This window comes from Mauremys reevesii, linkage group 2, assembly GCF_016161935.1.
Source record: "Mauremys reevesii isolate NIE-2019 linkage group 2, ASM1616193v1, whole genome shotgun sequence".
Classification (NCBI taxonomy): domain Eukaryota; kingdom Metazoa; phylum Chordata; order Testudines; family Geoemydidae; genus Mauremys; species Mauremys reevesii.
This window is the reverse complement of record NC_052624.1, coordinates 242,407,329-242,551,507: the sequence shown is the minus strand read 5'-3', so window position 1 is coordinate 242,551,507 and position 144,179 is coordinate 242,407,329. Positions and strand designations below refer to the sequence as shown.

Sequence of the window (144,179 nt, the reverse complement as noted above, 5' to 3'; positions counted from 1 at the left end):
TCCCTGGTTGAATCCCCTAGACAGAGAATGCTTTGTTTGTTGCTAGTATCATGCACTCAGTATTGCCAGTGTCAAAGTCCAAAGCAAACAGAAATGTCTCCTAGCAGCCACAGGAGATATCACCATGCACAAGACAGTGAGGTGTTTGGCAAACTTCCAGAGCCACTTGGCATATGAAACCTTAATTGCTCTGCACAGCCGCAGACAGTCCCCCATGTAGAGGGAGATGACAATGTTTTCAAAATAGTTCTAGCCATCATTAGTTTGCTTTTACAAAAAACAGGTGCAGTAGATGGGGTTCTCTAGAAAGACTGCAGAGCAGTAATAATATTCCTACAGCAGCTACGTAGTCCTCCTCATTTTGGGTGTGTTTCTGTGCAGTTCAGACCCCCACTTACTTCACCAGAGTTGAGGGCATTGGGCACCTTTCAGGATCAGACCTTACGTTCTATGCTCAATAAAATAAGTGACAAAGACAATCAGGCCACTGAAGAAAGATTCAGCCACTGTCTGTCATTCCAAAAATAACCCTCTAACACCATTTTACAGCTTCAACAATGGATGCTTTTATGTACCACTATCAATAGGGGAGTGGAACAAAACAACCGCTCTCTGTGTACAGACACTTTGTAATTTGCCAGTAGTTTGAGCCTTTTAAAATTGCTTAATTAGCTGAGGTTGTGGTTAATAAGACTCAAATAACTGAATAATCTCATGGTCTCATGATAACAGGGCTGTTCAGCTGACTGGGCCACAAGGCAAGCATTTACTTAACTAGTAAGGAAAAGGGTTTCAGGCATCATGAGAAAGAAAGTAAAGATTTATCCAGCGTTATTTGATTACAGAGCAAGGTCTCGAAGCTTGGTCTTACCCATTCCAGGAGAGGGCCCTAGCCTCCAGGATATTTGCGGCAGGAGGAGAGCGGAAGATCTGTCTGTCCATCCCACCCTGGACCTGAGAAAGATTGGTTGAAACCAATATCTTTCCACGAAAAGTGATGGTTTCAACAGATCAGCATTTTTAAGGAAAAAAATATTTCATCACAAAATTCCCACCAGCTCTACTCATAAGACACACGTGGTTTTCCAAAAGCCATTCCTGTGATAAGCCAGCCTAGACAAGCCAAACAAAAGCACATGAATTGTACTTTTCAAAACTGGTCTTGATTTGTCAAATTGGTCAGCCAGGAAGGCAATTTGTTGTTTCATGCAAGTCAGCGGAGCACCAATTCCATCAGCAAAGCTGTGGATGGCAGAAAGTGTTTAGCAAATGGGTTGATCTCCTCATTCCATTCCTTCCTTTGGTGGAAAGGGTTGGAATTTGCCTTTCCTCACAATTGCTGTACTATGAACTGAGAACCACCACTAAAATGGCACAGACACAATGGAGAAATACAACATGCAAACAGCCTAGGTGGTGATATATGACTTGACAAGCAAAATAACCAAAACTGGTATATGATTACACTCACTCAGATGACAGATTTACAGATAATATAGAATACCAACTGCTGGAAAATTCCTGTCCCAGGGATTTATACTGTCTTTTCTATATATCTGAGTTCAAACAACTTGCATTTGCTTGCCTAAGGCCAAGTCTACACTACCACTTATGTGGGCAAAACCTATGTCGCTCACCGGTGTGAAAAACCCACATCCCTGAGCGACATAAATTTCACTGGCATAAGTGGTAGTGTGCACACGGCTATGTTGGCAGGAGAGCTTCTCCTACCGACATAGCTACCGCTGCTCATTGGAGGTGGTTTAATTATGTCAATAGGAGTACTCTGTCCATTTGGCATAGAGCAGCTACACGAGAGATCTTACAGTGTGCAGCTGCATCAGTACAGCTGTGCTGCTGTAAGGTCTCTAGTGTAGACATAGCCTGAAATAAAATCAAATGGATATTACAAAGATTGTAACTGAAACGACTGCTAGAGAAGGAGAATGGTGGAAAGGGATCTCGTGGTTACAGTGGATCACAAACTAAATGAGTCAACAGCATAACATTATTGCGCAAAAAACAAACAAAACACACACTGAACATCATTCTGGGATGTATTAGCAGGAGTGTGGTAAACAAGACACGTGAAGTGGTTCTTCCACTCTACTCCATGCTGATAAGGAGTCAGCTGGAGCATTGTGTTCAGTTCTGGGTGCCACATTTCAGGAAAGCTGTGGATAAATTGGAGAAAGTCCAGAGCAGAGCAACAAAAATAATTAAAGGTTGTTACAAGAGGAGGGTGAAAAATTGTTCTCCTTCACCTCTGGGAATAGGAGCAATGGGCTTAAATTGCAGCAAGGGATAGTTTAGGTTGGACATTAGGAAAAACTTCCTAACTGTCAGAGTGGTTAAGCTTTGGAACAAATTGCCTAGGGAGATTGTGGAATCTCCATCATTGGAGGTTTTAAGAACAGGTTAGAGAAATACCTGTGAGGAATGGTCTAATTATTACTTAGTCCTGCCGTGAGCGCAGGGGACTGGAACAGATGACCTATTGAGGTCCCTTCCAGTCCAACACTTCTATGATTAGGGCCCTACCAAATTCATGGTTGATTTTGGTCAATTTCACTGTCACAGGATTTTTAAAATGGTAAGCTTCATGATTTCAGATACAACACAGTGAAATTTCAGACTTAAGTAACTGTAGGGGGGTCCCAACCCAAAAGGGGTCGCGGGGGGTCACAGTATTGCCACCCTTACATCTGCACTGTTGCTGGCAGCGGTGCTGCCTTCAGAGCTGGGCAGCTGGAGAGAAGTGTCTGCTGGCCAGGCACTCAGCTCTAAGGGCAGCACCACCACTGGCAGCACCACAGAAGTGAGGGTGTCGTGGTATGGGAAGGTCCTCACTTTTGGAGGGGGACAGGGCTGGCCTTATGGGTGGGCAATGTGCACAATGACCCAGAGCGCCGTGGTTGGGGTTTTTCCCCCTGTCGTCACCCCCTGCCCAGCCGTTGCAGACCTCTTTAACCCCTGAGCACTGGGGTGCTGGGCCCAGAGCTGGAGAGAGGCAGGGCTGATGGCGACCTGGCTGAGGGCTCCTACTGTACACTGGGCTCCAGCTGCTGGTCCTGGCTGGGCTGGTGAGGATCGGGACTTCCTCTTCTGAATCAGGGCCCGCCCCTGGGGCCAGGTCAGACCCACCTCTAGGAACCTCCCCCAGCTGCAAGAGACTCTGCAGCTGTTGGCCAGGATCCCAGCTCTGAGGTCAGCACCACTGCCAGCAGCAGTAGAGAAATAAGGGTGTTGTGGCATGGTATTGCCACCTTTACTTCTGCGCTGCTGCTGGCAGTGGCGCTGGCTTCAGAGCTGGGTGGTTGGCCAGCATCTGCTGCTCTCCAGCTACCAGCTCTGAAGGCAGCACAGAAGTAAAGGTGGCAATACCATAATCCCTCTCCCACCTTGCCACCTCCCTCCACAGCCCTCTTTTGGGTTGGGACCCCCAGTTTGAGAAACATTGGTCTCCCCCATGAAATCTATATAGGATAGGGTAAAAGTACACAAAAGCCCAGATTTCATGGTCCATGATGCATTTTTCATGGCTGTGAATTTGGTGGGGCCCTATCTATGATCCTATGAAACATCTACACTTTGCTGGTCTAAGCAGCTAGCTTATCCCAGTGCTTACCAATTTTAATAGCTAAAATGTTTTCACTAAACTCCTGTCACCTTTGAAGAATTTCATTTGCAGTGTTATTTGTGTATAGTTTACTGCTTCTCACCTACTTGAAAAAATGTGTATATACACACAGCATTTTCTTTTATTGTAGGAAAGAAATTACAGTACATTTAAAGTAAGAAATACAGCATGAATGAATTGCTACATTACTGCACAGTCTACTTTGCCAATGAATGGAAGTGTGATGACAAGGTTACCATGAGAATATTGATAGCAGAGTCTGTTATTGGTTTAGTATGAACTTGTGTAGTGTTGCGTCTCGGTGCCTCTCAGGCGGGCACGGACAGAACCCAACAATCAATGTGATTGGTAGCAAAGTCCTTTATTTCTCTCCAGCATGCTCTTATATACAATTATGGCAGGCAATCAAGCAATTGCTAATTGGTTAATAAGATACACACAGGCACAGCTATAACTTCATAGGGTAATTGTCATCCTATACAACCTTCTGATTTATTATCCTGTTTACGGCCTACTGGCAGATGAGAACCAGCCCAAGGCCAGCATCTCACTACACAGTTCACAGCCTAATTAGCCCGTCCTTGAAGCCTAAACACTTCAGCTTCTCACACTACCATCTGCCAAATTAGCAAGAGATTCCCACATCTCCCCCCTTTACTCAAAATCAAAGCAAGGAAGGGCAATAGCAAAACATTCCCAACTCATACAATCAATACTACAATCTACACAAGCCAAAACAAAAAGGCAAATAAAAACACCAGCTGCCTAACTAAACCGTAACAATATCTTCCGAACCATGCAAATCTTAACACATAACACCAACAGCACCAAACAAAACAAAACATAAAACACCAAAAATAAAACAAATACATGGTGTAAATTCTGCAGGGTTCCCCCCTTCTCTATTGCACACCAGACTGTGACAAATTTCTATTACCAATTCATCCCTCATATGTCAGGTGATCAAACTGACACTGTGTGTGTGTGTGTGTGGGGGGGGAAATAGAGAAAAACACACCATATAAACACATTTTAAATCTCCATTAAAAATAACACAACAACAATTCTGGCCAGAAAACAAACACCACAAGACAAAACATAAAACACAAAACATAAATTTTACTCTATTTGTAAATGCATGGTACATTAAATGCTATGCAGCTAGCATCAATTTTCTTTAATATCTAAAAAACAAAAACAAATCTACCCCTACTGGGCAATCAGTCATTACATAAAATATACAAATACCCTTATTGATTTCAGGCAAAACAGGGGAATTACTTCATCAGTTAAATCATTTACATTAATACAGTTGCTTCCTGGCTTGCTTCTGGATTCAAAGCTATTGACAGCTTAAATTTTTTTACTTTTAACTTCTGCTTTTAAACACTAAAGAAAAACATCACCACTTATATGCCCTTAAGCCTAATACAATTTCAATTACATAGCACTATATACATTCTTTAATTAATGCAACAAAATTATTCATAACCAAACAATTGCAAACTAATTTCTTCGCCTAAATTTATTTACAAACATTTCAAAAACACCAAAAACTTTTCTCTTTAGCATTATTACAAAATTCAACTGCTGTTCCCTCTAGCAACCACAGAATTAACCTTTTACTCTCCTTAAAAATTACTAGCTTGTCTTCCAACAGCCATTTACTAATCCAAATCACCATTCCAAATATTCTCCTGAATATTGAAATCCCCATGCTCAGACTTAATTACCTATTCTATCCACTACACCCTCAAAGGTTTCCAACCAGTTTTCCAAGCTTGTTGTCTGTTGCCTGCCCGCCTGGGCCCGATCCTTTTTTCCTCTTGCTAAACCGTTCCTTTCATGGACACTAACTTATCCCACTATCAATTTAGCTAGGAGGGTGTACTTCTTAACTAGCCCCTACCCTTCTGGTATTCTGTGAACAGTCATCTGTACTTTCCCACCGTGGGGGCTACATTCTCAAGCATATAACTTTAAATACAACAACTATTTTCAGCCTATCTATTTTAATATAGGCTACATCAAATATCAAGCAGTCTTACAACTGCCAATATCAGCACATAACACAAAATTTACAAAAGTCTAATAAGGCTAACAAAAGCACTTAACATAAAGGTACTAGGGTCACATAAATTCAAAGCCATTCTTCCAAATTACCTAAATTTATGCCTAGTAACCTACAACTCCCCCCTTTGAGAATACTCAACAAACCTTTTGGCTGAGTTTTCTCAAACTTTAAAAACAAAAAACAATAAACTCTAAAAAACTGGGGTTAGTAATGGGGGGGCGGGTAATAGCATTTACAATCCAATTAGGGAGGGCAATACATGCTAAAAAAATTTTTTCTCCAGAATACAGGGCGCAGCCTGTAAAATAAACCCCAAAATCTAATTAATACCACATTTCTCAGCAGGAGTCCCAAATTTCTTCCTGCCAGTGTACAATTCTTTGTTTCTTCACCAGGGTCAGTTCTCAATGTCCTTTTAGTCAGGAATTTCTGGACTTTGGCAATATCAATGATGTGAGTGTTTTTTCTTCTTTTCCAGCACTGTCATGGTTCAGCTTCTACGGGGGAAATTATCAGGACATTATTCTGTAGTGGTTTTGCTTCTTTCAAAAAAAAATCCAATAACACAATGGGGGCTGCAGCGGACAAGGGAGAGGTTAGCCAGCACGTCACCTTGTCCTTTTTTCCTGCTGTTTAAAAGCACAATGGAGCTAAAAAAAGGAAATAGGCCAATCATCAGTAGGCAAATTCTTCTGATGTGAAGGGGTCTTTTTGCAGTGAGAATCATGGGTCCAAGCAGTCAGTCTCCTGGTTCCAAGACTCCTGGTTCCAGGGCTGCTAGGATCTTTGGGCAGCTCCTCCATACCTGTGAGAAGAGACAGCTAACACATTCCGTTAGTGCCTGGCAGGGTTTTGCAGCTCTCATTAGCTTTTTTGGGCCCAGTCAAGCCCCCCTTTGTCTAGGCTGTCCGCCAAGTCTTAGCTGTGAGCAATGTGTCCTTGACCGGGGCCAGAAAAGAATGAGCTGTCTTCGGTTAACTCATTCTGTTCTTTTTCCTTCCCTGCTTGGCTTCTTTTAATCTGTGCATCCTGTGTCAGAACACCCAGCTGTTGCTGCTCATACCGGAGAAGCATAACGGTTTTCTCGGCATTGTCCCAGGCTTAGACCAGCCAGCGTAGGATGCCTTCTCCAGGTTCCTGCCAAAACAACTTACTTGCTTGTAGGTCCAAACGACCTCCGGGGCCACGGCACGAGCCTCTGCCTGCGCCGTGCACTCCAACGTCTTCCCGTCCAGGGCTCGCTTCCAGCGGAGCACCTCCTCGTCCTGTGCCCGAAGGGTGGTTAGGAGGAGCCTCTCCAGCTCCCCCTCTTTCCTTAATAAGTGAGGTAGTGCAGCAGGGGAGATTCTTTCCCCCTGTCGGTTCATAATGTGCAATAAAGGCTTCTGTGTTATCTTTTCTTCAGCTGATACAGCGGTACTCATAACTTAGCCGCTCTCCTCTGGGCTCAGGTGCGCCTCTCTTTTCGGACGCCCAGCGGCTTATAGCCGCTCACCTCTGAGCTCAGGTGCGCCTCTCCTTTTGGACGCCCGGGGGCTTCTCCAGCACTCCCCACCGCAGCTCCTCCACCTGGAACAGGCCACCGACACTAGGCCACCGACACTATCATCATTCGATTCGAATCACGTCGGGGTCACCATTTGTTGCGTCTCGGTGCCTCTCAGGCGGGCATGGACAGAACCCAACAATCAATGTGATTGGTAGCAAAGTCCTTTATTTCTCTCCAGCATGCTCTTATATACAATTATGGCAGGCAATCAAGCAATTGCTAATTGGTTAATAAGATACACACAGGCACAGCTATAACTTCATAGGGTAATTGTCATCCTATACAACCTTCTGATTTATTATCCTGTTTACGGCCTGGCAGATGAGAACCAGCCCAAGGCCAGCATCTCACTACACAGTTCACAGCCTAATTAGCCCGTCCTTGAAGCCTAAACACTTCAGCTTCTCACACTACCATCTGCCAAATTAGCAAGAGATTCCCACAGTGTAGTATAGACAAAGGGCCTTGTCCTGCAGTTCTTACTTAGGTAAAAGTCCCAGACAAGCTCATGAGAGCTTTGCTGGAGGAGAAATTGCAGGAGGTGTAAGTATAGTGGTACCTTTGCAAGTATCACTAGTGTTCCATTTTAGAATGAGAAATGACCATGAGCAGTTTCTCATGGCAAGTGACTTTTTCAAATGACAGACAATAGACAGATGGGGTATTTACACTGAAACTTCTAGTTACTATAAATTGATACTGTACCTTCATTACAGGGACTCATTACTGAACACATGACTCTGGAATTTTAATATGCCATTTTATAAAACTTTGGTTGCTGAGAAAACACAGTTCAGATTACAAATGAACTCAGCTAGCACTTTATTCTAGAGAAGGAAAACTGTTTCCCAAATAATTTGTTAATATGATTAAAAAAAAAAAGAATTGAAAACAGTAGCATAAAATCCAACAAGAATTCTTAATAAAAACATCTTAGGAGTTCACCAGAGGTCCCATCTGCTGCTGACAGAAGAATGCTTCCATCAATCTAGCTACTGTCGCTTGTGTAGGCTGTGTCTACACTGCACAGTTATGCCAGCATATCACCAGCACAGCTAGATAGCTGTTACCATTTCCGTAGTGTAGACATACCCTAAGTGCTAGACTTTAGAAGAGACGGGTCCTGGGGAGCATCCAAGGCCTGGAGCAGGCTCAGGCAAAATATCTATAGGGCCAGCCTAGCCTGAGATAAGACTATGGCTGGGACCTCAGGTACAGGGCCGGCGCAACCCATTAGGCGACCTAGGTGGTTGCCTAGGATGCTAACATTTGGGGGGCAGTGACCGCAGCGGCCGGATCTTCGGCTGCCCTGGTCGTCGTCGGTATTTCGTGGGCGGGATCTTCTGCCTCTGTCGGGGGCGGGAACTTCTGCTGCCTAGGGCACCAAAAAAGCTGGCGGTGCTCCTGTTCAGGTAGTCTTATTTTGAAGTTACTTTTTGTTAATATACCTGATCCCAGGAAGGGTAATTTTTGGGGGGCTCTGAGGGTATAACTTTGGAGAGGAATATGGGGGGGACGCTCCACCTGCTTATGGAAAAGTTAGAGTGGGAAGAGTGAAGGAAAGGGGATTAACAGAGGCTTTATAACAGACATCAATACCAGGCCTGGCAAACGGGAGCTACCTACATTTGGCCTACACTAAAACATTGTGCCTACTCCACAAAAATCACTCCAAACTTGCTAAATGTTACAGACTCTTCACGCTTGCCTTGAGGATTCCACCTGAAACCATTAGCTTCACTTACCCTGACTAAACCTAGAGACCACTGTCATGTACACCCTACTACTGTAAATCTGCCTGACAAGATGACCCCTGGGCACAGCTACTGACAAAACCTACAGAATTCTAGTTAATCCTTCCCCCATTCAATACAACTACACCTAACACACTGAGTGCAGCTGCAGTGCATGCAGTGAATGCTGGAATTCAAGTCTATGACACACAAACATAACCCACAAAATGGCACAGTAGAATCATAGAATCATAGAATCTCAGGGTTGGAAGGGACCTCAGGAGGTCATCTAGTCCAACCCCCTGCTCAAAGCAGGACCAAACCCAACTAAATCATCCCAGCCAGGGCTTTGTCAAGCCTGACCTTAAAAACCTCTAAGGAAGGAGATTCCACTACCTCCCTAGGTAACCCATTCCAGTTCTTCATCACCCTACTAGTGAAAAAGTTTTTCCTAATATCCAACCTAAACCTCCCCCTCTGCAACTTGAGACCATTACTCCTTGTTCTGTCATCTTCTACCACTGAGAACAGTCTAGAGCCATCCTCTTTGGAACCCCCTTTCAGGTAGTTGAAAGCAGCTATCAAATCCCCCCTCATTCTTCTCTTCTGCAGACTAAACAATCCCAGTTCCCTCAGCCTCTCCTCATAAGTCATGTGCTCCAGCCCCCTAATCATTTTTGTTGCCCTCCGCTGGACTCTCTCCAATTTATCCACATCCTTCTTGTAGTGTGGGGCCCAAAACTGGACACAGTACTCCAAATGAGGCCTCACCAGTGCTGAGTAGAGGGGAATGATCACATCCCTTGATCTGCTAGAAATGCCCCTACTTATACAACCCAAAATGCCATTAGCCTTCTTGGCAACAAGGGCACACTGTTGACTCATATTCAGCTTTTCATCCACCGTAACCCCTAGGTCCTTTTCTGCAGAACTGCTACCCAGCCATTCGGTCCCTAGTCTGTAGCAGTGCATGGGATTCTTCTGTCCTAAGTGCAGGACTCTGCACTTGTCCTTGTTGAACCTCATCATATTTCTTTTGGCCCAATCCTCTAATTTGTCTAGGTCCCTCTGTATCCTATCCCTACCCACCAGCGTATCAACCACTCCTCCCAGTTTAGTGTCATCTGCAAACTTGCTAAGGGTGCAGTCCACACCATCCTCCAGATTGTTAATGAAGATATTGAACAAAACCGGCCCCAGCACCGACCCTTGGGGCACTCCACTTGATACCGGCTGCCAACTAGACATGGAACCATTGATCACTACCCGTTGAGCCCGACCATCTAGCCAGTTTTCTATCCACCTTACCGTCCATTCATCCAGCCCAGACTTCTTTAACTTGCTGGCAAGAATACTGTGGGAGACTGTATCAAAAGTCTCTTAGAATTTCCTCATGCTACTTATTATGGTATGCAACCTTAACTCTGCCTATTGCTGGTTCCAGGGAGCAGAGTTAAGGTTGTTTTGTGAGAGTGGCCAGGGATTTCCTGGTTGTCTGAGGTCCAAGTGTAGCTGAACTTGACATTTTGAAAGGGCACGGAGCACCACCAGGCAACCTTAACACCGCGTTAATGAAGTTTTGGGGTATTTAATAGAGAAGGTAACAAGCTCAAAGACAAGAGTGATCATAATGGGAACTGAGAAAGAAATGAACTGCAAGGGAATTAGGCAAAATAACTTTACAACACAGACAACAAACTAATATGTATAACAGCTCAACAAAAGTAGTAATAGAAATTGATGTTGTGCGCGCACACATGCTATACATTGCCTTCTTTTTTGTTATCGATTATACTATTGTTTTATACTGTACAATGGAAACCTGTTTTTACCCAAAAAATCAGTTACTCCAAATAAGCTGCTTTCTTAAAGGGCTGAGTGAAATGATTCCTATACATAGTTTGTAGCTCTATCTATAGAAGTTTTTATTCAATTCTTCATCTTTCAGAAGCAGATGTACTGAGTACTGTATGGTATTCAGTTTACATTGTATTCTTTTCACAAGACCTTCAGTTCTGCCTGCTCTGAGTGAACATTCAGATTTAGCACAAACCTCCATTTTTGTGGCTAAAAACAACAAAAAGGTGGGGAGGGGGAAGAGAAAAGAAAAGAACAGCTAAGTCAAGACCATTTTAAAAATCAGGTCTTAATATAGCACCTTTCATGTAGTTGACATTTCTCTTCTAAGGGTCAAAACCTGCCCATACACAGAGGCATGAGGTTTCCATTCAATTCAATGCCTATCCAAGGTCAGAATTTATTTTAATGCTGTTGGCTCCAGCTGTTCCTTATCCCGCTGTCCCTTATCCTTTCATATTTCTTGGACCATAGTATAAGCTGCCAGAGTTCTGACATTTTTATCTATATTTGATTCCCTCCCCTCTGAATACTAAGCTATATGAGGCACTTCTCTCACCTCTTTAAGAAAGCAGCCTATTTAGAGTAAATGATTTTTGAATTAAAGAGGTCTCCTTTACACAGTCTAAAATGGTACTGTAATCAGTGAAAGGTGGTGGCAATATTTGTGTTACTTTGTATAGACTGTTTGCAGTGTGCTTTTTTTTTTAAATAAACTGGGCACTTAATAAAGCAAACTGACCTGGAAAATTGGAAACAGAATTATCAGGTGAAAAAACAATAAAAGGGTGAAATGAGATATGTAGCAGCATTGAAAGCAGGATAATGTAAAGGAGACCTCATCTAACACCCGATTACACATAATAGCTGGAGCGTGTGGTTAAAAATTACTGTGAACAAGATTAGGTAAGCAGTTTGATTTGTAAATAAAAGTCTTGGGCCTTTGGGGTGTAAATAACAGGATATTAAAGCAAATATATTTTCCAATAGGGCAGATTAAACAATGAAGCAATTTATTTTCCTTGAGTTTTCCCAAATTTCCTTTATTGTTTGATCATTAGCAAAACTATTTTTGCTTGAACAAGGGACTTCTTCATCTTTTGTTTGATTATATGATCTTGCAACAAAGTCCTAATGGTATTGCAAAAATCATCTGCCTTTCCTGCTGATCAAACAACATAACCCCCTTCTCCTCTTTTCCTCCCCCTCTGCTGATTTCCCTTCATCGTCTATACAGAAATAGAAATATAGGACTGGAAGAGACCTTGATAGGTTATCTAGTCCAGTCCCTTGCACTGTGGCAGGACTAAGTATTGTTTAGATCAGTGGTCTCCAAAGTGGGGTGCGCAATAGGATCCTTGGGGGCGTGTGGCAGGAGGAGCGCTTTCTTTCTTTCTTTCTTTCTTTCTTTCTTTCTTTTCTTTTTTTTTTTTTTGCTTTGGTGCAGCAGGGGGTGTGTGCTCAAAAATATTTACTGATAGGGGTGTGCGATCAAAAACGTTTGGAGACCACTGGTTTAGACCATCCCTGACAGGTGTTTGTCTAACCTGTTAAAAACCTCCAATGATGGCGATTCCACAACCTCCTTAGGTAATTTGGTCCAGTGCTTAACTCTTCCTACAGTTAGGAAGTTTTTCCTAATGTCTAACTGTCACAGGGTGTTTTGCTTATGGCTGGAGTGCCTCTTTCTGGCTGCAGCTAGGGATCAGCTCTGCTAAGCCTACGATCCTTTATGCGGTTGCACTCCATCACTCTCACAGTCTTGGGACTTAATTGCTCCCACTTCGTGGCTTGGCCTTCCTGCCAGGTCACTACAGTCCTCCCCTTTGGGGGTATCAAAGTCTCTCAGGACCCACTGACTCAGGCAGTCTTGCCTCTCACTGCCCCTTAACAGTGCCACATTGGGGAACCCAGGCCAACCCTCTACCCTGGGTTCTAGCCCAGGGACCCCACAACAAACAATCAAGGGCTGCACAGTCCTGCACCTTACTGCTGTATCCCTGGGCTACTCCCTACCTTACCTTCTCTCACTCTGAAGCCTGGTCTACACTACGCATTTAAACCGAATTCAGCAGCGTTAAACCGATTTAACCCTGCACCCGTCCACACAACGAGGCCCTTTATATTGATATAAAAGGCTCTTTAAACCGATTTCTGTACTCCTCCCCGACGAGAGGAGTAGCGCTGAAATCGGTATTGCCATGTCGGATTAGGGTTAGTGTGGCCGCAAATCGACGGTATTGGCCTCTGGGCGCTATCCCACAGTGCACCATTGTGACCGCTCTGGAAAGCAATCTGAACTCAGATGCACTGGCCAGGTAGACAGGAAAAGCCCTGCGAACTTTTGAATTTCATTTCCTGTTTGGCCAGCGTGGAGAGCTCACCAGCACAGGTGACCACGCAGAGCTCATCAGCACAGGTAACAATGCAGTCTCCTGAGAATCGAAAGAGAGCTCCAGCATGGACTGCACGGGAGGTACTGGATCTGATCGCTGTATGGGGAGAGGATTCCATGCTAACAGAACTCCGTTCCAAAAGACAAAATGAAAAAACATTTGAAAAAATTTCCAAGGCCATGATGCAGAGAGGCCACACCAGGGACTCAGTACAGTGCCGTGTGAAAGTTAAGGAGCTCAGACAAGCCTACCAGAAAACCAAAGAAGCAAATGGAAGGTCCGGGGCAGGGCCATTAACATGCCACTTCTACGCTGAGCTGCATGCAATTCTAGGGGGGGTCCGCCACCACTACCCCACCCCTGTCCGTGGATTCCGAGGTGGGGGTGGTAATCTCTGCCATGGCTGAGGATTCTGCGGACGGGGAAGATGAGGAGGAGGAAGAGGAGGACGAGCTTGCAGAGAGCACACAGCACTCCGTTCTCCCCAACAGCCAGGAGCTTTTTCTCACCCTGACGGAATTACCCTCCCAGCCCTCCCAAGCAACTATCCCAGACAATGAAGCCATGGAAGGGACCTCTGGTGAGTGTACCTTTGTAAATACAAAACATGGTTTAAAAGCAAGCGTTTTTTAATGATTAATTTGCCCTGAGGACTTGGGATGCATTCGCGACCAGTACAGTTATTGGAAAAGTCTGTTAACATGTCTGGGGATGGAGCAGAAATCCTCCAGGGACATCTCCATGAAGCTCTCCTGGAGGTACTCCAAAAGCCTTTGCAGAAGATTTCTGGGCAGGGCAGCCTTATTCCGTCCTCCATGGTAGGACACTTGACCACGCCATGCATGTAGCAAGTAATCTGGTATCATTGCATGACAAAGCCTAGCTGCGTATGGTCCCGGTGTTTGCTGGCATTCAAGCAACATCTGTTCTTTATCTCACTGTGTTATCCTCAGAGAGAGTGATATCGTTCATGGTAACCTGGTTGAAATTCAGGAATTTAATTAAGGGGACAGAAATGGCCATTCCTACTGGGCTGTTTGCCTGTTGCTTAAAAGAAATCCTTCCTTGCAGGTAGCCAAGCAGGGGGAAGTGTGGGGTGATTGGCGCTGAGCTTTTTCGCGTTTGGCTAGCAGGGATCTTCCCTGCTACCAGCCATGCGGTGGGAGGGGGGAAGAGGGGTGTTTAGCAGTGATCTTCCATGATACCAGCCACGTGGTAGGGGGAGGGGTAAAGTGATCATCCCAGAGAATTGGATGCGGGGGTGGTTTCTGCTGCTGCATGTTAACAGGAAAGAAGCAGCACTCAACGGGCTTTGCTTGCTATTTGGTAAAGGAGGGCACTGTGTATATGAAGGCTGCAGAAGCCAAAAGACAATGGCTTACCATGGCCGCATGCAAGCTGAATTCTGCTGCCTGGACCTGCGTCTGTGAGATCTCTAACACCAAAGCCACAGGCACTCAATATTAAGATGCAAAATGCAACCTTGTAGTGAAATCACATGTGCTATGTAAGGTGAATAGTGTTGTTCACCGTGAAAGAGTATGACCATTGTTCTCTAAAATGTATCTTTTAAAATACTTCTCTCCTTTTTTTCCCTCCCATGGAGCTGCAAATTTTTCAGGCCTCCCTACTCCATCCCGAAGGCTATCTCAGATAAGGCGGCGGAAAAAAAAGACGCGAGACAAAATGTTCTCAGAAATCATGGAAGTGACCTGCAATGAAAGAGCTCATCTGAATGAGTGGAAGGACGTGGTATCAAATTACAGGAAAGATGCCAGTGAACGTGAGAACAGGAGGGACGCTCGAGATGAGAGGTGGCGGCAGGAAGATCAGAGGTGTAGGCAGGAAGATCAGCAGTGGTGGGATGCAACTCTGGGGCTGCTGCGTGATCAAACTGACATGCTCCAGCATCTGGTGGAGCTTCAGGAATAGCAGAAGGATCACAGAGTGCCGCTGCAGCCCCTGTATAACCACCCTCACCCCTCACCATGTTCCACATCCTCCTCACCCAGACGTATAAGAACACGTGGGGGGAGGCTCCATGCACCTGCCCACTCCACCTCCGTGGACAGCCCAACCAAAAGGCTGTCATTACTTTGACATTTTTTTAGTGGCCTTTTCCTTCCCTCCTATCCTCCTCCCAAACCACACCCGGGCTACCTTCTCAGTCCTCTCCCTCTTTTTATAATGAATTAATAAAGAATACATGATTTTTAAACGATAGTGACTTTATTTCCTTAAGCAAGCTGTAATTGAAGGGGGAGGGTAAGTTTTTTACAGGGAATGAGTCAGTCAAGGAGGGCGGGGGGGTTCATCAAGGGGAAACAAACACAGCAGTCATACTGTACACTGGCCTGTGATGAAACTCGTTTTCAAAGCTTCTCTGATGCGCACCACTTCCTGGTGTGCTCTTCTAATTGTCCTGGTGTCTGGCTGCGCGTAATCAGTGGCCAGGTGATTTGCCTCAGCCTCCCACCCCGCCCTTACTCTCACAGAGATTGTGGAGCACACAGCAAGCAGCAATAACAATGAGGACATTGGTTTGGCTGAGGTCTGAGCGAGTCAGTAATGTGCGCCAGCGCGCCTTTAAACAGCGAAATGCACATTCTACCACCATTCTGACCCAGGACAGACCCCCTGAGGGACCCCGTTCGATATGCTCTTCCAGCTTTCCTTAGGGAAAAATTGCATTGCTTTAAATCTAAAGGATCTCAAAAGGGTGTAAGAATGGATACTCATATTGGTATATATTAATCACTGATATCATGCAGAGAGACAGCAGAACAACTGCATGAGCAAGAGAGCAAATCAAAGAGACGAAATTAAAATACCAGTGGGCTGAATGTTTCACAAAAAGAATAGGCCTTTGCATATAACAGAATGGAGCCCGATGGGTAGAATGGAAAGCAAGAGATACCAACAGTTAGCTTTGTGTGATCTATATTGTCACATTTTGACTGTGTCAGGGATGCTGATTACACTGTGGTCCAACAGTCTTTGTATAGTGGACTGAATAAGACCGAAGAGAAGGATTTGTCATTCCAGTGTTGTGTTTTTTACCTTCCTCCCTTTATCTTTCTGTTTGGTTCTAATCCTAAACCCATGGTTGGTGTTTACCAGATTCTCCCCTGCATTTAAATCTTTAATGCTGTCCCTTTTGTTAGTTACAGTCAGGCTCTTTGGCTGCTGCACATGATGGATTAGAATTCAATCCCAACCCATTTATACCAATAGCCGACATTGTCACCTCTACTTGAAATAATCCGTCCTGTGGCCAAATAATTAGTTAACTATAGTTAGTATTTTGGCCTTCCTAGACTATGTGCCTTTTACATCTGTGCAGTGATTTATAATCCTGTTGTGTTTCTCGTCTCAGAAAATCTGTAATATTGTCCTTCTTCCTCAACCCATAATAATTTCCCACCAATCCAGTTTCTGCTAAATGTCTTCTTTAAAGATATTCAGTAGTCTATCACAAATAATGTCACACTCTCATACGAACCAGCTCTCTACCACGGAATAATTTGACTCAGTAGGGTTTCTTTGCATATAGAAAACAATGTAATATGCATTTATAGTGGTTGAAAGACAAGAAGTATAGACGTTATAATGGAATACGCCTTTATGGTTTAAGTGCACCTAGTTGCTTTAAGTTGCTTTCTTGTTTCATGCAATGTGAAATCTGCTTTCTGTACTCTGCTCACCATCAAAGTTGTTACTCAGACTCTGGAGTAGATTGTTTAGTTCACTTCACTGGTCTGGAGTCAATTAAAAGTAGAAAGATGTTTTACTCTTTTGTTATATTTGTGTGGATCATCTATTTTCTAACTAAATTTCACTTTTACCCAGATGTACTTTCCTGCATATGCAAATGTTTCCAGCTCCCATATTTTCCTTGCTTTGTATATTACCTTTGTATATAAGGTCAAGGAACTTTAATAATCTTTGGATATGACATGTTTCCCCACTAAATGTATGTATGTAGCTGATTTATACAGCATTCCATGTCCAGTTCGCTTCTCCCAATGTACTCTAATAATTTGATTAGGCAAATGCAAACTAGGAATGCCTGAACACTAATCCTAACTCTGATCAGTGGTGCTGGAACTAAGGGTGCTGCCTGGCTTGAAGTAATAATAACAAACACCAAAGAAGTGAGCTGTAGCTCACGAAAGCTCATGCTAAAATAAATTTGTTAGTCTTTAAGGTGCCACAAGTACTCCTGTTCTTTTTGCGGATACAGACTAACATGGCTGCTACTCTGAAACCAAATACATGGTTTCCATAGTTTCCATTATCAGCATTGCCACTATAAAAAATGTTCCAGCACCCCTGACCCTGATACTCACTCATAGTGCAGCCTGGGGAAGTCATTAACCTCTCTCTTTCTCTGTTTCTCCATCTGTAAGATGAAGGTAACACTATTTACTTATTAATATCAAACAAACGGTTTGAAGCTTAGCTAGTTAATGTCTGAAGGTGTAAAGTATTCTAGGCAGCATTGCCAGCTGGTGCAATTTTTATCATAAGTCTCACAACATAGCGGGTTTTGTTTTTTAAAAATTTCCAGCTTCTAGAGTCATACTACTGCATGATAATCACAGCTTCTTCTTTTATATATAATTTTCTAGCCAACCTGGTTGCAGAGAATGACTTGAAAACATGACTGCAAATGGCTCAAAACCCAGAAGGCAAACAAAAAGAACCTCAATTTTATAATTTTTTTAAAAATATCACCTGATTTCTAGGCCAGTCTCAAGGATTTTGAAGGACATGACTCATGCTGCGGGGGAAGGATAGCTCAGTGGTTTGAGCATTGGCCTGCTAAATCCAGGGCTATGAGTTCAATCCTTGCAGGGGCTATTTAGGGATCTGGGATAAAAATCTGTTTGGGGATTGGTCCTGCTTTGAGCAGGGGGTTAGACTAGATGACCTCCTGAGGTCCCTTCCAACCCTGATATTCTATGAATGCTTGGGAAGTAGCAATGCTTTATAAAGGGCCTTTGATTGGCTAGACCAGGGATCAGCAACCTTTCAGAAGTGGTGTGCCAAATCTTAATTTATTCACTCTAATTTAAGGTTTTGCATGCCAGTAATACATTTTAATTTTTTTAGAAGGTCTCTTTCTGTGTCTATAATATATAACTAAACTATTGTTGTATGTAAAGTAAATAAGGCTTTTAAAATGTTTAAGAAGCTTCATTTAAAATTAAATTAAAATGCAGAGCCCCCACAGACCGATGGCCAGGACCCAGGCAGTGTGAGTGCCACTGAAAATCAGCTCGCATGCCGCCTTTGGCACCCGTGCTATAGGTTGCCTACCCCTGGGCTAGACAAACATGTAACGGAGCCTGGCAAAAAGGGGTTAATGGGTTGTCCTGGAGCCAGGGGACGAAGCTGGCCTTTCCCTGTAACATCGGACAGCATTATCAAGCCTGGAATGAGGCCTCTTCTGCAGGATGAAATAAAAAGTGAGAGCTGGACTGCCCTGACAGACAGGTGGAGCATGTGTCTGGAAAGGTGGAAAAGTCACCAGCTCACAGGAAAATTAGGTCACATAAGGTAGTGGTGCCTCATTTTGACAATCTCCAAATTGTATGTCACTCACTACTATCAGCAGGGCTCGACCACTGCAGAGCCCATTCATGTTGTGGAGCTGTCTTACCTTGCACTGATGCATTACATTCTCCAATATATGCTTCAAGGATTATAACTGATTAGAAACATGGGGGGAAAAAACCTACTATTGCTACTGTAGTCTACATACATATGTGCTGCCAGCATTTGATGAAAGATTGTCATCCAGAGAAGGAAAGTGAGGTTTGTGGCACTCTAAAGGTCTTGTAGCATGCAATCTGATCTGGTAATACCATCCTCTTTTAGGACGAATGTTTGTTCTCAAATTACATTCTGTTTGAGCTGCTATAACGTCAAATGGCATTTTTCACAAATTGACTCCTGGCCAGTGCAGACGTGTCTCATTCTTTTCCAGTGGGAAAGTAGACAAATAGTTCATATGAAATGACAGTTTTATACAGACATTTATGCATATTTAATAACCTGTCATATGAAGTGAGAAGAATTCATAATGAATAAAATCAAAGGATTGGAAAATAAGTATTACCTGAGAGCATCCAGCAGGGAGACTGTGGCTCTGACAGCAGCACGGGACACCTTGGTACAGCCAAGGCTATGTCCTCTTCTGTTTGGGCTAGTGGACTTAGCTGGCTTTGGATGGAGACCCTGTTACAGAGAGTAGTTGAGGCATTCTGCCCAAGTCTCTCCGTCATAGAACCATCCTCCTGAGAATGCTCCTCCACATGTATCCTCTTCCAGATGCAGGGCTTTACAACTCCACAAGAGCCCTAACTAATTAAACAGTCAAGCCCACATTCTGCCTGGCTGCTTCACAAGGGCTAGGAGCCTCCCCACCTCGTACATGTCCACACAGCAACCAGGCGCAAATGCAATCTCTGTGCTCCCAGAATTGGCCAGACACATGGAGAGGAGTATGATGCACTCCTGGAAGGGCTGCCCGCACATTCTTGCTACGGGCTGGTGAAATCTTGAATGAATTTTGCCTTCCTGACACAGTTTCCCCAAAAATTGTAAGAGGAAATTAGCAGCAATGGATAATTAGGACCCTGTCAGTGTTTAAAAAAGCAACATGTGGCTGGCCATATAGAAATTTAAAAATGGTGGTAAGCTCAACCGTGTATTGCTTTTCTGGTCAGCAACATGAGACTGAGCTTATCTGGATGAAGGTTAAAGAGGCAGGCAGACAGCAACAACGCCTTATTGGCCTAATGATTACATAGGCCAAAAGATGAGGAGGGCTGAGTTTTTGTTTCAAAGACAAAAGCATCAGCTAGTCTTAGCCTCCTGATTTAAACTTGCTTTAAAATTAATAGGAAGGAGTGTCTGTATGTGTGGGGGGGAGAGGGCAAGAGGAGGGAAGGAGGGGTTGAAAAGCTTTTGTTTGTTGGTAGAAACAAGTACGATACTATTAATTTCAATGGAATTTCTGTAGTACAGTATATTGTATACTGTCTCTCTAAAATGAGTCATATGCTATCACCAGAAGGCTTTTGATTGTGAAGTGTTTCACATAGGGCAACCAGACAGCAAGTGTGAAAAATCAGGACGGGGTGGGGGGGTAATAGGCAGCGGCGGCTCCAGGCACCAGCGCTCCAAGCGCGTGCCTGGGGCGGCAAGTCGCAGAAGGCTCCCTGCTGGTCCCTGCAAGGGTGGCAGTCAGGCAGCCTTCGGCAGCGTGCCTGCGGGAGGTCTGCCGGTCCCACAGATTTGGTGGCAATTCGGTGGCAGGTATGCCGAAGCCGTGGGACCGGCAGACCTCCCGCAGGTATGCCGCTGAATCCGCGGGACCGGGGACCTCCTGCAGGCATGCCGCTGAAGGCAGCCTGCCTGCCATACTTGGGGCAGCAAAAAAGCTAGAGCCACGCCTGGTAATAGGAGCCTATATAAGACAAAGACCCAAAAATCGGGACTGTCCCTATAAAATCAGGACATCTGGTCACCCTAGTTTCACATGATGCAGGCACTCAGGGTCTGCGTGCTCAGGATCTGAAGCAGCCATCTTTTTAGGTGTTAGGTATCTGATAAAGAGAATTGTGGTTTAAACAGTATATCCCAGGTGTCACTCTGGTTCCTGGGGTGCTGAGGCTGCACACACTCACAAGACAAGGACGACAATCTTAGCTGTCCGATGGTGTTAGAAAACAGCAGTTTCAACAATTTATTCAGCAGAGAATGTGGCCCATTATATTAGGCTTTTGCTATATTACTTTACAATCTTTTAAATAAAAATATATCTTTTTAAAAATGTTAAAAAAGTTTTAACATTTCCATGAGCTCAAACAAGCCACTTAAGAAGGGACTTTATATCTATAACCTATACAGCACCTAGCAGATGGTTGGTGCTTAACAAGAAATAATAGTTTAAATAATTGCACTTGGGAACATAACTGAGAAAACAAAACTGACTAGGAGCTGACTCTATACAAAATACACTGGGGAAAAATGGCAACTGCACAAACAGAAGTTGAGCGCACAGTGCTGGGATCCCTGTCTCTAAGGAGTGGTTCTACTGCACCAAAAGGAAAGGATTTAGGGAGCTAGCACCAAGGCTGCAAAAAGCCCATGTGTTAGAGCCAGTTGAAAAATGTGAAATGAAAAGTTCATTCTGTTCTTTGACCAGCTCTCCCTTGAATGTCACAGCACCCCCAAAGAAGGTCCTTGTTCCAGGTCCCACTAGTCAGGCTTGGTGGAGTGAACAACTTTTAAAAATTGTAAGATTCATATTCGGCTGTTCTTACTCATTCCTCAACCCCCTGTTAATAGCAAGCAGTGCTTAGATACCAAAATGCTAGGCACCTTAAAAATACAGTACTGTAAACAGATTAGCTAAATAGCAGGAAGTGTTGAATAAGGCCTTTAAAGTGATCAGAGGCAAAAATATTTTGGCAGGGATCTCTGGGAAAAGCCAGCCAGAGGTTTTCAGTTTCTGGAATTTGTAGTCCCATAAAGCTCAGAAGTGCAACATCCTTCTTTTGATTTATTAAGACTGTGCTGGCTGTACAGAATAGTACTATTGACTATGCCAGACTTCTCCATCACATGTTTGTTAATGTGGTTGGCTCCAGAGTGCTGCTTTAGCTTTGCCCATTAAAGCCTTTCCAGTATGAAACTAAAGACTTCTGAACTGTCAGCCAGCTACCTCATTTGCTCACATAAATACTGGTCAAGCAGTTTTTTGAAAATACTCCTACATTTTTCTGTAGAACCTTATACCCAAGGAGCTCAAAGCACTTTATAAACATTAGTGAATTAAGCCTCCAAACCTCTGTGAAACGTTCTTATAACTGGCAAGCTAGAGCACAGTGAGATGAAATTATTTACCAAGGTCACACAGGAAAACTGTAAAGTAGCTAGGAATAGAAGACAGCTCTCCTGATGCTTAGTCCTGTGCTTGAACCACAAGACCATATAAAGGAATGCAGGCAGCAGTTGGACCTGAAAATAGAAGATTTCCAGTTAAGATTATTAATAAGGATTTTAATTAGTTGAGTAACCCAATGGCAGTACAATATATGAACCAAACTCCATGACACCGCAACCTAATTCTTTGCAAAGGAAGCTGTACTATGTATATGATGGTAGTAGAACTGTCTGAAGTCGATTTGGGTTTTTGAGTTTTGTTTTTTGGGGTTTTGTTTGTTTCTTACAATTCTTGCTCCATTATTTTTAAGTATTTTTGGCACGCAGTAATTTACAGTGGACACAAATCCTTTCTGAATGCCCTCACCTGGAATAACACAGTCTCCAAGTTGTACCCAAGAATGGAATGTCAACATATTGTTCACTCCTGGGAATTTGTTATCCCTATGCCTGTGTGTGTTTGGTTTTGAACTTTTTCCAGCCAGCTCTCTGCCAACAGTTGCCTTTCATCTTTTCCCAGTAGTTAACCTATCGTCTATTTCAATGGGAACTTTCAGCACTTTTGCCAATGTTTGTGGGAGAAATTTCACCAGAGCTACTGAGGGTTACCGATTCCGTACTTAGGCTGCTATTTTGATAACAACAGCTAAAATAACCTTTTCAGCAGACCTCATGCTCCAGTAACTTATTTTTATTATTTTAGTACTATGTCCATTGTGAGATGTTTGGCATTGGCTATAGCATTACTTAGCTAAGTTTATCTAGCCATAACATACTGTGTATCACAGCAGGGTCTCTATGTTTTTTAAAATGGCATAATCACAAAAGGAAACAGTTATTCTGCTGCAGCTTGGCTGTGGGTCATTGGTTAGTTCCGGTGTAAGCAGTCATAGCTATGGTAATGATCAGAAATGTTTTCTAATAGAAAATTAATTAATATGCAAATGAATAAAAGAACGAATACATTTTAAAATAGTATGTTTTAGCTCATACACATTAGCAGAAGTAGTATTACAGTTGTGACTAGAGACCCTAACCAAAGGAGAAAGCACCGGGGCCACATAAAGTATCAGTGAATATAGTGAAATTATTGGGAAGGGAAGGCATCAAGTATCTTACAAATTTGTTCCATGATATTCAAAAGCAAGAGAAAATGCTGGATGAATGGCATAAAAAAAATTGTGGTGCCTGTTTTTGAACATAAAGGAGCTATTACAATGTGTACTAATTATTGCCCAATTAAGCTGATGTCACATTCTAAGACCGTAGGGGAGAAGAAAAGTATCTGCATGGAATGATTGACATTCTGAAGTGTCAGTATGGATTCATGCCAGAAAGGAGTACAATTAATGTCATATTTGTGCCCCAAATCCTCATGGAAAAGTAGTTCAGAGAAAATAGATGGCAACTGGGGATGGGCTCTATGGATCTGGAGAAGGCATACAACTGTGCACCAAGAGAACAAGTTTGATGGAGTTTTCAATGGAGTTGTGTGCCAGAAATATCCAGGAAATGTATGATGAAATGACTGCTGTAGTCAAAACTAAATGGGGCCACAACAGTGAATTTCCAGTAAACATTGACCTGGATCAGGGGTCAGTGTTGTGCCCCTTTTTGTTTGCAGGTGTCGTGGATGTGATAAGTGAGAGCATATAAAGAGCACCTCCATGGTGCTGATGACTTAATGATATATGTGGAAGATTTGGAGACCCTGCAAGCCAATTCTGAAAAGTGGCAAGATAGTTTTGAGGAAGTTGGACTTAGAGTGAAGGGTGGTAAGACTGAGGCTGTGATAACTAAGGGAGGAGGACTCACCATAAAAAATATCACAGGCAGAGAACTTAGAAGAGTGAAAGAATTTAAATATGTAGGATCAGTTGTTGCTGACATGGGGGCCTGCAATCATGCTAAAGCTGAATGCAAGTGTTGGGAGCTGATCCCAGTTATCTATGACAAAAATATGCCAATAAAGTTAAAAGTTAGAGTGTATAAAACTGTAATTTGACTCATCTTAACATACAGAAGAGAGTCTTGGCCAGACACAAGAAAGGAAATTGTGTTATGCTCTCCAGAATAGACATGAAGATGCTGAGATGGTCAAATGGTTAGACAATCTCTAACCAATGGTTAGATAGGACACAAAAGAAGATTGTAAGGGACCTAATGCAAGTTGCTTCAATTGAAGACAAGTTGAGGTAGGCTAAGTTATGTTGGTATGGACATATCCAGTGGAGACATAAGAGTTATATTGTTAGGATGCCTCTTGCAGTGAGAGTGGATGGAAGATGACCAAAGGGAAGACCAAAGGCTTGGTAGATGGACCAGATATCAGTGGACCTCGGAGAGACCAATCTGTACGACAACCTATATGATCACGAGTTTTGGAAAAAGGCTATAGAAGTCACCTACCCTGAATAAGGAAGTGGAAAGAAAGAAGAAATTAAATAAAGGAAGAACTAACCATCAAAACTTGAACTTAGGCTTTTTTTGAGGTTACAAAAAGTTGGCTAACTTTATTTTATCATGTTTTCAGCCTTTTACACTAGCATGATTTGCATACTGAGGCCAGAAGCAGATGTGTTGACATTTTTTGGCTGCTCTTATGGTGTCTGAAGCCCAGTTTTGAAATCTTGGGACTATATGAGAATTTCAGTTTTCATTTAAAAAAAAAAGTGTCTATACCTTTTCTTTTGCAAAGGAAAGCTTGAAAATGTGACCCAAGTGTGACCTAAAGACAGAGAAACCAAAAGACAAATAAAATGAACTCAAACATTCATTGTTTTCTAAAAATCTTCTTATATTTTTCTGAGGCCAAACCCATGATAATTAATGCTTTGGTTTGGCAGAATGTCTTTGATGCAGCTGAATATAAATTAGAGCAGCCTGAGGATTTCTCTAAATTACAGCAGGAGTTGGACAGGCCCTCTAATAAAATGATACCTTAAATTACCTTAAAATTCCTGCTGTTGTTGGAGACTGAAATCAGCTTTCCGTCCAGTGGGAACATCATAGGCAATGGTAGCACAGACTTAATTGCATCTCCCCTCCAACCTGCCTGAGCCTTCCTATGAAGGACTCACTTCTAGGAGGTAGTTCAATCTCTAACAGTCTTTTGATCCCTAGCTTCTCTCAAGTGCCACTTAGTGCCTGCAATATCTGCCCTCCAGGAACTGTGCTGGTGCCACCCACCCACTCGTATGATCTGGACAACTTTGGACAGTTTACTACACTTCACACAATGCCTCATAAACATTAAGACCAACAGCACAAGCCAGCCTTCACTGTGGCAAATGTGGCTGTATCTGCCTGCAGATCTCTCCATTAAGGAATGCTAAAGGATGGAAAGGAATGTACGGTAGAGTGTATTGATGATTTAGTTAGTACCTATTCCTTCAGTGCAAAATGAAAGAGTGCTTGGCTCCCTCTTGTGGTAGATTGATTACACTGTGATTCAGGACATTATCATATGAACACCTTTCAGTTTACGTATTGCACCATTTACAGTACTTATCCTTCTTTATAAGGTTTCTATATAGTATATATGTAATAAATGTGTCAATAAATAAATAATCTGAACATAAGTTTGAAGAGCATAGTATTTTAACAATTCATTCATCATTCATTCATGCCCGTCACCCCAACCGGGGTATGGGCCGCCAACAACAGATCTCCATAGTCTTCTATCCTGGGCCATTCGCTCTAGCTGGTTCCAGGTATATATTTTTTTGCTATCAACCTGAAGAAGGTCGCGGTATTTCTTATTTCTTTCTTTTCTCTTTGCCTTTGGGGTTCCTCCACTGCAGTGCCTGTGTGGTGATTGTGGTTGGCTGGCTGCTTAGTGTATGTCTATCCCCCCCCACCTTCCTTCCTTCTTCTCTCCTCTGCTGGGAGTTGATGGGGTCCTCTCCAAGGAGATGGTGTTACTGATGGTGTCTGGGCAGGGGATCTGGAGAATCTGGAGGCAGCTAATGAAGTCTGATCTTCCTGGTGGTTGGGTTTTGGGTTGTGTTCTGTTTTCAGCTCCCAGCTTTAGACTGATTTCACGTGGGAGTTGTTTGGTTGGAGTTGAACAGTCGAATCTTTATTCCTGAGCTCCAGATGTTCTTTGAGCTGTGCTGAGGCTGCTGCCTTGCTGCACCAATCTTACCAATCCTTACTTTGATGTCTGCTGCCTGTGCCATGCGATGATGCTAGGTAGGTGAAGGAGGGCACTTCTTCCAGGTGGCTTCCATTGGTGTCGTTGCTGATGGAATTGATCCCTGGATCTTGGTCTTATCCTTGTGTGGATGAGGAGGCCAACCTGTGATGACGGCTGCCACACTCTTCTTCTCTCTTGCATTGCTGTGCTGTTTACTGTGCGAAGGAGTGCAAGGTGATAAAGTCAGTCCCATCATCAAGCTCAAACAATGACCATTGGTTTTCCATTCCTTTAACGCTTATGTCTGGATAATCCAATCGATGATGAGATTTTAACAATTAATTATTTAGTTTTTCCAGTGGTTGAAAAAATAACTGTAGCTCTCTCTCTCTCTCTCATGTGTTTTGGGGGAAGGAGGCATTTGTTTTTAATCCATGAGTAGAAATGGGCTGAAGCAGACATTCAGATACAAATACCATTGGGATTTGGGGACGTTTGCCTCTAGAACTGATCCTTAAGTGCTGGTGCCCCTTTTCTAGTAAGTAATGTTCATACCTTACAAATATTGAGATGCTGTGTACTTATTCTGCACAAAATCTACATACACTGCAATGTACTCTTGATTAACTGGCTTAAAGACAGAAAGGACCAAACTTTCAAAAGGGCGCATGCCAAATTACACATGCATTACAAGCAGCCAAGAATTCATGCACCTTCTTGAATCATTCTAGAGAACTTAATAGGGATAAGGCTAATACGTTTTTATAGAAGTTACTCTAAAAAACATTTGGAACTAAACAAAAATTGTTAACTTTTCTGTAATATTATTCAGTCACGCTGTGGAATGTAATAAAAATTATATCCTTACTATAGACTTGTATAGGCAGATTTAGAATGGGCTATTATTATTATTAGTTGTATCACAGTAGAATCTAGAGGCCAGGACACCATTGTGTTAGGGGCTGTACAAATCTAGCTAATGTACTTAAATGGCTTCCATTACAGAAGTATCTGAGCTCTTCACAAAATCTTTAATGCATTTATCTTCACAACTCCCCATGACGTATGGAAGTGCCTCTATCTCCATTTTACAGATTAGGGAAATGGAGGCACAGAAAGATTTGATGACTTGCCCAAGGTTACACAGCCCATCTGTGGTGGAGCAGGGTACTGAATCTAGCACTCGCAAGTCCCAGCTAGGTTAGCACCTAGCCACTGAACCATCCTTCTACTCTAGAACAAGCAAAACAAAAAAATGACCCATGCCCTGAAGAAGTAAAGTTTAAGACTAGACACCAGGTGGATACAGACAGACTTGTGGTGGGAGTAAAGGGGGCAGGAGAGACACAGGGTACGTCTTCACTACCCGCCATATCGGCAGGTAGCAATCGATTTCTCGGGGATCGATATATCGCGTCTCATCTAGACGCGATATATCGATCCCCGAACGCGCTCCTGTCGACTCCGGAACTCCACCAACCCGAACGGCGGTAGTAGAGTCGACATGGGGAGCCGCGGACATTGATCCTGCGTTGTGAGGACGGTAGGTAATTCGATATAAGATACTTCGACCTGAAGTTGCGTATCTTAGATCGATTTTGCCCCGTAGTGTAGACCAGCCCAGAGAATGGACAAGAAAACAATGACATTTTCCCTGTAGCAGTTTGTCTTTAAGAGTACTATTAGTGACCCACATCAGAAAGTACAACTGGCTGGATCCAATCAGTGTGCATACAGAGGACTCTCCAGGTAAGATGCAACAAAGGTTTTTGTTGGAACCTCCTTGGTAGTGTCTCTCCATTAGCTGCTCATGGGTCCCAGTACCAAAACCAGGGGCATTATTTTCTCTTTTTCTGTTAAATCAAATGTGACCTAATGTGTGTATTTCTGGTCAAGGCATTTCCTACTGGCCCAAATATAATGTTTTACTTTCCCTGTGCTAACCTGACAATCAGTGCAACATACTGCTGTTCAGACATCTCAGCTTAGGTGTTGTGCTCTCAGGTCAGCCAAGGCTGTGCACAAAGCAGAGATGGTATGATCAAACCCTATTAGTGAAAAAGTGGCATACTTTGTATTGTTCTTGTGATGTAGGGGTATCCCTTGAAATAATTTGAGTCCTCTTGAGCACTCCCTGTGCTAGATATTTGAGAAGCTGCTAGAACCTAGTCAAATCAGCAGTATGTACAGCTAGACCAGGGGTAGGCAACCTATGGCACGGGTGCTGAAGGCATCACACGAGCTGGTTTTCAGTGGCACTCGCATTGCCCAGGTCCTGGCCACCGGTCTGGGGGGGGCTCTACATTTTAATTTAATTTTAAATGAAGCTTCTTAAACATTTTAAAAGCCTTACTTACTTTACATACAACAATAGTTTAGTTATATATTATAGACATAGAAAGAGACCTTCTAAAAACATTAAAATGTATTACCGGCATGCGAAACCTTAAATTAGAGTGAATAAATGAAGACTCGGCACACCACTTCTGAAAGGTTGCCGACCCCTGAGCTAGACTTTTCATGTTTGTATACAGTCAGTAAACAGTGTTATTTTGGATCCAGCTGTGCCCCTGTGGTTTCCTGATAGTGTTACTATTATGTAAAGAGCAAAAGATAACAAGACAAAAGACCACAATTCAGTAATTCCCTCTTATCAACAGTTAAGCTATGGGCTGATGGGCTTCACAGGGTGATGTATTCAGTCCATCTTCACTGGAGCAGGCATATTACAAGGTGTGGGCTCAAGGAGAGTAGAAAGAAGAAAAGGGAGCCTTGAAGACCACCTTGAAAAAAATCTCCACTAAATAAACTCAGTCTGCTTCTTTGAATGGTGTCTCATTTCAGAAAACAGCAGAATTTGTCATTGCTAGCAAGTTATAATCCAGGGCACAGTCAAGTCACAGCCTAATACAGATTAGAAGTTCACTGACTCTTTAAAAAAAGAACATGTACTGTGAGAGTGCAGTAAGTAAGCTTAACAAATTTATTTGAGCATAAGCTTTTGTGGGCTACAGCCCACTTCATCGGATGCATGCAGTGGAAAACACAGTACGCTCAAATAAATGTGTTAGTCTCTAAGGTGCCACAAGTACTCCTGTTCTTTTTGCAGATACAGACTAACACGGCTGCTACTCTGAAACCTGTAAGTAAGCTTGTAGTTCTTGTTCTACCATTGTGCCCTAGAAAGTAAGAAGGCAGGAATAGAGAGCGTGAGCAGAGGCTAAAAAGAGGACAAATACTTAACCAGGACAAATACATAAAGAAAAGCGTGACCAGATTCTCAGCTGCCGTACATCTCAGTAGCTTTATTGACTATAATGAAGCTATAGACATTTACACCAGCTGATGATCTGAAGACTGCATCTTGTAGAGTTGGTACATGTGGAGCAGCAGCTACATTACTAAAAGTAATCTGAAGAGCCAACAAAGTGTTACTTTTCAGGGTACATAGTTCAATAAACTCTGTAGCATTGTTAGCAACTTGCATACCAGACTTTAAGATGCTCTGGAAATATGGAAGAGGAACCCAGCTGCTGGGTGGCGGCTCTCTCAAAGCATTCTAAGTTCCTTGCAATGACCTGTTGAACAGAATACTTCACAATCTTTGACAATTAAATGTCTTGAGTCCAACAAAATGAAAAGAACTAGCTGACGTGTCTAATAAAAGTAATGGGAACAACTTCTTCCTCAAATGAAACAGCTTAAAAAAAAAAGAAGAAATTGGAAAAAAGCTGAGTCAGGCACATACAAGCAGGGAGTTTTGAGAAAATTGCACAAGGAGGGTGTTACCGTTACACCAAGTCATGTCTGAACTTTGGTCAAGATCTTTCTAATGCTTTTGGGAGTAATTTCTATTCTCTTGAGAAGTGATCCCATTGCCTCTAGTGCAGGGCCGGCTCCAGGCACCAGCTGACCAAGCACGTGCTTGGGGTGGCACCTTGTAAGGGGCGGCCAATCTTGGGGTGGCAGGGCTGTGCCTATTTTTTTTTGTTTTGTTTGTTTGTTTGTTTTGTTTTGGAGGGGTGGTGCTCGGGGGTATTATTTTTTTTTGGTTCAGCGGGGCTGCGCTTGGGTCTTTTTTTGTTGTTGTTGTTTTTGGTTCAGCGGGGTGGCATTTGGGGGGGTTGTTTTTGGTTTGTCCGGGCGGCGCTGGAGAGGGGTTGTTACTGTGGGGCTTTTTTTTTTTTTTGCTTGGGGCGGCAAAAAAGTTAGAGCTGGCCCTGCTCCAGTGGAACTTGGGTATAGGCTATGCACATGGGTCCTTGAGATCCCAAGTTTCAAGTGATTAAAAATGCATACATTTACAAGGGAGAGGCACTGTGCATGGCCATTACCTCCCTTCCCCTTGTTTTTTAAGATGGTCTTGTAGTGTTATCATTTGGGTGGCAGTTAATAAGAGTTAGCTAAAGGGAACATGTAGAGTATTGCTTTTAGGCCTGAAGACAGTGTGATCCATACTTACTCTGCTTTCTTCCAGGAGTTCCCTAGCAGCTCTGTTTGAAAAGGGCCTAGCATAATGGTGCCTCAACCTTGACTGTAGCCTCTAGACATTACAGTGTACAAAGACACTATTATTAGGTCGTTAAGGATCCCTTTGGGGTGTTTTTTGGGGAGTCGGAGGGGGAAAAGCTAGCTAGGTAACCTAAGTGAACTTGCTCTTCTAGTTCTGCAGTGCAACTCCACTTGGGGCTTGCAGGATATTACAGACATTTCATCCCTGATTTTGCTACAATTGCTGCCTCTTTAACAGTTCTGGTGAAAGATGCCTCACCAACGAGGATCCACTGAACTGAAGCCCATGCCAAAACCTGCTAGGTATTAAAGCCTTCTAGGTGACTGATTCAGGAACCTGTTTTGTTTCACCCTGACTTTCTGAGGCCTTGTATTTTGCATCTGATCCTGGCCTTGGAACCGCACTGTCACAAGAAGTGCAGGGAAAGGAATATCCTGTCCTTTATCTTATCAGGCAGTTGTTCCCCCAGGAATCAGCCTATTTGGTGATCAAGAAGGAGGCCCAAGCAGTAAAGTGGGCTGTAGATGCCCTATGCTCCTACTTATGGGGTCACCTGGTCTGGCTGGTGACTGACCAAACACCCCTACCATGGCTACAGTCCATGGAAAAACACAACACTGAACCTACACTGAGCTGTCAGAGATCATAAAAATGACTGGGGGTGGGGTCTGTTAACACAAGTCCACTTGGTGACTCTGGAGCTCAAGGGGAGGATGTGTGATGTGGTTTTCAGACCCAACACTAAACCAGAGCAAGGCATGGAACAGTACTGGGCCAGGGGGGCCCCATAACAGCTGCAGGGCATGCTCCACAGGGAGGGACAGTTTAAAAGGGCAATGGTAGCCCAGTCAGAAGGGGGAAGGAGTTACAGGCTGCACCAAAGAGCCAGGCATCAGCCTCAAACTGTGGGCAGAGCAACTGCGGTAAAGCCACCCCAGGAGCAGTGATTCATATTTTCCACATACACCTAGCCCCACTTTGGAGCTGAGAACCCACAAGAGTCCCTAGAGAAGGGGACATTGTGCCCTGGAAGACATAACAGATTCAAATAAGACTGTGACCGTGTTCCAAATGGAGGAGCCAAAGCCTGGTAGGAAATGACCCATGAGAGAGTGTAACTTGGGGTGGAACATTGTGCTGTCCACACACTGCAACTCCCCTTTAGGGCCCTGGTTGGAACCTGATGGAGGAGGGGGGCCTGGATCCCCCTCTCCTGCTCCACTCTGTCATGACAGAATCCTGAAGCAGTAAAGAGGGGACACAAAGGGGAGATTGAGGCCTGACATATACAACCTGACAGGATGTGCAGATTGAAAAGAACAGTGAAGCCAGGTTCACCTGCTGGCCCTGTTCATACAAGACTCAATCCAACAGTTTCTGCTGTCATCCTGGGCAGAAAATTAAATAGCCCTTTCCCCACCAGGGTCTGCCCACTTCTCTTCTCTGTTGCTGCATGGGCTGAAGAGATGCTTCCTCCCTCCCTCTTCAGAAGCTCCAGTCAGGGATTCTAAACAAGAACCACTACCAACACTGGGCCTCCAGCCCATAGTACTGTACTGCCCCAAGCCTTTTCCTTCCATCCTGCCTCTTGACAGACCTTTTCATCGCACCCCGGGCTCAATGCTTTCCAGGTTCACTTGACAGAGAGCCATCACAACAGATCTAAGCTTTCTGAAGAGCTTCCCTTAAGAAGTAGCTGCTACCTCCAGAGCATCTTACAGAATGATGAAAGACTGCATTATATGCTATTTCATCTCCCATCATGCATTGCAGCCTTGCCTAAAATTTCCAGAAGGATTTGCAATCCCCAAATCCTTGGCCTTAAAGGACCTTGAAAAAGGAATGGGTAAGGCCCAGCCATGCCCTGAAGGGGGCAGACTTGCATTACATGAAGAAGTTGTGAAAACTGAAGACTTTCACTGTAGTCAGTGATATCTCTTGAAATGCTAGAGGACAATGAGAGCTGAAGTTAAGTTGTGCATCCCTAGAATTGCCATTTACTACACCTTTGAGCAATACTATACATGTCAGTCTCTCTTACTGTTCAGCCACTGATGTGGCATGTGAGACTGGGTGTCAAGTATCCTATTTCACATTTTTGTGTGAAAAAGCAAATGGTGCTTGTTGTCTTCCACCCCAGGACTTTTTCTGAAAAACTGAATGTGTTTGGGAGCCTAAGTGCTACAGGGAAATGTGATTTTATGTAGCATGAGGAAGTATTCAGAAAGTGGAATGCTCATTACTGAATTGAGAAAGGGCTTTAATCTGAAGCAGGTACAATCTTCTAACCCATAAATTCTCATTTTGTCAAGTTGTAAAAAACAGAGACGTGTCAGGGTAGTCTAAAAATGCAAATTTGGCTTGCAATGCTCTGACCCTATTCTGTTCTAGATAGGTTCTTGTACTGTGCTCATCACCACACTATCCAAGCACCTAGTAGTACATAAGCAAAATGACTAATATATTTCATGTGTTGTTTGTTCTCTTCTGGGGGAGACATGTGTGCAGTGGAATGTTTTGTTTTTATATTTAAAAAAAAATAAATACACATGTTGCAATGTATTCATGTTAGAGAAGGAAGGGTCAAAAAAGAGCACCTTACACTGGGAGTGGAAGGTGGTGCAATTTATCTGTTGTGCATATAGATTAAACATACACATAACTCCCTTGCACTTTCCAAAGATCAAATATTATTTATTTAGACCGTTATGCTTAGCTCTAGGTTCTTTACAATAAGTAAAATATACAAATTTCAAGGAATAATATCCACAAAGTACATATTAACAAAATAGAGTCAACTGTCCATAGATCTCAGTAATATTGCCTGTCCTCACAACTTCATATCTGATCGCTTACATCCCTCAACCCAGCTCCTGCCAAATATCCTCAAAGAAAAAGATAAGCTTCTTTGCAGAATGTCCAGAAATTTAACAAATTCAGGCTCTTACCAGACAATGGGAGGGAAGCAAGTTTTGTAGTTAAGGATCCTTTGCAGGAATCATCCTGCCAAGATGATTTTGCCATCTCCATTGATGAGGTGGTATCTCAGGTATCCAAGTCTCAAACCATGTAGTGCTTCCTTGTGTTTGTATTCCCATAGGGAAACAGTTTATAGGAATCTGCCAGGTAACCACCTCAGACTCCAAATCACTGGCGTAATGTGTTCCGCAAGACATACAGCTTAACGTCAAACATGACATAGCACTCTGTATTGACAGGGCCTGTCATAATTACAATTGTACCTATTGGTTGTGGCTAAGCCTAGGGTCCAGCTTGAAATGTCTGGGGACTTGGGCTCTCTGTAGGTTACAGATGACCTGTTATAGATGAAGTTAGAGGCACGAACATCATCCTGATGTGTGATAGCAGAGCAGGCCTTTGAGGACACATATTCTAGACTTTGTTTGTGTCACCGTCTACATATCTGGAGATGTTGGGGCACTCTGGGCTGGCTGGACCAAATGATCGAAAAAGGTGTTTACTTCTATTATTATATTTAAGTGAATTTAGTAATGTGCAGACTTTAACGCTGCATCTGCTAGGCAGATCAGTATCCACTTCTAACATGTTCTTATTTACCTAAATGTAGTGTATTTTTATTGTCACACCTCTCTGCCCACAGAGAATCAGAGGAGAAAGGAGACTCAGTCACAGATGAAGGCAGGCAGCATTATCGCTGTTGCTCTCCCCTGGAGTTTCAACTGGGCAAGTGCAGCATTAGCCTCTGCCCTAGGCTCATAGGAGCCCTGTCAGCAAAGGCTGCCAAAGAGTTGCACTAATCAGAATCTACCTGTGGCCTCGGCATAGTGGGGGAGGGTAGAAGTTGAGTGGAATAAGCCACCAGTCACTCCCTTTACCCCCTGTGACAGGGTGTTCACAGCACACCAGTCTTGAAAGGATTAATGAAGCGGAGAAGGGGGCCAATTAACTTGATAGGCCACACCTGAAGGGAATTATGCCGGATAAGCAACCTCTGATTAGGAATAGAGCCCAGCTGAGAAGGAACAGGCAGTGCTATGATAAAGCCCAGAAGTTGGCAGCAGAGGGGGCCTGGGATGGCTGGCGGATTTTCTGGTCCCCAGTGAAATCACTCTGGAAACTGAAGAAGCGCCTGTTAGAGAGGAAGAATGGATACAAAGTAGAGGGAAAAAGAGCAGAAGCAGATGATGATGATGATGATTTCAGCAAAAAAGCAAAGCCAAGGAAGGAAATAAACCAGAATGTTATAATTGTAAGATCCCTAGCCAAAGAAATAAGAGTAGGTGATGTTAACCCTATGAAAATAGCTCACTGGATTAACCCCCCCCCCCACCATAGGGGTTATTGTAAGAGTTAGGAGACTGTACGATGGTGGTCTTTTAATTCACTGTAAAAACAAGCTGATAAACTGCTAAAAACTGAAATGCTAGGGAAAGTTAAAATAAGTTGCCAGCTACCCAAGTATTTGACTGAAATAAAGGGGGTAATATGTGCAGTGCCATTGGAGATGCCCAATGGTGAGATAACCAATAGCACAGAAGAAGATCAAGTGTTAGTAAGTAAGCCACTAATTAGTAAATGAGGAGGAGAAAACAAGCCATTAACAGCTGTACTGATTACATTTAAGGGACAGACTCTACCTGAGAAAGTAATGATAGGGTCCCACATATTCAGAACCAAGTCATATAACTCCCTCTCCCCTCAGGTGTAGTGAGTGTGGTGGTAATCACAGTCTGGCATATAGAGGGTGCACTGTGGCTAGGCAAGCTAAAGAGATACAAAAAGACAAAAATTGTTAATAACATATCTTGTGTGTAAACGTAACGAGACTCTCAAAACATCAGGTGGAGAAGGAAGAGACAATCAGCACAGGAAAAGGGGAACTTCGGACAGTCTCATTCTATAATAATATGATAAACATTGTGGAAGGAATAGCCAATGATATACTAGTAATGAAAAAAAGAAAGGCTTGTTTCATGTATGATAATGATACATTTTACACCACAAACTGGGAAAAAAATCAGAAACAATGAAAATTATAACAAGGGCAGTGGGGAACTACCTTTATATCAGCAACTTGGCAATGGACCATATTCATGCAATTTTGAATGAAATTAATGCTGAAATATGACTAGTGTGGGGATCTCAATATTTTGTTGGAATGCATACAGTCTGATAGCACATAGTCAAGAACTAAAAGAAAACAGTTTGAAAATGTCATATGTATCCAGGACACTTGGTTGGTTGAAAAGCTTACTTTTAAAATTCCAGGGTGTATTGCCTCTTGGCAAAACTGAAAACTAGGAAGAGGAAGAGACATTTATAATTTCATAAGGAAAAAATTTGAACTACACAGCAGTAGAGAATGAAGAAATGAATGAAGAAGTAAGCCTAGAATATAATGCTGGTGAGATCCCAATGCAGAAGAGTAATACTTCTTTAAGGATTTATGATAGCTATAACCCATGTGGGAAACTTGAAAGTCCAGAGTGACAAGAAATAGTGAAGAATGCTAAACTACCATATATCATATGTGATGACCTAATTAGTCATAATAAATTATGGGGAAGTAAGACAGCTGATAAAAATGGTGCATGTTTAGAAAAGTTCACTGATGAAAACAATCTAGTGGTTTTAAACAATGGCACCCCAACTAAATTAAATGCAGCAGATGGTAGTTTTTCCTGCTTAGAGCTGGGAATTATAATATATATAGCAGCTATTGCAAAGAAATGCAACTGGGAAATATATAAGGAAGAAGGAATGGGCATTAATCATTTCCCTATACACCTCTACCCTGATATAACGCTGTCCTCAGGAGCCAAAAAAATCTTACCACGTTATAGGTGAAACCGTGTTATATCGAACTTGCTTTGATTCACAGGAATGCGCAACCCTGCCCCCCTGCTCGTCCCCCCCCAGTGCTGCTTTACCGCATTATATCCAAATTCATGTTATATCGGGTCGTGTTATATTGGGGTAGAGGTGTACTTATTACTAAGGCTCTACCTCATTCGTGATATTGCGAAATTGTGGATCCCACAGTATTAGGCTTCCTCTGCAATTTTGATTTAAATTGGCGTACTTTGCACAGTCCACAATTTTGCATACATTTTGAGTATGCAGTTAGTACTGCACTAATATTCAATGCCTGTAAGATGTAAAAGGCTAAAGCGACTGGACTCGATTTCTACAGCAGTTGTTTTAAGACTTTTAGTCTTCTGAATTTTATATTGTACCACTCACTTTTTTTGTTTTAGTGAATAGTTGCAGCAAAAATGTCTGGCTATATATTAAAAAAATTAGCAAGCATAACATAATATTTGAATGTTTATATTGTTCCAGCAAATTTTTCTTAAACAAATAGGTCTACTTTGGCTTTTCCAAATTACCGCTATTAATAAAGTCCATTATTACTTTTCCCTTGTCTTGTCTGCAACTCAGCACAATTATTTGAAGATCATCCTGCAATTCAAGTAGGGCCTTACTTATTACTTTTCAAGAGCAAGATAATGTTGAAGGTAATGGAAAATTACCTCCTGGAATTTTAAGAAAGCTAACTGGGAGCTGTTTACATGTAAATGTACTGAATTTGTGAGTGATGACATAGATAATTTTAATGGTAATATAATAAAGGGATTAATAGCTACTGCCATATCTAGGATATTGAAGTATCCCAAAACTAAAAACTCATTTCCAGGTGGAATGAGGAGTGCAAAATGGCATTTAAAGGAAGGAACAAAGCCTATTAAAAAAACCTAACAAAAATACAATGAATAGTGAAGATCTAATGAAGTATAAAAGAAGTAAGGCAATAGTACAAATAATTATATATATTATATATATATATATATATATATATAAAAAGAAAGAGTGCTGAAGGAAGTACTGTGGGTAGATAAACAAAGATACTAAGACATCAGAAGTATACAGGCAAATTACAATGAGTGGAATTCAGACTGAGAGTAGCCACATCCCAGGTGTTATGGGGAGTGACAACATAGTTAGAAGTTTTGATAATGAGAAAACAGAAATTCTAACAGAAACTTTCTAAGGGGTGAGTAATGATGAAAACCAAAGTGAAGTTTTCCTCCAGATTAAAAGACAATTCACTGAAGAGAGTCATGATCTATTATGTAAGATAATATTCACATATCTCTCTGAAATCACTTTGAGTGCTATCTTGGAACCAATTATCTCAGAAAAAGGAGTGATACTGGGAGGGTGGAAACATGCAGTAGTAATTCCAATATGAAAACTAGGCAAACTATCCACAAAAGAAAGAGTGCTGAAGGAAGTACTGTGGGTAGATAAACAAAGATACCAAGACATCAGAAGTAGGAGCAGCCCAGGGAAACAGTCGCAGGGTTTGGGACTGTGATGACACAGCAAGTGTGAAAAATTGGGACAAGGGGTTGGGGGGTAATAGGCACCTATATAAGAAAAAGCCCCAAATATAGGGACTATCCCTATAAAACCAGGACATGTGATCACCATACTAGTGACTGATAGGGGAACCTGGGCCCTCCCACTATTCTGGTTTCCAGCCCTACAAATCAGCAGCCAAGGTCTTGGCTTTTCTTATATAGGTGCCTACTATCCCCCATCCCCATCCTGATTTTTCACACTTGCTATCTGGTCACCCTAGCCACTGGGGAAGTGGCCCAGCCCAGGCCAGGCACTGGAGCAGAAGACTACATAGAACTGTCATCCAGTGGGTCTTTCATCCCTGGAAGGGTGAAAGGACTATAGTGACGTGGCTGGACGGCCAAGTCAGGAAGAGAGAGCATCCTGAATTGCAGGGAGAGAGAGATGGCAGGTATGTAAATGATGACAGAAGAGGATGCCAGACGGGGTGAGAGCTGATCCCCCCAGGGCAGCCACAAAGAGGTGGCACCTGCTGTGAGTAACCCTGCCCCATTACAATCCTATTGCCCCCCCTCCCCACAGCTCTCTCCAAGTAGGCGATAATGAAGGATAATGTCGTACCCCCCCAAGCTAAAAGCAAGAGATCATTTTAGGATCAGATGTCTTAGATTAATTGGAGCTACTGAGAGGAGCACTGATGACGCTACAGACAGAATATTATATATATTCCAATAGCATTATGGAAAGTAAGTGTAACACATCCTACAGGATGACAAAGTATCGTGTATATCAAGAAAGGCTAGAGGAATTGCCTCTGGGGCCTAAGTCCCAGATAGTTCTTTCTGGATGTTTATTTTCTCTTCTACGTTTTCAGGAGATAGATGCTTAGTTCCTTCCTAAATGAAAGTCAGTCAGGATATCTACTATGGTTTATGAGGCCACAATTTTTGATGTTTGTAGGTGAACACAGGCCCACTATAGAAAGGTGATGTGCTTACCCCTGAATGACATATACGGAAGTAGAACTTGCAGCCTTTTTATCCTATTCCATGGCAAGCTGATCTGCACGAGATCTCGCATACCTGTGACAACAACTATGTGAACTAATTTGTCATCTGAAATGCCTCTACTGCAAAAAGATGACAATTGTTGTATGTCCTCACATAAGGTTTAGCACAGAGCTTTTATTTTTCTTGTAACTGAATTAAATGTGTCTGCTGGGATCTACTTAGGGGAACATGGATTAGATTTTTTTTTTGTTCTAGTGATGCATTTGTACCTTGAAAATGTTTGCCTGCCTACTTAAACCTTTTTGCTGAGAAACACATTTTCTAATTGCAATACAATTCTTAAATTTATATTGTGACTTTCTTCTCCCGCTGTATCTTTAGAAATGTGAATCTAATAAGTGTCTGATCTGCATTGTATTCTTTCATTTCTCAAGATTCTGCTTTGCACTGGCTAGATTTATTCCAAAAGGCTTGCAAAAACTAACACTTATGTAACATGAAGACAGGGCTGCCCAAGGGTTCAGGGGGCCTGGAGTCTTCTGTGGTGGGGGTCCCCCTCTGCCGAATTGCCGCTGAAGAACCGGCACTTTGGTGGCGGGTCCTGGGGTGGAAGAACCCCCCTGCCGCGGGTCTTCAGGGCACTTCGGCGGCAGGTCCCGGAGCAGAAGGACCCCCTGCTGCCGAATTGCCACTGAAGATGCTCCGGGGGCCTGGGCCCCGCGAGAGTTTTCCGGGGCCCCCAGAGCAAGTGAAGAACCCTGCTCCAGGGGCCCCAAAAAACTCTCGTGGGGGCCCCTGCGGAGCCCGGGGCAAATTGCCCCACTTGCTCCCCACTCTGAGCGGCCCTGCATGAAGAGCTTATTCATACAGTGCTTTATATTTTCAAAGCACTTCCCAATCACCAGCTCATCAATCAGCATTAATAAACAAAATTAGAAAAAAATCCTGTAGAACAGGGATTGGTAAATACCCTTGGCAGTGAAGGGGCTAATAAAATAAGCACAAAAATAATTAACATCAAACTGATGTACAGTGTAATTGTTGGTACTTTCGTGCAACCAACCCTACACAAAGAATTTCAGACACTAAAAATGCTTCAAGTATGCAAATGTCCAGACAACCCTATTCGGCTTTAGCTTCTGTCTGATCCACTTCAGTGTCCAAGTCTGTCAGACAACAGTAGAACAACATCTGAACATATTTTGTTGTTGTAGCTGCAAAATAAAAAAAACACATAGATGAGACAAAGTTACAATAGAACTTTGGTCTTTTATAAACTTTGGATCTCAAAGCACTTTGCAAACTTTATTTAAGCTTTGCAACATCTCTGTGAGGGGGATTAAATCCATGTTTCCAATGAGTAAATCATTCACAGAGACATCAAAGCCCAGCTTTGAAATTCTTAATTTTTAATCAGCCCTTCACTGATGGAAATGTGTAGGAGCTGGGATCAAACTGAACAAGTTGCTCAGGATTGAGCCTTTCAAGACTAGCCTGTGAGTCAGTAGCAGAGAGATGCATAATCCTCTGCAGCTACTAGTTTCTGAACCTGAGTCCACTAAATTAATGATTTAATAATTTAGAAAACTTTCTGCTGATGTTTACATCAGCTCACATCAGTTTATTTATACAGGTTATGGCATCTGTCCTATCCTACACACAAACACATCCACTTTTTCAATTGTTCTTGGAAGAGAGCACCCAGAAATAAGCATGTGTACAGCCCTACAGGACCACCAATTTTTTCCCCAATGTAAATGTTAGCCCCTTACCAATCTCAAATATCCAACATTATAGCAGAATTCACATTTAAACTGAGTACCAAAATAGGTGGTCTCCTCTAACTCAGATACAACACTAATTGGTCAGTCAGCCAAACAATACAGTGATGTGGTACTTTCAGTCCTCCAGGCCAAAAATGAGTGAGTTTAGTCTTTAGAGAAACAAGTTGGGTGAGGTAATATCTTGTTGGACCAACTTCTGTTGGTGGGAGACACAAGCTTTTGAGATTACACAGAGCTCTTCTTCAGTCTTCAACACTAGGAGGACTTTTGACAGAGCCAATGTAAATTATTCCTCCATAATGACTTATAGTTAAGTCATTATAATTAATGTACTGTAGGGTGACCAGACTGCAAGTGTGAAAAATCGGGATGGGGGTGCGGTAATAGGAGCCCATATTAAAAAAAAGCCCCAAATATCGGGACTGTCCCTATAAAATCGGGACATCTGGTCACCCTGATGTACTGTAATATTTTTACTGAATCTACATGCAGGAAAATTCTGTAAAGTTGCGTAGTTCAGGTTATTTTTTCCTCTAAAACATATAACAAAACACAGCAAATCTTCCTAGACATGTACTGTATTATACATTAAAAATTTCTGAGGGAACAAATTTTACAAAAAATCCAGAAAAAATAGCTAATTTTTTTTAATGTTTTCTGAGAAGGTTCTCACAATTTATATTTACAGGTGCCTGCGTGTAGAGGTGTACATAATCACATACTAATGTAAAACTACATTGCTTACCAGAGAGCCACTGAAGACATTTAGGTTTCTTTTCAGATGGTAAATAAACTCCCAAATAATATGCAGGAATTCCAGAGAGGGCTATGCCAATTCCAATGAGGGTATTGATTGTATCGCTGTAGAGAGGAACCATGACCAGGAAAATGGAACATAAACAGTATACTACAGGAAAGAAGAGGCTGAGCTGCAGATACAAAAAGATCAACATGAATTAAAAGAAACAATGAAACATACTGTTGAAAAATGTGAGGCCTTACAAAGTGAAGCACTAATGAGGCCTGCCTGTAAGGCTTGCTCTGCCTGGACGAGGGAGAGGAGCTAAAATAGGGAAAGCTGCTACAGAAAGGAGTGGTGAAGAAAAGGTGGGTTGCTTCACCTCAGAGACTGCTGACAACAGAGACACATCAGCCAAGAGGGAAACACTGTCGTTAACGCCGTATTGACCAGCTGTGAAGCAAGATGCCTCAAGATGAGAGGCTGGAGTTAGATCCTAATAAAAGACCATAGACCTATTAATAGGCCAAGTCCAAAGAGCTGAATCTAGAAAGATGGCCTGAGAGACAGGCCACCTTTCCCTTCACTGGAAAGAACCTTTCTTTTGTCTCTTTTCTGGTATAACTTGAGGACCCTTCATATGCTACAAAGTGGGGCGAAGGGCATTATAAATGACTTGAAGAGTCTGGAGGAGAACTGGGGGATTTCTCTCTGCCCCCCAGGTGTAAATACATGTGTGTGTCTGTATCTGTCCATCCTGTTTCCAGGACTGCACAAACTCAGCTCCAACTGACACTTATGGGAGATCCACAAATGCAATAAGAGCAAAGCACTGAAGCTGACCACTACCATGTAGGGAATTTTTTCGCTAAGCTTCTAGTGCAGAATTTTTATCATTTGTATGTCAGAAATTGAATGAACCCAGCTTGACTTTCAAGAGTCTAGCTAAGTGTGCAGAAATGGCAGTTAGAAACACACCATTTTACTTGTAAAATCAGCAAATCTGATATGGAAATAATTAGAAAACAAGTAGGGAAGCCCATAATAAACTTTTTTACAGATTCATTTCTTAAAGTAGAACCACACTTTGATACCTAGCCACTGTTCTCAAGAATGGCCTTTCAAAATGTCATGACATTTTAAGAGCTAGCTGTAACTTATAACAGAGAAAGATTTTTTGTATAAATATTATTTTTATGTAAGTAAAATATAAATTAAGGAAAACAATCCACTGTGTGTGCACAAAACTCCATGTAAAAATGTGAGGTCAGCTAAGCAGGCAAAGAGTAATAGAAATTCATAAATTGGCACCCACAGACAGCTTATATAAACTCTCTAGGTGCAATCTTGGGTGTACTGAAGTCTATGGCAAAATTCCCATTGATTTTAATAAGGCCAGGATTTCACCCTCTCTCCTCTCTTCTGCCTATTATCTGGAGAGTTTGTAAATGAAGTGTGAAGACAGTAAGTTTTATCAAGGCTATTTGTTGTCAAGCAGGGCTGCATATGGTAAAGCGCGGAATCCAATAGTTCATTTTTACAACTTCAAGATTTGTGGGCTGCAGCAGACCCCTGAACAGCTTGTGTTTCATCAGTCTGATGTCCAACAGAAAGTGGAACTGGCTGGTCAAAAAACAGGAAAAATATTGAGCAAAATTTCCCTTGTTGGTTGTTGTGATGTGGGTTTTTTGTGGTCTTTTTACATTCAAAATGTGAATGAAAGATCTTGTCAAACTTGAAATTAAAAAAAAAATTGATTAGCTTTGGAGAATTAGAAAGTTTACTGGCTTTAGAGAATGTACTTCAATGCTGATTGTACACAGGAGTTCTATTTTTGTGGTAGATGCTGGATAGGAATCAAAACATTTAGCTCTTTAACAACACACAAACAAAAACCGATGCTGGTAAGGATGGTGCAGGAGACTGTGACAAGACAGAGTCAAAAATAAAAAGGTCTTTGGAAAAGCTCATGAAGGGGTATTAATTTATATTTTAAATTCACTTGGCTGACTGAATGTTACTGGGTAACACTCCTTTATTCTTGAAGTGTGTATAGGGTATCATTTCTTGGAGGACCCAAGTAGCATTAATACACGTCACTCTCCCACTACCATGTGTGTCTTGGATGGCAAAATATATATGGATGAAGGGAAGAGGAAGTAAAGTACTAGTCCTACAAACAAAGGAGAGATGGAACTATTGTCTGGCAGCTCAGAATTTCCCAAACTATAAGAGGTGTAACTTCTTATAGGCACCCTGTAACTATGGCAATGTAAAGATCCACTATGAGAAAAAATGACTAAACAAAAATAAGAGCCTATCCAGCTACACACTATGGACTAAGGAGCCTAGACAATTTCATTTTAAGAACGAAGAGGGTTTTAAGTTGAACAGAAGCAAAAATGAGTCACAACATCAATAAATGTCAATTTTCATACTATATATAGCAAAAATGCCATAATAGATATCCTTCTGAGAGCTGGGATACATTTGGCTCCTTAACTTGTGACAGTGTGTGTTAAAAGGACTTTTGTGGCTAAAAGAGTAGCATATAAGGGAAGTTCTGACACATCCTTAGTACCAATACTCAGGGCTGGCTCCAGGCACCAGCGAAGGAAGCAGGTGCCTGGGGCAGCCAATAGCAAGGGGCGGCACTCTATACGTTACTGGGGCAGCACATCTTGGCCTGCAGCGGCAATTCGGCGGCAGGTCCTTCGGGTCCCTCTCTTCTTCTTCGGCGGCACTTTGGCAGCAACTCAATCGTTCCACTTGTAGTCAATCGGCTTTTTTATTTTTTTTTCTGCCACTTGGGACGGCAAAAAAGCTGGAGCTGGCCCTGCCAATACTGTAATGTATATACAAACAGATGCATTGACTGTATATTACATTTTATTTCCTTCTGTAATGTACTTACTTTAATAGGCCGTGGCCTATCAGGCTGAGTACGTCTCAGGTATATTAATCCTGCAACAGACAGCCCAACATACAGCCAGTAGTTGAAGCTGTAGTAATTAATGAGGAGAAAGACATCTTCCACAAGGAGGTAGAGCAAAGTCATTAAACCCTACAGACATAAAAGGGGGGGGAAGCCTTTTTAAGTAACAGAATAGTTTTCTTATGAAACAAAAACATACTATATATTAAGTACTATATATCAAAGGCCTGATTTTAGTGGTGCCGAGCTCCTAAGTTCCAACCGAAATCACTGTGAGCTGTGTTCTCAGAATCGCTTGTCTATGGTGCTCATTAGCATAGTATCTGATTGCTTCACAAACATTAGTTTATCATCACAACACCCATGGGAGGTGAGGGCGTCATATCCCCATCAAGGCCAGCTCCAGGCACCAGCCGACCAAGCACGTGCTTGGGGCGGCACCTTGGGGCAGGTCGGCGCTCGGTTTTTGTTTTTTTTTGGTTCGTCGAGGCAGCGCTAGAGGGGTTTTTTTTGTTTCAGTGGCGGAGCACTCGGGGGGGCTGGGCTTCAGGCGGTGCGGCGGTTGGGTGGTGCGGGGCTTGGTGTGGCGCTGGGGGGGCGGGGGCTGGCGCCGCACTCGGAGAGGGGGCAGGGGCTTGGGGAAGCGCGGCACTCGGAGGGAGGTGGGGGCGCAGCACGGTGCTCAGGGAGGGTGGGGCGTTGGCGCGGTGCTCTGAGGGGGCGGGGCTTCGGGTGGCGCTCAGGGGGTTGGGCTTTGGGCAGCGTGGCGCTCGGGGGGCGGGGCTTCAGACAGCGTGGCGCTCGCAGGGGGGGGTATGGCGGGCGGTGCTCTTCTTTTTTGCTTGGGGCGGCAAAAAAGTTAGAGCCGGCCCTGATCCCAATTTTACATATGGGAAACTGAGGCATAGAGGAAATAAGGTCCAAAAATTTCCACCTATGTGGTGTCTAACTTGAGACACCTAGAACCTGTGTTGTCAGAGTTCTGAACGTTATATAGTGCTCTCTACAAAGCACAGCTCTCATTGACTTCAGTTGCAGCGGTGAGTGCTCAACACTCCTGCAAATCAGATCCAGGGTCTCAAGTCAGGAACACAGAGCAAGAAGAACAGATAATTAGTGACCACCTGTGGGAAGTGTGGTTTAGGGACTTGCCTAGCATCACAGTGAAAACTCTGGCACAGGCAGGGATAGAATCCAGTTCTCCTGGGTGACATTCAGCTGCCTTAACCATGAGGCCCTCTGTTCTCTTCCTGAAATCCCCTGGCTCATTCACAACTCCCCTTCCAACTTCTAAATTAGGCAAGGGCCCAACAAACAACCACCTCATTCAGAATACAGCCCTGATCTATCCCCAGAGCAGATCCACTGTGGGCACTGAATGAGGTAGGAGTCCAGTAGTTAAAAATAGTATGTTGATCATGCAATTAAAGACTGTATCGTAATGCATACAAAGGGGCACAGGCAGTTTTTCTGGCTTGCCCTAGCTTTTGAATGCTTGACTATGCAACCTTAATAATGTTCTTTTGATGTACTTTGTGTCTAATTTCCTCAATTTTTAAAGAAGAAAACTGAAAAAAATTCCATCATGTGGCATTATACTGACACCCACATGGTTCATCAGCCACATTGGAACCTTTGGACCCATTTCACAGACCTCTGCCACTTGAACTAGCAAAGTAACTGGTAGCAATAGTAGTTTGCCATCTGCTCTGTAGACCAGCACTAGAGGGGGATGAGACATCCACTTTGCCAGTGGATTTTACAGATATGCTGACAGCAGAGGAATGGCAAGACTCAGGAATCTTGGGTTCCATTCTAGGTGATGGAAGGGAGTGTTCTCTAGTGGTCACAGAGCCTTCTGCCTGCCCTCTCCTGCACCGCCAAGCTTGACTCCTGTTTCCCCAGCCCCTCCAATCTGTACCTATTCCACTCCTTGTCTTTGGCTCCTTCTCTTTGCCTACCAAGTCCCAGTCTCCACGCCTCAGACTTCTCGTCCCAGTCTCTCCTTGGCTCCCAATCATTCCCAGTCTCCCCATCCCACTGGCTCACAGTCCAAGTATCCTGGCCTAGCTAATCCTATTTTCTCTTCCCTCTCCCCTCCTCCACTCTCCAGTCCCAGTCTCATCAGACTCCTTATCCAATCTATTCCTTTCCCCCACCTGCCCTGCTCACAGGCCCACTCCTTGTCCTCTCTGAATTTGAGTCTGGAAGCTTACACCTCCATTCTGCCTGGGTGCCAGCAGGGTGGGGAGGTGGGGTGTCTTTGAGGCAATGTCTACACTGGGATAAAAGATGCTTGGCCTCGGGCTGCAAGAGTGGAGTGTCCTGGAGCTCAGGCTCCAGCCTGACCCTGAACATCTATGCAGCAATTTTGTTTTTTAGCCCCACAGTCTGAGTCCCACAAGCCCAGGTCAGCTGACCAGACAGCCACAGCCATGCCATGGGTCTTTTATCCCTGTGTACATGTACCCTACAAACATAAGAAAGACACTCCCTGCTCTCTGTTCTAGTGCCCAGCCCAGCCACAGCCCAAAACAGCCGGGAGCAGCCACTACAGGGAAAGTTCTGCTTCATCCCTGTTGCTCTGGGCTGGTGGAAGCATGGTCAATTGCTCTATGGGGATGGTCAGTCTGACTAACAGTAGGAGCTGTCTCTCTAAGCATGTATTAATGGAGACTCTGAAAAGGCTTATATCTTGGCCAAATTTGGGCAGATTTTCATATGGTCAGCAAAAGGCACATCCCTGACACAAAGGCCACTCCTCTACCAAATTTCAGTTAATTGCTCCAAAGCACGCGAGCACTAGAGCTGTTCAAAATAAAAATTTTAAAAAGGCACCAGGATTTTTTAAATTGGGCAAAACATTATCATTCCTTAGCCTCAGTCTCAGAAATTGCTGGACTGTTTTGATGGAAATTTTCCAAAATATTGATGCCTGAGGCAGACATCTGGCATGTAAAATTTCAACCCAAATGGTTAAATTTTGGCAAAGTTATAAGCAACACTAACCCGAGCCTCATAATGGGGACCATTAGGCAACCGCAGTAACAGTCGGTGCTACTGGCCCTGGATATATTTTAAGAGCATATTAAAATAGGGTACTCAGGCCTATACAACTTCCTACACTATCTCTCTGTCATGCTCCTTGCTCCCCTTAATGAATGCTTCTCCGAGGAATAGTCTGGGCTTTAAGTGTACCCTAAAGGTCACCAAATCCAGGTTCTGGTGAACCAAGAGAGGATGCAGTTCTGCAGACAATATATATATTTGACTAAAACGTTAAGTAATTTACCTTTCGTTTGTTTTCAAATCTATTAATATTTAAAGAGAAGTTCTCTCCCTTGAATCCTATTTTTCTTCTCCTCATCCTGCAATGATGTCATAATGATGAATTTGTAACATCACAATCATTTCCATGTTAACTGGCTGATGTCACAAATCCAAGAGTATGACAACTTCAGTACAGGACCAAGAAGAAAACACAACATGGAGTTATGAAACAAAAAAACTAACTCTTATTAAGACATAAATATCAGAGAAAGTCACTGGCATAGTAACATGTTTCTTCTATCCAGTAAAATCTGTGTTAGTCACAGGGCTGGCTCCAGGCACCAGCATTCCAAGCAGGTGCTTGGGGCGGCAATCTGCAAGGGGTGCCGAATTGCCGCCATGGATGGCGGGGGCCGTCCGTGTGTCATTACGGCAGCACGTGCGTTTCCGCAGGGGCACCAATTTGGCAGCAGCTTCTATGTTCAGCTGCCCGCGGTGGCAATTCGGTGGCTTCTGTCTTCCAGCTGAAGACAGAAGCTGCCCCCGAATTGCCGCCGTCACGGAAACACGCATGCCGCCCTAACGGCACACAGACTACCCCTGCTGTCTGCGGCGGCAATTCGGCGCGCTGCTTGGGGCAGCAAAAACAGTGGAGCCAGCCCTGGTTAGTGTCCACATTTTACAAGGAAACATCTGACTAAGGGACTACCTTAAAGTATCCCCCAAAATTTTCAAATGCAAACTTACCTTTACCAGGTGAGCAACTCACTAACATTACCAGGAACTGCCTATGTTTAGTCCTAGTCACAGCCAAATCCTCTTCTACAGCAGCTACTGCATTGTCCCTAAAGCTCTGTGTGGGGCTAAGGAAGACACCTCACATGCTCATGAGATTAGAGTTTGTCAAAAAGGGATATTTCCTCCCATCTCCTTTTTAATTTTGAAAAATTTCAACCAGCTCGATATTCCCCGTTTGTTTAGAATTTGGAAATTTGATCTGCGGCAAACAGTATCTGTGAACGACAAGTCGCACAAGTTGAACCATCCCATACTAGCCTATTTATATTCAGCATTTAAGAGTCCCAGGAGCTTTGTCATGGAATTGTTCAAGTAAACTGTAAGGCGACCTTTATGAAAAAATGTAGTCAGTCCTCTGGGTGATTACTTACCACAGGGTTCAATGTCATCACTCATTCTTTCTTTCTTTCTTTTCTCTATGGATTGCTAGATTTGTCAATTTTTCAAACTACTCATTTTATCTAATGTACTTTACTGATGTAGGGCTTGATCTTGTCCCACTGAAGTCAATGGGAGTTATGACATGAGCTTCTAGGGATGCAGGCCCTTAAATTTAATAGTAACAATAACAACAAAATATGTATATAATTATTTTGTATTCAAAGCACTTTACAAATATTAATCAGTCTTCACATCTCTCTGGTAAGGTAGGCAAATATGTATGGTTTTCCTCCTTTCCAGAGGAGGAAACAGAGGCAGAGATGTTCAAGTGACTTGCCCAAAGCTAGAAGAAGAGTCAATATCAGACCCATAATTAGAACTGAGGTGCTCCTAGCTCACAATCCACTGGACAACACTGGACAAGTCCCCTGGACAACACAATACAAGATTTTAACTGTTAAATATCTGCCTTCAAACAAACACTGTACAGTACATTGTATTCCTGTGCACTGAGAACAATTAAGCAAAGATTTCTCCCTCTAGAATTGTAATAGAATGTTCCTCTTTTTGAGCTTTTTACAAACAATCGGACTTCAATGAGAGTTATGGTATTTGGCCCCAAAGACTGCAGAACTGAGTCCAGATGTGAATGAGCCCTGAAATCTCTGAATCTTAACCACTGATTTATTAAAGAGCACAACTGAAGGAGTGCATTCTTCCCTCAATAAACACAGAAAACTTCTATTCTGATAAATGGGAATTCTGTTCAGATGTTAAGAGAACAAACCCTTCCCACTGATACACGTGTAATTCCCACTAGTGGGAATATTCAGACTCAAATGACTCATTCCTAGATTCCTACATTAAGGCAAAAAGGCACTTTGATCATCTGCATAAGACAGGCTATAGAATTTCACCAAGTGAAATGAATAGTTTAATAATGCTTTATGATGGATTTTCCCCCTTCACTTTAATCTATTTGATTTCTGGATTAATACTTGCAATCATTTGTTCTAATTTTGTATCTTACAGCTCCCTGTCCCTGTGTCCCACAATCTCATTTACAATGAAACGTCACTCTCACTCCATAATATCTCATTTTAATTTGTAAATAAGATTTAAAAAATACCTATAAGTGCCCATCACAAATAAGATTCCTTTGTGCAATTAGAGAACAAAGTAAATATGGATGTAAAAGTCTAACTTTAGGAACCCAATTTTAAATACTCAGATCCAAGTATTTTAAGTGCTGTGACAAATGTGTGTATATATTGTTTTAACATTCTTATATACTTTAGCACATGACTACATAAAGCATTCTTCATTGGGAAGCTGGTAGTATTTCATTGTGAGTCAATCTTCCTCTTACCCAAAGCCAACTAAACTAATTCTCTTTTTAGTGTGTGGTATTCACCTGAGAATTTCAGAATGCGGCTTTGTGAATATGGAAACCCACACAAAGACTTAGGCTCAGGGCCGGCTCCAGACCCCAGCATGCCAAGTGTGCGCTTGGGGCAGCATTTTGCCGGCAGGGCGGCCGGCGGCTCCGGCGGACCTTCCGCAGTCATGCCTGCGGGAGGTCCACCGGAGCCGCGGGACCAGCGGACCTCCCACAGGCATGACTGCAGAGGGTGCGCTGGTCCCGCGGCTCGGGTTGACCTCCCACAGGCATGACTGCGGATGCTCCACCGGAGCCGCGGGATCAGCGCGCCCTCCGCAGGCACGTCTGCAACAGGTCCCCCGTAGCCGCGGGACCGGCGACCGGCAGCGCGCCCCCTGTGGCCTGCCGCCCTGCTTGGGGCGGCCAAATTCCTAGAGCCGCCCGTGCTTAGGCTATGTATGCACTACAGCTTACGTCGGTATCAGTTTAGTCAGGGGTGTGATAAACCACCTCCCTGAGTGGTGTAAGTAACACCGACCTAAGCACTGGTGTGGACAGCGCTATGTCGGCGGAAGAGTTTCTCTCGTCAACATAGCTACCACCGCTTGCGGGGACTGGAGTAATTAAGTCGATGGGAGAGATCTCTCATGTCGGCATAGAGTGTCTGCACTAGCAGCTGCATTGGTACAGCTGTGCTGCTGTAAACTCCATGGTTATGCATTTTAAACCTTCTCTTTTTTCTAACCTAGATCAGAACACAGAGACTAATTAATGTTAAATCCTGGCTAAACTGAGAATTTTTGTTGCAATATCCCAACTATTTTGAAAACTGATTCAGATAAACCCCTACTGGTGATTTTATAACTAGTTTGGGCTGATTAACCCTACCCTCTGGGCCTGCTTCTCATTCACACTAAGATCACTTTCCTGGGTGGCCTTAGTGTAAATGAGAATCAGGCCGTGTGGCTCCAACCGTTTTAAATAACAATTTAGTTCAACTAGCCCTTTTGGGGAAACTTCCCCAGTGCAGACAGGCCTGGAGAAATTGAGTGTAAAGGGGATTCATAATACTTTACCATTTGCAGATTCCTAAAATAGGGAGGAAAGACGTGGAGAAGTACTGTTACTTACATTAAAGAAAAGAGCAGGGATTGGTGTGAAACACTTTATATGAATCAAACTCAAACTGTCAGGAAGGTGTCCTTCTCTGGCTCCAACATAAAAAAGCCTAACACAAAAGGAAAGAAAAAAGTCTAATTAGAGAAGCAGAGTCCTTCTGCTTTTCCACAAAGGCAGAACCAATTATATTTGTTGTTGTAGTAAACATTTATGGAGAAAAATGCTTTTTTGTTGTAAGTACCATTCTTTTGTCCACCTTTGCCTTTCACTGGATAATAGACAGCGCTAGTGTACATGCCAGGGCACAAAAAGTCTCCATCAGTAAGGAATGATTTGACTTAATGTGACAAATGTAGATCAGACTGCTAGGTACTCAGAAGACTGCACTCGCCCCATTTTAAGTAGTCCTTCGTTTGAGAGTTCCTATAATAAAATCTGTGCTACTGAAAATAGTACTTCACTGCAAGCATATGATTATTGTAGAAACATTGCACATTGCATTAAATATTCTTGAAAGAACTTCCTGTAGCCTGAAATATACTGAATGCTATTTGCTCCTATAATGTCAAAAGTCCTACCGGGACTATCAAAAGCCACCACAATGCTTAGAGAGGGGCAATTTGACAGCAAAAAAGTATATAGTCCAGTCCAATCCTCTGTGCTGAGCATGCTTTCTTTTTAGAGGGGAGCCATATCTGCACCTTTCCATAGGTGAACAAGCTCCATGCAGTCCTTTAGGGGGAGGGATAGCTCAGTGGTTTGAGCATTGGCCTGCTAAACCCAGGGTTGTAAGCTCAATCCTTGAGGAGGCTACTTCGGGATCTGGGGCAAAAATTGGTCCTGCTAGTGAAGGCAGGGGGCTGGACTCAATGACCTTTCAAGGTCCCTTCCAGTTCTCGGAGATTGGTATATCTCCAATTATTTTATTTTATTTTATTTTTAGATTGTAAGCTCTTTGGGACAGGGATAGTCATTTACTATATGTTGGCACAGCCCTAGCACAAAGGGGCTTTGACCTGGTTTGCCTCTAGTCACTAGCACAATGTTTAACTAACTAACTAATTAAATAAATAATGCACTGTGAATAGCAGTGGGAGGGAGAATATAAGTTTCAAACAAACAGCATTCTGGACTGTCTCCTGAATTTGGTTCTTTCATACTTATAGCTGTAGACACAGAAGATAAGACCTACAGTATTATAGCTGCATCTTGGTTTTAAGTGTTTTGGTTTTTTTCAAGTGTCTCAAGTATATACCTGTCCACAGACAATATGCAATTATGCTAAATACTATATAGTAGTAGCTATAAAGCATTCAATATTTATTTCAACGCTAATAGTTATTAACCCAAAATATTAAAAACTTAATTTAGATTCAGATTAACTTGCAGCTATATACAGCAAATTCACCACATTTGTTAGGCCAAGGGCAGTGCTGCTCCCCACAAATGAATAATATCTCCACACTAAATTTGCATATTCTGAATTATTTTGCTTTGGCATTACAGAAAGATGACCATGGAACTACATGATATTATTGGACAAAGATGGTGCTAAATGATGTCCTTATATCCTTGGATTGTGGCATTCCTTCAGGTTTGGTACTTCTAATGTATTCATGCACATGGCAACATTAGCAGACTTTCAATTCTGTTGAATAGGATCCGTGTCAAATTTATGAGATTGATGGTAGATATCTATGAAAGTTCAATTCTGGCTTGACTGAAAGGAATTTTTTTTCCTTAGGTGGTCCTTGTTTTTCTGTTTAAAGCAGTTCCAATAGTGTTTATTATTTATGAATTATCAACAGGAACTATTATTGGATCAGTTTCAAATATCACAATATAGCAATATCCAGCATGACAAATGTCTTTGACAGATGAAAAAGGAAGAATACAAATGTTCTTCAGTGTAATGCAAATAAAGTTGGACTATTAATTGACTCTAAAATAACACCTCTACTCAGTCATGCTATTTCTCACTGGAATCTGGAGGTGTGCTCAGAGACCTTTGATTTATTTATTCAGATTTTACCCCACAAGCTCTCTGAGCCACAGAGATTTGCACCAGGCTTTACATACAAATAAAAGAAGAGAGGCGCATGCCCTGAGCGGCTTACAATCATAGGGCCACGCTATGGCAGCTAATTACTGCTTGGCAAAGGAGACTGTGCTGAGCTGTTCTGCTGCAGCCAGGGCACCTGGAAACATTATGCCAAGACATGAGTGTACCTCATACAATGCCTCCCAAAGGACCCCACCACGGAGGGGTAGTGAATCTGCTGTGTCACTAACTAGAAGGGGCAGTATACACAGAAGGACAATTTTACAAGACCTTCTCCCTACCATTCCTCATTTCTTTTGGGATGGTTCACTCCCCAGTTGGCACTAATAGGGAACATTCTTTGTACACCAGGAATGCAACTGGTGTCAGCCATGCATGGGAGTCTTACACCCTCCCTCCCTAGACCTGCCCCATCTTTACCCTAAATTTCTTGTAGCAAGTCTGCCAGTCAAGTTAGACAAAGTGATAGAAAGAAACTCAACAGTCACTCCTGTTAACATTCTACTGCTACCTTTAGACTGCATTCTTAAGATTATAGAGTGCATTACTTTTATCCTACAATACTAAACACCTGAAATGGAGATAGTCACAGATTCTTAACTTCAGCAGGTCCCACTGCAATGTATTATTAAATGATGCCACTTACTACAAAGTGCTATTGATTGCCCTTTGAGTACTGCCTGCCTTTTACGTGTTTGATGTTTCATACCTGGAAGCTGCAATAGTTGATGAGTTTAATCCACCATAACAGGACATGGCCACCGCAATAGGAATTATCCACTTAGCATAACCAAGGGTTTCATTACCAAATGTCTGCAATAGAAAAGAAAGAGCATAAGGCTAATTACATTAAATATGCAATGACAGCCTTGCAAAACTGTCAGGAAAATTTATCCATCCAAGCACAGAGTCTCCTAGCCCATTCTTTACCATGATGATAATGAAAACTGCTCCTGCTGAGTGGGTGATGGGAGTTTTGAAAGCAGGGGCAGCTCTAGGCACCAGCAAAACAAGCTGGTGCCTAGGGCGGCAACATCTAGGGGGCGTCCCCTGCGGCCGCGGGGGGCAGCGGGCTGGGGGCTGGTCGCGCGCGCATGCGGGGTCCCGGAACCCCCCGGGACGACGACTGACATGCGCAGGCATGACTGGCGAGGGGGCGCGCCCGGGCTGCGGCTCTGCTCTCCGCGCGCATGCATGACTGCGCCTCGCAAGCGGCCCGCCGGCCGCCCGCCGCCGCCGCCGCTGCGGGAGCTCCAGCCCAGCCGAGCGAGCAGCGCCAGCAGGCAGTCCGCTGCTCCGCGCTGCTGGCTCTGGCACGCACACGCACCGCACACTGCTGACCCAGGCCAAAGAGCCAGCCCTGTTTGAAAGGCTGATCAATGCTAAGATAAATCCTACATTTGCATTAAAACAAAATTGGATTTTGTTAATTTCTGTGAATTGGGTTTGAAATAGTGATTTTCATGCAGATTAGGATGTATAAATCAATTGTTGAATTGTGTGTTAATAACTATAGACTTTCCATAGTGTATAATATGTTGGCTATATTTGTTTGTATTTTGGGGGTGTGAAATGCTAATAAAAGTTTGAGCAGTGCTTAGCAACAATTTGTCTCAAAACTATTTCTGTCAGTGTAGAGTGTTCAGTGACAATATTGAACATCATGAAGTAGAACTATAATAAAATTGGTTTATTTAAAACAACCGCTACAGCTAGGTCATTGTTAGGATCAGGATTTACAGAGATTATAAAATGGTTTAACAAGCATCAGTTCACAAAGAGATATGCACTATGTCTGAGTCATCACAGTGTACTGGTGTTATTACACAGGAACAAGTAGTTATAGCTATTAAACACACACACATGAAACACCTTAATTGACAGGGTAAGAAATCTGTATAGGGGACCAAATGAGAATCTTCCACAGCATTATACATATTATAAACATTTGCCTTAATAAACTGCACACAACTTACCACTGCCACTGCATCGCTTGTTAGGAGAGCTGGCATGTCCAAAACTACATAGTATGCTATGTTAGTCAGCAAGTAAATAATGGTCACAATAGGCATTGAAATTGCAATTGAGAGGGGTAGATTCCTACAAAGAGAGAGAGAAAATGGTATTGCATCATATTAAAATGAGAAATGCTCCTCCCAAATACAAGTGGGTGAGGTAATATCTTTCGTTGGCCCAGCTTTTGTTGGTGAGGGGGACAAGCTTTCGTGCTTACACAGAACTTTTCTGCAGGTGTGGGAAACATATTCAGGCTTGCTCCACAGGTCGGTATAAGCTGCCAACCTAGCTGCGGAAGTGTCTTCACTTAAATTTGGCTGCTGTCAATGTATGTGCCTCTCCATACTGATTTAGGCTATGTCTACACTTTCCAAAGTAATCTAGTATCGAATATTACCCCTAAGAATTTTAACCTTTTAACCTTTAGGCATAGAGCAGGCCTTGGAAATGAATGTTTCCAGAACACTAGTATAACTCTTTTGTTGCCCCCGTTTATTATTACAATTTATTTTGGCTCATTTCCTCAAAAGTAAAATACAGCACTGGCTGACCAAAAAAAAGTGGGAATTTCAAAGGGCCTGTGGAAGTTAGGCACCCAGATCTTATTCATTTTCAGTGGAAGCTGGGTGCCCTAATTCCTTAGATGCCTTTGAAAATCCCATCCTAAAAAGTAAAGAAAATAATGTCACATATGGAGCTACTGACTTTTTGATATAATACATCTGAAGAGATGAAGGGAAATCACATAGTGGTATGGTGCTTAGTAGGTCTTTTCAAAAGCTAAGAATTTTTTTATAGATAGTAGTTTGATTAATTTCAAAATTAGGACCCCCACCCCACAAAAAACACACTGAACTCATCCATTGAGTTATTGAACAATTTATCTTGTCATGGTTTCATAATCTTTGTAACACTCTTTGGGGGATTTGAGAGTATGCACAAACCTTTCAGGATTCCTCATCTCCTCAGTGACATAATTCAGGGTATCCCATCCAGAGTAGGAAAAGAGGGCTGAATACAGAGCAAGTGCTATATATCCTACATCAGTTGTTGAACCTTCAAATGGAGCTTTAAGATTTTCTGTTTCTCCTATGTAAATATTATAAAGCAGTTATAGGTTATGTTTAAATGTTTTTCTATGTTATCTACTTTAAGTATATACACTTCAGCTAAACAAAATAAAACAAAAGCTACTGTTCTCAGACCATAATAAAACCTTTTAAAAATATATAGGAGAGTGTCACCAGTGGATAGGATGGGAATCAGGAGGCTACAGTTCTATTCCTGGCCCCTTCTCTGACTTGCTGTGCAATTCACATCATGTCACATCTGGGCCTCAATTTCCCTATCTATAAAATGGGGATAATTATAGTTACTTTCTTTTTTAAAGCACTTTGAATTCTATGGATAAAATTGCTATATAAAAGCATAATATCATTTTTAAAAGTTAATTTCTGTAATGCATTTATTAATGTGAAATCTGATATGATGTAATTTTAATTATCTACAGATATCTTTGTAGATTTATCTAAGCATCCAGCAGGGGAAAAACTCCTGGGGTCCAGGTTTTCATTAGCGTGCTAAAGAAACTGGTTTGAATAAAAATGTTTACCTCAAATACCCAGGAAAAGCGGAAGTGGAGGAAAAACTTAAAATTACCAAATATGCAGAAGGAAATTGAAAAATCACTTATGAATAGAAATGGAATTATGTATTATGGGTGAGATGAGCATTCAGACACTTTACTCAGTTAGGAGCAAAGGGAAGCCTTCTTTATAAAGTCACCCTGGACACTAAGAAGGTAGTTAAATATGTGGAATTCATGGGTTACACACAAGCAGTAAGCTATGGAGACTGACAGCGTAAAGTTTGCAGCTACTAGTGTTTCACCTTTGTAACAAAATCTCATATACAGTTACTGTTAGAATTGGGATAGGTGGGGTTAAATCATAGGATCCATCTACACTCCATGGAGAGGGACTGCAGATGGGGGGTCTGTGCTGACAGAGAGACACCTCTGACTTTAGTGGTATCAAAACAGAGTGACAGGGCCAAGAAATTTACCTTCTAAAACAGCATGGTTTCAAAATCATAAACATTCATGATGTCCAAAAAATAAACACATTTGACTACATCAGGAATACGGAAGCTAGGGAAAAACATAACTGTTCTCAGTAAAATAACTGCTGAGTGAAAGAATGTTGACCTGATCACAAATTCCTCTGAGTTTCCTTCATTGTTCTCCCCAACTTCCTTTTGCTTCCCCATTTGAATAACCTGAATCTATTTAAATATAATATAGATTAGGTTACGCTCATCCCCTACTAGTTTAGGGCTTGTCTACACTTACAACACTGCAGCAGCTGTAGTGATTAGTGAAGATGGAGAGTGTCTCCTGTTGGTGTAGGTAATCCACCTCCCTGAGAGGCGGTAGCTATGTCGACAGGAGAAGCTCTCCCATCGACGCAGTGCTGTCTACACTGGGAGTTCGGTCACTATAAAGCATCACTCAGGTGTGTAGATTTTCCATACCCCTGAGCAACGTAGTTATACAGACATAAGTTCATAGTGTAGACTAGGGCTTATCACAAGGATCGGCAACCTTTGGCATGTGGCCCATCAGGGAAATCTGCTGGCAGACTGGGATGGTTTGTTTACCTACAGCATCCGCAGGTTTGGCCGATTGCAGCTTCCACTGGCCACGGTTCGCCGTTCCAGGCCAATGGGGGCTGTGGGAAGCAGCATGGGCCGAGGGATGTGCTGGCTGCTGCTTCCCACAGCCCCCATTGGCCTGGAACGGTGAACCGCAGCCAGTGGGAGCTGCGATCGGCCAAACCTGCAGACGCTGCAGGTAAACCATCCTGGCCCGCCAGTGGATTTCCCTGATGGGCCATTTGCCAAAGGTTGCCGATCCCTGGCTTATCAGATGACTTGACTCCCACTGAAAGCTCTTAGCATTCTTCATTCGCAACAATAACATTTGCTACCCCTCCATCTCTGTTTTCCTAGCCAGATTAGAAAATATAGCAGAGAATGACTGTCAGCAATATTCTCCTCCCCCATTCTCACTCCTTGTCCTTAGAGCTATGTTCAGCAGTTTGCTTATGATCAGAGCTGACAGGTCAGAGACAACTCACATATTCTGACCTTCTAAGGCCTGTTTACACACAAAAGCTATACTACTTTTCCTGTGCCGGTATAAATAGTTCAGCTCCCTGAGCATGGAGACAGTAATATCAGTATAAAAGTGTTTGTGCCAGTGTAGCTTATTTCTGAATAGGGACAACAAATTACTTATTTGTTGCTTATCTATTTCTATTAGTCTGTCTTGTCTTTTAGAGTGCTAGCTCTTCAAGAGGTATGTGGTAATACAGTGATGAGCACAATGGAGTTTATAATCCTGGTTGGACCCCGGTTCTCCCAGAATACAGACAATAAAATATCCTAAACCCTGTCTTTATTATAGGCCTCAGTCCAATAACATTTTCTCTTCTATTAAACTGAAACTCCTCAGTCCTATCTACATTATGGTAAAAAAAGTGACCACATAAAATGGTCCCTATATATGCCACAGGACTGCTCCCTGTACCTATTGACTAGGGCTATCGATTAATCACAGTTAACTCACACAATTAACTCAAAAAAATTAATCACAATTAATTGCCGTTTTAATTGCACTGTTAAACAATAGAATACCAATTGAAATTTATTAAATATTTTGGATGTTTTTCTACATTTTCATATATATAGTATTCTGTGTTGTAATTGAAATCAAAGTGTATATTATTTTTATTACAAATATTTGCATTGTAAAAATGATAAAAGAAATAGTATTTTTCAATTCACCTCATACAATTACTGTAGTTCACTCTCTTTGTCGTGAAAGTGCAACTTACAAATGTGGATTTTTTGTTACATAACTGCACTCAAAAACAAAACAATTTAAAACTTCAGAGCTTACAAGTCCACTCAGTCCTACTTCTTGTTCAGCCAATTTCTAAGACAAACAAGTGTGTTTACATTTACAGGAGATAATGTTGCCTGCTTCTTATTTACAATGTCACTTGAAAGTGAGAACAGACATTCACATGGCACTTTTGTAGCCAGCATTGCAAGGTATTTATGTGCCAGATATGCTAAACATTCATTTGCCCCTTCATGCTTCGGTCACTATTCCAGAGAACATGCTTCCATGCTGATTATGCTTGTTAAAAATATAATGCTAAAAAAAGAATGCATTAATTAAATTTGTGACTGAACTCTTTGGGGGAGAACTGTATGTTCCCTGCTTTTTTACCTGCATCCTGCCATATATTTAATGTTATAGCAGTCTCGGATGATAACCCAGCACCTGTTGTTCATTTTAAGAACACTTTCACTGCAGATTTGACAAAAGAAGGTACCAGTGTGAGATTTCTAAAGATAGCTACAACACTTGATCCAAGGTTTAAGAATGTGAAGTGCCTTCCAAAATCAGAGGGATGAGGTGTGGAGCATTCTTTCAGAAGTCTTAGAAGAGAAACATTCCGATGCAGAAACTACAGAACCCGAACCAAAAAAGAAAATCAACCTTCTGCTGGTGGCATCTGACTCAGATAATGAAAGTGAACACATGTCAGTCTGCACTGCTTTGGATTGTTATTGAGCAGAACCCATCATCAGCATGGATACATGTCCCCTGGAATGGTGGTGGAAACATGAAGGGACATATGAATTTTTAGCGCATCTGGCATGTAAATATCTTGTGACTCTGGCTACAACAGTGCCATGAGAATGCCTGTTCTCACTTTCAGGTGACATTGTAAAAAAGAAGCAGACAGCATTAACTCCTGAAAATGTAAACAAACTTGTTTGTCTGAGCGATTGGCTGAACAAGAAGTAGGACTGAGTGAACTTGCAGACTCTAAAATTTTACATTGTTTTATTTTTGTACACAATTCTACATTTGTAAGTTCAACTTTCATAATAAAGAGATTGCACTACAGTACTTGTATTAGGTGAATTGAAAAATACTATTTCTTTTGTTTTTTTACAGTGCAAATACTTGTAATAAAAAATAAATATAAAGTGAGCACTATACACTTTGTATTCTGTGTTGTAATTGAAATAAATATATTTGGAAAATGTAGAAAACATCCAACATATTTAAATAAATGGTATTCTATTATTGTTTAACAGTGAGATTAATCACATGATTAATTGTGATTCATTTTTTTAATCACTTGACAGCCCTAATATTGACACATTTATGGCTGCTTACTTTTCTGACAAAAATAATTTTTTACTATTTTTTTTTACATTTGTTAGCATTGCAGAGTTTTATCTGTGTGAGAGCAAGTCTGCAAAATGAACCTGGGATCTGAAATTTGAGCAATCCTCTTTCTGATTCACACATCATCACTAGCAATAAAGATTCTGCAAATGGAATTTAGTTAGCAATTCTGTTGATGATGCACAAGCCAGAAAGCATGTAGTTTGCATTTCATATCCCAGGTTAAGTTTGCACAGCTGGCATTTATTTTAAAAAATCTAGTAGTTGGAACCTGAGGAAAATTTGATCTGGAACCATTGACAGCCAACAAATATGCTCTAGAAAGCAGAATAATGTATTAGATTATAACCATGTTGTAATCCCTATTCATCCTCTACAACTAAAAATGGACCAAGGGTAGACCAAGGCAATTTAGGCTAAAGTGTGGTTTCAAGGTTGTATGAAGACTAGGGTTCAGATTTGCTGGCTCTGAAAACTTGTCCTGTTCTCATGAAAATATTTGGCCCCATATTGCAAACTATTGAGACACTGGGTCCGAGCCTGGGTTAGCGTGATTTGTGTGTAGATGGAAGGGGGCTAGCCTTGAACCTGAGTTTGAACCCTGGGTTTACATTTTGGTGACCCAAATGTCTACATTGAAATTTTATAGCCCTGCAGACCAAGCCCTGTGAGCCCAGGTGTGCTGTGGGTCTTTTATCGCAGTGTAGATGGAGCTTAAAGCGTCCTACAGAGCAATATAGCTGTCACCTCTTTTTCAGGAGATTAACAGCTATTTCCCAGTGCATAACATTTTATATTAAAGTGTGGATTCTGATACTACTGTATAGATTTTGACTCTCAGATACTGTTCAGTTTTTTTAAAAAAAAATGTCTAAAATGAAATATATTCTTACCTTTACTAATTTTATAAAGACCCACCGAGATGATCATGATAAGGGCCATAACTTTTGCGTATGTGAACAGATCTTGTACTCTGGTTCCCCACTTTACGTTGACACAGTTAATAAATGTTAAGGTGCCTATTGAGAACAGGAATACAAATGAGATAGGTGCTTTCTTAAATAATAGACCTTTCAAGAAAATGAAAGTTACAAGTACAGAAAAACTCTTTCAACACTTCAGAATTATCTAGACTTTTACTGAAAGCAATAGAAATTGACTATAATTAATTTTTAAGTCAGTTTTTATTTCTGATTTTTTAAAAAGAAGTAAAACTTACTGCATGGAGGCTGCCATTTCCTGATAATAGGTTGGAAGAAAGAGAAATTAGGAGAGGAAGGAAGACATTCTGCATAGAAATCAGTGGGAAAGCACTGGGTTTTGAATTTTGATTTTAGGACCAACCACTGTTTACTTTATTTGAGTCATCTCATTGATTTCAGTGGGGTTACTCACACGAAGCAGGCAGGATTCTTCTTATTATTTATTTGGATTACAGTAGTGCCTAAAGTCCACGATGGAGATTAAGGCTCCATTGTGTTAGGTTCTGAGACAGTCTCTGCCTCAAGGACTTTGCAGTCTAAATAGACAAAGAATGCAAGAAAGGAATCTACATTTCACACCAGGAGAACTGAAACTATGTTGCTTTTCCATGGTCACACAGGAAAGTCTGTAGCAGCATTGGGATTTGAATCCACATTACCTGAGTCCCTTCCTTAATCACAAGTCCAATTTTCTTCTCTTGGGCCCTCACTTTGTAATTCTTTGTTGCTAACCAGTAGAGCTGGTTTGAACATTTTCACCCAAATAGACTGTTTTGTCAAAGCCAAAACATTCCTGGGTCCATGTTTAGGCTGAGCAAAGAGAGAGAGACTCTGTAGCCTGTTGGTTAGGGTATTAGCCTCGAAAGACGGGGTTAAGTCTTTACTCTACCTGTTTGGAGTGATCTGGGATGAAAAACTCTGCTCTAAACAGTGAGTTTGGTCTCCCAGAACAGGGCCTTAACCACCAGCCCACACGTGTAAGTTTTTGTGAAAACATTCAGAAGGTTTTGTTTTCATTCCAATGCAGAACAAAAACAAATTTTTCAAATCTCAAATCTTGCCTGGAAATGGAACTGTCCTCCTGTCAGCTCTACTAGCCAGTGCCTAGGAATTCCAGATGGAGAGTGAATGTGCACACACCTCTTTGGAAACGTCCCCTTGTCCTGCCCTGACAATCCTTCCTCCGACGCTCCAGCTTGACCTCAACACTATGGCCAACCTACCATCTGGGGCAATGATCTAGGAAGGAGGCAGAGATGAGAGACACACTATTTGTGAGGTAGGTGGGTGGATGTGCAGTTACCTGTTAGGTCACCCATTTAGCTCATCTTCTCAGTGCTTGTCAATGCAGAATTTTCCATTGCAATATGTTCTCCAATTCTTTGCTTGAGACATTTAAAATTAGATGAACAATGGAACTTGCTCACTTCCTTTGAGAGAGACTTTCATAATATAACAGATCACACTGTTAGGATGCTTTTCCTAAAGCTCACCTTACATTTACAGAGGGAAGAAAAAAAGAAACTATAACACGGAAATGCTCCTCCTTTGGGGTCAGATTCTACACTGAAATACTTGTGCAACCATGTGGACTGTGCGGGGAGTGTCTGAAGTTGCAAGTCAGCAAAGCATTTGGCCCTTAGAACTTCAGACTTGATCTCAGGAAGGAGCAACCTGCTGTAGCAATATCCAAAGATCATTCAGAAGCTATTAGCAGCCACGTCCTATTAGAAACGTAGTAACTTACTCCCTTCTCAGAACAAGAAACAGTGTGTGACTCCTTGTGTAACACTTTGTTCCCTGGTCTATTCCTATCCCTGACCCAGTGTAAAGTCACTTTATTGCTAAACCAGATCTCCACCGAGCCCTGTGCCCATGGAAATGGCCATTCAGTTTAGTCAGAGAAGTTAAAACCTAATGAGGTGACAGAATAGTCTATCAGTTGCTACATGTCAGCAGCACTAGAAGCTCAGGTAGTGGAGGGGCACTCTGCCATCATATCCTACCCGCAGGCCCCAAGAGAACACACAGACATAGAGGAAGTGACACTGTACAACTCAGCACTGCAAAATGGAGATGAGTAGGGGATGTGGGCACATAGCATGAATCAACAAAGTTAGAGACGAGCAGCAGGGCTAACTGTCTCTTCCCTCAACTCAACAGCAGCTGGCTATGAGGTGTAGAGTACTCTGGAGCACTGGCTAGGGACAAGGATTCCTTTTTTCTGTAGCCTTTAGTAGGCCTTTTTTGACACAATTTTCTTTCAGAAAATCTCTCTCATTTGGGCTTTGCTCCAGGGTTTTACCTTTTCATCCACACCTCACTTTTCTTTAGTTTTAAATGGGGGAAAAAGCTATTACAGCCAATTAAATTATATTGCAACTTAAAAATTAGTCTTTACAATGGTGAAAATAGTATCCAATATATAAGACTCCAATCCTGTAAACACGTACACACATGCTTACCTTTATTACTGTGAATAGTCCCGTTGATTTCAGTGGGACTACTGTGCCCTTTGAGGCTTGATACACCATGGCATTTCTCTTTTATATACCACTGTGATGCCAATGAAATCAGTCGTGTTACACATTGGCACACAACTGGAGTAATGCAGTGGTAACAGGCTCTTGGTCTAAAAAATATTAGATTTTACAGTGAATTGTTCTAAGACAAACACCTTTTTAATGTCAGAATAGGGTCTAATTTGAAACATACCTATCGGAGTGATTTTATAAAGCCCACTCTATTAACAAATGTGGTGTGCACATTAAAATAGGATTCCATTCACTATAATCTAAAATCACCATCTAGGCACTGGTAACTTACAGTATTCCTTATTCCTAGAAGGGAACATTTGCTTTGACAGAGTTGTTAGCTAAGACCATGACAATGCCAAGCGTCAAATTATATATTTCAACTGCCAAACCAAACATCTCTTTCAACTGTCCCATATTTTAGATCCAAATCTAACTCTTTCCCACCTTATGTTCTCCCTCTTTTTATGTCTGTAAAAGAGTATAATCAGGAACTCTACTTGAACAGGGTATGAAAATTTTCATAGTAAGGAACTGAACCCCCAAAGTTTTGCTATTTTAAAAAATGAATTCCTCCTTTCGAACTGATCCAATGTTGAATGAAGTGAATGGATGAACTCCCATAGACTTCAATGGGCATTGCAATGGGGCCTTAGCATCTGGGACATAATTGAAATTCCAGGGTCCTATATTTGCATATGGACAGGTGCTGTGAAAAGTCACCTACTCTAACACATCTGTTTTGGGAAAGATCTAGAAAATAAATTTTATTCTTTTACCATCTCCCTTTGTTTCAGCAGAGAAAGCAATTAGAGCAGGGGTGGGCAAACTTTTTGCCCTGAGGGCCACACTGGGTTTCCAAGATTGTACGGAGGGCCGGTTAGCAGAGGCTGTGCCTCCCCATACAGCCAGGTGTGGGCCAGCTCCCACCCCCTATTAGCCCCCCCACGCTTCTTGCCCCCTGACACCCCCCTGGGACTCCTGCCCGATCCAGCCCCCCCCATTCCCCTATCACCACACGCCCTGATCACCACTCCGAATTCCACTGCCCTCTATCCAACCTCCCTCCCGCTCCCTGCCCCGTTACTGCACTGCCTGGAGCACTGGTGGTGCTACAGCTGCGCCACCCAGAGCACCAGGACAGGCAGCTGCGCTGCCCGGCTGAAGCCAGCCATGCCACCATGCAGCACAGAGCACCAGGTCAGGCTGTGGCTCTGCAGCCCTGCCGCCCAGAGCATTGCACCAGCAGCGCAGTGAGCTGAGGCCGCAGGGGCGGGAGGATAGCGGGGGAGGGACCGGGGGCTAGCTTCCTGGGCCAGGAGCTCAGGAGCCAGGCAGGAGAGTCCCACGGGCCACAGTTTGCCCACCTCTGAATTAGAGCACTCTCATTCTTTTAATATCCTCTAGTACTTAAGAGGCAGAGTTGTAGATTTCTATGAATGTAATTACTCAAAAAGGAAAAAGGAGGCTGCTTTAGGTAAAAAATTGTAGCTTTTTGAGTTAGCTCAAGTGAATAAAGAGTCTTTTCGCCCCACTTGAAATTATTTGACCACTGAAAAATATTTGATTTAGGATTGTTGATGTATCCTTTCACTTTCAAGATCTTTATTTCATTTAAAAACCATGCAGATTGTGGGATAGCAGCACATTGTAACTAATGGTGTTACAAAACAGAGCAACTGATCCACATGAGGAATACAGCAAAAATCACTCAGACAGAATCCAAAATGAATGCTTAAAGAAACTGCTGTAATTAAACACCCCGCCCCCCTCAGCCCATTTAATAGTTTATGGAACAATATCAGGTCAGGTGGGGAGAGAGAGATAGATCCCATGGGTATCCAAGTATGGAGATGATCAAATCTCAGTTAAGCTAATAAAATATATTAGAATAGATCTACTTTTTAGTAAATTAGACGTTTAGAATACTGAAGAATGAGGAGGACAGCAGTGTAAATCATGGTCTCTGTTTTTCAGAAGTTAACTTCCTGTCTGCCTCAATGAGGAGTGTTAAAAGTATAAACAGGATTAATTAAAGAGGAGACATTTTCTCAGAATTCACAGTATACACTACTATGTTATACTCAGTACTCAATATACACTAGCTGCGTCAGATGTCTTTTAGGAATGCTCTGTCTTGCCTCATGGACAATTGATCATGCTGTTGCATATACCAAGAGCAGCACATAGATTATACACAGTTCTGTGGATGTGGGTCAGAAGGTTTTATACCACCATCCACCACTGTAGTATCTGAGCACCTGGAAAGCAGAGGACGGGACTCAATGCTGGTCCCTTCCAGTCCTATGTACCTACATTTACCTTCCAGGCTTCCACCTAAAATCCATAGCAACAGCAAAGTCCCTAGTGGACTTCATGGAGTGTCCGGCACTTCTACCTTTTGGGGGTCAAAATTCTGCTTGAGGTAGAGCTTTTGCTTTTGCTTTTATTTTTTAAGATTTTTATTACTTTTTCGGTTGGTTGGGAGGGGTTAAGGACGAATGTCCATGTTTCACCAGTTTTCATTCACAAGCAGTTACTGATTTAGCTGAGGTTATGTGAAATTTTAAAAGCCCATTGAAGCCAAAGGGAATTTTCCCATGGACTTCAATGCAGGCTTTGGGTCAGGCTCTTGATCCATAGCAAAATGTTTTCTTTTCCATCACCAATCATAGTGTCTCTCAGCCAAAATGTTGGAAACCCTCCCTTCCCGCCCCCCCCGTCCCCCTCCTCCCACAAAAATTCAATCCAGAAGAGAGAATACATTCTTGTGAATTTGTCCTAGGTAAAAAATTGTTATTTTCACAGAAAATTAAGGGGGAGGGTAATCTGACAAGGCTTTTATGAGTACCTGCATTAAATTAATTCATTTCTACCAATCACAACTTTACTTACAGATGCAAGCAGCTGCAATCAACCTGACTGCTTCGTATGGTGGCTCACAGGATGGAAAAATTGGTTGAACAATATAATTAGCAAATGTAATTGCTATTACAGCCTGAGTTGTTGGTTCAATAATTAGCAAGGAAGACCACAGTCTGATAAAGGCTGTGAATTCACCAAAAGCTTCTAGTATATAGGCATAGCTAGCTCCTGATTTAACAATGGATGTTCCCAGTTCAGCATAACACAGAGCTCCAAACAACGAAAAGACCCCACCAAGGGCCCAAATGAATAGTGAGAGTCCATAGGAGGCACTATACATCAAAACACCTTTGGGTGACACAAATATCCCAGAACCAATCATGTTCCCTACTATTAAAGAAACACCATTAAGCAAAGTAATTTCTTGTTTCATCTTCATTTTTTCTTGCACATTTTCAGCCATTTTGTCCGTTTCATGTACTCCATTCTTGGATGAGTTTTTTTTATTACAGCATATGATCCAGGAGCCTGACATTACCTGAAAATGAGTAATGAGAAAGAGACACATTTTTAATGGATATCACATATGTGATTAACTCTGTGATTAACTCGATTAACAGAATCCGCCATCATGATCAGTACTTGTTGGTAGGGCCTTATTGGTAGGCTAATTTTGATTAAAAAACAAAATCTACCTTATTGGTAGGACTCCTACAATTACAACACTGTGAAATTTCAGATTCTGTCTCTCTTCCATCAGCAACACAGTGCCACTTCAATGAACTATTTACTATCCCTAAAGTTTGTCCATTTGAGTACTGGAAATAAAAAGGGAAAAGTTAGAGTGAACTGACTTTGTTGGGCCAATCTGTGAACTCTTAATAACCTATTACCAAAAACAAGTTCCAAATAGGAGTTTTGCACAGCATAATAGGATAAAATGACCAGAGCTTATGATTGCTATCAGAACATGCAGAGCACCTGGCTTTTTTGAAAGTGCCACCACCAAGTTTTAATTATGTACATAAGTGTTGCTCAAGACTGTGTCAATGTCTATTGACTTGTAACTTGACACATATAGGTGGAGAGGGTAGCTCTGCCTATGTTGAATATGCCTAAACACTTTCTGTTATAAGACCCTATCATCAGTTGCTTATAATTTTGTCAAACTTCAACCATTTGGGCTAAAATTTTCCATCTCAGGTGCCTGACTCACTCTGATTTTTTTATATATATAGTTTCAGCTAAAAAGTACAATTGTTTCTCAGAATGAAATTAGGAAACAAAACAAACCATTGTTAGGCCCTCGTTAAAATAAAATCTTACAACCGCTTTGTTGAGATGCTTTAGCACCTCTATGAAGAAGAGTGGGGCTTGAAATTTTGCAGGGGCATTACCATGGTATCAAAAAATGTGGCTTTTGCCAATCCCATGAAAACATGGTCCAGTCATAAGCCTCCAAAACACTGCACTTTGTAAAGACTTTTTAGCATTTGGTAACAAAATTCTACAAAACTTCATCTGTGCTAAGCTTGCTCCAGTTCTGGGATGAGTAGCTCTGTTTATCCTTGTGAGCTGAATGAAGCAGAGGTCCTGTGAACAAAATAATCCATGATCATTTAATTAAAGACTATCATAGAAACATAGAACTGGAAGGGACCTCGAGAGGTCATCTAGTCCAGTCTCCTGCACTCAAGGCAGGACTAAGTATTATCTAGACCTCCCCTGACAGGTGTTTGTCCAACCCGCTCTTAAAAATCCCCAATGATGGGGATTCCACAACCTCCCTAGGCAATTTATCCCGGTGGTTAACCACCCTCACAGGAAGTTTTTCCTAATGTCCAACCTAAACCGCCCTTGCTGCCATTTAAGCCCAATTGCATCTTGTCCTGTGCTCAGAGGTTAAGAAGAACAATTTTTCTCCCTCCTCCTTGTAACAACCTTTTATGTATTTGAAAACTGTTATGTCCCCCTCTCAGTTTTCTCTTCTCCAGACTAAACAAACCCAATTCTTTCAATCTTCCCTCATAGGTCATGTTTTCTAGACCTTTAATCATTTTTGTTGCTCTTCTCTGGACTTTCTCCAATTTGTCCACATCTTTCCTGAAACGTAGCACCCAGAACTGGACACAATACTCCAGTTGAGGCCTAATCAGTGAGGACTAGAGCGGAAGAATTACTTCTTGTGTCTTGCCTACAATACTCCTGCTAATACATCCCAGAATGATGTTTGCTTTTTTGGCAACATCCTTACACTGTTGACTCATATTTAGCTTGTGATCCACTATGACCCCCAGATCGCTTTCCACAGTACTCCTTCCTAGGTAGTCATTTCCCATTTTGTATGTGTGCAACTGATTGTTCCTTCCTAAGTGGAGTACTTTGCATTTGTCCTTATTGAATTTCATCCTATTGACTTCAGACCATTTCTCCAATTTGTCCAGATCATTTTGAATTTTAATCCGATCCTCTAAAGCACTTGCAACCCTCCCAGTTTGGTATCGTCCACAAACTTTATAAGTGTACTCTCTCTGCCATTATCTAAATCATTGATGAAGATATTGAACAGAACCAGACCCAGAAGCGATCCCTGCAGGACCCCACTCGTTATGCCCTTCCAGCATGACTGTGATCCACTGATAACTACTTTCTGGGAACAATTTTCCAATCAGTTATGCACTCACCTTATGGTAGCTCCATCTAGATTGTATTTCCCTAGTTTGTTTATGAGAAGGTAATGCGAGACATTATCAAAATCCTTACTAAAGTCAAGATATACCATCATCTACTGCTTCCCCCCACCCATAAGGGTTGCTAACCTGTCAGAAAAAGCTATCAGGTTGCTTTGACACAATTTGTTCTTGACAAATCCATGCTAACTGTTATTTATCACTTTATTATCTTCTAGGTGTTTGCAAATTGATTGCTTAATTATTTGCTCCATTATCATTCCAGGTACAGAAGTTAAGCTATCTGGTCTGTAATTCCCCAGGCTGTCCTTATTTCCCTTTTTATAGATGGGCACTATATTTGCCTTTTTCCAGTCTTCTGGAATGTCTCCCGTCTTCCATGACTTTTCAAAGATAATCGCTAATGGCTCAGATATCTTCTCAGTCAGCTTCTTGAGTATTCTAGGATGCATTTCATCAGACCCTGATGATTTGAAGACATCTAACTTGTTTAAGTAATTTTTGACTTGTTCTTTCCCTATCTTAGACTCTGATCCTACTTCATTTTCACTGGCATTCACTATGTTAGATGTCCACTCGCCATCAACCTTCTTGGTGAAAACCAAAACAAATAAGTCATTAAGCACCTCTGCCATTTCCACATTTTCTGTTATTGTCTTTCCCCCCATCTTGAGTAATGGGCCTACTCTGTCCTTGGCCTTCCTCTTGCTTCTAATGTGTTTGTAGAATGTTTTCTTGTTTCTTTTTATGTCCCTAGCTAGTTTGATCTAATTTTGTGCCTTGGCTTTTCTAATTTTGTCCCTATATACTTGTGATATTTGTTTATATTCAACCTTTGTAATTTGATTGAGTTTCCACTTTTTGTAGGACTCCTTTTTGAGTTTTAGATCATTGAAGATCTCCTGGTTAAGCCAGGGTGGTCTCTTGCCATACTTCCTATCTTTCCTACACATGGGGATAGTTTGCTCTTGTGCCCTTAATAACGTCCCTTTGAAAAACTGCCAGCTGTCTTCAGTTGTTTTTCCCCTTAGACTTGCTTCCCATGGGATTTTACCTACCAACTCCCTGAATTTGCTAAAGTCTGCCTTCTTGAAATTCATTGCCTTTATTGTGCTGTTCTCCCTCCTACCATTCCTTAGAATCATGAACTCTACCATTTCATGATCACTTTCACCCAGGATTGCCTTCCACTTTCAAATTCTCAGTCAGTTCTTCCCTATTTGTCAAAATCAAATCTAGAACAGCATCTCTCCTAGTAGCTTTCTCCACCTTCTGAAATAAAAAATTGTCTCCAATACATTCCAAGAACATGTTGGATAATCTGTGCCCTGCTGTGTTATTTTCCTAACAGATGTCTGGGTAATTGAAGTCCCCCAACACCACCAAGTCCTGTGCTTTGGATGATTTTGTTAGTTGTTTAAAAAAAGCCTCATATTATACATGCACAAGAGCACCAAATTGAGGTTGCACAGGCATCTCCTAACATTTGAATGCTTGACTTTGCAAACTTAATGTTCTTTTACTATAGCTTTTATGGATGTTCTATTTATATTAGGTGTATTAAAGGCTAAATATGCATGCCTTCACTGTCTTTACCCTTCTTGCCATGCCTGGTCTAATTTGTTCCAGGACATTTCAGTTTGAGGTGGGCCAATTTTAATCTTTGACCAGGTGTGAATGATTCCCCCTTATCTCTAAATGCTGGACACCCCAACGCTAGGGTTATCATCCTACTGACTCTCTCTACAGTGCAATCCAGGAGGTGTAAATCCAGCTCCAGGAGAAATACTCATGCTAGCTTTGATTGAGCTAGAGATCTAAAAATAGCTATGTAGCCTGTGACAGACCCAGACCAGTGGGGTACAGGAGTCTGGTAGAGGGCAAATATACTGGTCACCGGATGAATAGTTTTCTGTTCCCTGTGTGACCAGAGCAGGGGCTGCACTAGAGTAATCAGGAACCTGCTAGAACCAATTAAGGCAGACAGGCTGATTAGATCACCTGCAGCCAATCAAGGCAGGCTAATCAGGGCACCTGGGTTTAAAAAGGAGCTCACTTCAGTTTGTGGCGTGCATGTCAGGAGCTGGGAGCAAGAGGCGCAAGGAGCTGAGAGGGATAGGGAGAGGGTGTGCTGCTGGAGGACTGAGGAGTACAAGCGTTATCAAACACCAGGAGGAAGGTCCTGTGGTGAGGATAAAGAAGGTGTTTGGAGGAGGCCATGGGGAAGTAGCCCAGGGAGTTGTAGCTGTCATGCAGCTGTTACAGGAGGCACTCTAGACAGCTGCGATCCACAGGGCCCTGGGCTGCAACCCGGAGTAGAGGGTGGGCCCAGGTTCCCCCCAAACCTCCCAACTCCTGATCAGACACAGGAGGAGTTGACCCAGACTGTGGGTTCCACCAGAGGGGAAGATCACTAAGGTGCACAAATCTGCCAATAAGCGCAGGACCCACCAAGATAGAGGAGGAACTTTGTCACAAGCCTCAGCTGCACGGGTGGTGGAATGGACTAACCTGAGTGCAATCCCATCTGAAACCCTAGATATACACTTGGAGCAGTCCTCACAGCTATTTTTAATGTATTAGCTTGATCACAGCTAGTATAGCTATGTGTACTTGAGCTGGAAATTACACCTCCAACTCCAGTGTAGACATACCCATGTTGTCTGAGCTAGCTCAATCCAAGGTCACGCAGGTATGTCTACATGTGATGCAGTCATACCTCTCATTGTAGTGTAGATTTACCCTATATAACAATAAATTATAACTTGCATCATGGAGACATATTCAACAAGTGCCAAGTGATAGGCAATGCTCAGCCAGGGGTTTAAAAGGTGTGAACTTTTCTACTAGGTGATAGTCATTCAGCCTGGAATTTTCAAAGGGCCTTGAAAGTTTGGTTCAATGGGAGTTACTTGCCTAACTCCTTAGGCACCTTTGAAATCCCCAGCCTTTAATGCAGACAATACTAAATAAAGATTAAGGTGCTGAGTACTTCCTATGAGGTGCTGAGAACCCCCAGCTCCTATTGATTTCAGTGAAAATTGAGAGCACTGAGCACCTTGGAAGGTCAGACCTTAATGAAGATGAAATACAGATGAAATGCATCAAATATGCATCAGTTTTATTCTTGTATTTCAGGCCATTTTGGGGGACAATCTCTTAATTGGGATGATCAGCTGCCCACCATCAGAGAGTCCCAGATCAGAGACCTCTGCTACGTCATCATCACTGAATCTAGTGTACATGAACTAGGCTGTAGAATCAAGGTAAACAAGGGCTTTCCAGTTTCACACATAAAGTGAGTGGTGTCAAAGAAAACAAATGCCATTTAAGAATGAAATCTATTTTCACATTTCCACTGTGATTATCAGTAACAAATGCAAGTTTAAAAAGCTCTTTTAAAGGCTATAATCCATCACATTGTGTTCTTAAAGCAAACAGAACAGTAACAGCATATTTACAGTAGAGATAATGATTGAAAAAAATAGCAACGCATCTTTAAGGCACACACATTTATATGAATATGCTTGGTTGGATGTGCAAAGAACAGATGAGCCGAGAGTCACCGCTGTACCTTAGGAAATCCTGCTGTGTGGCTCAAACTTCAGAAGACTGACACTGAACATGAGCTACAGCAGATTCTAAATAGAGCACTTATGGCATGATCATGCCACTGAACACATTCCAGTGCAAGAACGGGCCAGGCGAACAAAACAAGATTATACATTGTGAAGAAGCAACAGCAACAAAAACACTTTGCTGTGAAGCAAAACTTTATCTTCTATGATGGGAATACATAATTATTCAATAGGAACTTACCAGCTCCACAGATTGTTGTTCTTACTTTTACGTTCTTAAAAATATGCAGCAAAATAATACCTAGTGTTGTTCTGCTTGGTTACTGTGCTCAAAATGTTTGTGGGTTCTTATATTATAGACACACTCAATCCCACAGTTTATCATTACCACCATAAGCATGTCATTATGGATGAAATAAAGGGAGAAGCTACTGTACTCCAAATTTAAGAGTGGTATTAAAAAGAGAAAGTAGAAGCTTACCAGTTGACGCTGCTTCCTTTAGGGGAAAGGCTGCTGTAACTTAAGCAACTGAACAGTGACCCTTTAATTTCCTTCTGTGTCTAAATAAGAAAGCAGCTGATTCACTAGGAGTGGAAAGTGATATGGATATAAGGGGTTCAATTTAGCGTTGCTGTCAGCTGCTATTTTTAGTAGGAATATTAAAACCAGCAGCAGCTACCAAAAAAGAGGATCTGGGGCTTCTATGAAACAGGGTGTCTCCAAACAACCCAAGTGAACCAGAAGAGACAGTGCAAAAGTCAGAAGCCCTATTACAATATCTTAGAAAGGCATGTTTATCAAGACCAATGGAAGTTTATTTATTTTAATGCATTTATCCACAGCCACTGTTGAACTCAAAGATAGTGTCCCAGGTGACCAGTTAACATTTTCAAAATGAATGTAATCTCTCGTTCACTGCAATGATCACAACATGTGATGGTGGAAGAAGTCTGTTTTCAGGAAAGTGCATGGAAGAGCTGGGCACAAACCTGTGTTTACTGTGCAGAAGGAGGGAGAGGAGAGGTTGTCTGCTAATTTCCCAAACACTTTGTTAACTAGCACAAGACAGCTGGTTAAATGAAAACAATAGATCTCACTTTACTCCAAGTACATTTTCTGAAAATTATCTCTCTAGTCCACCCAAGAATTTATAACACAGTTATTCATTACGTGAAAATCATGCTGGCAATCTGTGTAAATCTTATTTCAATTGAATGTGCTTTTGTTTCAACTAAGATTTTAAAATAAGTAAAGAAGGACTTACCAAGGTGCTTGAATTTGTCTTCTGAAATTATATAGTACCCTCTTTATAAAGGACTCTTGGAATACAAAGGCCAGGATGAAGCAAGGTACAGTATCAAGCCAAAAAGGCCAAACAAGGAAATAATCTCTGGAGAGCAGAATAATAAGTTAATGAATGCAAGAACACTAATTTAGCACCCTTGTTTTCCCATGACCTGCTGGTGAACTGAGAGGCCAGTGTGAGTAAAAGAGTTTACATGCAGAAATCAAAGGGCATCTGGAAAGAGCTGATCAAGCAGGTCAAGAGTCTTTGGCCACTGGACTGTGTCAAGACATCTGACAATGGGAATTAATAGGAAAGCAACTAGTAAAAAGATAAAAATATGTTTAATTAATGTGGATGTCTCTCCCATTCCTCCACTGATCCCAGCCCCAAGGAAAGCAAGTTGCAACATAGTATTAAAATGGCTAAAATTAATTGCAAAACAAAAAGCATCTAGAACAGATCTGGTAGTGCTATTTGTTACTTTTCAACTACAAGCTTGTAAAAAAATTTTATTACATATTGCGGTATGTTTCTTTTTTAAAAAAAAAAGGATGATACAGGTCTGAGAGTCTATACTTAATGTAATATAGTAATGGCTGTGCTTTTTTACAAGCAGTATTAAAGGAAACAAGACTATGCAAGGCATTTTAATTAAACACTCCTCAAACTATTTTTGCCCATGGACGGCAGGTATTCATGCACTAAGTTTTCTAAGTTTAGTTAGGAATGTATATGTTTAATACTTGGATTGTACAACATTCATTAGCTGGCTGCATCTCTTTAGATTAGGTAAATTATAATATATCAAGAGGCTTCTTGGCAACAAAATTGTTTTGAAGACATGTTACTCTGTTTAAAAGTACGATAGGCCCTGCCTCGCATGCCTCAATCAGGCAAAACTCTGTTATATTTAGGGTATATCTACACTGCAGATAAGCACCTGCAACTGGCCCATGTCAGGCTGTGGGCCTGTAAAATTGCAGTGTAACCTTTTGGGCTCAGGCTGGAGCCTGAGCTCTGGTACCCTGCAATGGGGGAGAATCCCAGAGCCTGGACTCCAGACATACCCTTACAGTCATTTAAAGGCCTTTCCATGCTGCTGCACTCTGTAGTACAAGTGTAAATGGGCCTAAGTGTAACTGAGAAACAGACCCCCAATCTTGATTTAAAGAACGATTAACTATTCTTATTATTTAAAAAAAATTGTGCCTAATTTCCACTTTGAATTTGTCTAACTTTAGCTTGCGGCCACTGGATCTTGTTATGTCTTTGTCTGCTAGGTTAAAGAGCCCTCTATTATCAGATTCTTATTCCTATGTAGGTACTTTTTGTATATTTATCTGGAAAATATTAAATGCTCATACCATAGCATGAGCCAAATTCTGCCCTCCATTTTGACTCAGTAAAAATGTCTTTTATATTACTGTTAGAACATTCCAGCCCAAACAGTCGAAATTTCACAAATATCTACAAGGAAAAGTGCTTAGGTCAACATGAAGAGAAAATAAAATCAAACAATAAAGAATGTAAGATAAGCATATTTCCCTTGTATTTGCAACCAGCAATAATCCAGCAAGTTCACTCAAACACACAGCTGATGATCATACTAATATCAGAGGAGTCTATGACACTGCATTACTACCTCAAAATCTTAAGCAATTGTTCACAGTTTGGCAAGGACCAAGAATCCAGTTATAATTCTTTTGAAAAAAGGGGGAGAGGATTTATTTTACATTGTGTTTAGCTCATACTTATTTTCTGTATTCCTCCACGCCCCCCAGACATAAGGAGTGTGGGGATTAGAGAGGAGATTGTAAATCACTATGTAGAGTTCCTTAATAATGTATATGTTTTCTTCATTCATTTATAGGTCTGCAGAATTTGATGGATAAACCGATAGTTACGGTATATAACGTTTCTCCCATGCCAGAAGAATGCACTTAGCTATACGTATTTGATTTTGGAGGGATGAGGGAGAGAATAATACTTGACTGAATTAAAAACTACTGCCCCTCCCCCCCATTTTCTATTCTCCTCCTTGTACTGCTCAGGAGGACTCTCTTTATGCTCTGCTCCTGGAGCCAAGAGTTCTCAGGTCACATTGCTCTCTTTGTCGTGCCTATGGCCTTGTTCATTTGCTGAATCAGAGCTATAGTGCAAGTGATGTAGCTGCACCACTGGCAACCTCTAAGGTGTAGACAACAACAAGCCAGGGATTGCATTGATCAACATGTCCTTGTTTACCTTTGGGGTCAGCACCCCTGCAGCTGTGCCGACTGCATTCAGGATTAGCCCCAACTGAGCAGACAAGGCCTGTCTCCCCAGGATGTTAGTGGTGGTGGTGGTCTGAATGAAAAGTGCAGGAACAAGTTGTTCCTTTGATCCCAATCCCACTGAATCGACAATATCTCATAGCAAGCACCCACAGACATCAATAGAAGTTTGTTCTAGTTAGTTACCAGAGATTTCAGATCTTCATTCAGGAAAGTCACCGAATGTTATCTGGTGCTAGAACATTACGATTGCATGCTCCAAGGAAGAAGAGGAGGAGGAATAAAATCCTAATACTTCATCCAGGTTATTCAGGATTTTTAATTTAAGAGCCAGGAGAAATATAAGACACTCAATGTCCAAGCTAAAAACCTGCTATACAAATTATTCTCCCAGGTATTTTCAAAATATATAACAAAAAGGTAACCCCTCACCTATCTTACATTCTTCTTTGAGTGCTTGCTCATATCGATTCCAATTAGGTGTGTGCGCGCTGCGTGCACGTTCGTCGGAAGATTTTTACCCTAGCAACACTCGGTGGGTCGGCTGGGCGCCCCCTGGAGTGGCGCCGCTATGGCGCCGGATATATACCCCTGCCGACCCATCCGCCCCTCAGTTCCTTCTTACCACCCGTGTCGGTGGTTGGAACACTGGAGCGTGGCTTAGCTGACCTCCACCTCCCTAGCTATTCGCTCGTTTTTTCATAGTTATTGTGTATATAGTTCAATATTTTATTTTTCTAGTTGAGTTTTATTAGTTTTAGTAGTAGTTAGTGTAGATAGTTAAGAGGGATCAGGGCTTAGCCCCTTCCCCTCACCTGGTACTGGGGCCCATGCCCAGTTCACTGGGCTTTAAACCGTGCTCAACCTGTCATTGGCCGATGCCCACAGGAGATCCTTACAACTCCTGTCTCAGGTGCTTGGGTGAATCCCACCTCGTGGACAAGTGCCGCATTTGCAAGGCGTTCAAACCCCGGACGAAAAAGGAGCGGGACATTCGCCTCAAGCAGCTCCTGATGGAGGCAGCTGTCTCTCCTCCATCTTCGGCACCGGCCACAGCACCAGGGATGAGTGCCTCTTCCGCACCAGAGCACACTGGCACCGTGAAGGCTCCTCGACATCAGCCATCACCGGCCCAAACTCCTGCCCGGCACCGTTCACTCTCCCCACGTGGCAAGAAGTGCAAGGCTGCTGCGGCCCCCGCACCTGCGACGCAGTCGGAGCGCGCATCGAAGTCGGACCGCCCGGCACCGTAAACTGCTGCGGCACCGACACCTGCTGCACCATTGATTCCGGTCTCGCAAGAGCCGTTGAGTCCGGTGCCCATCAGCTCCCCGGCCCGCGCCGCAGTTGAGCTTATTGTGCCCTTCTACGGCAAGGGAGTTGATTGCCTTAACGGACCCCGGGCCGCCTCAGCCCCCGGCACCGCCGGTGCGGGCTGTTCAATCATTAGGCAAGCCTGCCCTGCTGAGACCTCCCTCGCCGGGTGCCTCCGAAAGTGATCAAGATCCAGATCCCGCAGACGTTTGCAGTCCTGTCATCAATCCCGGTCCCGGCGCCGCTCGCAGTCCCGGTACCACTATCCATCTAGGTACCGGTCGTACTCGCGGCACCGGTCAAGATCCCGTTCGCCGACCCGGTACTCTCGGCACTGATCCAGGTCCCGGTACCGGTCGTGGCACTGCACCTCTCGAGACTTCGGTCGACCTCCCGGCACCGTGCTGGTAGCAGGTCCCGATCTCCTTCCCAGTACCAGTACAACTCCCGGTACCATTCTCCAGTGCCACATGGGGCACACGGATCGTCGGGATACAGAGGCCCTCCCCAAACGGGCTCAGCTCCTCCATGGCCATCTCGGCAGGCATTGGTCTCCTCCCATGCGGACAGTGCCTCCTATGGGGACTCTGATAATCACAGCAGAGCCACCCAAAGAGCCCACGGCCTGGACCATTGACCACAACAGTGGCCCTTTTGGACGGCTTGGGCATATCACCAGGCCCAAGGTGAGCCTGCTGTGACATCGCGTTCTGTTGCTTCAGAACACCGCGTGCCAGAAGCAACGGTCAGCGGGCCTCCCCCAGCTGGTACGGAGGAAGCTACAGCCCCTGCACCAGACATCCAGGCTTCCCCAGCTCCCGATGTCCCCCAGGACCAGGAGCCTCTTCAGGACCCACTCGTCCCGGGACTTTCTTCCTCCTCTTCCCCGGACGAGGCGGTAGCGGGGACATCATCATCGGGACCACCTCCCATTGACCTCAGGTCACATCAGGACCTCCTCTGGCGGGTCGCCCAGAATATCAACTTGCCAGTAGAGGAGGTCCCAGAGGTGGAGAGGTGGAGGACCCGGTGATAGATATATTATCGGCGGAGACACCCACCCGAGTGGCCCTACCCTTCATTCGTTCGATCCAGGCTAGGGCAGTTACTATCTGGCAATCTCCGGCGTCCATCCCGCCGACAGCCAGAGGAGTCAAATGCAAGTACATGGTGCCCTCCAAGGGGTATGACTACTTATATGTACACCCCCCATCCCTCTTCATTAGTTGTACAGTTCGTTAATGAACGGGAACGCCATGGCCAACAGGCCCCTGCCCCAAAATCAAAGGAGGCCAGATGAATGGACCTATTGGGACGAAAGATCTATTCCGCAGGAGGCCTCCAACTCAGGGTAGCGAACCAGCAGGCCCTGCTGAGCAGGTATAATTACAATACCTGGGAGTCAGTAGAGAAGTTTTCAGAACTGCTTCCACAGGACTCCTGACAAGAATTTTCAGCATTGTTGGAGGAAGGCAAGAAGGTAGTGCGAACCTCACTGCAGGCCTCGCTAGATGCCGCAGATTCGGCAGCTAGGACAGTCGCCTCTGGCATTGCCATGCGACGTATTTCATGGCTTCAGGCATCAGGCCTGCCACCTGAACTTCAGTACACGATCCAAGACCTACCATTTGATGGCCAGGGCCTATTTTCACAAAAGACAGACCCCAGGCTACAGAGTCTGAAAGACAATTGCGTAATCATGCGTTCGCTCGGAATGCATACGCCACAGACTCAAAGAAGGTCCTTCCACCCCCAACCTCAGCGCCGTTACCCCCCACCTAGGCCAAGGCAGGACTTTGCCAGACGACGAGGTCGTCCTAACCGCAGACGCCAGTCTGGACCTCAAGGGGGTAACAATACTGGTTCCACCAAGCCATCTTCAGGACCCAAACCAAACTTTTGAGGGTGCGCCCGAGAGCAGTGTACCAATGGCCTCCCAGGATCCCTTTCAGTTCTACAACCGCCTTTCCTCCTTCCTCCCTGCGTGGTCCCAACTAACCTCGGATCGTTGGGTCCTTCGCACGGTGGAGTCTGGATACCACCTGCAGTTTATTTCAAACCCTCCCTCCCATCCCCCCCGTCCCTCTTCACGGACCCCTCTCACGAGCAACTCCTCTTACAAGAGGTACTCAGGCTCCGTGCAATCGGAGCTATAGAGGAGGTACCGGAGCAATCAAGGGGCAAGGGGTTTTAATCCCGATATTTCCTAATCCCCAAGGCAAAAGGTGGCCTTCAGCCTATCCTGGACCTGCGAGGACTGAACAAGTTCATGAAAAAGTTCAAGTTCCGCATGGTATCCCTGGGGACTATCATCCCTTCTCTGGATCCCGGAGATTGGTACGCCGCTCTCGATATGAAGGACGCGTATTTCCACATTGCAGTTTACCCTCCACACAGACGATATTTACGGTTTCTGGTGAACCGCCAGCACTTTCAGTTCACAGTCCTCCCCTTTGGCCTCTCCACGGCCCCGCGGGTTTTCACGAAGTGCATGGCTGTAGTCGCAGCCTCCCTCCGTCATCGTCGAATACATGTTTTCCCATACCTTGACGACTGGCTTATTTGAGGGACCTCTGAGGCACAAGTCACCAGACACGTGCACATCATCAAGGACCTATTCATGCATCTAGGCCTGATGATCAATCTGGAAAAATCCACTCTAGTGCCTACGCAAAGAATAGAGTTCATCGGGGACACGCTAGACTCCACTCTTGCAATAGCCAGTTTGCCTTTGCCTCGTTTTCAGGCAATCGTATCACTCATACAAATGCTTCAAAACTTCCCGACAACCTCGGCCCGCACTTGCCTCCGCCTCCTTGGCCATTTGGCAGTGTGCACATTCGTGACAAGGCACGCCAGACTGCGCATGCGTCCCCTTCAAACTTGGCTCGCCTCGACCTACCGCCCAGGCAGGGATGCCATGGACATGATACTTACCATCCCATCGAACATCCTAGCCTCCCTTGACTGGTGGCACACGCAGTCCCTGGTGTGTGCAGGCCTGCCGCATCCACTGCAGCCCTCCGCGTCCCTGACAACGGATGCGTCAGCCCTCGGATGGGGTGCTCATCTGGGGCTCCTTCGCACTCAAGGACTCTGGTCATTTTGAGAGTTGGCATTACACATAAATGTCCAAGAACTGAGAGCAGTCCGCCTGGCATGTCAGGCGTTCCAGAGCCAGCTGCAGGGTCGTTGTGTCTCAGTCTTCACAGACAACACAATGGCCATGTATTATATAAACAAGCAGGGAGGGACATGATCCTCCCCCCTTTGTCAGGAGGCGATTCAACTATGGGACTTTTGCATAGCCCACTCAATAGACCTGGTAGCATCCTTTCTCCCAGGAGTCTGGAACACTCTGGCAGATCAACTGAGCAGATCCTTCCTCTCTCACGAGTGGTCCATCCGTCCGGATGTTCTCCATTCTGTCTTCCGGAAGTGGGGGTTTCCCCACATAGACCTCTTCGCCTCCCGAGAGAACAGGAAATGCCAGGTGTTCTGCTCCCTGCGGGATCACTCTCCGGGCTCCCTCTTGGACGCATTCCTAATTCCGTGGAACGGGTACCTATTTTATGCCTTCCCTCTGTTTGCAGTCGTCCACAGAGTCCTTCTCAAGCTCCGCAGGGACAGAGCCCACCTAATCCTGATCGCTCCATCGTGGCTGAGGCAGCATTGGTACACCCTGTTGCTCGACCTCTCAGTGGTGGATCCGATCCCCTTGCCACTCTACCTGGACCTCATATCTCAGGACTTCGGCAGGCTTCACCACCTGGACCTGCAGTCCCTTCATCTGACAGCATGGCTGCTCTCTGGTTGAGCCAATCGGAGTTGCTTTGTTCAGATGCGGTACAACAAGTGCTATTGGGAAGTAGGAAACCTTCCACGCGAATGACATATCTCGCCAAGTGGAAGCGCTTCTCCTATTGGTGCACTCAGCATGGATTCCTCCCAGGTCATGTATCTATCCCCACTATCTTGGGCTACTTATGGTCCCTCAAGGCGCAGGACCTGGCTATCTCGTCTATAAGGGTGCATCTTGCAGCCATTTCCGCCTCCCGTCCGGGCGAGGCTGGCAGTTTTGTTTTCTCTCACCATATAGTTTCCAGGTTCCTTAGAGGTTTGGAACGACTGTACCCTCAAGTCAGACGCCCAACCCTACCTGGGACCCAAACCTGGTGTTGGCTAAGCTCATGGGTCCCCGCCTTGAGCCTTTAGCTACTTGCTCGTTGCTGTACCTCTCCTGGAAGACAGCCTTTCTCGTCGCTATCACATCAGCTAGACGAGTCTCGGAACTCCACGCTTTGACCGCGGATCCCCCTTATACTATCTTTCGTAAGGACAAGGTACAGCTCCGACCACACCCAGCTTTCCTCCCTAAAGTGGTTTCTGCCTTCCACATCAATCAAGATGTCTTCCTCCCAGTTTTTTTCCCGAAACCGCACTCATCATGTCGGGAACAACAACTGCATACTTTGGATGTCCGTAGGGCTCTCGCCTTTTATATTGAGAGAACCAAACCCTTCCGGCGTTCACCTCAGTTCTTTGTAGCGGTCGCAGACCGAATGAAGGGCATGCCGGTCTCTTCCCAACGAATTTCTTCATGGGTGACATCCTGTATCTGGGCATGCTATGACTTGGCGCATGTTCTGGCTGGACATCTCACCACCCATTCTACTTGGGCGCAAGCCTTCTCTGCCGCCTTCCTGGCCCATGTTTCCATTCAGGAAATTTGTCGTGTGGCTACTTGGTCTTCCATCTACACCTTTGCATCACATTACGCACTGGTCCAACAGTCTAGAGACGATGCTGCCTTTGGCTCAGCGGTCTTACGTTCCGCGACGTCTCACTCCAACCCCACCGCCTAGGTAAGGCTTGGGAATCACCTAACTGGAATAGATATGAGCTAGCACTCGAAGAAGAAAAGACGGTTACTCACCTTTGTAACTGTTGTTCTTCGAGATGTGTTGCTCATATCCATTCCAAACCCGCCCTCCTTCCCCACTGTCGGAGTAGCCGGCAAGAAGGAACTGAGGGGCGGATGGGTCGGCAGGGGTATAAAAGCGGTGCCATAGCGGCGCCACTCCAGGGGGCACCCAGCCGACCCACCAAGTGTTTCTAGGGTTAAAATCTTCTGACGAATGTGCACGCGGCGCGCGCACACCTAATTGGAATGGATATGAGCAACACATCTCGAAGAACAACAGTTACAAAGGTGAGTAACCATCTTTTATACTGTGCTGGCTTTGTTACACAGGCTCTAAAAGACATGAGCAATATTATTTTTTAAAATGTTACATTTTCAAGACAGCTGTGACTCAAGAACCTCTTTGTGCCAACTGGCAGAGAGCACAGAGGTGCATAGAGTTTTACTGGAATCCCCTGGACTGGATATATGCATAATAATTCACTACAGGATGAGGTCTCTACCAAGAGCCAGTATCCCATCATAATCACTGCAAAATCTATGTACGCATAATATTTAAGAAGTTACGTCTATACTGAAAATTATGTTCTTAAGGCAAGTAACCAGAAGGTGACATATCTTGGACAGGTTCCTTTCAAGCAGGAGGTAATGGAAGTTTATTGCTCTGTGATGTGGGCATTGTCTGACTCAGCAGATACCTGTTTGCATAGTGAGCCAAATACTAATAAACTGTTTGTGAAATCTTCAAAAGAGGAAATTTACAAGAATAAACAAACAATAGGAGGGGATCCTGCCTTTAGAGTAAAGACAATGGATTGTTGGGGTATATCTGGGAGTTCATGCTCCTCCCCACCCGCTCCTTCACTGAGGCTTTACGTCTTATGAATGGAGGGCCACTGCCAAGCTTGGCTGTCAAACATTGGAGGGACTTTGGGTGAGCATTGCTCTATTAAAACATGAAAGTATCTAGTTGAATAAGTCTACGTGCTAGAATGCATCTTATGATTTTATTTTATATGTAACTATTTGTTTACAATACTTCTACTTGCTATCACTTGAATCTCTGTACTTTAAGGAAACTTGTAGTTGTTTCACTATAAACCAGGAGTGGGCAAACTTTTTGGCCTGACAGCCACATCTGGATGGGGAAATTGTATGCAGGGCCATAAATGTAGGGCTGGGGCAGAGGATTGGGGTGTGGGAGGGAGTGTAGGTATGGTAGGGGGTGCAGTGTGCAGGAATGGGCTCAGGGCAAGGGGTTGGGGTGCAGGAGCTGTGTGGGGTGCAGCAAGGGGCTCAGGGCAGGAGGTTGGGGTGCAGGAGGGGTGCAGCAGGGGGTTGGGGAATCAGGGAAGGGGGTTGGGATGCAGGGCCCAGGAGGGGTTTGGGGTGTGGGTTCTGCCCTGGCGCCGCTTACCTCGAGTGGCTGCGGGGTGGCAGTGGCGTGCAGCAGGGCTAAGGAAGGCTCCTTGCCTGCCCTGGCCCTGTGCCGCTCCCGGAAGTGGCCAGCATGACGGCAATGGCTCCTGGTAGTGGGGTGGGGTGGGTGGGGCAGGCGGCTCCGCTGCATGCTGCCCTCGCCTGCAGGTCCCACCTCCAAAGCTCCCATTGGCCGCGGTTCCACGTTTCCAGCCAAGGGGAGCTGGGGGGTGGGGGAGAGAGAGCGTGCCTGCAGGCAAAGGCAGTGCACAGAGCCCTCTTCCCCCTCCCTCCCACAGGGGCCGCAGGGAGCCAGCCGCTTCCGGAAGTGGCGCAGGGCCAGGAAGCCTGCCTTAGCCCCGCTGCACCACGGGGCTGGAAATCCCGGGGGCCGGATTGAAAGCCCCGATGGGCCGGATACAGCCCATGGGCCATAGTTTGCCCTCCTTTGCTATAAACATATCTAAGTGGTGTGTGTTAAGGGGAGCAGTGATTTGAGGTGTAACTGCTAAGCGGGGGTGTACAGCTTCTTTGGCAGCAGTGAATCTGTGAACACAGTGGCCGGATCCTTCAGGGAGCTGATTGGAGGACTTGGGCGTTACAGCATGCCTATTGCTAACTCAGAGAGAGAGCAGGACCTGTACAGGCCTAAATGGGAGTGCTTGTGCTGCCTGTGGCCAGTGGCTTTTGGGGAGCTGACCCCTGGCAGGCATAGACAAGACTTTCTCCAAGGGCAGGTGGTAATGAGTGCCTCACAGCTCTGGATACCCCAGGAAGTGTCGCAACAGCATCTTAAAATATGTCTACCCTGGTGGCAGTGTATAGAGTACAGGCACTGCTCACCCAGCTAGTGTGGGTATAAACAGCAGGGCAGATGGCAAAGTGCAGCTTGAGTTGAGTAGAACAGAGTGCCCTACATGTCTGACTGTCCAGGCTATGGCTCTGAACAGCCCAAGCAGTACCTACCAGGTCAACACTACTGTTTTTAGCAGCGTAGCATCAGGCTGCCTCCCCACTAACAGAGCCTCTCTCTGCTGCAGGGAAAGGCCCTAGCAGGAGAGAAGGCAGCGAGGAAAGACTCCGGCAACATGGAGCTGCTGGAGCCTTTCCCTGCTCCTGGAGTTTTTCACTGCCATGTATAGCTACACCCCGCAGTGACAAGTGTGCATGCAGCCTGCCTTTCACTGCAGCATGTAGCACCTGTACTTACACCCCAGCATAAGTGTGGCATTGTAGGGGGAGAATTTCTGTATTTCTGTTCTGGCTAATACCCACACCCCATTTTGAACAACTAGGAATCCATCCTGGCTGCCTTTCTTCCCCCTCCTTAGGGACAGTTTCCCGCCCTTTCATGTGACGTGATCTGCCCAGTAAAAGCAGAGCATATAAGGGCTAGCACATCTGAGGGAGGGTGCTGCCCATCTGGGTGGCAGAGTGTTGTACTCAGATGTGTATGCCAGAGCACCACGCCTTAGGGTTGTGGGAGGGTTTAACACACTTGCACGTGAGGGTGAGCTGCCAGCTGACACCTTCTCATCCGGATCTTACTTGCACCCACGACTCCGCAGGGAAGAAGAATCACCAGCATTAAGCAGAGTTACCACCTACCTGTCGCCTGGGGTCCACTTCTCACCCTGCCGAGTCACCTAGTCGGTCCCGGACCCAATTTGCGCCGTGAGGAGGCTCCAGACAAGTTGCAAGATATGGTAGAGGCCTTTTAGAGGCCATATCCCTTACCTGGGACCCGTCTTGGGGACGGAGTAAACCCTTTTGGTCACAGTCAGTAGTTATAGTGTCACCTTTGCCTATTTAATTTACTTACCTGTGTGGTGAATCCTTTGTAGTATACCCAGTTTACTTACTTTGTTGAACTGTTGTTAGTCTAATAAATGTACCCGAGTTTTTCTCCTGCACTTCCTTGTTAGTTTTTATTTTCGGCAATCTGAGGGCTTGTCTACACTACAGGACTATTTCGAATCTACTTAAGTCGAATTTGTGGATTCGACCTTAATAAGTCGAATTTGTGTATCCATACTAAATACACAAATTCGAACTTCTGAGTCCACATTCACGGGGCCAGCTTCGACTTTGGAAGCGGTGCACTGTGGGAAGCTATCCCACAGTTCCCGCACTCCCCGCTGCCCATTGGAATTGTGGGATTTCACCCCAATGCATGCTGGGGAAAATGTGTCGCCATTGAACCGTCAATCCCGCCTCCCTCTCTTCCTTGAAAGCGCGGAAATCTGTTCGCGCCTTCTCTGGTCGGTTACAGCGGACGCCACAGCACTGCGAGCATGGAGCCCGCTGCGATCATCGCTGCACTTATGGCGTTGTCAACTCCTCGCACGTTATCGCCCACCTCTTCCACAGTCAGATGCTGAGAAACCGACCTCTCACAAAGCAGGGTACGCCGGGCAGTGGAGATCATGGTGGCAATGGGTCAAGTTCATGGTGTGGAACGCGATTCTGGGCCCGAAACAAGCACAGACTGGTGGGACCGCATAGTGCTGCAGGTCTGGGATGACACAGAGTGGCTGCGAAACTTCAGGATGCGTGACACTTTCCTTGAACTGTGTGACTTGCTGTCCCCTGCCCTGAAGCGCCAGGACACAAGGATGCGAGCAGCCCTGACTGTGCAGAAGCGAGTGGCCATAGCCCTCTGGAAACTTGCCACGCCAGACAGCTACCGGTCAGTAGCGAACCACTTTGGCCGTGGGATTGCTGTCATTCAAGTAGCCCACGCAATCGTTGAGCAACTGCTCTCAAAGGTAGTGACTGTCGGAAATGTCCAGGCCATCATAGATGGCTTCGCGATGGGATTCCCAAACTGCGGTGGGGCTATAGATGGGACTCACATCCCTATCCTGGCACCAGCCCACCAGGCCAGCGAGTACATTAACCGAAGGGCTACTTTTCAATGGTGCTGCAAGCTGTGGTGGACCATAGGGGACGTTTTACCAACATCAACGCCGGGTGGGCGGGCAAGGTTCATGGTGTTCAGGAACTCTGGTCTGTTTAGACGCCTCCAGGCAGGCACTTTCTTCCCGGACCACAAAATAACGGTTGGGGATGTGCAGATGCCTACAGTGATCCTCGGGGACCCGGCCTACCCGCTAATGCCCTGGCTCATGAAGCCCTATACAGGCGCCTTGGACACTGAAAAGGAACTCTTCAACTACCGGCTGAGCAAGTGCAGAATGGTGGTGGAGTGTGCCAGGGAGATGGCGGACCTTACTGACTCGCTCGGACATCAGCGAAAAGAATATCCCCGTAGTTATTGCTGCTTGCTGTGTGCTCCACAATCTCTGTGAGAGCAAGGGCGAGACCTTTTTGGCCGCTTGGGAGGTTGAGGCAAATCACCTGGCTGCTGTTTACGATCAGCCAGACACCCGTGCTGAGAGAATATCCCAGCGGGAAGCGATATGCATCAGGAGGCTTTGAAAGCGAGTTTCCTCGCAGAGCAGGGTAACCTGTGACTGTCCACTTGATTTTAAGAGAGCCTGATCATAAACCAAGTTTTCCCCACTTCCCAAGGACGTTTTAAAACTAAGGACATGTTTTAGTAATTAATAATAAATCTTTCGTTGACTTTTCATTTCTGTTTATTCGTTGAAACATGGAAGCATTCTGTGCTGGTTAAGGTGTGCACTGATGGGTGGGTTTGCAGGAAGGTGCCGTCCTTGGATAGGGGTTACCATGACGGCTGTGGGTTTGGGCGTTGGAAGGTGAGGGGTGTGGGGAAGGGTGAGTATCTGCCCCTGGATGAGGTCTATTTTTGGGGCTCGGGCACCGGGAGGATCGTGACTACGGTCCAAATGCATGTGAAGGGAAGCCTGCCTTTACATTCGGGATGTCAGGCACCAGGACCCTGCACAAGCATACACCTCAAGGAAAGACCCGGGCAGCATACACCACACAGACGGTCCCTGGTGCCTAGTGACTGCAGTCTGTGTGTGCCCTGCAGTTGACCCTGCAGCCAAGTCTGTAGCATGGCACTGTGGGCTATGCAGTGACATTACAATTACCCCCCCCCCCCACAGAACAACAGAAAGTCTTCTGACACCAGAAACGTGACGGAAACAGTCAGTAACACCAAACCGCTTTTAATAATGTAATACACAGTGGGGGGTTTGAACTTGGAGTTGGGACTGGTTGATGCTGTAAAGAAAGAGCTTGTACAAATTTACAGCGACAGTTGTCTCTAACATTATCGGTGTGCTGCGGTGCAGGGACAGTTCTCACGGCCCCTACCGCCTCCGTCTTGTCACTTTGGGTGAGGGGGACAGGACTTCTTGGCGTTGGAGGGCGGTTGCAGATGCACTGCAGGGGGCTCTCCTCCTGACTGCGGTCTTGCAGAACATCTACAAGGCGCCGGAGCGTGTCCGCTTGCTCCTCATTAGACCAAGCAGCGTTGAGTCGCCTGCTGGTCTTCCTGCCGCCACCTATCCTCCCGTTCCAGGTGTGTGCGATGCTGCTGACACAGGCTCTCCTCGACTGTCTCTGCTCTGCCGCCTCCGCTCTGGAGCTGGCCATCAGTTCCTGGAACATGTCGTCCCTTGTCTTTTTCTTTCTCAGCCTCTGCAGGGGATGGCGGGGCAGTCCGGGAAGGAGCCAAGCTGTGTGATGTGAAAAAGTAGGTGATTTCCTTGAACACATACATGTTTGCCAACAGTAAACACAGTCTAGTCAGTTTCAGTGAACAAGACCAAAGAGGGAACCAAGTCTCAGGAGATCTCAGAACTAGTCCGAGATTTCGGAATACGCTCTCATTGGCGGCGCCATTGCACTGGAGAGCGGAGAGACAGCTGCATCCCTCTTGCACAAAGTCCTGGTAAGCCTTACAGTACAGAGTGCTTATCAGTTAGTGCTTAGCTGTGCTCTCCTGCTGGAGGCAATGTGCAAAGCAGAAAAGATGAGCGTTATGCGGCATCTCCCGCCAGTGAACGGAAAGACCCTGTATGCTTTTCCTCTGAGGCCTGCCACAAGTGGCTGTTGTCATTCTTATGCAAAGTAAAACTCTGTTAAGCGAGGGTCATTCTCATGCAAAGTAAAACTCTGTTAAGCGAGGTCATTCTTATGCAAAGTAAAAGTCTACCATGCACAATAGTAACAGTACACTAATTCCACTAATTAGATGCAGCACTTCCACAACGACATCACCCTGAGGCGTGTCAGGCGCACACAGAGAGCGGATGTTAATAGAAGCCCTGCACAGACCAGGACCCTACGCTGCCATGCTCGTAGAGGCGATGGTCCCCCTCTACCTGAGGATGGCATGGCGCGGAAGAGTGTGCTTCAACGGAGCACCCAATAAAGCACCTCTCCCAAGAAACCTCTTGCTGAGGCTTTTCCAGCTGCTCTCTGAGAGCTTTTTTGAAATATCCCCAGAGGACTATTGCTCCATTGCTGTTTGTGTAGACCTGCTGTTTGTTTAGTTTCATATTTAAAAATGTTTATATAGTATTTCTATTTTTATATAAATCCCTGTTTCTTAAAAAATAAATGTTTCCCTGTTTGTAGCACTTACCGCCTGATCCTTCCCTGATTCCGAGTCCTGGTTAACGGGCGGGACGGTTGGTAGGGGATCTCTGTGAGGGTGATGAAGAGATCCTGGCTGTCAGGGAAAGCGGGAGTGGGTTCGATGTCGCCTGCGCCGTCCTCTAAAGACCCTTCCTCATCTTCCCCATCGCGAACAGGGAGGGAACTGTCCCGTACACTATTCCGTCCTCGGAGTCCACCGTCACTGGTGGGGCACTGGTGGCAGACCCACCTAGAATGGCATGCAGTGCCTCGTAGAAGCGGCATGTCTGGGGCTGGGCGTCCGCTTGCCGCTCTGACTTTTTGATACCCTTGTCTTAGGTCCTTCACTTTCACGCGCACTGCATCGCATCCCGGCTGTATCCTTTGTCTTTCATGGCTTTAGAGACCTTCTCGAAGGTCTTGCTTGTTGGAGCGCAGCTCCGAGAGCACAGACTCCTCGCCCCACACAGCGATCAGATCCTGGACTTCCCGGTCAGTCCATGCTGGGGACCTCTTTCTAGTCTGGGATTGCCGGACTCCTCTGCTGGAGAGCTCTGCATCGTTGCAGGTGCTGCGGAGCTCGCCCGATGTGCAACCAGAACGTCAGATTCAAACCGCCCAGACAGGAAAATGAATTCAAATTTTCGCGGTCATTTCCTGTGTGGCTGGCCAGAGAATCCAAGCTCGGACTGCTGTCCAGAGCGCCAACAGAGTGGTGCACTGTGGGATAGCTCCCGGAGCTGCTAAGTTCGATTAGCATCCACACCAAGCCTAATTCGAGCTAGCAAGTGCGAATTTAGCGTTACTCCACCTGCCGGGGTGGAGTACCAAATTCGAACTAAAGAGCCCTCTAGTTCGAATTAAATGGCTTCCTGGTGTGGACGGTTGAGCGGTTAGTTCGAATTAACGCTGATAAATTCGAATTAAAGTCCTAGTGTAGACCAGGCCTTAAACCCCGATGATAGAGGCGGGTAGGGTGACAAATCTCTCGACTGGTCTCCAGCCATTCTAAATCCACTCAACAGTATAACCTTAATGTTTTCTCATTTTCAACATGCTGAGCAATAGGTGATGCCAGCTGAGAGCTCCTGCCGCAGTTGCGGGACTATCTGCACCTCTGTTCCCTCTCTGAGGGCACCCCCTCGTGTGTCATGCCTTGGGCCTTTACCTCTCCTGGCATTCACAATCCTGCCACACACTGTGCAGCCCCTGGGCTACAGGACCCTGTGTATCAGTCATGCTTACCTAGTAGGTCCAACTGAGTTCAGCACCTGCAATTCTTCCCTTTGGGAGTCTCTGACCAGTGGTATCCTGTGACAAAACAGCCTTCTTCAAACCAAAGTATTCTTTATTTTCAGTCAGAAAAAACATTGAGAGAAAAAAGGACTTCCACACCACACAGAGTTTACACATCTATCTTACCATTAAGGAATGGTAAGTCTTTGGGTAACCTAGACAGGACAGACTTCTTCAGACCCCTCACAATGAGTGCCTGTATCTCAGACTCATTCCTCCAAACAACTGCCCTAACCTTGAGAGGGGTTTCTTTTTACAGCTGACAGTTCTCTGCCCATGCTGTTTCCTATCCTGGCATTGTCTCTTAACAATCCTCAAGTGTCTGTGGAGAAATGGCTTATCTTGAGCCATTCTTTCCCCCTTCCTGCTTGTTTTTTCTTATAGGCCCCTATTGAACCAAATCAATATATTCAGACAATAAACATACCAATAACCAGGTCAACATACAGTATTCATACATTTTTTACAGAGCACCTCTAATTCCATCACAGCTCTGGATTTGGTTTATGAGAAAAATCTATTTTACAAACCTCAATTAAAATTATCATTATTTTCAGAGATTGTGGCAGTACTACCCTTGTGCTAGATGCTTTCCAAACTCCTAGGAGCTTTCCCCACAGCCCTCTGTTCTCTTTGTTGTCCTTGAGGCAGACAAGCGCTCACCTGAAGAGCTGGTCTTGGTGTTTAAGGGGACGCTTGCAAAACAATTATTTTTAGGGCCTTTATATCCTAGACAACAGATTCCCATTTGCACAGGGCCAGGCCTGGGATTTGGGGAGCATCAGGAAGATGGTTATTTGGATTATTGTTTGGATGGTTAACTGGATTACCAGCTATTTCATCACTCCACAGCTGACAACATGCCCCCAAACTCTTTGCATATTCAATTTTCAGTCAAGAGCTGAAAATTTTGCATTGGTCACTTCTGATGACCCTTAAGTTACCCACCTTCAATTGAAAAGAAATTGACATTTGAAAGAACAGGTCAGCAGCAATAAATGAGTACCTAATTCCCAGTTTGGTACAAGTATAACTTCACAGTAGGACAAGAGCTGTACCTCCATCATCATCCTCTCCATGTGTCACATAGTACATCAGACTACTGATTACAAGATCATAGACTCGTAGCTACTCTGTGCAATTCATTTCCTTATATTAAAATATATAGTTAAGAATTAAAAGGGGAAAAAAGTTAAAAAGTTTCCAAGTGGCACACTAGTATACTTTGGCTCTAGAAATGCCGTAGGGTGAAGTTCTCGTCTGTCATGGGGGCCAGGATTAATTCCCTTGTCAGCAAATGTGCCCAGCAGGGTTTTTAAGACTCTTCCCCCATTTACTCCCTTTCAGCAAAACCCATGAACCAAATGAATGTAGATTCATAGACACACACAAGTAGAATCTGCCATAAATGGATAGTTATAAATGCAATTATTTTCCTCTCCACCAAACATGAATGTGTCATCCATATTCTCACAGTGAACACTTATATAGTGTTATAAAAGGTACATTCAGATAAAACAACAAAAATGGAGACTGATGGAGTATCACCCCCTTCTGAGAATAGTCTAGAAGAAAATCAGTCTTTGTTTCAAAAGGAAGGGAAGAAAGGACAAACCTATACCTAACTATGCTAATACTCTTCCTAGGTTTCCCCTTTACCCCTGCTAAAGTTTATTTCTTTCACCGAGACCTAAAAAGATGAGGAAACAAGATATGTAACAATAGTGTGTATAGCTTATTGAAGAACATTGTCATCTGTTATGAATTTAAACTAGCAAAATGAAAATTTCAATCTTGTATTAGTGTACCACAAGAGAACCCAATCCCATAAGCAGATACTGTTTCTACCATATATTTAGCAATGCCCATTCATGAAATGTATTTTATAAAAATCAAGACATCCTGCATCATTTCAGAGGGCAAGACTGAGACAATGAATGGGAAAGAGTTGGGGATGGAAAAATGGAAGCAATATCCAGGCATGCAGGTGACACCTATGGTTACAATATTTCTTTTCTCACTTTACTGTTCCAGTCCACTTCCGATTTACTCACTATCATTTAGCACTGTCTTCAATTTTGCTCTCAAATTTGCAAGCAACATGTCTGGTACAGTCAATTACTGATTTTTCTAGGATATTTGGCACTGCTCATCTCTGCGACTGAAGTGCTGCTGGGCCCTATGACAATTTTATAGTATAGGATGAGCCTAAAGAAAGAGGATTTGCAATTATTTATTGGTACAACAGTCTTGCATTTAAAAAAAAGCACATTGTATGGACATTATGTAGGTCTGGCATCACTAGCAAGACTGGCACAGCTCACTACGGCCATATTCCACCAGGTCATCTTCAAATCTATTCTATAAAAAGCACACACACTGGAGCTTCGCACTGTCCCGTTATGTGCTGCTGGTGCCCCCGTTAGAACTTTTACATTGGTAACAAGTTTAAATATCTGCACAGAAACAGGGCTGAAATGCAAAATTCCAATTTACTGCAAAAACATTAATTTACCTAGTAAAGTCTGCAAAAGTTTACAGTAAATTATACCTCACAGTAAATTATACTCAGTTCACAAAACAAGTGAAGACAGATACTAAAATATCATTGCCATGTTTAAACACATAGGCAAGCAGTGATGCACAATTTAGACCCTGAACTAGTTTGAAATGGGTCAGTCCCTAGCTCATCCTCCAAGATTTTTCAAGTATCAATAATTTGGATTCTTCATTGATTTGGCTTTTATGACATGGGCAGTAAACTACTAATGCTGATTGTAACCTTCTTGGATGGGGAGGTGGGATTTTCAATTGCAAAATTCTTATTAGTGCCAATGGCATTCAGTGCACAGCATAACTGAACTCAACTTTTTACTGCTATAAAATGTAGATGGTGTGTATGTGCTACATCCAAGAAAATTAAAAAGCTATAAATCGGATTTATAACCATTCACACTGTATTAATTGTGCTAAAGAGAATTAAAACAAAATCAGATTCCTCCTCTCAGACTTCTCTCTCAACAATGGCCTTCTCTCAAACAAGAAAGGCGGAACACCAAGGGTGTAGTTTGGAGGGAGAGAGGGGGTAGGAAAGGGGCATTGCCCACCAAACTGAAAGCCTCAGGCAAGCACAGAATTCTCCTCCACCCCCAACCCGCACATCCCCATTGGCCTGACTGGAGCTGCCCTCTCAGCTATAGAAGTGCTGAACAGCACTATTTTCAGTGCTGATATTTACTCTGTCCAGAGGGGATTGCTACAGATCAGCACACAACACTTTTCCTCAAGGAAGTAAGTACACTAGCTCTGCAGCACTCTTAGTGCCTGTGTGTCAAAGGAGGTCATGTGCGTTTATTGTGTTACTGCTAACCCACCTGGGCAGCATATGCTTGATCATTATACACCACATAAAATCAGTGCTTACCACAGGTTATGTAGACATTAAAAATAAACTGGAATTAGAAGCTTGAGGAATCAAATGCAACATTCAACATTTCATATGTGATTCTGTGTCAAGCTTGTGGAGGCAAGAGATGAGTTAAGACAGCAACATTCTACCAGATCACATGCTGGTCTGTGGATCCCAACACACTCCCTTTGACTGAAATGGGAGCAGGTGCAGGTCTTGTATCATTAGATTTACCACTACTAACTACCTGAGTGGAGAGAGAAAATTAAAATCTAAATACAGGCATATGGCAGACTTAGTGTTCTTTAGGAAGGAACAAATCTACCCAGAAGGGTAATGTGAAAATAGCTTACAACAGAAATAAACATTGGCAGAACTCTACAGGTTTTGTTGTAGGGTTTTTTCCTTTTATATCAATCCTACCATGACAGTGAGTGAGCAGCATCCTCATCATTTTAAGACCGTTACAACTTTAAGAATATTTATAAATGGAATAATTATGATTATTTAAAATAGAGAATAGGGAACATTTTCTCTTTTTATGTATAAACAAAATACTTTCAAATACTTCATTAGAGTTTATGTCTTTCCAGTTGCTCTTCAAAATGACCAGTTTTAACCTTACAATGTAATCTTAGTTACATCTAATTCTTTCGCTTACCAGACTTATATAAGAGCAATAAAGACCAAAGGAATACAGATATAAAGTAACCTTTCAGAAACAGAAACCTACTTGTAAGGAAACATTTACATGGCTTTATACTGATATGATAAATTTAAAGATGCAGTCTTAGAAGCAGATGACAAATCTGGGTAAGGCTGAAGGCCCATCTGTTTATTGTCTTTCAACTTTTGTATTATAACTTTAGCAAACTCCTCTCCTTGGCTGTCAGTAGTATCGAGCAGTTGTCGAACTTTTGATGTCCTCGTAGGTTTGGTGCTAATAAGTTCATAGTCTTCTTTCATGATTAAATCCCTTGATAGGAGGGCATCCAGAGACTGGTTCAGACATGCTTCAGTCATCTGGCTGACAATGTCCTCTCTCCTAATTTGGATCCACTGGTGAGCTACATCCTGTTGCATAGGTTCCACAGCAAAACCTAAAATTGAAGAAAGATTCAGAAATCTAGTGTCATAGTTACAGTGAATTTATAGTGCTATAAAATGAAGAGTGAGTTGAGAAAGAATGGTCCAAAACTATACCTGTAGTTAAAATGACAGCCTCGTAATACTCTGCTACATTAATCCAGATTAAATGTTAATTGTTCTAACTGTTAATTAAAATATTTCTTTAGTTATTCTAATGCCGGGTCTTTATTTCTTAAGGGAAGTAAAAGTTACGAATACAGCTGCTCTTCCTAAAATGCCACCATTATTCTGAAAGAGAAACTCGATTCTTTCAACCACTCCCACCAACAATGCCTCCCTCTCATACAAACCCACCTCCTCCTGAAACAGCTACAGGGATGGATCACAACAATCTGTGATGATGCCTGTTTTTTTTCCCCCCCTGTTTAAAAATGTCATTCCTTTCACATTTTCTGGCTTTCCTTATTATCCCTTTCTTATGTTTCTTAAAATCAAAGCAGGCTTTGCTTACAATTAACATGGCTATATTAGGATCAAAACTACCACATTACAGACAGAAGAATGATAATTGGTTAAGACCCTGGACTAGGACCCAAGACCAGCGTTCAAATCCTAACTCTACCATAGACTTCCTGTGTAATCTTGGGCAAGACACAACTTCTCAGTGCCTCAAGTCCTCATTTGCAGAATAGAAATATAACACTTCCTTTCTCCTACCCCATGTCTGTAGGAGAAAGACCAACCCTGGTAAGTGTTTGTAATTGTACCATTCTGCATCGTAATACCCCTTTAACGAATACCACACTGAAGGAGAACCATCATACACACCTCAGTCACACTGTATGTGCAATCTTCCTTACCCTAAACTGTAAATTCTTTAGGGCAGTATTGCCTGCATATTGTGTTTTGTATTGTTTTGTTAGTGCTTAGTAAATAATAATAGGCCTAGTCTTCCCTTCAGACACATACACACAAATTGGTAGTTGTACATATATCAAGATTGTGAATAAACCTAACAGCAGGCATCTCACTGGCCATTCATTGTTTCCCTCTGATATTAGTGGGACTTAAAACTCCATCAGTTTGTGTTGTACCTGAGGTAAGTGCTGATGACTGCAGCATGTGTGTCATAGGATTTGATGCGTCTGAACGATCTGCACCAAATGAGGAAGGGTAGCTGTGGTAGGGCACATACAATTTAGCACTCTGGGCTGGAGAGATATTTTCATCCATGCTAACAAGAGAGCATGGTCCTTCAGAACTGTTGTTTTTACCTTAAATAAAAGATAAAGAATCATATTACTTTTGGGTTCAGGAAAGAAATAAAAACATGTTAGAAATTATTTACAGCACCTTTACAAAAAATTGTTGTTTGTAGAGAACAGACATGCAACTAACATTCAGATTTTTCATGAAGCTGAGGTTCACAGAGCTTTTACATTTTTTTTCTTATTTTCTGTCTGCTTTGGAGGATTTTTTTTTTTTTGGCAAAACATGGTTGAGAAAACCAGGTTTGGTCTGTTCCAACTTTAAAAAGCCTTAAGCAGTAGAAAATTCCACAGTGGCTGGACCAACCAGAGCTCTGACTTCCAACTTTCATGTTGTCAATTATTTCTTATCAGATTTATTTTAGTGCCTTTTATTTATTTTAGAACAAGTGTGGAGGGGCTAAACCTTCCTAAAAGAGACTCAAGTAGAATGGTAGCATCTCAAAGACTAATCGTGATCTTTATTGGAAGTCCAATGGAAAATCTGCTTTTTTATCTGTTCTATTAGCTATCTCTTATGAGGATTCCCTATATGCCTTCATAAAAATTTCATATGAAATCTTCTTATGTAATTCATATGGCAATACAGGTTTGAATACTAACTATGTCTAACTTAATTCATGGATAGACAATTCATTCAACCGCAGAACTGACTGAGTACAAGAACAAATGACATTGTGAAAGAGATGCAGCAGCATGGTAATAGGTTTACCTTAACGCAGGGCCTGATAGACAATAAAATCATAGAATTTATATGGACACATTAACCAGTGTAAGCCTAAAACTGTATGTCACTTAAAGGACCCTTTATGCCAAGTTTGTATCCAGACACATCCAAACAACAGATATGTTTCCATTTTTAACAAGAGTGTAACTCCAAAATAAACAGTTTTAACACAAACATTCCCTGCAGCATTTGTATTTTATTATCTTTATTACCATAGTGCCTAGGAACTTTAGTTATGGACCAGGGTTCCCTTTTGCTAGGCACTGTACAAATGGAAAAAACCCCAAATATTTGCAACATTGTGCCAGTGCATGAAAACCTGAGAGTTGAAATTCATCATATACAAAAGGTTAAAACACAATCTGTATTGATTATTCAATCAGGGGAAAGCAGTAAAATAGCTGAATGTTTTATTTGCAACACTTTTTAAAAAAACACATTGGTATGAATTACTTGCCTGTGGCAGCCAAGGACTAACAACATCCTTCTGCTGTGCTTCCTAAAATAGGTCAGCCAACATTTAAGGGCAGTTGATGGAAGTCAATTTTTATTTTTGATGTGTTTACAAAGTATGTTTGATTGTTTCCCCCTGCCACCTCTACAAATTTCTTGTCTTCTTAGGATTGTCAGATTTTCAGGTCTGACACTGTTCCTACTTCTGTGTTTGCCTGGTACCTAACACAATGGGACTCTGATCCAGACCAGTGCCTCTGGGCACTTTCATAATAAATAATAATTGTTCAAAACTATCTTCTGTGACCTTTCACAAAGAAAGGATCAGAGCCACTTGAGAAATTTCAGACACGCCCCATAGAGAGCACAGGCATGCCAACAATACCTCACAGTTAGCTGCGTGACAGAGTGCTAACAGGGCCAAAAGAATCATTACTGACATTTAATCTTCATACCATGGCTAGATGAAGATCATTGGCCAATGCCAGCAGCAGAGCTTCTGTCCTATAGATGGAAGCCTGAAGTCTGACAGGAGACTCCAGATACCACCACCAATGAACATTCCCCCCAGTGGAGATTCTGTACATGGCAGTACAGTCAATGTCAAGAGGTTTTGAGACACACCAGTGTCTTATCCAATCACATTCATACTCATCCTTCATACTCAGCCTAATTTTCCCATGTCAGTTTCACCACATACTTCTGGTTAAACTACTTTGTATCACTCTAAACAATCCTTCTCCATCTCTTTTGTTTCTACTCTGAAAGTATTCATAAACGGACTGTCATGGCTCAGTGATCTAGCAGCTACTCCTCATCCTTGCCCATGATCTGGCCATATAGGGGCAATTAGTTGTCCCAATGGGGTGTAATGGAGTTAGAGTGATTTATTCCAGCTGCAGAGGACTACTTAAGAAGAGCTGGTATCTCAGTGTAGGGAAAGTACTCCTGTACAAATGCAGTGTCACGAATAGAGTATAAAGTTGCAGTTCAATAATAACTGAATATCATGAATCAATATTGTGCAGCAAGGTTACATACCTGTTGAGAGGATATTATACTTTGGTATAGACTTGAGTCTCGGTAATTCAGGTGACATGCTCCGGAGGGGGAGTGCACCACTTTGTAGGAAGGGAGCACACGTTTCCTGAAATGAATTCAGTTATATAGTGAAGATGTACATTTTTGGAATGGTTTAGTAATTTCTAAAGTGCTTTCCTTTTCTTGTCTTCTCCTTGTTATTAAGATGTTCAAGTTACTTCACAATTAAAATATAGTAAGACATTAAAAAGAAGTTGTTAGAAAGCTTATTCCTTCACTCTCATCCTTCCCTGGTCCTTCTCGCATGAACAGAGAGCAACAATACCCAAAGTCCAAAGGTGCAAACAATTCGATGTTTATTGGGTGAACTTTCAGCAAGCTTAAATCCAAGTTCCTTTTTTCTTATTTTCGAATCCCAACTTACTTCCTGTTTGCCCCTAAATTTATATAGTAATATTCTCAGCTATACCTTAAGCAATCATTCTACTGAAATTTAAAATTAATTATACAGCAGAAACAAACAATCACAGAACCAGACAGAGACCATGCAAATAAACATAACAAAGTGAGAACTATAATGACAAAACAATACAGAAGTGAGGATTTCACAACTACATCTATAAAGACATAAGGGTTTCCCAGCTGTGTCTCTTGATAAGTGAGTTCTTACCAGACAGAAAACGATCAGACTAAATTTCCTTTTACATCTTCTAGGCTCTTCCCTTTCTCTGGAGGAGATAGATGGCATCACCTTTCTAACAGCCCCAGATTGCCTTATTCAATATGACTAGTTTGGAATGTGAGGTTGTGACCATACACTTCCCAGCTTATGGCTGCCTCTGAAGCTTGGCTAAAGGCATTAGCCTAAAAACAGGGCCTCAGACTGTCACAGTGAAAGAAGGCCCTCACACAGATTCTTTCTTTTATACCTTTATAACTAGCTAAATGATAAACATATACCTAAATTCTTAAAATATAGGCCTTTACAGACAGGCTTGAATATCTATATCCTAACAGAAGTTAAAAACCAAATGCAAATGTTCTTCCACCATCTGACCAAGATTTTACATGCTATTTTAATTATTAGTAGTAAGAATGAAAAGCAGCAGCACTAAGGGACACGATAATTTAAAAACAAATCCACAGTACTTTGCATGAGCAACATCAGTGGAAGTGGGGGATTAAATCCTCTCTTCCAACCCCGAAAGCACCCATTGTGTGGCAAACAACAGGCTGTTGCAGCATCTGTGGTCTGCTACACTCTCTGTACAGGTATGTGTGTGCTCCCTATATTCAGAGGATAATATGGTCATGTCTTCCAGCTCCTTTGGGCCATCCACAACTAACTCCATCCATGCTGTTATGCAAACACTGCACTCTGATGTGCAGAAGATAGAAACAGACTTCCTTGCTGCTGCCTGCCCCACTGACTCTGCTAGTTCATGGTTGTGCAGCTGCAGAAGAGGAGGGGGAGAAAAGCTTTCCCCATACTGAACTAAAAAAACATTTCAAAATGTTTTAGTTACCCCAACACATTTGGGAAAGAACTTGAATTCAAAATTAAGAAGAAAAAGTTTTACCTCCTGTGGACTAAGATTCAGAGGTATATTTACAGATGTCAGCTCCACATCGGCTGTCTTGTGACTGAAGCGAATACATTGAGACTCATATTTTGACTGAAAGAAACATTGGTATTCTTATTAGTTGTGCATTATAAATCTACCAGGCCAGGACAGTACTGACTCAATTATTATGTTAGTTACACTGTGACAAGCACAAGTTGCCATTTCAGTGTATTTTCATATTACATTGTAATAAAAGCTATTTACCTTATCTCTCTTTAAGAGAATTACTGCTTCAAGCATAGATATCTCATCAAATGTTCTCAGCACTGGTTCAAGATCTATTAAGCATTCTAAATAAGAAAAGAATACTCAGTTCAACATTAACTTTTAATAACAGTAATTTTTCTCATGCTCATGGAGAGTGGTAGATTGACATCCCTGGGAGATTAATGCCACCTATTTATCTAGTGATTTTATGTCATTTTAATAATTAGATGACAGGAAGTTCAACTATTCCATCCCAGCATATGTGTGTTGATGTAAGGCTTACATAGCTGATTTTTTAAATTTCTGGATGACTGTTACTTGCAGGAATGTCTAATTTAAGTTGAGCTCAGCTACAAAAAGTGATATATTTAAGCAAACAGAAGGGCATGGGAAACCCCACAACTTCCACTCCCATCTTATAATATACTGCATAATTTTGTAAAGATTGTAAAGAGTACTACTAAATACTTGGCATCAGATCCTAACTGGCATGACTAAGCAAAACCTCATTGACATTGCTGTACTGATTTACACTGATAATCTGGCTCTTTGTCTTTTCTAATTTAGTCTCTATTCTTTTGGTGATACTTGTTGAAAGCTTACAACCCTCTAATTATTATGTCTTTTACTTTCCCCCTGGCTTTTCTAGTGGAGACAAAATTTACATTTAAAAAAAAATATTTCCTTTTTTGAGCAATGGCATTCTCAAGAATAATGTTCTGCAGCTGACTGCTTCTGAACAGTCACCAGAGGGAGTAAAACATCATGAAGTGCCTTTCTGGTGTAAGGCCAACATAATGTAAATAGTAGCTGGTTTAAACAAAACAACCCTTCACCTCCTTTGCAATAGTGTGGTGAACTCTCTAATCTAGAACAACAAAAGATATTTAGACTTTGGAGATATTCTTTATCAAAAGCTTCAAGGTGGGTCAAATTTTGAGCTTAAATTACTGTATCCCTTCAGGGCAGGTATATATGATATAAAATGTCAAAACCCAGAGTCCATTTGACGGTATTTCAAAACAATTAGAGAACATCAATAGAGATAAATATTTTACAGAAAACTTGCAAAATGATCCATAGTACCATTTAAAGTTAAAATAAGGAAAATAAGCTATTTCTGATCATGCAAACTATGTTTTAAGGCAGGAATTTGTAGAAACAAAGGGATATGTTATTTGATGCACACACAATTCCTATGGACAATAGTGAGCATTACAAGGATGCACTTGGAGGAAAACATACTTGAGTGAACAAAAAAACCATCCCCACATAATACCGATAGATTATGAGCAAAATTGCTTCTCAATTTTCTCTCTTTCAAACTGAAAAGCACTTTCCAGAAACCGAGCACGATACTCTAAAAATGGTGAAGAGGTAGTCAGAGGGAAGGTAGCTGATTTATCTTGGCATCACTACTTCTCCTAATTTACTATCAATGAGTATCACAGAAATATAAAGAGGAAGCAAAAAAGTAGACATTTCAACCCTTACAAGTACCATTGCAAAATGAAGGGAAGTAAAAGTAAACTGAGTAGAAAATTCTGCTTTTACAATAAGAAAGCAGAAAAAGCTTTCCCCTTAAATAAAACCACCTGTTTTCTTCCTTTTATAAAAAAAAAAGTGAGGGTATTTATTGTTGTGAAGTCACATAAGATACATACTACTTTGATTATGTAACCTAGATAAATATAATTAAACAATACTTACAGTTCTAACATTGTGCTAACACCACAAACAACATTTTAGCTGATGCAATTCATTACAAAATAAGAATACCCAAGAAGTATAAAAGCACAGAAACATTTCTCTGCTTTTATAAAAGCCTGTGATATGACATGTTCCTTGTTTTGGGTTAAAACAAGAGACAAGGTAAAAAGTTCATAGGCCCCAAACTGGACTCTGTCTTAAAACTGACATTCAATTTCAAAACATCCGCCAATATTAAAAGACTTGTCCATGATCCAAACAAAAGGTTGTAAATCCCAAATACTAGACTGAGTTTCCTATTAAACCATCCACTAGTATGCTGTGTTGTGTGTTTGGATTAAAGACATAAGTATGCCTTGTTTTTCTCTCCTGCCAGCTTCACTGAAGGAACTGAAATTGTCAAAACAGTCTGCTTTCTGAGCTCTTTGGAAAGCAACTTTCAAAACACTTTCCAGCTCAAAAGAACAGAACCAGCAACAGTTTTAGAGAAATGAAGCTACTGTGCAACCAAACCACCCTAGAAATTGAGATGTTAAATTTGTTGAAACCCTCAGCTTGAAAGATAAAGGTTTAGTGTTTCATACTGGGGATGTTTTAAAATAGAAAGCACTTTTTTTAAAGGGAAACTGCAGGTCTAGGCATATAAACTGTCACAGAGCTTCTAAAATACAGAATTTTGTACCCCAGCACAATCTTACCGTCTTCATTTTGCAACACTAATTAGGAGGGGAGAAGAAAAGCACCGAGTCCATTACATTTTGAACCATTAAAGATTGCTACTTTTCTGCTTTTACAAAATAATCTGCCATCTCCCTTGGATATTTAGGATCAGATTTTCCAAAGATGGAAGTAAAAACAGTGCTCTCAGCTTTCACATTCACAAGATGGATAGTCAGTTGATACAAGTATGCATGTAATTACACAACGTGGCTGTAATTAATGTTAGGAATGGGCCAAAAAAAAAAGTACTCTATGTTGAACTGAGATGGTAATGGATAAAATGGGACCCAGGTATAATTCCCTCCCCCCCGGCTGCTTTTTTTTTGTAAAATAGAAGCCTAATAAACAAGGATTTGCAAAATCAAAACCAAACTCCTCCTCCTCCTCGCTTTGTCCCTCTGATATATATAGATTTTTAATGTCATGTTTGCCTTCTGAATTCAGTGTTCCAGGTTGTAGGACTCACTGTAAAAGAGCTAAAAGCATTCATAGTAAAACCTGACAGCATTAAAAGGTGAGAAGTGTAGAAGATATTTATAACTGGAGTGAGTCACCTAGTCAGTATGATAAACATTTAAAATCTGTCAAATGCCACTTTAAGCCTTAAATATACAATTAGTTTCCGATTATCATTGCAAGTGGTGATAGGGACAGATCTAGTAAAGACTGCAACATTGTTTACATTATAGTTTCCTATATTTCTCCACACAATATTCACCTTTTAGGCTCATCTGCACTTAGGCTCAGCTCTCTACCTAATGGTGACTTGGAGGGAAAAGTATAAGCAAAATGAGTGAGGGAGGAAAGGGAAACCCAGAAAGCATTGTTCCCAGTGTTTTAAAAATATATAACTCCAGCCACAACTTTTTAAACATTGCTGTAGCAATATGCTGAAAATTGGCACTAGTGTCTTGCATGAAAAGCTAAGACTTTGGGAGTTGTGTACTGAGCCTGCATAATAGACATTTTTAATTCTATGGGTGCACTTAGGGGCAGAGCCAGCTGCCAATTCTACAGCCATGAAATCCCACTGGCAGTGGAACTACTGTGCAATGGAGCTGATGAGCTAGATGTGAAGCAGGCTGAAGGGGCTTGTGCAACAGCAGCCCCTCATTCTGGAAGGTGGGACAGTGTTTTCACACGCTTCCCCCGAACACAGATGTGTTCCAGGAACACACACATTTGTTTATGAAAGGGTAAAAGTTTGTTTGTAAAAGGCTGGTTCAGTTTTTTTAGAGGAATTTATAATCCAGGGTTTGCTGTTAGTTCAGCAAGCAAAACACCTCTGACTGCTTACAAGTTCCACTAGCCTTATTTTATCTGTTTTCCTCTAATTATTTTCCTCCTTAAAACTCCCACCCCTTCAAAAACAAGCAGTAAATTAAGTGAAAATAAATAAATCATGTTAAGGTTGCATAATTAATCACAAAAAAAAAAAGGACAGGAAATACAAAATTGAAGATTCCAACTACAATATAAACCTGGCTGCATTGTACATGTTCCATTTTTTATTATTGTTTGACTTCTAGCATGAGTAGCTTAATGTTACTGTATAGGCTGTTAAATGTAAAGTGTAAATTATATAAGATATTTGACAAGGCTGAGTTAAAGCTGTTTTGGATGCAGCTGTTTACATTTCCTTTTTGTGACTGCAATTAAGCAATCTCAACATTGTATTAACAATCAGGTATTTTGGGGGATATAGTTTTCCACTTAATCTATACCAAGCAAATAAACTCACTTGAAAAAGAAGGTCTTTCATCTGGATTTTGTGCCCATCCACTTGCCATTAATGTTACTATCAGCACTCGGTGGGGTATGTCCGTTGATAAAGTTTCTTCACTAGTGTCTGGTCGCTTTCCTTGTGACACACTATACATAATCTGCAAGGGGTTTATAACTTCTGTCAAAATAGATATCAGGCATTTATTAGAAATATATGTACTATAGATAGTTATTGTTTACTATAGGAGGATAAATTAAAATTGCAGACAATAATTAGGGATGTTGTAATTCTGCCAAAATAATTGTTTTCAGATTACTGTACAGAGGCTTTAGCTAAATGTAAATAAGGCTATAAAAGAAAACTAAAGAACACATCTCACCTTCAAAAGGCTGTTTTCTTGACATCACTTCCCACATAATAATGGCATAGCTGTTAAAGTAAAAATGTGCATTACTTTAGAACATGTTATTATTTATGCTGACAATGCACTCAGCATCATACAAAATATTTCATTAAAATAAGCTTGCACAACACCAACTTAAATGGCTGGCTATAATAATATCCTCCTTCATACATGTTATGAAAACCAACAACAAGGGTAGTACTGAGTAAAGAACAATGTGCTATAGCTGACTTTATTTATGGTGGCCATATGTGCCTTTGAAAACCTCACTGATTTGACATAAAAAAAATCAGTTTATAAGTTGAGGGTTTTTTCCTAACTGCTAGCCCTTCTCATCCTGGGCTCTCAGTGTTAAGAGGGCTTTCTTTCACAGGCCCGTTCTACACCTCAGAAAAGGTCCACATAAGGCAGCTTACATCAACCTAACTAAGTGTCTATACTACAATGCTCCTTCCCGATTTAACTCATGCGCTAGGCCAACCTAATAACTCCACCTCCAGGAGAGGCGTAGTGAGTAGGTCGATATAGTTAGGTTGATGCAGTGTCCATGTAGACACTGAGTTGCTTACATTGCTTATTGCTGCCTTTGGTAGCTGGAGCCCTGCTGCCTCAGATGGAGGGGCTCACAGCTTGGGGGGGGGTCAGCACCGAGGGCGGCGGGACTGGGGCTCCAGCTGTCATTGCCCCACTTAAGTTGTTGCATGCGCTGCTGGAGAGGATGCACACTGACAGAAGGAGCATAGTGTGGACAGGAAGAGCAGATTTAATTACCACAATGGCTGTACACTGACCTAACATAAGTCAACTTAATTTTGTAGCACAGACGTGCCTAAAGCCATATGAGTTCAGCAGGCCACCATCTATCCTTAGTTACACCTGTGCAAAGCCTTTAAACAGTCTGCGAAGGGAAAACAAGTGAAAAAATTTGGTCCTGCAATTGGAACTCAGTTAATAATTCAATTAATTATGGGCTAGTCAAAATAGAATATAGCTCCCTCTCCAGAGCTGTGTTATCTATGCAGTGCTAACAGGAGTGAAAAGTAATTCAATAAATATTTTTGTCCATAAAGTATGCTGTTGGGACTCTGAATATAAACAGTGATCAGTTAGGTTAGGTGTCATACACGCCATATTCATTCTGCAGAGAAGAATCTTCAGGAGACCACCCAGAAATAACTCCAAACTTACTAAGCCTAATCATGTTAATATATAAATCAATGGGACTTTCCCCACTAATCTCCAAGGGAGCAGGAATAGGCTCATAACTACACTTTTAATAAAGGTGGAGCAGAACACTACTTATATGCAGCAACACATTGTTGGTCCCCTGAGTAGTGACTTAAGAGAGAGTTCACTATCCCTGATATTTGGTAGAAAACAGTGGATTTTAAAGGCAAAAATTCTGCTTTTCAACAAGAGTAACGGAGTCAAACTGGTACAGAAGTCACAAAGACTCATCCTGGACAGGAAGGCCTAAGAGCATTCAGAGAGGTGAATGAACTCTGCCACAGCCTGGGAAATCCTCAACATCACTCTCCCATTCAATCTGAGATATGATATAATTAAACATTTTCATCTCTTCTGTGACATTGTAGTCTGCAACTTCCTATTTGTTTTCCTTTGGCTCGTGTTCCTCTTTCCCTCACCACACCTTTCTCTTTCCTTCCATTGTATAGCTTGATTTGCTTCTGTTCTCTTTTTTAGTATCTAGTGTTGCAGCCGTGTTGGGCCCAGGATATTAGAAACACAAGGTAGGTGAGGTAATATCTTTTATTGGACCAACTTCTGTCGCTGAGAGAGACAAGCATTCAAGCTACACAGAGCTCTTCTTCAGGTCTGGGAAAGGTACTCTGTGCATCATAGCTAAATACAAAGTGGAACAGATTGTTTAACTACTACCCACCTATGCTAAGCAATCTGTTCCATCTCGTATTTAGCTGTGACACTCAGAGGATCTTTCCCAGACTCGAAGAAGATCTCTGTGTAGCTTGAAAACTTGTCTCTCTCACCAGCAGAAGTTGGTCCAATAAAAGATATTACCTCACCCACCTTGTCTCTCTTCTTCAATGGATGTTCTCCTCCTGTCTTCTTCTCTCTTCCTTTGGTTTGGGTTCTCTTCCTTCTTTCCACCTATGCTCTCAATTTCTTCTTCTTCTCTTTCTGGACAATCTCTCCCCCCCTTCCTTGTTCCCTCATTCCAAACCTCTTTTTCAGTCTAGTTTCCCTCTAAACTTACTCTTTCTTTCCCTTTACTCTCCCTCTCTTCTCTCTCTCCTAACCAACCTCTTTAGGCTCTCCCCCCACTCTAACCAATACTGTCACATCCTTCTAAAACCATAAGCATAGACAGGGCCTGCTGCAATATTCTCTTCCTCTCCTGCTCCTCCAATGAATTGCCTCGAGCTCCTGATTCTTCTCTCTTGCTCCACCCACCCACACCTCTCAAAAGGTGAATATTACAGGGATAGTCTCTCGCCCTGATTTCTTACTAGGAATGCCAGGTGCCTCCTCTGAATCTCAAGAGGAAGAGCTAATTATGAAAGTTAATGCTCTATCTTCCAAGAAGCCCAGGCTGTGTCTTGGCAGTTAAGTCTCTGAAACTGGTCCATCTCTTATCACTGCATCCACACACCTACATGCAAGAGTCCCAAAGTGTCAGAAGTCCTAGATATTTTTAAAATATACGAAAATTATGGAATCCGTGTCTCAAGTAGCAAAAATGCAGCCTTAATAGATATTCTTAAAAACTATGCTTGACTGCCATAGGTCATCTGTCAACTGTTAACCATCCACTTCCTCAACTCAATCCCCTCCTTGATTGTTTAGACAGGCTTTGAGGTGGTACCCTTCTGAGCTAACTTGTTCAGTATCTCTTACACTTAGAAAGCAACGGCTGTTGTTTCTTTTATAGGTAGCTATTACTCTATATGTGCCATTCAAAAGTTTACTGGAGTAGCTCTCCCTGGATTTCTATATGATATATATTCCTATATGAATTTCTATTATTTAATGTATATTCTGTTTTTGCCTGTCTCTTCTCCTGACCTTTTGTAAGTTAATGTTTTTTCTCTCACCCCGTGTTTGTCTTGCAAATTACATTAATCTCTGCACATGAGCCACAGCGATGTCTTAAGTAGGTGTGCATAGTTTGTTCATCTGGATGCTTGCACTTTCTTTTGCTACTCATTTGCTCTCTCCCCTCATCCATCCTGTTTTCAGCAGGGTAATTCTATTCCCTGCAAGCCCTGGTTTGTGGGATGTTCAGAAAATTAAACAACATTGGGTTAACTCCAACCAATCCCCTTTTCTAGTTATCCTGGTTTTACCCTAATCTCTAGGGCATTATATTTGTCCTAATGTTTGCTAGGGAAAGAGGTTTTCAAAAATTGTACTTTATCCTTTTAGTCTCCCAAAATAACTTGTTCTGGTTCATTATAATCAAGTTCCTTGGACAATTTTTACTTTTCAGTTTGCAGTGCCCACTGTAGGATAACAGGCAGTACCTGTATATATCATGCTTTACACTTGCACGAGTTTTCTGACTGGGATTATAGTCTTCAGGTGGCATGTAGATAATAGTCCCTCCCTCTGGCAGAGATTTGTCACCTCGTGATTGTGATGTGGACACCATGCGCCATTTCGATAAACCAAAATCCGCAATCTGGTAAAGAACAAAAATCTGTCATTCTGAGAGAGCAGCAGGTCCCATCTATGCACTGATGTTAGTGCAAGTTGTCAAAAATAGAACTGAATGAAGAGTTTGTGTAAAAACCTCCATCCCACTTGAAATGAAAGCAGCTTTGGTGTTCTGCTAGCTACAAAACCCACCAACCTTGATTTAGAAAATGTTTCCAAATCAGGGTTCATGTTGTCACCACAGTATTATTATTTATTAATGATTTGAATTACCATAGCACTTAATCGCCATAGTTATGGACCAGGACCCCACTGTGCTAGGTGGTTTACAAAATAAATAGAATAAAAAGATGTTCCCTCCCATTGCTCCCTGTGGGCAACACCTCCCATGTAGTCCGTGATTTGGCTGTGGAATTCACCCTTGCTAAAAAACTGCATTTCAGAATATCAGCTTTCATTTCCAAAGACCAAACACTTATGTTTCTAGCCCTTATGGTTGGAAAGAAAATCTTGAAAACCATTAATCAAGTGTAAAACGATGCAGCACTATCCAAAAACAACTCATAGAGTGGTGCAGTTCCTATCATCTCAATCAGAGCTCCTTGGACCAAGATGCCATAGAATTAATCATTTAGGCTGTGAAATTTGCCATTTTGCTGCAGACAGGAACCCAATATTTTGTTTGCTGTTTCCATGTCTGGCTGGGACATGCCTGAAACTGCTTCTTGTTCTCTATCTTTCCCTACAAGAAAAGAGTTAATTCGTTTGCAATGCGTGCACCTGTGCTGGGGTGTGCACCTGTGGTGGGGTGTCCACCTCACCCCCCCTATTTGCCCTGAAGGGATTAATGGAAGCCCCATGGGCCAATTAACCTTTTAGTCTGAGAGGAAAGTGAATCTGTGTGGGAACAGGCAGGGGTTCTATAAAGCCAGGGAGCTGATAGTAGGAAGGACTGCAGGGAGGGAGTCTGCAGTCACTTTCTGGGAGAAGGGAAGTGTGTTGGGGAGGGGGCTATCGAGACAAGTAGTCCACTATTGCTCCCTGGGAGGAGGGAGTAGAGAGACTGACAAACCCCAGAAAGTGGGGGAGTGCTGGGGTAGGAAGCAGCCCAGGGAACACGCAGCAAGGCTGGGGACTGAACCGACTTTGGCTGCATGTTGTAGGGTCCCTGGGCTGGAACCCGGAGTAGAGAGTAGGCCCAGGTTCCTCTACCTGACACTGGGAAAGTGGCACTGGCAGGGGAGTGAACTGGAAGACTGCCTTGGCCACTATGGGAGTGACAGAAACTTTGGAAGACTAAACCCCAGAAGGGGGGGAATGCTGAGCAACCTGGTCAGAGGCTGAGTCACAGAGAGGACAGCTGTGGCTCCTGATAATGAGAAGAGCAGCAGAGGAGAAACTGATGGGGTTTAACCACTGGAATGGGCGTTGCTGTGATGGAGCTAATCCCCAGAACCGCCAGAAGGTGGCATCATCCAGCAGTGAGTATAGCAACCTGTCACAGCATCCCACACTGTTCTATTGAACCAGGCAGCAGGGGATCAGGGAGCAAGAGCTGGACTCCAGCTTCCAGCATGGGGGAGAGAGAACCAGAAGTGTAAAAAGAGAGAGGGAAAAAGTGTCCAGAGAGGGAAAAAGGGTTCTGAGCAAGGTTGCCTGGACAACATTGCAACAACTAAGATCTATGGATATGAGTTTCCTGGAGAATACATGAGGGGAAAAAAAAGTCAAAAATAATTATTGACTGGTGTTATGTCACTGACTGGGCCATAGTTGTGTGTATTTATGTAGGACGCGTGGAAGTGAAGGAAGAATATTTAATTGGAACAGAAAAAATTAAGGTGCTTGTAATGGGCTTGATTTTATTGTGTCAGGGAGTACATGGCCTGTCTACAAGAGCTTTCTCCTGACTAGCTTTTGAGGTCATTGGGGGAGGAGGGAATGATTTTAAAACCAATTTGCATAATGCACTTGTGTGTGTCTGGACTCATTGTAATTCAACAGAAATCTTACTCATTTAGCAGATATCTGATGCAATCAGATGCACTTTATGACTACATATTTTACATATGTTCAATACTTCCTTTTTTATAATACACAGCAGATGTATCTAATATTACTCCTTCAATTTTCTGCCAGTTATCAAAATCTTAATTTCACTTCATGCAAACGCAGCTCAAATAATTAGAGAGCTAGTTAATAAGCAATGAACAATTAACCCCCACATAAAGCATCTGTAGAAAAATTTATCTTAAAACATTAATCATCCAAATTTAATGCAAAGCATCTCCCTCAATTACTGTAATACTAAATGTTCCAGATTGAAAATTTGAAATGAACAAACTGTTGATGAAAGGAAACAAAACTTTATCAAACTATTTTTATTTCTATTCAAATTATAAAAATGACCAACAGTTTTCTCAACAAATGGATTCTTCATCACCAATACTTCCTTCTCTTTGCCTCTGAATTAAAGGTCCATAATAAACCATTAAAGTTAAGATGGTTGAGAAACAATTTCATGTATGTTTTGTTCTATTTTAAGGTGAATATACAGCCTAACAAGCAACCAAGGCCTTGATCATCCCCTCATCAATTCTCCTTCAGGAAGTATCTGCCAGGTAGGTTTCTCGCTTTCCCATATGATCCAAACCCAGCGTGTGCATATTTGAAGAGATGTTCTAAGGCTACATTAAACACTGCTGAGTGAAGAATGACAATTTGGAAGCAAGACAGTACATCACATATTACACTGTTGCTGGGAATGGGAAACCCACCAGGGCCTACCTGAGCTCTTGACTTCAGAACTTGAGCAGTCCTTCGAAGGAGTTTCTACTCTGAAAGGACCACATTAAGGGTTATCCTCAAGGACTTTCATAAGAAAGTGTTACCACTTCTGAATATTAGCCACTGCTTTTATTTCTTGCACTGCCTAATTACTTCTCTAATTCCTCTCTATTTTGTTAACATGAACTAACATTTTGCTTATCTTAACACTGTCTTATTATAGTACTTCCAACCCCTCTTCTCTGTAACTAAACCTGTGAAATCATGACTACTTTTATGTTAATTTTTCTGAGAATTTGGTTATTTTCCCTAGATATAATCCCTTCAGATATCCACAGGTTCATCTCAGTTAAATTTCTCATTTAGTAACTTAAATTTATTTCATCTGTATGGCATACGGCATAGGCCAACATTATGGAAAGCCAGTGTGCAGCTAAAGGCCAGAAATCTGCAATTGGATTGGTGCAAGTCAACCCGTTTCTGTGTGGAACTTCCCTGAAGATGATGAGGCTCTGCCTTCAAAGACACAACCGCAGGACTGGAGTATAAATTTGTCCCTTCCTATCCTCATTCCTTGTCTGCAATATTAAACACACTTCAGTTCCGTTATGTGTAAGGGGACTGTTGTCCCCTTACTAAAACTCAGTGGAGTGTTTTGGGTGGCTAGCTCCCAGTACTAAAAGAAAGGGGAAGGGTTGATGGGAAATCAGGACCCTGAAACTGACAGCCCCCAGGAACAATGGTGAGAGGCCAGTGCTCCAGGTCAGTCTGATTGACAGGGCGGGCAGGCTAATCTGGGAGTCAGGAGGCCAGGGGATCCCGTCCTCGTCCTCCGTGTGAGCTGGAATTGCCTGGATCAGACAGAGTGGGGTCGAGCTAAGGAGAAAGCAGGGGGCCAAGCTGAGCTGGGGAGCAGAGCTGTGCCACTGAGAGGGGCCAGACAAGCAGCCCAGGAAGCAGGTCAGAGCTGGGAGCAGAGTCACAGATGCAGCCCACAGAGCAGACCTGTGCTGGGAGGAGAGCTGCAGCAACCAGAGCCAGAGAAGCAGCCCAGGGAGCTGGAGGCAGAGCAGCAGCAGCGGCTGTGCTGAGGCAGAGTGGTGGACCTGGAGCTGAGGCAGCAGAGTGGAGCTGTAGCAGTCCAGAGCCGGGTGTGGTGAGCAGCTGGGGAGAGTGAGGGGGACCCTGGGCAGCAGGCCCAGCGCAGGGAGACACCCCAAGCCAAGACACCTAGCAGGCCACATTTGGAGGGGGATTGTAACCCCGAGGGGGCAGAGGTGATGCTGGGAAGAAGAGTCCTGCCACTTAGAGCCTGAGGAGTGTGCGGCCACCACCAGAACAAGTGTCCGACTCGCAGCATCCCTGCAGCACAGCCAGGGCCTGAGGAGGCCTGGGACTTGTGAGGAACAGACTGAACTGCCCTTACATTCCAGAGATGCTGGCTGTGATGTCCCCATGCCACAGAGTGGGGTGACGGGTTTTCTTTTAACCTTTCCCATTTTTTCCTTATTTTTTCCAATGTATTGCTGTTTAATAAATTGTATTTTCTTTGAACTGTGGTAATGATCAATGGGTCAGGGAAGCATCCAGTGCAGAGAGAGCACCCTGGAGTGGGGACACCCTAGCCTCTGCCCAAAGTGACCATGACAAGGTTGGGGGTCAAGCCAACCTTGTTGGGGTTACGAGGACTCTGCCGCACAGGAGAGTGGAAGGGGAGCGCTTGAGGTCAGGCAGGCCTCTGGGTAAAAGAAGTAGGAGCGAGGACTTGGATCCTTTTGCTAGCCCACTTCACCGGGGTAGTGTATAAGCCAGGAAAGTTCCCCACAATACCAGGACCATTCCTCCGCTTACATATGCTCACTGAAGAGGAATAGGGACTAAAATAACCAGGACCTTACCTTAACATGAAACTCACTATCCAGTAAAATATTTTGGGTCTTCAAATCATGGTGCAGCAATGGAGGACTCATATTGTGCAGATAATTCACTCCCAAAGCAATTTCATACAGAATACGGAATCGCAGTGACCACGCAATGTCAGGATATGCATTTTTCTACCAAAGAAAAAAGAAAACCAGAAAAATCACAATATGATCATCCATTTAAATATTCTAACAACAATCTTTGAGTTAGAGGAGACATACTTTGAAAAGAGGATTTTTTACATCTTGTATTCACAAATTTAAAAAGGGACAAATCACAGTGATTGGTGTTAATTTATATATGTTTTAACATTATGAACTATTTAATCACTCAATACTATGCCCCCGTTCTTTAGCAATTATACTGTATCAATTCACGATTATATATGCTGTTACTAATACACATATTGTATGACCTTGCGATGATAAAGTTCTAGATAAGATTTAGATATTATCATCAATAGACTCAGAGTGCTTTACATAAGTGGGAAAGTATCTTCTTAAACCTCTCTATTCCATTGCAGAACACAGGGTCTTAACCACTGCCTTCTACCTTTGTTGGTCTCCTCCTGCAGTCTTAGTTTTCAATTCTGCTTATATTATGTAGTTCAATGTTACTGTTGGTCTACTTCATTGCCTCTTGCCGTAGGGGTTCCAATCTAATTCCTGTCTTACGTTATTTAGTTTTCTAACTCTATGTACTAGCTATCTCAATTTTCGTTCCAGAATTTCTTGTCCTAGCAGCTTCTGTTTTATCCTCCTCCAGAATTCTTTATTTGTGACTCTTCTTCCCCCAGCCATCTGATACTGAGGATTATTCTGTCAGCTGTTTATTAAAACTTGGAATTTAGATAGTGAAGTCTTGAATCTCCAAGTTTCAGCACAATATAGTAAGACCAACTTTACAACAGTGTTAAATATTCGAAGTTTTTAGTTTGGAAGCAAGTTTTCTGTTTCTCCAGATTGGCTTTAGAGTTACAAAGGCATGTTTGGCTCTTGATACTCTGGTTTTAATGTTTTCATCTGCTCTACTTATTGTGTCACAGATCAGGGCATTTTCCTGTTTCCCCTCAGTGGTCCAGCCAGGGTACCCACTGTCAGGCTTGCAGCTCCCCAGCCAGTGCCTTTCTTGGGTGGAGACCTATATCTCACTTCCTTCTGACTAGGGTATTTCCAGGCTGAGAAGTTCTCAGCCTTCGCTGTGTTATTCCCAGCCCGTGGTTGTAATTTACCATGCAGTTCTTTTTAAGCAAGCCTATTTTATTCTTAAGGTAAAAAACATTACTCAGAATATATTAAAAGTAATAAAATTACATGCATGCTAATACAATTACCAGAGATCACCCTAACACTAACATGGGTTCTGGCATTCACCGACCCCCCAAAGGGGTTTCCCTCGTTTCAAGTTCATCATAGCTTCAGCTCAGAACAAGCACACAGTCTTATGGGGCCTCAGTAGGCTAAGTCCTTCCAATCCTTCCTTAAACAATGGACCAGAGATCCTGTCTATTTGCTGGACCAGGAAGAAGGGCCTGGATCAGGATAGTCATCCAAAAGTCTTTTCTTTGTCTATTGGTCCATGGAAAATCCATTTTCAACTAGTATATGCAGACCTCACTAAGGAGTGACTTCAAAGGGGCTCATAACCTGAGGAATTACATTAGCATCCCCCTCCTCCTAGAGGAGTGACCTACAATTCCATAGTAAATATGCACAACTGCATTTTTAATACAATGGACCCCCAAAGTATTAAACATAATTCAATCAAGTTTACAGAATTAAGTTAAACCTTATCCTAATTCCATAAGGACTGTAAAGGATATTGTCAGTCTGTTGCATGTTGTACTTACAATGCCATCAAGATATGTGAAATATTGGACCTTTTTTATGTCAGTCCCAGAAAATGTTATTGGTGTTGTGTGTTGATTCTTATGGTTTTAGTTTTCTCAGTATTTATTTTCAACCTTATTAATTGTGAATAAGCCTGGAGATCATTTGTTTTGGCTTGCATGTCTCTATGGGTAAGTGATAGCATGTTGATGTCATCCACAAAGTCAAGTTGGTCTAACTTCTGTTTGAAAATTCATTGTATGTCCTTTCATTGTTTTGTACTCCCTCTCACTAACCAATCCACTATCAGTAAAAAAATTCTGGGTGCATAAGACATCCTCACCTGATGCCCAGAGTGACTTTGAATGGTTTAGTCAGTTCGCTATTATGTAGTACTTGGCATGTCATATTTTCATAAAAGCTCTGAATGAGCCTCACAAATTTTGGAAGGATTCCATAGTGGCGTAGCAATTTCCATAAAACAGTTCTATCCATTATACCAAAAGATTTTTGGAAATCTAAAAAATTCATATAAAGTGGTGACTGTCGTACAATCAACAGTTCTATGTTGATACATAAAATTATTATTTGATATGTACCTGATTTATCCTGTCTGAACCGTGCCTGTATCTTGAATCTACAGAGGATGTGAGCTTTTTAGGTGACAAATCTGTGGAACTGTCCCAGATGTCAATAGAGGCGGTTTTGGAATAAGTTGATAAATTAAATAGTAGAGCTGTCAAATAATTTTTAAAAAATCTAAATTAACCAAGATTTTTAAAAAATTGTGATTAATCGCAGTTTTAATCACATTGTTAAACAATAGAATATCATTTATTTCAATACTTGTGGATGTTTTCTACATTTTCAAATATATTGATTTAAATTACAACACAGAATACAAAGTGTATTGTTGTAGCCAGCATTGCAAGGTATTTGTGTGCCAGATTTGCTAAACAGTCCTATGCCCCTGCTTCAACTACCATTCCAGAGGACATGTTTCCATGCTGCTGACAGGTTCTGCTTGATAATGATCCAAAGCAGTGCAGACTGACGCACATTCATTTTCATCATCTGAATCAGATGCCACCAATAGAAGGTTGATTTTTCTTTTTTGGTAGTTCTGTAGTTTCCAAATCAGAGTGCTGCTCTTTTAAGACTTCCGATAGCATGTTCTACACTTCGTCTCTCTCAGATTTTTGGAAGGCATTTCAGATTCTTAAACTTTGGGTTGAGTGCTGTAGCTACCTTTAGAAATCTCATATTGATACCATCTTTGCATTTTGTCAAATCTGCAATGAAAGTGTTCTTAAATCGAACTTACGTTGGGTCATCATCTGAGACTGCCATAACACTAAATATATGGCAGAACGCAGGTAAAATCATGGAGCAGGAGACATACAATTCTCCTCCAAGGAGTTCAGTCACAAATTTAATTAACACATTATTTTTTTTAACGAGAGTCATCAGCATGGACGCATGTCCTCTGGAATGGTGGTCAAAACATGAAGGGGCATACAAATGTTTAGCATATCTGACATAAATACCTTGCAACACCAGCTACAAAAGTGCCATATGAACACCTGTTCTCATCTTCAGGTGACATTGTAAATAAAAATCAGGCAGCATTATCTCCCATAAATGTAAACAAACTTGTTTGTCTTAGTGATTGACTGAACAAGAAGCAGGATTGAGTGGACTTGTGGGCTGTAAAATTTTAGAGTTTTTGAGTGCAGTTATGTAACAATTCTACATTTGTAAATTGCACATTCATGATAGGGACTGCACTACAGTACTTGTTTGAGGTGAATTGAAAAATGCCATTTGTTTCTTTTACAGTGCAAATATTTGTAATCAAATATATAAAATGATCACTGTACACTTTGTATTCTGTGTTGTAACTGAAATCAATAGTTTTGAAAATGTAGAAAAATTATTATTAAAAAATTGGCATTTTATTATTGTTTAACAGTGCAATTAATATTTTTAATTGAGTTAATTTGTTTGGAATTAATTGCTTGAGTTAACTGCGATTAATGGATAGCCCTATTAAATAATAATAAGTCACCAGGATGAGATGGTATTCACCCAAGAATTCTGAAGGAACTGAAACATGAAATTGCAGAACTACTAACTGTGGTATGTAACCTATCATTTAAATCAGTTTCTGTACCAGATGACAGGAGGATAGTAATGTTACACCAATTTTTAAAAAATGCTCCAGAGGCTATCCTGGCAATTACAGGCCGGTACGCCTAACTTCAGTATCTCACAAATTGAGTGAAACTATAGTAAATAACTGAATTATCAGACACATACATAAATACACTTTGTTGGGGAAGAGTGAACATGACTTTTGTAAAGGGAAGTCATGCCTCACCAATCAATTAGAATTATTTGAGGGGGTCAATAAGCATGTGGACAAGAGGGATCTAGTGGATATAGTGTATTTAGATTTTCAGAAAGCCCTTGACAAGGTCCCTCACCAAAGGTTCTTAAGCAAAGTAAGCAGTCATGGGATAAGAGGGAAGGTCCTCTTATGGATCAGTAACTGGCTAAAAGATAGACAACAAAGGGTAGAAATAAATGAACAGATTTCAGAATGGAGAGAGGTAAATAGAGGTGTCCTCCAGGGATCCAGAGCTGCTCAACATATTCATAAATGATCTGGAAAAGGTGGTAAAATGGTGAGGCGGCAAATTTTGCAGATGATACAAAATTACTCAAGGTAAGTCCAAAGCAGACTGAAGAGTTACAAAGGGACCTCACAAAACTGGGTGACTGGGCAACAAAATGGCAGATGAAATTCCGCACTGATAAATGCAAAATAATGCACATTGGAAAACAACCCCAAGAATACATACAAAATGGTGGTGTCTAAATTAGCTGTTGCACTCAAGAAAGAGATCTTGGAGTCATCATGATTAGTTCTCTGAAAACATCTGCTCAATGGGCAGCCTCAGGCAAAAAACACTAACAATGTTAGGGACCATTGCGAAAGGGATAGATAATAAAACACAAAATCATAACACCACTATTTAAATCCATGGTACATCCAGACACTGAATACTGCCTGTAGTTCTGGTCACCCCATCTCAAAAAGATATATTAGAATTGGAAAAGGTACAGAGAAAAGCAACAAAAATGATTATGGTTATGGAACAGCTTGCATATGAACAGAGATTAAGAAGACTGGGACTTTTCAGCTTGGAAAAGAGATGACTAAGGGGGGATATGACCAAGGTCTATGAAATCATGACTGTGGAGAGAGTGAATAACGAAATGTTATTTACCCCTTCACATAACACAAGAACCAGCGGTCACCCAATGAAATTGATAAGCAGCAGGTTTAAAGCAAACAAGTACTTCACACAACACAGTGTCAACCTTTAGAACTCCTTGCCAGGGGGTGTTGTGAAGGCTAAAACTATAATGAAGTTCAAAAAAGAACTAGATAAATTCATGGAGGATGGGTCCATCAATGGCTATTAGCCAAGATGGTCAAGGATGCAACCCCATGCTCTGGGTATTATTAGCCTCTGATTGTCAGAAGGAGGGAGCGGACGACAGGGGATGAATTATTGCCTGTTCTGTTAATTTCCTCTTAATTATCTGGCATTGGCCATTGTTGGAAAACAGGATATCGGGCTAGATGGATCATTGGTCTAACCCAGTATGACTGTTCTTATGCACTGATTTATTTATTTTGCCTAGAATAATACATGTAAATACCTTACCTGTGAGAGACATCCATTCTATGCCCCTCCAGTTTTCACACTGAGGTTTTCTTTCTTTGGCAGCTTCACTATATGACCTCTTTTCCACTGATTTGGTAACTTTTCTTCTTTTCATATATTTTGTAAGAGGCCTATCAAAATGTCTACTGTTTTCCTCAAGTCTGCCTTAAGAACCTCTGTTGGAATGTTACCTGGACCTGGTGCCTTTCCATTTTTAACTGATTGACTGCCCTCTCTACTTCTACGCTGGTTATAGGTTCTAGTTTGATGTCCAGATCTTCTCCTTCCTCTATATCCGGGGGGAATGCCCACTGGCTCACCATTCAGTAGTTGAATAAAGTACTGCCTCTATACATTGAATTGTTTTGATGTCTTTATCATTATGTTGCCATTGTTGTCTTGAATTGGTCAGTTGGTATTTGTTTTTCCTCTTGATAACTACTGAATGATGTTGTATACTGTCGTCATATCATTTTGTGCTGCAGTGGTCTGTGCATCTGTTGCCACTTTATCTGTAAGTTCTCATTTGTCTTTCCTAGCACTCATTTTGGCCCCTGTGCTCTTTCTGGTATATTCCTCCAAGACAGAGAGTGAGAGTGTGTATGTATGTGTCTGTGTCTGTTTTCTTGGTCTTGCTTGATTTAGTTTATTTAATTTGGTATCTTTTATTTCCTGTCATATATCCTCAGATAACCATTCACTGTGGTGTTTCTTCCTGAATCCCAGCATTTCTTCAGAAGTTTTAGTGACAGTCTCCTTTACCCATTTCCATTTGCCTTCTACTGTTCCATCATATTCAAGCACCTGTTAATGGAGTTCTAAACTCTGGTTGCATTGTCATCTGTTTTAGGTTGGTGATGTTATAATGTAGGCATCTCTGTTGTTCAGACATCTTTATTTTTATTCTCAAAATATCTACCACTAATTCATGGTCTGTCCCCATATCTGCCCTGTTCCTTCTATGTACATCTTCTAATGTTCTTCTTCATTTGAGCCACATTGTAATGTGATCCATTTGGTTCCCTGTTCGGTGACCTGGTGACCTCCAAGTTACCTTAGTAATACTACAGTGAAGGAAGATATTTCATCCAATGATCAGGCCATTTGTTTCACAAAAATCAGCAAACACTTTGCCACTTTCTTTCCACTGATGCCTTGTTTCTGTAAAATAGCTTCCCTGACAGTGTTATTGCTCCCTATTTTATCCTTTGACCTAGACATGAATGCTAAGAGCCAGACTTAAGCCAGTCCACCGGCCCACTTGCTAGTAAGCCACTACTGTAAGAAACGAAGTTGTTAGAGAAATCTGCGCTACACCTCAGTTCAATCCAACTCAACCCCATTCAAATAGACTTACGAGAGATGATGGCATGAAATGGCCAAACACACATCTGCTGATGAATTTTATCTCTCCTAAATTGGTATGCAGAATGTGCGGTGTGAAGGGACGTACCCTTCTACTGGCCGCAAGGAGGCTAACAAGCTCCTCTGGGCCTGTGCTGCTCTAATGAGGTGCACCTGTTCCTGGAGGAGAAGGGGCTTATTACGGGAAGCCTACCATAGGAAGGGGCGGTGACCAGGAAGAGGCTGTGAGTAACCGAGGCAGGCCGAGTGAGGAACAGACAGTCACAGAACAGAGCCGCTCCGGCTGACAGCCAAGTAACACACCCCAGAAAGAAGGGTGAGGGATATAAACCTTATGTAGACGCAATAAACTTTCAGAAACTGAGCCTGTAAAGACCTATCCAGGGACCGTCTGAGAGGCTGACCACTGTTTCAGCCAGACTCTCCTTTAACAAGGCGCAGGGACAAAGAAGAACCAGCCCTCTGCCAGGGAGCAATTATCCCCAGAAAACTCCCCTAAGCGCAGCCACTGGGGGAGCAGAGAGAGTAAACGAAGGACAGTAGGCCCTGGGGGTGGGGGGAAAATGTGTCTAGGGAGTGCTACCCCTCCTATATGTGGACACTATATAAGCCTAGAAAAGTGGGCCAAATAACAGAAATTGACAGATATAAACTAGATATACTAGGTCTAAGGGAAATGAGACAAATACCTTTTGTCAACTGAACACATCTTACTATATTCTGGGCTACCAAATGCCAGTGACATACGCAGAGATGGCAAAGGTTTTATATTATCAAAAGAGGACAACCAAAAGCCTGACAGAATGGGCACAAGTTCTGGAAAGGATTATAACAGTACAATTTACATCAAAGTTTCAGAAAGTGCCCATTATTCAATGTTTTGTGCTCTAACAAATCAAGCTAGCCAAGAGGAAAAAGAAAACTTCTACTTGTGGCTACAGAAAATAATACACAATATTCCAAGAAGAGATGTCTTCCGAGTAAAGGCAAGTATAATATCCCCATTTTACAAATGGGAAAGCAGAGGAACAGACAAAATGACATGTTCAAGGTCACCCAGCAGGCCAGTGGTAGTTGCAAAAAGAGACCTGAGATCCTCTAGGTCTCAATCGAATGTCCTGTCCACCAGACAATACTGCCTCCCAGTGATGCTAGACTACACTAAAACTAAACACAAACACTATCTTTTAAAAATGTTATGATTGAATTTCTCAGCTTTTGTGGGTATGTTTCACAAACTGAATATGAAAGTTCAATCCTTCATTTTAAAAAAGCACAACTGAGTGCCTGGAAGACATGCCTGTTTTAGTTTTGCAATTTCTGACTTACCAGTTTGAGTCATAGTCTTCTTTTAAAAGACTATTCACAGTAAAAAGAAAATGAATGCACATTATTCACATGAATGAATTACTCCTGCCAAAAAATTAATTAAATTCCATGCCAAAAAATTAAACTGTGTGCACAATATTTTAAAATTCTGCAAAATTCTGGATATTTTATTTTGTCAAAATAACACAATATAACCACACCAGTTTCAATTATTTTGGTAATTTATTTCAAAATACCTCTCAGGAAGCATGTCTGTAATGATACAGACAACAACAACAAAATTCAGGAAATGATTTTTTGACAAGTAGATTCCTTACTAGGCATATAAAAACAGAACTTTGAGTAATTCATTTAAACTACACTACAGAAACATATTTCCCACACCCCTGAGAAGCAGTGCAAAGGCTTAGGGAAGTCGGGGTAATGGAGGAACTGAGAGAGAGGGAAAGAGCCTGGGAGTGAACCTGGAGGGTTGTTGGTGTGGGTGGTAGAAGTATGGAAAGGTTTTTTTGGAGGGTGGGAGGGGGAAGGGAGGATTGTTAAGGAGTTGGGGAGCCTCCCCCATGCAGACCCTGGCTGACCCCTAGCCTCTCCCAATCAGTCAGGCACATCTGCCCCTGTCTCCGTAGGTTGCCTACACCCTGTCCCCATGTGGCCATGCAACCCCTGTGCCCCTGCCTCAAAGCTGTCACTATACTAGCTCCTGAGTCTGCGTCCCTGTCTGTTTCCTACCTCTGCCCCATCAGCCCTTCTGAACCCCAGTCTGTGACCCCCAGCAACCCTGTGTGCTATACCCTGTCCCGTCTGTGCCTCCTCACCTGGCGCCGCTGTAAGGAATGCAGCTGCCAGATGACTTCCCTCTCTTCTGGTGCTATAGCAGCCCCGGGTGGCCAAAAGGCATAACTGCAGAGCCTCTCCAGCAGAATCTATATTCTGCAGAGAAAAAAAATCTGATGGAGGGAGGAGGGAGGGGAAAGGAGGGCATGAATTCTGCACGTGCACAGTGGCACAGGATTCCCCCAGAAGTAATGAATAAATGCATGCATGCATGCACAGGAAAGGCCAGAGATTCTGAAACCAGTACAGAAATTAGTACAGCTATGTGAGCTCTCATTGAGTTTCTAATTACTTGCAAATCACAGCTGATTGTTTTTAACTTAGCATTCATTTCCCTGTAATTTCTCTAAAGCCCCAAATATTGCAACTGTCTTAATGGGAGTAGACTGCTGCACCCAGACAAGACCCCACTGACTTTAAAGGGGCTCTTCATAGATGTAGTCTGCCTGAACAGAGTAAATTGCAGGCTAGAACCCAATATTTTTTTCCATTAAAAAAATGTTTACTACTTAATTTCCTCACGCATGCAAAACAGACCATTTAACAACAACAACAACTAGAAGTGACACATAAAAAGCTTTAGAAAAACACCGTACACTTACCCCATGTAAAAGTTGGTTTAATGAACCATTTGTCATGTATTCAGTCACTATTCCCAGAAATTCAGGCTCATTGCAAATTCCCAAAATTGGTAGAATGTAACTGAACCTGGCTTTGTGTAAAATCTCTGCTTCTTTTAAGAGATTGGTTCTTTCACTGCAAGAAAAAAAATTAAATGACTAAATCAGTGCTAAGAAACATGCAATTATGATTTAGTTCATTTAAATATATTATGTTTACTTTTAAGGTAAGAAAAGAAATACAGAGATGAAAGGTGCTTTGAATTAGTTTTACAAAATTAAGATCTCACTATACGAAAACATTGACAGCACTACAATTTATTTTCTACTGGACTGTTGTATACAATTATCATAAAATGCTTCACAACAGATTACAATCTATAGATACAAATACATGTAAACCAGACGGGTTATGTTTTACTACACAGTAGCACTGATAGATATGCCACAGCAGGAATTAATTTTTTCAGCAAGAATAATTGTGCCTTGCTGTGGCAGGTTGTCTTTCTGGTATTTATACTCTTGGGTGTATTTCTATAATACTTGAAACATGGGTAATACAGTGGGTGCCCTTATCATTTCCAAATTTATCACTCTAGTGACAATTAGTATCTCCTTGTATTTTTGGCATATTGTGGTACCACTATAACTACAAATGGGAATTTTCAACTATATTCATTGCTTGTTTAGTATAAAGTGGGGAATTTCCATATTCATCTCATGAGCCAAAGCTAATGGAATTCAAAAGGTTTCTAGCTTCGACTGAGCAGACACCAGTGCACTCTAGGAAAATACAAGTTAAGATAAACACATTCCGTGAAAACATAATTATCCAAAGAGGGGAAAAGAGAAATGTTTCAAATTAACTATTCTTGGTTACCAAGAAAATTTTCCAATCTTGCTTATCAAATAAAAAAATATCACTAAAGACTGCTTATTGCCCTGAGAGACATGAAAAGCAACACCACCCACAGGAGATACTTTTCAGCTGCACGTGAAGATGTGTTGTACAGTTGGAGATATACTGTCTGTGCTGTTTGGAAGAAGGCATTACAGTTTAATATTGGTCTTTAATTCCAGGGAACGATATTAAGAAAACAAAGTTTCTTGCCTTCAAGATGGCAGGGTAAAGCTTGATAATGTGATCTGAGTGGACGTACATATTTTTTTAAAAAAAGAGGTAGAGAGTAAAAACCCCAAAATACGGGAGGGGGTTGTTTTCAATATCATGATATTTAAAACAAATCATTTTTTGGAGGCTGACCTCTTTAAAAAAAGTATTAAAATATTTTAAAAAACTGTGGCAACACTGACTGAGACATAACTTTTACCAATATAAACTGTAATGTTTACATAGCTTGAGCAATGAAAAGAAACTAAACCCAGACTCTAGGTCAATGGGGGTCTGCACAAGCACAAGGATCTTCCCATGATATCTGACTGCAGGATTTGAAGCCCTAAAGCAATGGTTCTCAACCAGAGGTCCGTGTACCGCTGGGCGTACACAGAGATCTTCCAGGGGATAAATATCTAGATATTTGCCTAGTTTTACAACAGGCTACATAAAAAAGTATTAGCAAAGTTAGTAGAAACTAAAATTTCATATAGACAATGACTTGTATACTATATACTGAAATGTAAGTAAAATATTTACATTCCAATTCATTTATTTTATAATTATATGGTAAAAATGAGAAAGTAAGCAATTTTTCAGTAATAGTGTGATGGGACACTTTTGTATTTTTATGTCTGATTTCGTAAGCAACTCGTTTAAGTGTGGTGAAACTTGGGGGTACACAAGACAAATCAGACTCCTGAAAGGGGTACAGTACTCTGGAAAGGTTGAGAGCCACTGCCCTAAAGGGTAAGAGCCCATTAGGTTCTGGAGGGGAAAGGGAGTGTTTTTGAAACTAAGATTAGATTATTTTATTACAGAGAAGGTTAGAATCTGTAGGCCTGTGAGACAAAATAGGGTATTTAGAAAAGAAGTGTAGCCATCAGATCTTGAAGTCAAATAGTATAGAGAAGCAGGAGTTGTTCCTGATATTGCAAGGAGGCAGGATCTTGCTATTAGACACTACAGAAAATGAAAATTAAAAAACAGTTTGAAGTATGGAGAAAAATCCATAAATGACTAAATCTGAGATATATATATATGAGTAGGGGTTTACCCAGCCTAACTCCACAAGGAATATTCATTCTGTACTGGACTCTGATGTAAACAGGAAACCAGTGTAAATTTCTAGAGGGAGGAAGTGATGTGTACTTGTTTCTAGGAAAGTTGATAGGATGAGACAGCTCATTTTGGATGATGTGGAATTGAAGGAGACATTAAAAGAAGAGAATTGTAGTGGTCAGGTAGAAAGGATGAAGACATGAATAAGAGGTCTGCCACAAAATTGGTTGAGAATCTGATGCTTCATGGTGGTAAGTTTTCCAAGGCAACAATAAAGCATATTTACACCTGTTTGATGAGAAGCAAAAGAGTTTGAATAACAAGACACTAAACAACTTGTCCTTATATTTTAAAATTTACCATATTACTTAGCAGCATTTGGAGTTCCCTTCTTTGCTAAATTTTGTCTAATTTCAGCAGAATGATTTCTCATCTTTTTTAAAGCCTTACACTTACTCTTGGGGATGCCAAGACTAATACCAATAAACACCTTCTCTCAGCAGCTACTACTCTTCAGTAGCTGAAATAGGAAAAACTCAAAAGATCAATATTTTGAATTTGGCAATTCAATTTTAAAAAATAATAAGCCAACTGGCTTTTTTGATATATCTTGGTCAAAGTTTTGTTCTCAAAGATAAAGACAATGATCATTACTCCGATCAACTTCTAATTGAGAGGGCTAAACTGAAATATTTGGGGTTGTCACCCTTTGGAATTTGTTTTCCAGTGCTAAAAATCACAACTTCATTGTACATTAAAACACTATCTTAAAAGTTCATGAGGATATACTGTCAGCCAATGAATGCATCTGGAATACAGGGGAGACTAATATGCAAATGAAAATGGATTTGATGACCTCCTATTAGCAAGAAACTGTATCATCATTGGTGATCTTCCAGAAAACACCATCCTGGCCACTATGGATGTAGACGCTCTCTACACCAACATTCCACACAAAGATGGACTACAAGCCATCAGGAACAGTATCCCCGATAATGTCACGGCAAACCTGGTGGCTGAACTTTGTCCTCACCCACAACTATTTCAGATTTGGGGATAATTTATACCTTCATGTCATTGACACTGCTATGGGTACCCGCATGGCCCCACAGTATGCCAACATTTTTATGGCTGACTTAGAACAACGCTTCCTCAGCTCTCGTCCCCTAGCGCCCCTACTCTACTTGCACTACACTGATGACATCTTCATCATCTGGACCTATGGGAAAGGGGCCCTTGAGGAATTCCACCAGGATTTCAACAATTTCCACCCCACCATCAACCTCAGTCTGGACAGTCCACACAAGAGATCCACTTCCTGGACACTGCAGTGCAAATAAGCGATGGTTACATAAACACCACCCTATATTGGACACCTAGTGACCCCTATACTTACCTACATGCCTCCAGCTTTCATCCAGACCACATCACATGATCCATTGTCTACAGCCAAGCCCTAAGATACAACCGCATTTGCTCCAATCCCTCAGAGACAAATACCTACAGGATCTCTATCAAGCGTTCTTAAAACTACAGTACCCACCTGGTGAAGTGAAGAAACAGGTTGACAGAGCCAGAAGGGTACCCAGAAGTCACCTACTACAGGACAGGCCCAACAAAGAAAGTAACAGAACACCACTAGCTGTCACCTACAGCCCCCATCTAAAACCTCTCCAGTGTATCATCAAGGATCTACAACCTATCCTGAAGGATGATCACAGACTTTGGGAGAAAGGCCAGTCCTCACTTACAGACAACTCTCCAACCTGAAGCAAATACTCACCACCAACTACACACCACACAACAAAAATACTAACCCAGGAAACAATCTCTGCAACAAACCCTGATGCCAACTCTGTCTGCATATCTATTCAAGGGACACCATCATAGGACCTAATCACGTCAGCCACACCATCGGGTGCTCATTCACCTGCACATCTACCAATGTGATATATGCCATCATGTGCTAGCAATGCCCCTCTGCCATGTACATTGGCCAAACTGGACAGTCTCTATGCAAAAGAATAAATGGACACAAATCAGACATCAAGAATTGTAACATTTCAAAACCAGTAAGAGAATACTTCAATCTCCCTGTACGCACAACAACAGACTTAAAAGTGGCAATTCTTCAACAAAAAAACTTCAAAAACAGACTCCAATGAGAAATTGCAGAACTGGAATTAATTTGCAAACTAATATGGCTACCACTCTGAAACCTGTATCATCATAAACTGCACCAAGCAATTCAGCCCAGTCAGCACACTCACTTCTGATTAAACCAGATTGTAAACGATTTGGGGCAGGGCTTTCCTTGCTTCTCACTATGTGTTTGGGCAGTGGCTGGAACAATGGGGAAGATGTGGGCCTCCATGTGCTACTTCTCTATAAATGGTAATTATTAAGAGGAAGTGGAGGGCTGAAATAAGCAGGGGTTCTGTAGGTCACACTGGGCACACTGGCAGGGTCATCTGCTCGCACTATACACACTCCATCTCACCCTGATCCTTGCTCTTGACTTCACTGGGGCCGAAAAAGCACTCAATACCTCACAGCCCTGGGCCCTCGAAGAGTAGCCACTAGCTCCCATTACCTTTCATGGGGAACACGGGCAAACAAGCCAGACCTTTGAAGTGGGCCAAAGCCACGGAAATATTAAGGTAGGATCAGCTCCCAGGGGCGAGTCTGCGAGCAGCACCCGCTGGTTCCCCGCAGGGAGAAGGATCGGGGCCAGGGGTGCAGGGGGACTGGCGGCCCAGAGGCGCTCCCTGGACCAGACTGGGCGGCAGGGGATCCCTGTGCGGGAGGGAAGGACCTGTTGTGGCGGCTGGAAAAGAGTCAGGAGCCAAACTCCCCGGAGCCGGCCCCGCCCGCGCCCCCCAGTTACCTGTCTAGCAGCGGCCCCTGCAGGCACTTGACGGCCACCGGGACCCTCCAGTCGGCGTGGCGCGCCGAGGACACGGTGCCGTAGGCGCCCCGGCTGAGGAAGCGCAGGTCGGGCAGCTTGCTGGAGGGGATGGTGGGCAGCGCGCAGTTAATGCTGCGGGGCGAGCCGCCGCCGCCGCCGACGACCCCGCTGCTCATCCTGGCGCCAGGCCCCGCGGCCGCCGACACGGCCCGGCTGCTTTCCGGCTGACTAGGGCTGGGAGGCGGCTCCGGGAGGCCGCCAGAGGGACTCGCAGGAAGCCGGGTTCCGGGCTGGCTGGCTCCGGCCTCTCCCTACCCCCACGCACCGGCAAAGGGCGCGGGGACGTGCCCAGAGCGCCCCCGGGCCGGCCTCGCCTCTTCCCCCCACACCCACACCCACTAGCCCCGCGTCGCCAGCCTCGTCAGGTGGTCCCGCTAAAAACCCCGTCCAAGTACCCCCGCCCCCTATTCCCCTCCAGCCACGGGAACCCCCCACGGCCTCCCAGCCCCCTTACCCCTCCTCCAGCCGCCGGGACCTCCGCACAGCCTCCCAGCGCCCTTGCCCGCCCCTCCCTCCAGCCCCCCCCACCAACAAAGCGCGGCTGCGGTTTCAGCCCCTTCTCGGCTCCGAGCGTAGCCGCCAGGGGCTAGAACTCGTCCCCCCGCTTCCCCGTCTCCGGGCGCTTCTTCTTGCAGCCAAAAGAGCCCCCCAGAAGCATCATCGCACGCGGGGAGCCTCCCGCCAGCCTGGGCTGAGGGAGGGGGCTAGGCGCGCACCAGCTCTTCGAGGAGCACAAGTAAGGGGAGCCCCACTCGCTGGGGACAGGAGCCTCGGAGAGCGCCGGGGCCCGGGCGCCGCACGCACAGCGACCCTCCAATCTCAGCTGCTCTCGACGGAGACGGCGGCGGCAGCGCGGGAGCCCTCACCCTTCCCTTCCCTTCCCGGAAATCGGCGGCTTGTATTCAGGGAAGTCCGAAGCAGAGCGGTGCGTGAAGCCCCGCACGGGCCGGGCGGCTGGGGCTGGGAGCGGGCGCGGCAGGGTGGGCTCGCGGGAGGGCAGGACGAGTGGCTCAGTGTCGGGCGCTGTCTGCTTTCCCACGTCCTTTCTCGGAATACAAGCGCGGCGAGCACCGCCGCTCGAGCGCGTCATTATTGTAGCAACATTTTGGCAACTGTCATAAGTACCAGTGGCCAGGGTGTTACTGTCTTGTGACTGGTTTTGATCACGTGTAAATGCCAAGCAAGGCAGGAGTGCGCTGTTCGGAAGGAAACATTTGTAGCAAAACTTTTAAAGAATCGCAGCTCTTTCCTTAGAACGCTGTTCATAAGGGATGGCAAAGTGAAGGACAGCCGGCGCATAAAGCCTTTGTTCCATAAAATTTATTAAAACGTTGGAATTTGCCGTTTTTCCTTGACAGCCTTTTTTGTTACACTTGTTGCCTTGCAAGTGGGCTTTAGATCAGGAAAAATCGGGTAAGTGCTTACTTTCAAAGTGACTTCAGAGGTGATGCGTTTGGGAAGTCAGTGGACCCACAAGCGTGAACTCTTCCTTGTCACTTTCAGCGACTTTCTGCATGTTGAGCTGCTGCAAACATAAAGCTCATTAACCTTATTAAGTAACTTGTGCTGAGTGACCTAATACTAAAAGTTCTTCCCTTTGCCCCCTTCAGTTGCTGAGGCATGGTAATGGGTGTGGTATAAGAAATCAACAGAATAAAATCTTCATTTCCACTATGCAAATACTGAGAAATGAAAGCCAGTAGTTGAAAACTGTGGGTTGTTGGGTTTTTCTGAATCTCACTTCCACTTATATTTTCTCTCTGACATAAAGTACTAGGGTAGATGGACCAGATTAAAATGATAATTGCCAATATGGCAGCTCTTGTATTATTTAGATTTGTTTCTTAGCGATTTTTCTATGTATTGCTATTTTAAAAGTAGAAAATAGTTAACTCCCCGTGGCCCCAATTCTGCAAAAATTTATCTACCTGATTCACTTTATACAGATTCTTAATTTGACTCGTGTGTCCATCGTTGCAGAATCAGGACCAGTATTTGCATATTTACCAGTTATAGTTCTTCTATTGTAATGAAGAAGTTTAAAGTAAAAAATATAATTTTTCAAACAGAATTGACAGATACTCAATTAAGTCATGATAGTAGGCCTACCTGTCACATGTTGAAACTGAAGGCCGTATGCAACACCATCTGGGGAGTATGGCAGTAGCCTACAATTTAATTCATTTATCTTGCTGTGGTTTTATTGCCATTAAAGGACCATTATATTTCAATTTTATTTTAAAAAGATCCCTACATAGTGTTGCCAGATGTTCAGTTTTTTTACCAGAACACCCAGTCAAAAAGGGACCCAGGAGGCACCAGTCAGCAGTGCTGACCAGGCCATTAAAAGTCCAATTGGCAGTGCAGTGGGGCTGATAGGCTCCCTGACTGGCTCCGCACAGCTCCCAGGAAGTGGCTGGCATGTGCCTCTGGCTCCTAGGTGGAGGAGCAGCCACAGGGGCTCAGTGTGCTGCCCCCGCCCTGAGCGCCAGCTGGGAACTGCGGCCAATGGGAGCTACATGGATGGTGCCTATGGGCGGGGGCAATGTGCGGAGACCCCTGGCTGCCTCTCTGCCTAGGAGCTGGAGGGACATGTCACCACTTCCCAGGAGCCGCCTGAGGTCAGTGCTCCCTGGAGCCTGCACCCCATATCCCCTTCTGTACCCCCACCCCGTCCCAGCTTGGCTCCCCTTCCACACCCAAACTCCGGGAGCCTGCACCCCACACCCAAACCCCCTGTCTCAGCCCAGAGTCCCCTCCTGTACTCCAAGCCCCTCATTCCTGGCCCTACCCCAGAGCCTTCACCCACCCCAGCCTGGAGTGCCCTTCCACACTCTGAACCCCTCAGCCCTGCTTACACGCCAAACCCCCCATCCCTGGCCCCAACCCAGAGCCATCACCCCATCCTGTGCCCCAACCCCCTGCCCCAGTCTGGTGAAAGTGAGGGAGGGTGGGGGAGAGCGAGTGATGGAGGGAGGGGGTATGGAGTGAGCAAGGGCAGGGCCTCGGAGAAGGGGTGGGGTAGGGGGCAGGGTAAGGGTGTTTGGTTTTCTGCAATTAGAAAGTTGGCAACTTATCCCTAAAACTTCAAGAAGCTGGGAAGTTGAGGTAAAGGAAGAGGAGAGAGATTCTAAGTGTCTTCCTATGAAAAGTGGTTTCTAATAAATGGAGGACAAAAAAAGTGCTGTTTCTAATATCTGCTAAATATTTTTCAATTCCCCCCACCCCTGCTCCTCTATTGATCCATTGGATTATTTGTATCTCTTTGTTGTGTTTTTGTGCCCCAAGAAGCTTGGTTGCCCTTTCAGTCACAGTTTGTAATAATTGCTTTCATTTTCTATTAAAAGTAGTAAAGTTGGAATATTTAATAGTCCCCACTATAGTCTTTGAAACAAAGTGAGCTAAAAGGGGCTCTAGAGCTACAAACTGCTACTGAAAAGGCAGTGTGTCACTTCGGAGGCAGAGAATCAGTTTAAAAACTATTGCTTTCTTTTCCAGTCCTACAGCCTCAGATACCTTGCTTCCCACCCTCCCTCTGGTCTTGTCCACACTACAGAGTTTTGTTGACTAATGATATGTCAACACTAAAAAAAAGTGCTATAATAAAAATCGGTATTTCATTTTCACACTATGCTCCCTCTGGCGGCAGAGCCCATCCACATTTGGAGCACTAACATTGACAGTGTGAGCAGTGTACAGTCCCACAGTCCAGCTCAACACCTACTGCCACTAGGTCTTGCAGGAAGGCAGAGCAGATTGCGACACATCTTGGGACTGGGTTCAAAGTCCCATGAGGCATTGTTTTCTATCCTAGGATTCCACGGGCTTACAGCTTTCTTTTGTGGCATTTTTCCATTGGTTTGCTGTGCTCCCCGGCATTTCTATGTGAAGGGATGGATCCCTCACTGCTCTCCCATGCTCTGATTATTGTCATTAACACATTGTGAATGGCAGTTCAGTTAATTATGAAGTTGCTAACTGAACAGGACTCCCAGTTGCCTGACCTGCTGTGATATGGATAGAAGCAACTTTAGAATTTCTTTGACATTCAAGGAACAGCTGCACAAGATTGAACATCGCTTTTGGGCTCAGGAAACAAGCACTGAGTGGTGAGATTGTATTGTCATGCAGGTCTGGGATGACGGGCAGTGGCTACAGAACTTTCGGATGCAGAAAGCCACCTTTCAGGAACTATGTTTGGAGCTCGCCGCAGCAGTGCAGTGCAAGGACACCAAAATGAGAACTACTCTATCGGTAGAGAAATGCCTGGTGATCACAGTGTGGAAATTGGCAACTCCAGACTACTACCGGTCGGTTGTGAATCAGTTTGGAGTTGGGAAGTCAACTGTTGGGACTGCATTAATGCAAGTGTGCAGGGCCATTAATCGCATTCTGCTATGAAGGACCAAGACTCTGGGAAATGTGCGTGAAATAGTGGACAGCTTTGCAGAAATGGGTTTCCCTAAATGTGGCGGTGTGATAGATGGCACACACATTCCAATTTTGGTACCAGACCACCTTGTGACAGAATATATCAATAGGAATGGGTACTTCTTCATTCTGCACAGACAATCCAGGAAGTTTCTGGAAAGTGTAGGGGACAATTTCCTGGTGCAAGTACTGGAGGAACCAACCAGGTGAAAAGCTCTTCTTGACCTGCTGCTCACAAACAGGGAAGAAATAGTAGAGGAAGCAATAGTGGATGGGAGACTCAGCTTACACTTACAGGCAGTGACCATGAGATGGTCGAGAAGATCCTGACATGAGGAAGAAAGGAGAGCAGTAGAACAAAGACCCTGACTTCAGAAAGCAGACTTCAGGGACTGATGGGCAAGGTGCCTTTGGAAGATTAAAGGTGCGCCGACGCTGCTTTTATGGCAGGTTAGACCTCAATAAGGATAATATTTCCATGGTGTAATCCGTTGGTCAGGGCTCGACCCTCCAGCGGGCAGGAGGGGAGCCACTCCAACTCACTTCTTGTCTCCTGTTAGTCTGCTTGAGTGCCAGGGAACAACATTAGGAGGCCCAGGCTCCCTGGAGCAGGGGCTGGGCAACAGCAGTACAGTTAGGCCCAGGCCCCCTGGAGCAGGGCGGGCAGCAACAAGATACAGGGCTCAGTGTACAAGTGCAGAGTCCTGCACTTAGGGCGGGGCAGCAACAAACACAGGGCTACAGACTAGGGACTGAATGGCTGGGCAGCAGTTCTGCAGAAAAGGACCTAGGTCCTACAGTGGCAGGAGCTGAGAAACAACAGTGTGCCCTTGTTGCCAAGAAGTCTAATGGCATTTTGGGTTGTATAAGTAGGGGCATTTCCAGCAGATTGAGGGGATGTCATTCCCCTATTTCAGCACTGGTAGGAGGCCTCATTTGGTACTGTGTCCAGTTTGGGCCCCACACTACAAGAAGGATGTGGATAAATTGGGACACAATTGCCAAGAGGGCAAAAAATGAGGGTGCTGGAGCTGACATGAGGAGAGACAGAACACCCCATTCAGCACTGGTGAGGCCCTCATTTGGAGTACTGTGTCCCAGTTTTTGCTCCACACTACAAGAAGGGGGATGGATAATTGGGAGATCAATTGCTGGAGTGCAACAAAATGAACAGATGAGGAGTAATGGTCCCAAGTTGCAGAGGGGGAGGTTTAGGTTGGACATTAGGAAAAACTTTTTCACTAGTAGGGTGGTGAAGAACTGGAATGGGTTACCTAGGGAGGTGGTGGAATCTCTTTCCTTAGAGGTTTTTAAGGTCAGGCTTGACAAAGCCCTGGCTGGGATGATTTAGTTGGGTTTGGTCCTGCTTTGAGCAGGGGATTGGACTAGATGACCTCCTGAGGTCCCTTCCAACCCTGAGATTCTATGATTCTATGTTGCAGGCATTTGTGGATCACTGTGGGTGTTTCACTGACATCAACGTGGGGTGGTTCCAGAAGATTCATGGTGCATGCATCTTCAGGAACTGCAGCCTGTACAGAAAGCTGCAAGTGGGGATTTTCTTTCCAGACCAGATGATTACAGTGAGGATTGTTGAAATGCCCATAGTGAGCCTGGGAGACTCAGCTTACCGCTTACAGCCATGGCTCATGAAACCTTGCACGAGAAACCTTGATAGCAGTAAGGAGCGGTTCAACAACAGGCTGAGTAGATATCAGATGACTGTGGAATGTGCCTTTGGAAGATTAAAGGTGCGCTGATGATGCTTTTATGGCAGGTTAGACCTCAGTAAGGATAATATTTCCATGGTCATAGCCGTGTGTTGTACATTGCATGATATTTGTAAAGCTAAGGGTGAAATGTTTGCTCGGGTGGAATGCTGAGGCAAACTGCCTGGTTGCTGATTTTGGGCAGCCAAATACCTGGGTTATCAGAGGGGGGCAGTTTGAATCAGAGAGGCTTTGAGGCAACACTTTGAAAATGAGAACCAGTAATGTATATCCCTGCGCTTGGTACTGCAATGTTATGTTACTTTTAGTTATCCTAGAAAGCAATTGTGTATTTTGGGACCTTAAATTCCAGTAAACAAATGATTAAAGTGCGTGTGTGTGTCTTGGTAGTTCCTGCTATCTCAATATGTAGGACACAGATAAAGATTACTTGTTGTGCAAAAACTTTGCTCTTATTGCACAAAAAAGAACACACACACAAACATGCTTGATGGGAAAGGAGGTACCAGGGAAGGGCAGACTTTCAGAGCTGTGTGTAGGTCCAGCTATAATTTTGAAAGTTGTTCGAGGGGGTGGAGTGAATGGGAAACCGAGAAGTCCCCAAAAGTGGAAAGGAATGTCTGGGTGGAGTTTGGGGGTGGGCACAGAAAAGAGTTATGAATGTGCTGCAGGAGACAGTGGGAATGTATCTGCAGCATTATTAAGGACTTCATCATTTGCATTTGCTCCTCCATGATTTTAATTATCTGCACAGTAGCATCCTTAATGAACTCTTGATTTTCTTTTCTGTTCTGCCTTTCAGCTTCCCTCCACTCTCTGTATTCCTTTTCTCTGCATTGGAGCACTGCAGTACCCCCTGAAACAAGTCATCTTTGCTCCATCCTGGGTGCTTTCTTATCTGTTAGAGACGCTCCGCTGGTGTGTAGGGGGTGCCCCTGAAGGCCACATCTGTGAAAGCATAATAAACAATACACAGAAGCATGATCGTTAAGTTCACTCACAGCACTGAAACATTTCAGTAAAATATATCTCTGGTAACATAACAAATCACTTTCTCACTGACCTTTGGCAAGCACAAATCTTGGCGAACACCCCAAGCATGGTGAGTGTTGGCTGGGGCAGGGGTGCTCTACCTGGGGAACAGAGCACTCTGGAAGGGTCACAGTGCAGCCAACTATGGACAAAATTCTAAATCTCCCACACTTTTCCACAGGTGGGGGTCATTGTAGCAGATATCTCACTGCAGAGGGAAGCAAGGGTACATCTACTACATCCTTGTGGCTTCCGCCCCGGTCCAAACGCTGCTCGCCTCTTTGATCCCTGCACAAGTGATTGCCACATGGCAGGGGAAAGTTTCCTATGATGGGAGAAGGAATAAATTAGCTCTGCCCAGGAACCTTCGGCGGGGGATTGCCAAGTACCTCCAAGAAAGTTTTCTACAGATCTTGGCGTGCATCAACACCCTGTTCCACCATACTGATTAGGTGCACAGGGAAGTGTCCAGTGCACAGAAACACAGCAAGCCTTGTATATTTCTATACCCTGAACCCAGCTCTGCACTACACAAACCCCTTTCCCGGTGTCTTCTCTCCTGCTTCTTGTTCGCTAGAGAGCAACTGCTGAGACTGGCTAGTCTCCTCTGGAGTGGTGAACAGTTCCTGGCTGCCTTCCCCACTGGATGACCCGCCATGGCCTCAAAATCATTGTCTAACTCCACCTCTTCATCAACAATTTTGTCTTCTGGGTTAGGTCCTCTTTCTGCTGCCGCCTCCAGGCTCGCCGAAGTATCCATGGGATTCTTAGTGGTGGAGGTGGGGTCATCGCCGAGGAAAGCATCCAGCTCCTTATAAAACTGGCAGGTCTTGGGTGCCGCACCAGAGCCACGGTTTTCCTCCCTCACTGCCTGGTACACCTGCCTCAGTTTCTTTATCTTCACTCTGTACTGCACTGTGTGTTGGTCATACCACTTTTTGCACAAATCTCGAGAAATCTGCCTGTAGATATAGAAATTCCTATGGCTGAAGCGCAGCTGGGACTGCACAGCCTCCTCTCCACAAATACTGAGCAGAGCCAACAGCTCCACAGTGGTCCAAGTGAGAGTGTTTGGTGCGTGAGGCTGCCATGGTCACCCAGGAAGATGCGATGAGACTTCTCCATGCCAAGCAAACAGGAAATGGAAATTCAAAAATTCCTGGGGCTTTAAAGCGGGAGGGACGGGTGGTTGTTTACCTGGCTGCAGGGCAGCAGAGTTCAAACTGCTGACCAGAGCGGTCAGGATGGGCATTGTGGGACACTTCCTGGGGGCCAATTAAAGTGGTAAAATCAAGCACAAAGTCTACACTGGCATTTGTTGACAAAACTTTTGTGCATAAAGCCTTATGTTTCTCATTGGGGTGGTTTTATTTTGTCGCCAAAACAGGGCATTTTTGATGCCAAAAGTCACATTGTAGTGTATATTCATCCACTGTTTTGTCGACAAAACTCTGTAGTGTAGAAGAGGCCTCAATTTGTACTATCTTTCTTCCCTGGTTAACACTTACTTAACAGATAAAAAGGTTTATTTGTTCTTCAGTAATACCCCAATACTGCACCATTGGGACTTATACAGTTGTAACAGATTCAGAAAGGCTCAACTTGCCAATTAGAATTTGGTTTGAGCAAGTCAACTTTCACAGGTGCTCTTGCTCCTGAGCCCCTTAAGTGCTTTTTTTCAGTCATACTATATTAACCTCATGATCTAGAAAGAATGAACTACTCTATATTTTAGGACAGAAAATCTAGAAGTAGATGGGGACTAAAATATCCAGATCAATGATGCTTGACCTGTGGTTCTTATGAATGCAACTCTTCAAAGCTGTACATGTAATTCTTCAGTGCATTCTGTGTCCCACTAGCTCTACTTCATCCTGAACAAAGCAAGTAAACTGGTCTTTGCAAGACTTCATGCAAGTTAATCAAAAAGTGGAGTGCTAAGCAAATGGACATTGTGAATAAAAAAAATGCCTACCCTTCTTTCATGAATGGAGCCTATGGCCAGGAGAAAATAAGGAATGTGGATATCCCTTCTGTCCATCCCTTTACTTCCAGCAGCCAGTGGAGGTCGGAAGATAAGATGAGGATGCTAAATTTTCAGATACTGACATTGCATCTATACTTGATGATAAATTGCAATAAAATTATACTATTCACTGTTGCAACGTGTTGATGAATGACAATTGTTAGAGGGCTTATTCCTTCACCCTCTCACTTCCCTGGTCCTTCTCGCATGACCAGAGAGCATCAATACCTGAAGTCCAAAGGTGCAAACAATTCAATGTTTATTAGGATGTACTTCCAGTAAGCATGATTCCAGTTTCCTTCCTTAGTGTCCCCCTTCCCAGCTCTGACACCACAGAGCCTTGCCTGTGTCCCTGTTCCTATTCCCTGTTCACATACCCCCCTGAGCAAAACATGATCCTAATTCCCCCACCCCCAGTCCCTGTTCCCATTCCCCACTTACTTCCTGATTGACTGCAGACTATATAGTAAAACTTGAGTTCTGCTTAGCTATACCTTAACCAATCATTTTACTGAAATTTAACTAACCAATCCTAACATACTGTAACATGGTTATTTAACCAATTATATCCCACCACCTTAATTGGTTCACACCCAACAAAATTAATTATACAGCAGACAGAAACAATCACAAAACCAGACAGAGATTATACAGACAAACAATAGGGAAGTGGAGACTACAGGGATAGAACAATACAGAAATGAGGATTTCACATCCCAGCTATTGATAAGTGAGTTCTTGCCAGACGGATGCTATCAAACTAAGTTTCCTTTCACGTGTTCTAGGCACTTCCCTTTCTCTGGAGGTGATAGGAATACAATCCTGTCCTGATATTCCTAACAGCCCAATAGCACCTTATTTCAGTGTGACTAGTTTGGAATGTAAGGATGTGACCTTACGCTTCCCAGCTTATGGCTGCCTCTGCTGCTTAGCTGAAGGTCTTAGCCTAAGAACCAGGCCTCAGACTGTCACAGTAAGAGAAGGCCCTTATACCGGCAGACAGTGATTTTGATTCTTTCTTTTATAGCTCTATAACTAGCTAAGTGATAAGAATACACCTAAATTCTTAAAGTCTAGGCTTGTGCAGACAGGCCTGAATAGCTACAGCCTAACAACAGTTATTTGCACCTCTCTGTTTAGATGCCATCTTAGCGCTATCTCTGTTTACTCTCTGCATTTGCCACCTGCAACCTCTCTGTTCTTGAGTTTCAGAGGGTTCACTTCCTGTGTTTCAATATTATATTGTACATAGTAAACTGTGGAAGTAATAGGGGAAGCTCAGAATTACTCTAATTTCAGCTTTCACTTTCATCTGTCATTTAAGAACACGGTGGTTTTCCCAGAAGGATGCAATCTGCCATAGGGTGTGCATGTTTTTGCATATACATTCCTCCTTATTTGCATGTTAGTTTGATGAATAGCACAGCAGTACTTTTTTTTTTTTTTTTTAATATTGTTGCCCCTTTACAACCTGACTGGCTAGTCAAAGTTCAGGGCCCTTAGAGTGTTCCAGTTAGAAGGAGCAATTGGGGATAGTCAGGTATTTCCTTAATGCAATCTTGTTTATTTACAAGGAATGTACAAAGTTCTGTGTGTCTGAACACAGAAGAAAAAAAATCAAGTAGCAGTAAACAGTTTCTATTGCTCACACTACCAGGCACACTCTTTTCATCCTGTGCCCTGACCGAAAAATCTCTCCCTTAATTTTTTTTCAGGGTCAGACACCATGCTTTCAGCTGCTCCTTCTGGCTGTTTGTATTTCTCTCTGGTCCTCTGTGTTCTGTCTGTCTTCTCTCTCTCTCTCTCTCTCTCAGCCAGCTAGGGCAGGTTCACATACTCCTTTTGTTCTAGGTGGGCAGTTATCCTTATAGTTATGTTAATTGAAGGGCGTGTTTACGCATCAGTTTTAACTCAACCCATAACAAAGTTTCACCTGGCTCATAACAATCTTAACATTTTAATAATGAAAATATAGTGGGAGCTATTAAAAATGTGCCTTTACTACACTGCAGTTTTACTGTTATCCTTGTATTTGTTATACTTGTTATACTTAGAATGTGAACTAATTCAAATACTGTGATAAATTTAACCACACTAAGTAGTAAATGTAGTTTTAATGGCACCCATTCTAACTGTTCATCACGAATTATAAATATCACTATTGAAGATTCAAGGAGTCCATACAAAAAAGTATATTATGTATCTTGGTATCTTTTGTCCATTTTTATATTGATATTTTGTGTTATGTAAAATGTAAACTTGCAAAAAGATAGAGATTAAAAGTGGCGAAAGAGCATTACATTTTAAAACAAAACAAACAAAGAAACAGAAGAGTAACAGAAAAATATTTTCACAATGGCTCAGTACTTACTGTACAATATCACTATGGTCTGAAGTCTGTTGTTATAGATTATTTTCACAGTTTGTAAAGCTGTGTAAAACATGCTGCACACCTGTTTTATTAACCAGAGATGAAATCTTGGCCAAGTTGAAGCCGATGAGAGTTTTATCCTGGGTATCAAACTCCTATTGACTTCAAAGGAGCCAGGATTTTACTCCAAGAGTACAGTAAATTACACTTAGACCCTGATCCAAAATCCACTGAAGTCAATGATGGCCTTCCCAACTTCTGCCTGTTGGGTGTGAGCAGAATTCGCCCCACTTTGGGGACAATAAATAAAAGGAAAACAAATGGTTGCTAGGAAGCAGTAGCCAGTTGCTGCTGACTACACATTTTTTTTTTTTAAAGAATGACAACTCAGGAGCTTGAACTGAATAGCACTGCTGCTTGTTAAAATATAAGACAGAAGGAAAGCAGAGTTTTTCCATCTGATTCAAATTCTGTGGCAGTAGCTACATTAATTTATATAGCTATATATTTTATTTGATGAACCGAAACCAACAGTTCAATTCATATTTAAATGTATTTTAAAAAGGAAAAAAAAAGTTTTGTAATCTAGTGGGAATTCCCCAGGCAGGAGTGAGTACATGGATGGTTTAGAAGAATCTACAACTGATTCTGGAAAATCCTATTCTTTGGTATTTTATTTGGCATCCTACCAAGTAATTTGAAAGGCTTTGGGTTTCACATCACTGTAAATTTAAGATGTGTGGCATTAACTGCTGCTAGAAAACAAAGTGATAGTTTTGCATCTCAAAAGTTGCAGAATGCTGCAAACTGAAATTTTAAAATATTTTGTTTCAATACACCGTTAATGCTGACATCTATTTTTGCAAAGTCTAATCAGCAAAGATTGAGGATATTTTCTGGGTGGACTGTGATATTAAAAGGACATTGTCAATTTTGTGAGAATCACGATTCAATATAATAGGTGAAATCTTGGCCTCATCAAAATCAATGAGTTTTGCTATTAGCATCAATGGATCCAGGATTTCACCAATTATGCATGAATGTGGCACACTGCTAAATTCTGACTGCAGTTATGCTCATGGAACCCATTCAAATTCAGTAGAATTGCAAAAGTGTATAACAGGACATGTGTCCACCCTAGCATTGTTCCTCAAAATTTTCTAGCACTGCACTACTTGTGATAAAAATAGAGGTAGCACTAGCGTAGACAGTCCCATGTGTTAGCCACCATCCTGTCTAATGCTGCTCAAAGAGGTCTAGACTGTCTGATGATTTCAGCAGCTACCGTCAGCCTGCCTTCACTGATTCTCCCACTATTGCTATCACTGGCTGCACAGGTGACAGTGACTAGAAATGATCTGTTCTTTTGGAATTTTAAAGGCTGAAGAACACCTGCAAAATTGGGTATTCCTGGCCAAAAGTTTGCATGCAAGAATCCATACTTCTGTGATTTTGTTGAACAGCAGCAGTGCAGCCTTTGTTTTCAAACTTGGGTCACACTGTATGGGAATATAAATACCATATGAGTGGACGATAGAAGGCATTAGACTTCCAAAGTTAATGGCTCTAATCAGAAGTGCAAAGTAACCAGCCTGGATTACAAGAGCAAGTGAGTGCTTGAGGTGATAGCTAGTCAAATTCCCATCCCTGGGGTAACTTGGTGCCTATGTGATATTGCTAATAAGAAATTTTGCTTTCCTAGTTAAAACTTATTTGTGTTTCAAGGAACTGGAATTTCCTAATTTTAGGAAACTGTTTTCAGACATCAAAGTGAAGAGTTAAAGTTGCAGGAGGTCTTAAAGCTACAGATCTAGTAGATACTCACCAGATTGCTATGGGGTCTCCAGGTGCACTCCCAGGCAGCGGATCCTCTGTCTAACACCCCTTCCTGCAAGCTTAGATCCTATGTGTAGCATCACCTCCTGAGAGCTTAAACCATGTGGTCCAACTGCCTAGCCTTTGAGACTAGCGCTGACCCCTCAAACTCTCCTGTAGATTAAACACAGCCTCTGGGTTTACATCATGTTCCTGAAGAGGAAACTGTAACACATAAGACACACAAACTTTGCACAGAAATACCCAGCTCTAGACAAAAATAATAAAACCTTACACACATTTATCTACCTCAGTTTTCTCACTGCTTCAGAGAATTCTTTGAACAGGGGTCAGAGACCTCTGGGGGCATCCAGGACCCATCTCCTGCAGCTCATGGCTTGTCTTCTGAACTAGGTTAGCTGGTTTTTAACGTGGTTAGTCTCACAGCTAAACTAGCCCTCTCCCCCAGCTACGAAAGCAAGGTCATTTCTTTCCTCTCTTGTCCAAAGCTTCCTGTTTCTCCTAAAATCTTCCCCATGAGTCCTTTTCAAATACCTGCTTTGTTACTTCTGTACATATCCTGTGTGAGAATTTTATACTCCCTTCACTCCAACGGTGCCCTGCAGAGACACTTGGTCACATTGGTTTCCCATCCCAGTTATCCTCCTTAGCATACCCATTGTTTGGTGCAGAGCACAGTTGCCAAGTTTAATGACTCTCGGTTGTCCCTAGTCTGATGGGTACATGCTACAGGTCTTGTCAGCAAATCGTGGATTCCACATTCACATAGAAGCATTAAAAATGCAGTATTTCATAACTTCATAAACATCACCCAGAATTCATAAATTGGACAGTTTCCCCAAACCATCACAGAAACAAACCATTCTGAGAAGCACTTTCACCTATGCTGACCACCTGCCTCTTCTGTGATTGTTTTCATGGCAGTTGTTCTTATTATAAATAATGTATAGCGCTGTTCCCACTTATGTCTTAAGCTTGTGAGGTCATACAGGACAGCTATTATATTCTCAGTATGTCATGAAGTCAACATTCAAAATGGAGTGCACACATTATGTCTCTCTCTACATGATCATTGATAAATATAACAACAACTAGGGTTTTCAGAAGTTTCCCATTACTGCAGTCACATAAAGTAAGAATTCAGGTCAGTGTCACTCCTGACATCCTTCCCTGTGAGCAATGTGAACTTCAAAGACCTGTTAGGTTTCCCATTTAATTAAGTAACTAACTTATATGGTAAAAAGAGGGCACACAATATGGAAATGTGTAATGTCCTTTTCTGAGCACCTTGCAGTCAGAGACTGATTACACACATGCTTTCAGTCCACTGGTGGCCACTGTATGCTTAGGCATCCACTGACACTTATAGTTTGCCACACTGACATACATATTTCTGGTGATAGCAAGCCTGTCATTTTCTTTTAGTAATTCATGATAAAAGCGTTGCTGATCCATAGTTTACTAATAAGCCCACAGAACTGGCAACCTTACTCCTACTCTCAGCAAAAATT

General features: G+C 43.0%; 2 protein-coding genes and 1 long non-coding RNA gene across 3 annotated transcripts; 1 reads left to right on the top strand and 2 right to left on the bottom strand.

Annotated features, from left to right (window-relative positions):
• Window positions 1-40,206: 40,206 nt before the first annotated feature.
• LOC120397892 (Y+L amino acid transporter 2-like) lies at window positions 40,207-74,168 on the bottom strand. The gene is made up of 11 exons (XM_039524542.1): window positions 74,104-74,168; window positions 68,050-68,172; window positions 67,385-67,892; window positions 61,866-61,991; window positions 56,645-56,789; window positions 55,661-55,784; window positions 54,394-54,497; window positions 51,635-51,731; window positions 44,653-44,802; window positions 41,745-41,928; window positions 40,207-40,429 (listed from the first exon to the last, which is right to left on the bottom strand). The coding sequence occupies exons 3-11, from the start codon at window positions 67,887-67,889 to the stop codon at window positions 40,338-40,340; spliced, it is 1,527 nt and encodes a 508-aa protein (XP_039380476.1). The 5' UTR covers window positions 67,890-67,892; window positions 68,050-68,172; window positions 74,104-74,168; the 3' UTR covers window positions 40,207-40,337.
• On the top strand, window positions 45,073-67,521 carry LOC120397893. Its single transcript, XR_005594072.1, has 4 exons — window positions 45,073-45,124; window positions 53,129-53,216; window positions 62,983-63,234; window positions 67,387-67,521. It is a non-coding gene; the product is annotated as an uncharacterized LOC120397893 (long non-coding RNA).
• A 21,593-nt stretch (window positions 74,169-95,761) lies between the features above and the next one.
• RIPK2 (receptor interacting serine/threonine kinase 2) lies at window positions 95,762-129,590 on the bottom strand. Its single transcript, XM_039527405.1, has 11 exons — window positions 129,162-129,590; window positions 124,081-124,234; window positions 114,357-114,512; window positions 109,539-109,696; window positions 106,012-106,061; window positions 105,648-105,809; window positions 101,474-101,559; window positions 101,225-101,320; window positions 99,645-99,750; window positions 97,250-97,429; window positions 95,762-96,166 (listed from the first exon to the last, which is right to left on the bottom strand). Exons 1-11 carry the CDS (start codon window positions 129,356-129,358, stop codon window positions 95,814-95,816), a joined length of 1,698 nt encoding a protein of 565 aa, XP_039383339.1. The 5' UTR covers window positions 129,359-129,590; the 3' UTR covers window positions 95,762-95,813.
• Between the last annotated feature and the right edge of the window lie 14,589 nt (window positions 129,591-144,179).

Excerpts from the sequence above, each read along its gene's own strand:
- RIPK2 (XM_039527405.1), bottom strand. The coding sequence starts at position 129,358 with ATGAGCAGCGGGGTCGTCGGCGGCGGCGGCGGCTCGCCCCGCAGCATT. Across the intron at positions 124,235-129,161 it reads CAGGGGCCGCTGCTAGACAG|TGAAAGAACCAATCTCTTAA; the intron begins GTAACTGGGGGG and ends TTTTTCTTGCAG. Across the intron at positions 101,560-105,647 it reads TGAAAGACCTTCTTTTTCAA|AATGCTTAATAGATCTTGAA; the intron begins GTGAGTTTATTT and ends TTTCTTATTTAG.
- LOC120397892 (XM_039524542.1), bottom strand. The coding sequence starts at position 67,889 with ATGTCAGGCTCCTGGATCATATGCTGTAATAAAAAAAACTCATCCAAG. Across the intron at positions 56,790-61,865 it reads TCTTTATAAAATTAGTAAAG|GAGAAACAGAAAATCTTAAA; the intron begins GTAAGAATATAT and ends ATATTTACATAG. Across the intron at positions 40,430-41,744 it reads ATGTCTTCAGTGGCTCTCTG|CTACAACAACAAAATATGTT; the intron begins GTAAGCAATGTA and ends TTTATTTTGCAG.